The following is a 144179-nucleotide window of genomic DNA, read 5'->3' as shown; positions in this document are numbered from 1 at the left end:
TATAGCCTTCAGCAAAGCTGCCCACATTGCAATTCTGAACTCTCACAGGTAACCTTGCAGTATAACTCAGGTTCTTTCTTGCCATAGGAAGCTTATAGGAATCAGTCTGCATGTCACTGTCTTATGGATAGCTGAGAGAGGTGACAGACGCAGAGCTGCCAGAAGTCAGGAAGAAGGACTTGTGGTATTGCTCTTGCAGGTCTGAGCCCAGAAAATCAGGTCAGTTCTCAACATCCTGCAGAAAAAAAGTGCATCCGTCTCTCAGCACGTTCATATCACCCATGGAGCCTTCAATACGTGGTTGACACTGCAACGGGAGCTCACGCTTACTGGGTGACCGTGTTGCTGGTTGGCTGGTGTGGGCTAAAATTATTCTCAAATTGACCCAAACTTGAGTCCCAAAGGAAAGTATCTCTCTCCTGGTGTCATGCTGCAGCAAGTCCACCACAAAGCACACAGCTTCTAGGCTGCCCACCAGTAGTTTTCATATGAAAAGACAGAGTACTTGTGATGCAAAGAGCCTGAATGAAATTATTCCCTCACCTGACTAAAAAAGGGTCCAAAAGTCAGCATCCCAAAAGGTTTGGGATTGTGAGGAGGTTTGCAGTTAAAAAAGATTTACCCTACTCAGTAGCTAAATGGGTTGGACAAGTGAAAAAGATCTTGCTGTAGATAGTGGCTCTGATATCTTGGCATGAGGAATTTATATGTAATTATTTGTGCAGGAGGACAGAATCATGATGAATGCCTTATATAAACCCCAGTAAATATATAAATCAAAACTGCTATCGTATAAAGATCTGTTTCTGTTCCTATCCTATTATCATGGTACACAATAGAAAGCTTCATTATCTATTTACATCAACACTCTCACAGCCCAGAATGCTTTTTTGCTTTCTGTTGCCATTATGTTGTATTATGTGTGGCAATGTCATAGCAACCCAAGATAATACAAGTACTGTAGGGCAACAATGTAATATTTTCCGGGTTTTGTTTTTGAATGAGACAAAATACAGCTACCCACTCTATGCAAGCAATCCTCAAATACCAAAGATTTAACACAATGAGTAACAATTAACAAACCAACATTACTTATTGGAAGCAAGCATTTTTCTCCATTACATTCAAAGATTTAAAATAACTAAAGGCTACAACTACAGCATTGCAAAGGTATGAGCAGTATACAGTAGTTCACAGGTTTAGTGTATGTCACCATGCACTTATTCACGTTTGATCTAATTGAACATACGTAGGAGATGTCTGGGCAACAATGATGTATCTATCACATCAGAATTGTGTCAGGTCTTGGATTAATAAGCTAAAGGCTGAGAATCACCTTAGGATATGTTTATCTGGCTTCCACCACAGCAGTACTATTTGTGATTGGAGTTGGTGAGAATAACTAATCAATACGTGCACGCAGAGTAAAATGACATTTTTAGTCACCTGAGACAATGAGTTCAGAGTGCCTTCTCTGAAATATGCAATGATTACTATGCCATGACCTTGGCGGAATAATGTATTTAGGCAATCAGGCACAGAGTACCAAATCATCCAGAGCACCAAACTTTCCTCCTGCTGGACTTAGCTTGTGCCCTGAAATATCTCTGATACACTGGGGATGATGGAACCTGCAAGAGTTCAGCTTGTCAATGTATTGGGGTGTTCACCACAGAGCGCACACTGCTAGTGGTTTGGCTTTGTGCCTTGTATCTAAAAATTATCTACAACAGACAGTTCACACTAGCAGGATACACTCTGTGGTAGGACATTTTGCATTAACTTGACTACTTCCACTTTTTCTTCTTTATAAGAGATTTTTTCCCGTGCTGCACTAACTTAGTTGCATTGGATGGGGACCAGATGACAACCATTTTGCAAATTCTGACATATAATTGCTATAAACAGAAACTAGACGTCTAGAAAGATTTAAATATGGTTTTATAAGCAGTAATAAAAGTGGTCTTACCTGTCAGTGAGCAGAGAAAAAAACATATATACCATTAGAGTTTGCATTAAGCATGGTTAACTACTGGCTTGATGTTCACATGTTTGGGAGGAGGCAAGAAGCATACTTGGGCAAACAGGTAATAACTGAAAGAGTGTCCTAACCCAAAATACAGAAATACACAAATCCCCTCAGGAATCTAACCTACATGGATGCCAAAGCTTTGTTGACCCCTGTGTGTAGGAGTCGATGACGATGAGAGAGAGAAAGAATGTGCTCCGAGACAGAGGAGGCAGCTTTGATTAGAGTCAGAATTAGGATTGCACTGAGGTTCTGTGGGAAAGCACATCTGGAGCAGAGGGTGCTGTCTGGGACAGGCTTAAAGATACAGGTAAGAGAAGACAAACTAAACCCCCCAAACAATCTGGAGTCATTTGATCCTCCTGTGTTTGTGGAACAGGACATTGATATTTTCTTGTAAACAGAGTTACGTGTAACATACCTGACTAATATGTTTTTTTTTCCTTAACTGGCATGATCTGCAAGATGTTCTAACTGCAGGATAGTTTATTGGGTTAAAAATGGAAATAGATTTTATAAATACAATTGAGCCACAAGATTATTTCACAACCATTTAAAAAGTGCTCATTTTTATAGTGCAGATGAAGCCAGAGTTAATTAACACTAGTCACTGGAGACAACAGTAACTAACTCACCTTTTTTTTTTTTTTTTTTGCTTGTGCTAAATGGATTGCAATTACTCCCCCAGTAATACTGTGATAACAAAGTTTAATACATAGAAAAAGTATTAACAGGGAGAGCAGTAACTTGAGGAAAAATAAAGTAATACTTTTTTGTTCAGATCTGGAAAGAAAAGATTTTTCCTAATAAAGAAATGTATTTTCAACATTGTTTCCTAAACCCAGAAAGACTGCAAAGATTCAAACCCACAAATCTTAAATAAGCCTTAAATACTTTTATAATTACATACATCTGCATTATTTTATACAGATGTTTATGATTAGGAATACATTATTAGAACAAGCAAAGGTCTTTTCTATCTATAAGCAAGCAGGGCCACAGTTTCAGGAAACTGAATAAAACCTATTTATTGTCCTTGCAGATTTGTTGGTTTGTTCTTTTTGTTTTGTTTTTTTAAATTCTGGTATTTCACCTTAATGCAGTTTGCTAGCAGAGCTCAAAAATAGCCTAGTTCCACCCCATCAAGTCTTAGAAACACTGTTAGAGAATCAGATATAAAACAGTGCTGAGAATACTCATGGGAATGGCTAAATCATTCCACAACAGCACAGTATGGACAGTGCAAGTGCAAGGTTGTACAAAACCCAGGGTTTTCATTATTGTCCCTAGGAAATTGTGAATAATGCCACCACTGTCCTACAGATCAAGTTGGAAAATGAAAGTAGACTTTCAGTTCGCTCATCTTGGTAAATTAAATTTTAATATGTTATGAAAAGATAACAGTAGGTTGCTCTATTTAGTTCAACGTGCAGTACAAGTCTCTTAAAAATCCCACTGTAGGTAAAAGTTGAAGTCTACAGGATACAAAATACTTTAGATTTGTAACTATTTTGCAATAATATGGCATTTTGTTTTCCAAAGGACTGTGTTAGAGAGGCATGCTGTAAAAATCCAGAGATGCTGCCAGTAATTAGGCAGCTGGGTGGCCTAGAAATCTTCTCCATTACACTTTTGTTTCCTTGCCAGTTCTTCATGTTCTCTCCTGAAAGAATGTTTTGTTTTTGTTTACATAGCTCTTGTAGGCAGAATGAATAAACCTTTTTTCCCCACGCTTGCCAGCCTTCACTGATACAATATCAGCTTCTCCATTTATGGGCTTTGGACAGGCATTTCAGAGTATTTGGTTTGACCAGAAATCAATTTTCATGTCACTAAAAGAAAACATCTTTATAGCACTCAAAGTATTTCGAACTATCAGGCAGGTAAAATTGAAGATGAAGTTTACATGTGTTTTAGAAAAAGAGATCTAGATGGAAACCTTAGCTAAGCTGAGTCAGGACCAGTCAGGCACCTGCTAAAAGGAAATTTCCTACGGAAAAAACACCTTTCCCTGCAAAATCCCCAATTTCCTGTTTCCCTTCTTCCTTCTACCACCATCTTTTCACTGTAAGTGTTATGTCTGTTCTGCTGAGATATTTATAATCTCCCCATTCAAACCACCCCGTTGGGGCTCTCAGGCTGAGCAGGGCAACCAGGCAATGGGAGCTCTCAAAAGAGAAGCAATTTCATTTGCTGCCTGAAATATTTTGGCAGAAATTCATTGAGGATGCATGGGAAGAGATTAGTCAACTGCCTAAGATGTTTGTGATTGATTGTTAACTTCTGCTCGAACTAGCCAAGTACATGGTTCTCACTGAAGGCAACAGATCCAAATTCAACGATTTTTCTTGTTTCTTGGAATAGCAGAGATTAAAATTTTACATTTTTAAGATATGGGGCACTTTTTCACTTCCCATTGTCTGAAATGAAAAGAAAACAAAAAGAAAAGGAATGTGGGATTTGTTTCTAATTTTCAGAGTAATTATTCTCCTTCGGGCGGAATCTAATCACAGTGTTTCAGAGCAAGGTGAGAAAGTTTCAGAAACTTATGAATTCTAAAAAGAAATAATTTTCAAATTTAGTTTTTTGTCTCTCAATCAATAGATACCAAAACAAGCTGTAAAAGAAATCGTTATTAAAAATAAAGACATATGAACGTAACAGAGAAAATGTAAATTTAAACAATTATAAAAAGCAAGAGTCATGTAGCCAATTTCACTGCAAGATCCCCAAAATATGATAAAGATTAAAAAGTTTAAGACTTCAGTCACAGAATGTTCTTACACTGAACATTCAGAAACTTTAAAATAAAGTTTTTACTATATAGAATAATATATGCAATATGAGTAAAGCACTGCTGCTACAGAAAGCTTAACTCTTTCATAACCAGAGCTTGTAATTCAACATATTCTGCTAAAGAATAGGTTTTTGTATTCACCTGGATCAATTACCAGAACAATCAGTACAGTTTTGTGACATTAGAGTTTGCATTTCATATTACTTCTCATAGATACTGTCCACTATCTAACACTTTCAGACATTTTCAGCTCCTGTTCTGAAATGCTCTGAGCTTCATTTTCTGCTCAGATGTGAATATTTCTGGAAGTTTGAGAACAAATAAAAATAAATTTTTCCACATTTTTTAAGTGGAATCAATGTTATTTTGTAGCAGATGATTAAAATTAAATACTCTAAAGATATTCCTTACTTTGCCACAAACATCCTACATGACTATATTCAAGTCACTGAGTATTTTTCCGTGTTCCTGTAGATAGCAAAAGGATACTTCTATACCTGCCAACTGCAATGTTTTGTGCATGCTGTTTGTTATCATCTCACACTTCTTCTGAAATCTATGAAAACCTGAAAAGACAGTGAATACAAAAATATTTACTACCCATTTCCTTTTGCATCCATTTTCAAAATGCCCACAATCCATGTCCAAAAAACTTTAGGTTTGAAATAGGAGATGCTCTGGGCACTAGTTTTAGAGGAGCCTGTAAGTGGACCATAAACTTTATGGTATATAATAAGCAGAAGTCTGGAGATACCCGCACTTGCTCAGTTTAAGGCCGAAGTTCTTTTTTAATTTCCAAGAGTAATCCTTCACATTGCCGTGTTTACCTCCAGGAGACACAAGTACAATCCTGGTACCCAGCAGAACGGCGGCTTCCCTTTGCACAGCAGCCATCCATCCCTACCGTCGGGGCTCAACCTGCGCCAGCTGCTGCCTTCCACGCAAGGGATGTGCTCTCCTTCGAGGCAGTTCGCCGCCTGGATAAACAGTGCTGCTCTTTGTTTCAACAGCTTAAAAAAATACCACCGTATCACTGACATGCCACTGAACATGTCAGGAGCTAGGCCATTTCACTGCGCTGAAGTGCTTTGCCTTTTATTGCCAGGCCTATAACAAGGTTATTGAAATGATTCAACAATAGTCAAGCTGCAGCTATAGATACTTGTTGAAAGTAAATAATAAAAGCATTTTATCAGAATTGCTGTCATTTTCCTGTTGAGGGATACATCTGTTTCATAAGTACGTTTTTATGTGTGCCTGCCTTATGTGAACCTGCTCTAATTTAGTTACACTGATAGGTACAGTTGCAGCTTTCTTTCTAACAATATTAACAGATGAATAGGGTAGTCATTTTCAGACAGCAATTTGCCACGGCTACAGTCAAAGTGGATTGGTTTGAGACTGCATCCTTGTAAGAACAGGGGGTTTTTATTATTATTGTTGCAGTTTGTTGTTAGGTGGTTTGGTTTTTTTAAAGCAGGCTACTGGAAACTGTTAGTTATGCAGTAATTTGAGATAAAATTTCGTTGCAAGGAGAGCTATAGGCCGGTCAAAAACATTTTTATGAGAAAACCAGTGGTAAAGTACAGCCTACAGATACAGAAATGTACAGACAACATCACTTCTCTGTGTCCTGAGTATTGTCTAGAAATGTAAACCCTGATTACGTGATGCAGCTGTCCGACATACATACAAACAGCAAGGGCCATTTTTAGAAGATTACAGTTAAGGAGAAATATAATGCAAGTGGATGCATCATCGCATTTCTGTGTGAGGAGAGGAAACTCTGCCTGTCCTTGGAGATGCAGGAAAAACAGGTACTGTTTTGAAAACCAAGTGTTTTTGTAGTCAGATTCAAACTTAGCTAGATAAGGCTTGATGCTGTTGTTCGAAGTAGCTATCCCGTAAACCCTGTCCAAGCACTATCGGCACCTAAAGGCAACTAACCTCCATCCCAGAAGCATCTGTCCAACTTTGCTACCAAGTAAGTTTCAACCTGACCAATTTCAAACAGTTTTAACTGACAACCAATGGTCTCAAATATATGAAGTTCCACCTAGAAGTTGGTGACTTGACAGAGGAAAGAGACCTGAACACTTCCACCTAAAGGCAAGTTAGGGTTCAAGCTCACAGGTTGTCCTTTCTGCATGACCTCCTGGCTAGCTAATGAAAACACTGCCAGTGTCCTTGGCTCTAATGGGTTTTCCTGTCCCTGCCCAGCCCCCCAGGTTTTCTCCACCATACCTACGGCCCGGGACCCCATTTCATTCCCACAGGACCATCAGTCCCTGCGCCAGAGACACTGCAGAAGGGCTGGTCTTCAGCTCCCCACAGCCCTGCCCTGCACAGCCATAGGCCCTTTTGAACCGGGCCCACCCATGGGCCCATGTCCTGGCCCAGTCTCGGCATGTCCCTGTCCCCAGGGAGGTCCCTGATGACCAGGGCTGAGATTGCCAGGATCCCCTATCTCCACCTTCCAGATCCTTTAGAAACTGAACTTGTGATCCTGCAAACACATAAAGACACCTTTATATCTAATCCTGTGTGCATGTGCTAGAGGTTGTCAGACCTCTCCCTTCCAGGGGTGTAGTAGGGAAATGCCTTATTGCTTGAAGACCCACAAGAAAAGCCCCACAGAGCTTTTCACCCAGTGCTTCGCTCATGGTAAGCTTGCCAGGGAAGGAAGATATTTCATGCAAGTCTTCACCCACACACTTTATTCCATCATCTAACATTAGACACCAGCATCCACCCAGCATCTATTTTCAATGTCTAATAAGTCAAGGCAATGAGTAATGATGAATAGCTCCAGGATATCATCTGCATTTCCTCCTCAGTGAAGCAATGGTTATAGTGATACCCCTGCCCCACCACCCTCTTGTATGATAAGAGGCACAAGGAGAAAGACGGCCATAAACAAAATAATTTTCTTGTTAAATAAATAATGACCTTTTCCTGGGTCAGGAGGCTCAAAAGGTTAAATATATTAAAAATGAAAATAAACCGATAAACATTAAAATAAGGCAAACACTGAATAAACAGCTTTTCAGCATGCAAATTTCCACTGTTACGAGTTTATAGGCATCAGGCTGTTTAACCCATGTTAATTCTCTTCAATTTTCTATATGCCTGTTCTCAGCTTGCCAAATTCAGATAACGGGGAAGACTGCCGTAGCCCTCTTCCCTTTAATTTGGGAGGAACCAGGAACAAGAGCCCAGTCATCCTCCAGAGACAGCGAGTTCTGAACAATATTGCAACCTGGCAATAATGAAAACCCTTCATCCTCTTTAGTGTTTGCACCTGACAGTGAAATTCAGAAACTCCCAGCAGCTGGAACCCAGAAATCTCAAAATGTGCTTCAATATCGATTGTCACCACCACCAAGAATATCTACTGGAGGAAACACAGGCAAAGTCTGCACATCTTCTCCTCTGCTCCTGAGCGATATGGGGCAGTGAAACCTTACAGGGTAAGGGAAAGTGCAGGATTGCAAAGACAGCTTGGACTGTGTCAGAAATCCTCTTTTAACTTTTTTTCAATTCCTTCGGTTTTGCTTAGAAAAATACTACTTTTCCTCACATTTATCTCCATCCTCCTCTCCTTTTAAATAATTGCGGGAAGGAGAAGGTTAAGCAATCAATCCTGAGGGAACACCTAAATCAAAGGTTACCTTCAGGGGTATTTTGCTTACATTTATTTCCATAAAAATATACAACGGAAAGAAGATAGCTATTTTGCAACATAGAGGAAGGGAGAGCTGCAGCTGTATGAGCTCAGAGACCTGGCATGATGCAGGCTCCAGAAGGATCCCCCCCAAACCTCACTCCAGAGCACCGAAGAAGAAATGAGCCCCTCCCTGGTCCCACAAGTCCTGCCTCCGCTCGGCTTCACAGGAGCTGTCAGGAGCACGGCTGTGGCTTCAGCAGAGCTTGAACTTGTCCCCAGGATATGAGATTCAGCACGATGCTGTTAAACACACCCTGAAAATCTGCCACTTCTCATGAAAAAAGAGTTGGAGGTGGTTTTCCCCTTCTCCACAGTGGAGGGAAGTTCTTCATACTGTTTGTAATACATCCAAATATCTTCTTCAAACAAAATATTTCCCTCATGAAGTATCTCAGCCAAAAACCTGAAAGAAACCTTGGTAGAACTTTCCCTCTGAGATTACAGTCCTTACTGCGAAAAATAAAAGAGTATAACTCTGTGACTGGGGAAGACCTTGACATCAGCGATGTGGGATGTCAGACTGGGGAAGGGAAAAAATTAGTTGAAATGTTATTGTTTCTAAAATGAAAACCGGTCTCTTTGCTTGTTGGCCTGTTTTAAAGAACTGAAGAAGCACTCAGATTTTTTATGTATACACATGTGTACATAGATAGATAGATAATTTATACAAATATATTATGTGTGTTCGGTATTAAAAGCCTAAAAAATCATGGAATTTTGTTTATTTTACCCAGAAAAAGTAGACTAAGATCCTTGAGGGCAGGGACTTTTCTTCTCAGTCATACAAAGTTTAGCACAAGGAGTCCTGGATAATACCAGAGATTCCCGGGCAGCACAGTGGTATAAAAGGTAGCTTACCCTTCTCATCCCACTGCACTTTTTCCTATCACTTGTGTTGCTAAAGGCACGTCCAGCCTCTTCTTCCTAGTTACTTCTCAAAGCTTTGCTGCTCTTGTATTCAAATAAAAAATGTCATTACACTAATGAAGATAATCTGCAGTGCTTTAGAAACCAAACTCCATTGGGCTCTCCGCTTACGGTTGTCATACAGACAGCTGCTTGTTGTCCTTTTCTAACTGAAGTGGTCATACTGAAGAGACCACAAAGACAAAGGTTGAAGCTTTCCACTCCTGAAGTAAGCATTTCTCTAAGTCAGGCAAGTGAACAGAAGAACTAGCAAAGCCTTTTGGCCTAAACGTATATGCCCAACAACCCACACTGACAGTCATATCCATCACAGATCTTCCCACAATACCTCCAGTTCCTTGTTCAAGTCCTCACACTTATTACTAGGTCCCGTACCCATCAGATGGATGAACCAGTAGTAGCTTATGTGGTGGCTTTTTGTGAAATAGGCATCCAGCAATTTGTTGAGGAACACATGTCTGTTATTTGTCCGGTCAACTACAGAGCACACAGCTGCTGGGCTCACGCTCCAGACGCACTCTCAGTGGAGGTATTAATCTTGGCTATCCTCTTCTATCTGCTTGGGGATTTTCACAGATTTGGTACGTTACTATCTTTGAAGTTAATTTTGGTAGAAATTGGTAAATGGGCCCAGAAAGTTGGGGGAGAGGAGAGGACTAAGATTTCATGATTGCTTAAGTCTTTTCACATAAAGCTAAAAATGCCTACCCTCAAAAAACATCTTTTAAAAGACATTTTATCCGCCAAATTTTCCATGCAAGTGGTTAATGTGCCACAAGGAGCAGAAAATCTGGAAAAATATGTTTTCAAACTACTTTTCTTGGGCCCAGCATCTATTTTTTCATTTCCACATTAAACAAAAGAGCCAGTCATATGTAGGTTAATAAAGTGAACACAAGGGAGATGTACCTCCAAATTGGAGCCAGACGGTGAATAACATAGCAGGAATGTACTTAAACCTCGGTACCAGCTCGTGACAAGGTCTGCTCTCTGTCTTAGCCCTTGGATTTTGGAAAAAAGCTTCAGGAGCTAAGAGAAAAACTTTCAACCTGACAAATACTCCTTGGCTGGAGAAGGCTCCTGTTTTAATTCAGCACAGATGTGACTTTTAATGAAAGCATTATGGCTTTGCAGCTGCATGGATGATACAAACCTTTTTAAAGGAATAAATGACTCAAAATGCTTTATTTTCACTGCACCATTATGCTTGACCTTTGCTGGGGTACAATCCTAAAACCAGCTACAATGCTGTTTATGGTTACCTGTCTCTTACCCAGTCTAATCTTGGGAGATATGGGGCAGACTGACTCCTGCTAGATGAGAAAAGTGAATAGCCCATACCTCCCGGGTGGGACTCAGCACTTTGCAGAATTAGATGCCTGGTGAGTATAGATGCCAATGGTAAACAAGAAGGAAAAAATCTAAATGGACCAGGCAGCTAACAGCAAAGAAATACTGAGTCACATTAGCACAGAGTCACTAGATAATGGTGAAAACTAGGTCAATGTGAGGAACACTGGGAGCTTTTTCTACAGCAGTCATTCTCCAGAAATTAAGCGGGATCTAAGGGCTGGCTATTTGGCTTGCATTCAGACACCTGCTTCATGCAGGCACAGGGGGAAATCATAAACTTAATTTCTTCCCTTCATTTCATGTCTTAATTCTGCTGGGCAAGAGACAAGACAGACACCTGTGTAATAAGCTTTTTTGTATTTAGTCAGGTAGCATCACCTTCATCTCACCTAACTCCTGTCTGATCAGAGGGAGTCCACTAGTCTCCCTCTGCACAGTGGCATCTCTGGGGGTAATTCACCACACATACCCTAGGGTGGGATAAATCAGCTCCTAGAGAGATCCTGTCTCTTGCCACATAGAGAAGCTCAGACTAGACAGTTTTCAGATAGCCATTAAGGTGCAAAAAATCCCACCCTTATTAGATACGACCCCAGCGAGTAATTAAAAAAAAAAGTGAGAAAAATAATGAAGATCAAGCAAACCTTTTCCATCTCACAGAACAAGCACTATTGTGCTAAACACACAAAGTTACTTTTATGTAAGACTTTTCGGTCCATCTTCTTTATTGCTATTGTTTCTGTATGCACATAATTCTCCTGATTTATTTCAGATTTGTTCCCCTATAAGGAAGAAGAAATCAAACCCCTGTGGTTAACATTTTCTTTCACCCAACATGCCCTGTACAGGCACTGTACTCGTCTGGCCCTGATTCAGCAGAGCACTTATCCATCTATTTAAAGACTGCTGAATCAAGGCCAGCGGTACCATCCTGTGCTCAGCAGTGAACTAATAAGCCAAATACTGTGGAGTCAAGTTCAACATGCTGAAAAATTCACATTTCTCAACTTGGATTCCTGGAAGTCTCCACATTACTGTAAAAATTTGGACTTCCACTGATTACACCCTTTGTACTGGAGGTGTAATACATTACATGTTCCTGTTGACTCAGTGAAGTTTTAAAAAATATTTACCAATATTCATATAAAACACCAGTAGAACAGTCTCTAATAATTGACCCATCAAATGTATTTAATATGCAGAGCACATGGAGATAAAGGAAATATTGTAAGAGAAAAGTTCATTTGCAAGGGTAACAAGAAAAGGAAATAAAAGGACCCTGGACAACTGATGACAGCCCTAAACAATTCTGTTTAAAGGGAGAAATTTTAAAGTTATTATTCTTTAGCAGATCATCCTGAATGAATTTTATCATTCTTGATTCAAACGTGTTTTTTTGACACTTTATGAAGAAATTGTTCCTGAACCATACAATATGAACAGAGGTACCATAAGTTTAACTAAAATTCTATTACTTCTTCATTTTGCAAAATTCATTCTTATTCAAATTAAACGGCATTACTCTGCAATAGATGAAATGAAAATTGCAAAAATGAAATTGTATGCATGGGTTCAAGAACATTTTAATCATTTTATGCTTTATATACACGCATAATGTATGCATGTGTATATATATGCATGTGTGTGTGTATGTATATATCATGCTGGCGACTTTGCAGTTTAATGAGTAGGTCTTTTTCCCATAGTAACATACTCTCTTATCTTCTCGGAAATGAGAAACATTCACTACAGCAGTATAGTGAAGAAATGTTCATTAAAACAGAGTATGTATGTAAGAGATTTCTATTACAACATTACACCACCCACTTAACTAAAATACAGAGCACCTAATTTTATTGCTTGCACCCTCCTGCTCCCCATTTATTATTGAGCTACCACATTTATAATTCATTTGGACAAGTTTGCTCCAGAATAAAGCACAACCAATCTGCACAGTACAATGTTTACTTCTCACCCCACATCTTTTTTTTCTTCCTCCCTTCCCTTTCATAGTCACAAATCATTTTTACAAGCTATGGCTGACTAGGTGTCAGTTTGCTCCCCTTTTTAAATTTAACACAAAAAACTTGAGCTCAATTTGTTTTTCTTTAACAAATATGTGCTTCTGAATAATGCAGGGTGAGCAGTTACTTCAGGTATTACATAATACTCTAGCTCAATTGATAACATTTTAAGCCTGTAAATCAGGTTTTAAATTTGCATGACAAGTACAGCACATATGACATTTAAGCTAATGACGTGCTTTACAAATTTATGGACCCTTCTCATTCCTATAATGCTAGAAAAACAGGAAGCTTTTGTGCTAAAGTATTTTGATTCCAAAACGTGGCAAACTCCATGTTTCACATTTACAGGATCTGTGTTCCTCTGCCATGCAGTAAATTTTCAGGTGGTAAAAGGGCAATGCAGAGGGTGCAAGACATAAAAAGAGACAGACTGTAACAAGCCCTTTTCAACACTAGCCAGAAGTGAACTGGAGCACTTTGTTCTACTATATATACAGAAAAAAATATTTAAAAAAAATCTTTCCTTAGGGAACAGGGCAGGCATTTGTAGAACTTCTTTTCTTATAAGGTGTCCTCAACTGTATTTTGGCTGAGGGAGAGAAGCAAGATGATAGCTGCTGAACAGAAGTGAAAGCACAGCAACAAACCAAACGTCCCACATTACTTCACTTCTCCATTTTTGCATTCAGGGTAGACGAACGTGCAAAGAAAAAAAACAAACAGCCTGGCTATACTGTAAGTAAATATGCAGATATTTTTGTCCCATTGGCGTTAGGGCAGTTAGGTTTTCACTGAGTTACTTAGTTCCTTACTGTACCTTCTTTGTCCAGCTCTATTAAAATACAGAGCATGCTTAAGTGTATTAATTCAGATTACATAGTTGTATATACACATACTGACCTGATTTATAAGAACAGTCTTCAGTAAGTACTTAACACCTTGAATCTCCAGCTCAGCTGCACTCAGATGACTTATATTGGACTCAATTCTCACCTCAGCTTGCTCAAATACAGAATTCCCTGTTGTTCAGGAGGCTGGTGGCTAATCAAATGCCAACCAATTAGCAAAAAAATAAGAGGTAAGATACCAGATATACTGAAAACCACCAGCCAGCACAACAGGAAACAAAGCTGAACGCAATTACAATTTCAGAATGCTATTATTAATTTGCAGTTGAAGAAGGAAGACTAGTCTTGTGGTTAAGAACCTGTAATAGGACTTGGAACAAGACATGTGATTTGCTTCTTGGCTATGTTAATGTCTCCCTGAATTACTTTGTACTGGCCAATTTCTCTTCCATGTCATTTTCCCATATATGACATGATGATACTTCTACCTGTTTCTCTTCCTGTCTCCCTCTCCTCTTTCCTCACCTTCATCTACGGAACCACTGGAACAGGAGCTGCTCTCTCCTAAATGCCTGTTAGGTAGAGTTTCTATCCTACTAGGGATTTTCTATATCTATCATCATCAAAATGGAGTTTCGTTTCCTTTTCATAAAAAAAAAACAAACCATGAGGTGTAGGTTAAAGAAATCTGAAATGCAAAATTTTACAATAATACTGTTTCAAAAAAAATCCATTAACATTGCTAAAGAAAAACACTAACTATCTGAGGACTTGGAGAAACTATATCTATCTGCTAATCATAGAACACAAATAGTATGCACATTAAGATATTACCTATATATTTCAATACTATCCAACCTTACCATATCACAAGCCCTAAGCATGACTCTGTAGAAGTACTATTATTTCAGTAATATTGGACTGCACAAAACCTTCTGCAAAATAAATAGAAACAGATATGAATTAAACATGATTGAATCGTAAATAAGTCTGCATGTATAATTTTACTATGAAATCAATAATATTTTCTATTTTCCTATTAAGCAATATAGTCAGCATTTTTCTCTAAGCAGGGCTGTCTTTTGGTGATGTTCTACGGCTTATATTATGCAAAACATCAAAGGACAAGGCCCACTTCATGAATATATATACCTTTTCTTCCAGCGACCTCAGCAATTAAAAAACTTTTCCAATTTTTTTTTACTCTACACTGAAATACATTAACTGAATGGACAATATCCATGCATGTTAGACCAAAAGGGGTGGAGTGACTAGATAAAAGCCTTTTTTACCTATATCAATTGGCCTACTGAAAGACTTACTTCTCTTCACATAAATACAATCAATAAAGGCTAAATTTAATATATATTATTCAAGACAAAAATGCAGAAATACTTGAGTACAAGTAGAAAAAATACAAATTAAAAGTGCTTTAAAAATAGTTTTCCTTTACTTTAGCAGCATGTACAGCATGGCATATCTCAACACATTAAATACATTAATGTATGTTTGCATTAATAGATCAATATCCAGAACACACTTGTTCATAATACATTACAGATGGCTCTCCTCTAACTATTTACATATTGCTATATGGAGGCTATCATGCTTACTGCTTTGATGGTATTTTGAGTTACTGTTTTCATGACTCCGTATAACTTTGAAGCACTTCAAGGTGGTGCTGCGTTCCACTTACAAATCTAGCCTATTCTACTGGAATGACTTAAAAAAACATCAGCGGAAGCATCATCCTTTGTAGATTAGTTTTCTCCATCCAAAATCTTGTTTTTTATAATAAAAGATACTTCAGAAGAGAAAATTATATTATTTAATGTAATTGAAAAGAAAGAGCAATGCTATATTAATCAATAATAATAGAAATAACTGATTTCAACATTCAGAATAATCTTCCAAGCATATACATTTTTTAATATACCATTTCCATTGTTTAGATGTAACTATGAAGTCAAATTAGATTTACATACTCTTTTCCGATCTTCCTGAAGGAAGAATGATACAAATCAGAATAGTGAAGCACTTCGGAAATGGTCTTGCAGGAGTGGAAGAGGAGACTTTTGTAGCTTAAAGGTGGAAGAAGGCTTCTGCAAAAACTTTTCCAAATTACTTTGTTCCTCTGAGTCAATTTAATCCCTTGGAGAGAATACCTTCTGGAGTGACCTCCTTGAACCTTTGTGACCAATGCAATAAAACACTAAAAGACCTAGAGATTAGAAAAGAGAGCCTTGAAACTAAAAAGAGTGTTCCTCAAGGCTATAAGTTACACCAACAGAGTGAGAATGAATCCCAGTGGGAAGGGAAGATCCTGTATCCCTACCATTAATTATCTGCTTCGTAATCTACTCCCATTATAATTGCAATACTTTCCAAATGCAGCTCTCCTTTCTCATGCCTGCAGCAATGCACATTGTTCCCTGTCTGACAAAACCCCTCTTTGTTTGGGAATCACAAGCTATGTAAACTGCATAATAGTCCTTAAGAAAAGAATCAGATCTTTGTTGTATTTATGCTACACATTTCTCTTCCGTGTTTTATACAAATGATTTGCCCATAGAAACCGCAGGGATGTTCCAATAGCATAACTTAAGAAATACTTATCTACATGTCTAAATGCTGCTTTATTCCATGCACAGCTTTAGCCACTGTACGTGTCTTCATTAATTATGTTTGTTCATCCCTGTTAGTTAAAAATAAAGAAAACCAATTTTATTCTTGGGTACAACTGAGGACACCAAAGGCTTGCTCAGAATTATCCACAAGAATCATTTCGACTGTAGACAAACACAGTGCATATGTTTAAAAGAGGAGGAATGTGTTTATTCCCACAGATCATACATCTCGCCTCCACCTCATATTAGGAGCATTGTCCATTGGTACAAGACAAGCTGCAAACTACACTCTTGCACAAGCCAGTTGGAGGCACTACAGCTGTATCCCCTGCTTTACTGCCTGACCATCCCATGCCATACTCTGCCTGAAGCCAGAAGACAGGTTTTTGGGGCAGGGACTTAATGCTGGGGTCTGTCCTTGCAGAAGACCTCCCTGGTCTTGCCGGGGTTGCTCTGGCTCTGTTACTGCACACACACTGATAATGGAGCATTTCTCACAGCTTCATGGTCCTGGGCCTTGAAAAAAACAGGACAAGAAAGTTTTTGGAGAAGGTAAAAACATACGAAATGCACACCTGTAATCTCACAACAAAGTCAAATTGTATTTTATGCCTATATTCTACATAGCCATATATACTATAGACCAATTTTAGAGACTTTCATTGTTTTTTGCTCATGTTTTTTCCTTTTCCCGAGGGTGCAAAATTACTAGAGTGGTAAGACTCCCTCAGTCGGCATTCCTGAGTACAAACTTTGCTAAAGCCTAACTCCTGAGTATATCAAGTATAATTCAGCAGTGGCTCAGTTGTTAATGAAATATAAGAAAGATCCCTAAAAAAAGAATGAGGCCTATAGTTTATGAAAGGATTCATGGGAATTGGGGAACAATTACCATTCACTAAGACACTTGCTTTGCCAGCTGCATACATATATTCTATCTCCATGAAGACCCTAATCCACAAAGCTGAAACAATCTTTCAGGGAAGGCCAATGTTTTGAGGGGTTCATCATTACAAATGCAAGCAAGATAATCAAGAACTAGTCATTTATAATCAGAACTTTTAGTAATAGACACACTGGTTTGAATCAGGAATGTTTCTAAATTATTTCATAGTTATTCAATATCCTTTTTGTTCTTTGCTTTGAAATTATTTTTTTTCAAAAAAATATTTGAGTCAGATTTTATCTTTAAGGTTTGCTGTTTAATTTTCTAATACTTTTAAAACACAGAAGAAAAGTGGTAATAGAGTAATCATTTTATATTAAGCAACAGCAGAAGGGTAATGAAGTGGAATCACAGTGTTCAAGTCCTTCATTTACAAAACACTCTTTTATCCCAAACACCTGCATCTTTCCCCAGGCTGAGGGAGCATTTTGACTTAAAACAGAGTGTTAGAAGCTCTAGTGCATTATCACTTCAGATCACCTACAGCCAACTGATTCTGGGTGTCAATTAATGTTATTACCACCTAATCAAATGCTACTTAAAGCAAACTGTGGGCTATACCCTTGGCTTTGTATACAGCTTGGGATTCACAGTTGAAGAAAAGAAGCTGTTTGCAAAGGGCAGTTTACAGAAACTGCAAATATTACAGTAGTTTCTAAGTCAGACAGAGAATTGAAAAGAATTATGTGTATTTCAAGGGGGAAATTTTAGTGTAATTACTTTCAATGTATTATATGCAAAGGTCATACTGTGTAGAGCGTCACAGGTTTACAGGTTTCAAAAGCATAAAGTCTTTATATTAGGTGGGACTCACTCCCTGCTCTGTAAAAATATTCCCAAAATTGGAGTTGAGGGCAGGGTGGACTAGATGATCTCCAGAGACACCTTCCAACCTCAGCTGTTCAGTGATTCTTTAACAAGTAGGGTTAGCCTTCCAGGTGGTTGGCCCACAATTATGATATTCACCAGCTATGGTACACAACCTTGCACCTTCTCACAGTCATGAGTGGTATCTCACATACCAAACCCAAGGTATCTTCCTTTTCACCTCCATCTTCCTGAGTATACACCTTAATCAATTGATTGTAATCTAAGGTGACATCTTCTGAATTCCTCCTATCTTCTTTGTAAGAATTAATGCAATATTCATAGTAAAAGACCAGGCATACAGAGTGTAGGCTTCTTTGGCTCAGTAGAAAGCCCAGACACAGAAACATTAGCCTCTGCTACAATTATGATATCATATGAAATGCCAAAATGTGCACTGAAACATGGTTTGGAACCTGGGGAATTTAGTATTTCTTCCCTGGATGACGCCGGGACCACTGGGCCTCCTTGTTCTTTCGTCCCAGTAACTGCCAACATCTCACCTTCAGATCCCATAAGGGCTGGCACTTACAGCTGTCTCCTGGGAGTTTGCTGGTAGAGTGTCATATCCCCGCAAATGAACAAGGAGGAAGCTAAACCCAGGACCCTCTTCCCTTAGGGTTGTACTCCAGTTGCTGACACCCTGAGCAAAGAAAACAGCAGCACCAGCTCTCCGCACAGGCATGAGCTTTACAACCAGATCAGAGCTCGCTAAACAGAACACGGACAAACCTGTTCCTGTAAATCCTGGTGGGGCAAAAACCGCAGTAGCCATATGAAACAAAGAGCTAATCCAGTTGTTTACTTCACTTCCCCAGTCCAAATTCATTCAAAAGTTCAGACAAAAACTTTCTCACAACCTTAATGCCATATTCTTTGTCCTGCCAGAGGAAGAGTAAAGCCAACATAAAAACATTAAGTCTAAACTCTGTATTACATACTTTGGCTAATTCAATAGAAATGTTGACAAACTCATTTTTGATCCAGATCAAATATGGACTTAACAGATCATATCCTGCACCATGCAGCCACCACCTTCCCGTGTGCTTCTCGCGTTCCCCACGGAGGCCATCCTATCAACCTCTTTTGGTCGGGATTTTTTGGTTCAGTGTAACAGTACTCTTCTCCACCTCTAATGCAATATTGTAACATCTTGTGCACAAAAGCACCTGAATGCAGGTTGAACTCTTCCAAAACCTTCTCAGCACGCCATTAAATTTGGATGGGAGCTGGGCTGCGGTAGCTGGGCCTGTATAATGTGCAATCGCTATCTGATACATTCTTTGAAACTTTGCCAAAACACACTTGAGGTATAAGTTATCTTACAAATGATTTCTGAAGAATTTCTTTTCTATTATAATTAAAAGCCCACTTTATATACACTAGGCATCTTATTTCCTTAATTATTTTCCAACTGTTCCTGAATGGTTTATGCATTCATCCCCAACGGAATACAACATATGCTGAAAATTAATTATTTGAATATCTAAATGACAAATATTATTTTCCAATATCTGTTTGCTGACCAAACTTTTCATTACGAATGAAGCATGGCTAGGGAAGTTGCCTATTATAACAAGAAGAGAGCAATGACATAACACAGGCAAAGACTAATTTATAGTATGGACTCGTCATCCTGCCAGATCTGCCCTACGTGTTGCATGCTATGTCATGGCTTGAGTACAGAACCCTTCAGACTATACATCTGCAACAGCAGCTGATCTCCACTTGACATCGTTGCCTAGGGTTGTCCAGCTGGAAAGGCAATGTCCACCACTAGACCCCATTGGGGCTCCAGGCCTTGCGGAATCCTATGTTCAAGCTGTGTTTGCTAAAGTCCGTCACAGCCATACCTTGACTGCTGCCATCTTCTAGGTCTCTGTGGTCTTCTTTGCTTACCTTTGAAGGCCACCTTGAGCAATTTCTTCCAGCTGGTCACAACTATGCTTTGTTTTAATGTCTACTGCTTTTATTATTCTCTCTGGTATTATTTTCCAGTGAAATATACATACAACCATCTATATTTAAACAAAATCACCATTATTGTCTTCTGAACAAGTGCTAAAAAACTTCAAAATTAATAGTATTCAATCCCTAAATAACACCTTTCTGCAAATTTGAATGTGGCAAAGAAACACCTTGAGCTTTCAGTTTGAATTGTTTGGATTTTATTACTGTATTGCACATGACAACAATCTTAATAAAGCAGGAAAACAATTTTTTACTACATAATATCTTTGATTTTTAACAAATAAAATCCTGTTTGGTAAATATTCATGCATCTGTCAGGAATCCTAAAATATACTTCAAATTGCATAGAAATACAGGAATCATAGTTTTAACCAAGAGAAAGACAACATAAGGCTGGGGTTTTTGTGTGCTCCAAACCCCTACCTAATTCCCAATCTAACTGCATGAGGTCAGTGCCTTGATTCCAACCTTCAAAGAAGACAACAGGTAAAGTCAGTGTCATATTAATAACTGCTTTCAACTCAGAAACCACCAAGGTAGCTGCATTTCTATGTGTGCTAACACTCACTGTAAATGGTTGTGACTATAATGAAGGCTTCTGAGATTTGGAGGTAAAATACTTGAAGCAAAGAGGAGGAAGCTGTGAAACCAACTCCTAGAATCATGTCAGAAAAATGCAAAGTGCAACTATTCTGGAATATGACTCCATATTCAAGGCCTTTTTGACCTGAACATGCTTTTGCTGTAACTTTTTCCAACAATTTAAGAAGTATAAGTGTAAAAAAATTTGTCCCAGAGAAACACAACCAGACAGTCAGACTGAGAAAAAAGTGAAAGAGTAAGAGCTGTTTTATATGGCCAGTGTTTCAAACAACCAGTAAGATAGTAATGCAAACTGCAGAGCAAAGTTTCAAGCTTTCTGAAGTGTTGGGTTTTGGTTGTATGGTTGTTTTTTTTTTTTTTTAAGGCTCTAGTTGCAACCTATTAAGGAACTATGGGCTTGCTGTAATTATACATGAAATTCTAAATGTCACTTCTAAAAAAGAAGTTCTTTTTAAAGTGATATAAAAGACAAGTCCATGAAAAAAAGTCATATCTTGATGTAATAAAATGTTGGCTGCAGAGTTTCTTAAGAGAATGCTCAAAAGCAAACAGAAGTTGCTTGCGAGTTGGATTTATTTTAATGCGCTTCCAGGAACAGTTATGACATATCTACCCCAGTGACCACAGGTGGATATCCCTGCTGGGTAACACTCGGCTGCTCCTGAATAAAACAAGAGAGAGCAAACAAACAGAAGAGACAAAAGAAAAAAAGAAGAGATTTATGTCAGGGTACACTTAATGAACACCTGCACTTCACAGGCCTGGGTAACTATTTACCACCTTCTTCCCTCCAGATAAATATCTACTAAGAAATTACTCCTCTTTCTGTATCACTGACAAATTAAATGAAACCCTTGAAGAGTGCTTGGAGGCAAACTAGGCATATGTTAATTTTCCTTTTTTGTATGCCAGGAAAATAATCATCATGGGAGCACCTAATTAAAAAGGACTCGACCCTTTGTGCGCGGTCATGCTTGTTGCTTCATAACAGAATGACTATTTATCTGGACATGGAGAAGGCAGTTAAACAGAACTTCCAACTTTAGTGGTCCAGCTGCTTGGGATCAGAGCACCCTAACAGTTATCCATCAGAAAATCACCTGTGTAAACTTGAAACTGGCCACAGTGAGAGAAATCACAAGGTATTATTACATATGGGAGAAAGGTCTCAACATCATTTGCTTCACTGCCAATTTAGGAACTTGGCCCATTTGTCCAGATTTGCCTTCCTTCCTCTCCTCATTTGTGATGAGGATTTATGCATGGGCATGCTGGGCCTGTGCAAGACATTTATAAACCCAAAACAAACTACCCAAAGAGGCTAGTAGCCTATAATCAATCCTTGGCACTTTGCAACCTGAATGCAAGCTATATTTGCAATCCACATGCTACAGCTAATGGGGACTCTGATGTACAAACACCCCACCCAAGAGTGCTCAAAAGCTAATTTTGCAGAAGACTTAGAAGGGCAGCAAAATAAACAATGCATTCTAGATACTGTTCCAAAAAAAGTCCCTCTCAGAGCATAGAAAACAACCACTCTACATTGCACACTGCAAACCAACTGGTAGCAGTTCAGCAAGGTTAGGCCGTAAGTTCCTCCAGAGCTGCCCAGACCAGAAGCTGCAATTCTGGCACGTCCAGCACACTACTGTTTACAGGCTGAAATCTGTCCCCAGGAGGGTGTGCCATTCTGTCCATCAAACACTTCTGTAAACCACCAGTGCTCTTGTGGTATGAAACACATGTATGCCAACAGAAGACAACCTGTTTTTCAAAGATGGTCCCCCAAGGACTGCCAGGAATCTGGAATAGCTGAAAAGTGAAGTTTAAAAGCTAGAGGTAGAAGTCATCTTAATCAAATTTACTTAGGTGTCTAATCCAAATTAGTTACCTGAGCCTATCAAGGAGGTTTATCCCACTTAGCTTGCAGTCCTGACCACAGGCTGGGATGGCAGTTCCTCAGGAGATGACTGTTCATGTTCAATGAAGATAAATGGAAATTAAACATTAGTCTGGAATAGCCATGGAGTATCAGACTGTTTAGACTTGTTTTAGATTAAGACGCTTGCATTTAGGCATGTCTTAATCTCAGACTGAATCCTGCTCTGAACTTCTAGCCCAGACTAGGAAAATATTGTCTTCATGGGTTGAGAAGAAGCCACACCTGGAGCCACATCTGGAATAATCTTCCCCAAGTTCTGCAATCAAGCAGAACGCTGTGCAGTAATTTTTTAGCTCCTGAATAATCCAAATTGGTCATTTTCAGATTTTCAACCTTTATGAGCAAAGAGCAACTCACAGCACAATCATAGAGGAGATCTTCCTCAGATGTTAAACTCCTATTACGTTTTGTTTTTCCTTTAAAATATCCCAGAGGAAATAATTTATTTCTAGAAATGTTAGTCGTCTTTCCTTCATTCTTTCTACTCATTTCAGTCCCCTTTTTACTTTCTGCTACACCATAAATGATAGTGTTTTTGTTTCATCTTCTCTCTTTCCTTCTTTCATAGCCTCAAATGACTCCTTTTATAAGTGGTTACACAATCTTTTGCTGTACTGGCCTGGATCTGAAGAAAACAGACCTGGTTTTCTTTATTTTAAATGCTAAACAAGGAGAAAAAGGATGCAAATTATATCTGCAAAAGAGTCTTCACTCAGATTTCTATATTCTAACTACTGAACATGCATTTTCTGCATTCACAAATTTTGGCTACATAGTCAGAGCACAATACTTAGAGAAAACAGCAGTACTGGTATTAATGCATTAATGTCAAAACAAATGTTCCATGCTCTGATGGCAAGAAAGTCAGTCCATCACCAAGGGTCAATTGCTTTTGCTAAAGGTGGCTCAGTTGTCATTAAAACAAATACACTGTTGTGACAAAAGCATCATAGGAATTATGCTCTGTGCCCCTTACAAAAGGAGCCTTGACATACTACAACAAAACTGGACCTTTAGTACAAAGGCCAAAAGCTTCAAATACTCTGTGTATGACAGAAAAGAACAGGAAAGGTCAAAGTGCACCTCCTGGTGTCTTATGTCCTCATAATAGCAGCTAGTGAAAAAATGGATTATCCTAGGAAATGGACCATATACTACAAAGGCAGAAAAAGGGGTCTCAATGTTCTTTGCCAGCCTGACCAGGGGAAATCCTGACCCCAAGTCCCCAGTGTGTGAGTGGACGGGTACCCAAGCTGCTTCACAGTCAACCTGGGATACCCCCTGTGCCCTCCCCAACATCCTGACTCTGAGGTCAAACTCCAGCACTACAGGGAAGCACATTCAAGAATATGGATTCTGTCTCATTTGGGAAGTGTGAATTTGCAGATTCTTTCAAACATATTGCAAGATGCTTATCTCACAGTGTGTTGATACCAAAAAGATACCTACTACGCTGTAGTCTTCATAAACAAAACAATATATTGCCTCAAACTGAAAATAAGACAGTAATTCAATATACAACATACAACACCGTGCTGGTTTTGGCTGGGGTAGAGTTAATTTTCTTCATAGTAGCTAGTATGGGGCTGTGTTTTGGATTTGTGCTGGAAACAGTGTTGATAATACAGGGATGTTTTAGTTACTGCTGAGCAGTGCTTACACAGAGTCAAGGCCTTTTCTGCTTCTCACACCGCCCCACCACCGAGTAGGCTGGGGGTGCACAAGAAGTTGGGAGGGGACACAGCCGGGACAGCTGACCACAACTGACCAAAGGGATATCCCATACCATATGATGTCATGCTCAGCATATACAGCTGGGGGAAGAAGAAGGAAGAGGGGGTCATTCGGAGTGATGGCGTTTGTCTTCCCAAGTAACCATTACGCGTTATGGAGCTCTGCTTTCCTGGAGATGGCTGAACACCTGCCTGCTGGTGGGAAGTGGTGAATGAATTCCTTGCTTTGCTTTGCTTGCATGCATGGCCTTTGCTTTACCTATTAAACCGTCTTTGTCTCAACCCACGAGTTTTCTCACTTTTACTCTTCCGATTCTCTCCCCCATCCCACCGGGGGTGAGTGAGCGAGCGGCTGTGTGGTGTTTAGTTGCCGTCTGGGGTTAAACCATGACAAACATACAACACCTGAATTCGTTTTAAAGACTGCACCTTGGGTTAAAGCTTTTCTAACACATCAGGGAGAATCAAGCAAACAAAGTCTATATTTTTGCATAGACTGTTTTATGTTCAATACTTCAATATTTATGTGTGGCATTATTTACCCTACACAAAAATATAGGCTTTGTGTCTTTCATTTATTCAACACTTCAGAATTGCTAATACCCATGGGTTTATTACACCCACAGGTTTATTCCTCTGACAATCTTTACCTCAGGAAAATGAAATTTTTACATTTTAAATTAAAGCTAACTCTCATTTGCAATTGTAATGTACTGTAAGAGATTATTATACAGTATGTGTGCCAAAGGATCTGCCTTATGCTGGTAAGGTACGCTACACTAAGGGCTGCTATGAATGAATGTGACACATGAGAACGGGGGAAAAATAAAACAAGTAACTCAGATTACTAACTAAACTCCACACTGCTAAAGTAATTTCAGACATGGCTGATAATCTGCTGGAACCCACCAGTCTCTCCAACCTGGCAAGGAAACATCATTCACACACTACTCACCTGCAAAACAAACAATGTCTTGGTAACTATGCAGAAAAAGTGATGTTCCCAGGGTATCTCCCTTTTTTAATTGCCTTGGCATTAGCTCTTCTGTTGTAGAACATTTTATCAAGGAATCTTTCTGGATATATTGCATAAACAGAAAATTCTCAGTGCATCAGTTACAAATGTGCACCTTCCTACTGAGCCTAGGTCTATTCCAGGTGTCTATGTCAATGCTCCCTATTCCAAGCCACTGTGAAACAAAGCTGCTAATGCTCTTCCCAGATCTCTCTGAAGCGCTAGCCTGCTAAGCTACCTTTGTTTAATTGCACTCCCTCGCCAAGAAAGCTCCTGCTCCATCATCCTCCTCCTCTTCTTTCATAGCCAGAAGCAGGGTACCAGGTATAGCTTGGCTATACCATCTCCAGGACCCCTTTCTATACTGTGAGTGGTGAAAAAAGGCAAGATTCACTCAGAATGATGCTGTACTACCTTATGTAGAGCTGCCTTATTTAGGCTTATATTTAGCCTAAATTACTTGCTCCCTGCATCCCAGACATCACTTCCACAGCCCTGCTACACATCACAGAAGTTAATAAATCTTCAGAGTGCTACCATTTCTCAAGGTGTAGTTTGTTGTCCTTAATGCAGCAGGAACAACAGAGCTCATGCTCCTTGACAGCTTTAGGTGTCCTGCAGAAAGGGACTGCACATAACTCATGAACAACTACGAGAGTTCATGGGATTTGTGGTCTGAAATGGGCCAGGTGTTCCCACAGAATGCTTCCAGGGGTCGGAGGCAGGGGTGCCAAGTGTCCTCTTTCACTGGTTATGTGCATCGGCTGGCCTTATATTAGAACGCTCATCTACAAAAGTGACGCCCATCTACAAGAAGGGCTGGAAGGAGGATCCGGGGAACTACAGGCCTGTCAGCCTGACCTCGGTGCCAGGGAAGGTTATGGAGTGGTTCCTCTTGCGCACCATCACATCGCACGTATAGGACAACCAGGTGATCAGGCCCAGTCAGCATGGGTTTATGAAAGGCAGGTCCTGCCTGACTAACCTGATCTCCTATGACAAGGTGACTCGCCTAGTGGATGAGGGAAAGGCTGTGAATATAGTCTACCTAGACTTCGGTAAAGCCTTCCACACTGTCTCCCACAGCATTCTCCTGGAGAAACTGACTACTCACGGCTTGGATGGGCACACTCTTCGGTGGGTAAAAAACTGGGTGGCTGGGCAAGGCCAAAGAGCTTTGGTGAATGGAGTTAAATCCAGCTGGAGGACAGTCACAAGTGGTGTTCCCCGGGGCTCAGTTTTGGGGTGAAGTCTGTTTAATGTCTTTATCAGTGATCTGGACGAGGGGATCGAGGGCACCTTCAGTAAGTTTGTGGATGACACCAAGTTGGGTGGGAGTGTTGATCTACCTGAGTGAAGGAAGGCTCTGCAGTGGGATCTGGACAGGCTGGATTGATGGGCTGAGGCCAATCGTATGAGGTTCAACAAGGCCAAGTGTCCTACACTTTGGTCACAACAACCCCATGCAATGCTACAGGCTTGGGGACGAGTGGCTGGAAAGCTCCCCCGCAGAAAAGGACCTGGGGGTGTTGGTCGACAGCGGGCTGAAGATAAGCCAGCAGTGTGCCCAGGTGGCCAAGAAGGCCAACGGCATCCTGGCCTGTATCAGAAATAGTGTGGCCAGCAGGAGCAGGGAGGTGATCGTGCCCCTGTACTCGGCACTGGTGAGGCCGCACCTCGAATACTGTGTTCAGTTTTGGGCCCCTCACTACAAGAAGGTCATTGAGGTGCTGGAGCGTGTCCAGAGAAGGGCAACGAAGCTGGTGAGGGGTCTGGAGCACAAGTCTTATGAGGAGCGGCTGAGGGAGCTGGGGTTGTTCAGTCTGGAGAAGAGGAGGCTGAGGGGTGACCTCATCGCTCTCTACAATTACCTGAAAGGGGGTTGTAGAGAGGTGGGTGTTGGTCTCTTCTCCCAAGTAACAAGTGATAGGACGAGAGAAAATGGCCTCAAGCTGCACCAGGGCAGTTTTACATTGGATATTAGGAAAAACTTCTTCACCAAAAGGGTTGTCAAGCATTGGAACAGGCTGCCCAGGGAGGTGGTGGAGTCACCATCTCTGGAGGTATATAAAGACGTGTAGATGTGGTGCTTAGGGACATGGTTTAGTGGTGGACTTGGCAGTATTAGGTTAATGGTTAGACTCGATGATGTTAAAGGTCCTTTCCAACCTAAATGATTCTATGATTCTAAGAGTGTCTTAAAAAGGCATGTATGAAAATAGATTCCTTTGCTATCCTGCTTTGCTTGACAGCCAGTGACTGTGGCATGCGAGTTACTCTCCCTGATGTGGTCTGTCAAGTGTTTCCTGCTTAAAACCAATAAGCTGTGAGAGTGTTATTTGTTCTCCCACCTCCCACTTTTCTAATTTTCACTACAAACACAGCTTATTTACACTCTGTCTCTTTTAAAAATCAAGTGTCAAACGAGTGCTAAACTGCTGCTATTTGCCAATGTTTCATTAACACCTTATTAGCTTCCAACAGCTGAAGGTGACTGGACCCTCACCTCTGTTTATTTCCTCAAAGTAACAGTTAACTGAAGCATCAGGATAGAGGCACCCCTGCAAATATGACTGAAAACAAATATGCATGCAGAATATAATCACACACAACTTCAGCCAGATCTGCTAACAGACACATCTAGTTAATTTTATGCACAGTCACATACTATCAAGTTTGGAGCTCAGATTCTTATTAGAGATGATAATAAAGATCTGTGTGCTTTTTCCCCCTTCTCCATATCAGAAACTGGCTAAAACAGAAATACAAACCCTGTACAAATTATGCCACTCGTAGTTTGCTATTTCAGTTTAAATACCAGGTAGGAAGGTGTGTTCCTCTTGCCATGTAAATCAGCACAGCTCCACTGATTCCCATAAAACTAAACCTCCAGCATGTAACCACACATTCTTCTATACTGAATCCCAGTCCATATAGATATAACTGTAAAAGAAAGAAGGAAAAAAAAAAAGCAAAACCCTAGAAATAGGACTCCCAGAGCAGGAAGACAGGAAACATCCTCCTTCAGAGGGATCCCTGAGGGATTAAAACCTTTCTTTATCTTTCCCCTATTCCGCTGCCCTACTGTCCCTTTTTTTCCTTTTTCTTTTTTTTTTTCCTTTCCCTATTCTCACCTAGTTTGAAAGGAAAAGGACAGGACAGCTTAGATATGTTTGCTATCTCTCTCTCTCTCTGTTTTTCATTTTATGAAAAATCTTTCCTGATGTTTTTTCTCCCACACTTCCAGATCAGCATTCTGCACACCTGGAAAAAGGAGCCAATGCGGTGGAAGGCAATTTATAGAGGTTTCTGCTACCCTGTCCCAATAGGTAGGGCCTTTTGAACTACACGTTTTGCTAATGCTAGAGGAGCTGGAGCCGTTCTAGTTGTTCTCCAGTTCATACTTCTATTTTTGATGGCCCATCAGTTTCTGCACTGCATTGCACTTGTATTAACACTGGGAGCTTGGTTATCAGAGTGGTAGTTACCACTTTTCATCATCCAAACAGGAAGAATTCAGATGTTTCTAATGAGCTAAAAAGGGGGAAGTCTTTTCTATCATAATAAGCATTCAAGAAGAACTTTAGACAATCTTTTCTGATTTTGGTAATCATTCTCATATCAACTATGAAATTTTCATGTTGTTCTTCATCTTCAATAAAGAAAAAGTTTGCTTTCTGAAATATTCTCTGAAAAAGCTGACAAATCATAAAGAAGCTAAGGTGGAATGAATAAAAAGAAAGGAATTAGCAGGTATTTGGGAACAGAGGTACAAGGAATCATATGGGTGATTAAAAAGAAATGAATAAAGTAAAGGGGATGTTGGTACAATTAACAAAAGTAGTGTAACCTAGTCTTTGCAAGGCTGGAACCTTTAATTATTCTCATCTCAAAACATTGTGTTAAACCAGAACATTTTAAAAATAATTGCTAACTTCTAACATGAGCATTCATTTAGCTTATCTGATATGACCAATATTTTTTTGCATCTACCCAGGAACACTCCCAGGTTTTACTAGTTTTGGTATAGGTTAGTGGATAAATTTTAATCTGTTATTCTTTTAGTGTTCACTCTGTTTATTCTTATTGTTATACACAGACTTGTGTTCAAAGATTTTAAAAAGTCTGAAGGGTGATATATTTTACTTGAGGAATGGAATGAGTGCTTTGCTCTCAGTTCTACCTCTGCAAGTACATTGGACCAGATTTTGGTCTCATTAGCACCAATATAAATCTGGAATAGTTCCACTAGTGTCTGTAATGTTACTCCCAATACATGCTGATTTAACTGAGATCACAAGCTGGTCCATTGACCTAAGTGGTGTCAGTGGGGATGTACTGAGAAGAAAATCCGATCTACTAAATTCAAATCCTTGAGGTGTTGTTCTAGCAGCCAAGTTATTTAGAAAGAAAACACTGAACTTGAGTGTTGACCCTCCATCCCAGCTGGATCTCTGTGTAAACTGTGCTCCTGCTGTAGCCTTTTAAATAGATCAGCAATTTACATTTTAAATAGATCAGCAATTCAAATTAGTGAAATGCCAGAATGGAGGTAGCATGGAGGGGGCAGAACTTAGTGCTACCTGAAATTTCATCAGCTTTTCAACAGTGTAACTTACCTTACATTTTCTGAGAGCAGGGACTGGATGGCCTGTAAGGATTCAACTACTGCACGTCTGTGCCCAGAGATGGCAGAAGTGGCTGTTACGTAAAGGATGGGCAGACATGGACACGACATCCCAGATCTTGACCGGACCTTGACTGGCCATAGCAGGCAGGCTCAGGCCTGAATCTTGCTGGGGAGAAACCTGCCAAGGAAACAGTCCAGACAACTGTGGGAGACACAACTGTGTTCTGGCCTGCCGTGATTTGCTAGTACACACGCGGCCTACAAGTCTCATCCAGAAAGTGGGATAACCTGGGGGGAGCAAAGTATATGGAACAGGGATGCAACGACCCTGCCGCTGATGCTGGGCCCTGAGCCGACACAGGCTCATGGGTCAGAGAGCCCAACCATGCTTCGGTTGCCTCTTGGCTGCCATGCGCAAGCACAAGATGATGGCTTTGTGCCCAGATTCTTGCTCCTTTAAATGTCCAAAAGTGTCTGAGAACAGGAGGTGTTTGCTCCCAGGAGCTCTGGGGTCTAAAATGGATGTGGGTGCCTCTAGGGTTAAGCTGCAATGGCATGTAGGTTTTTAAATCATATTCTTGGATTTTAGCACCAAAGTAGGTGGTCTGAATCTCACCAAAGATAAATTAATGGCAGTGAGAGCAATGCGTAAACATAGGAAAATGTAAATGGAAAGGCCAATGTAAAACTGCATGACTATGTGGCATTTTCTTCTGAAGGCCCTGGCTTAAGTCAGTCTGCGTTATACAATGGCTCATCAGGCCCCGTCAGACAGAGCTCTGTCCTTATGTCTTCCTGTGGAGCCACACACACAACAACAGAGTCACTTGACAATGAGGGCCCAACCTGTGCTCCTTACAACAGGCTCATGGGATTATTTGGGAGCTAGAAGCATCCAGTTCTTCTGAACCAGTTGCGGGAAAACATAAGACTGACACAGAGTGAGATTTTAATGAGGTGTTTTGTTTGTTTGCTGCTTTTTGCTTTGCTTCCTCATTTATTTGCCTCTTCCTTCGGGTATTTAACCGTTGCTGCTGGGCACTGAAAGGCCTTTGAGCTACTTAATTTCCACCTTTGACCTTCAGCGCTGATCTTACTCTGAATGCATCAGATGATTTTTGGGCGATAAAATGCTGCTGCAGTTCTCAAGGCCGAGATCATTTCCCTCTCAAGAACCGGTGAAGCCTCGGTGCTTATCTTCATCTACACCTCTTGCTTCACAGGCACAAAGAGCCTTTAATTGCTGCCGCCAATTAAAGGCATGTAACGCAGGCATACACACCTCGTCCCTGCGGTATTGGGTCTGGCTGTCCTTTGCTGAAGGAATACCATTGCATTTTATCCGCCTGCCTCACGCCCTGACACACAGCATACAGCACTGTCACGCACTTCAGTGTCTGCCTTAAAAAGCATCTGCACCGATCACAACACAATTATTCTTAATCCCTCCAGCTCTGATATTTGTTCACCTCATGCCAGGAGGAAGAATAGGGGGCAGTTGCTCGGGATAAACACCAACGACTGTGGGAGATCCCCTCAGGAGCAGCTCTGTCACCGAGGACATTTGCCTCATTGACAGCCCGCGCAGCCTGTCGGCTTGGCTGCAGCTCTCCACAAGAGAAATGGCAGCATTTCAGGCTGTTAAAGGTGTGATTGATGGGTGCTGTCGGTCCCTACCTGTCAGCCCATCGCACTGACAGCAGTGAGATCCCCCCAGGGGAGACAGCCTTACACAATACAGCCCACCCATCCTGTTCAGTGAGAGCCTAATGTCCTGCTGCAGCGCTCCTGGCAGGTGGTAATCTGCTCGGCGGGGCTGGGGAAGGGCAAGCGAAGAGCTGGGAGCTCTGTTTTTGCTGGCAAGGGCAGTGACATCTCTCTCAGAAGTACCTGGAGACGCCGGAGCAGGGCTGCGAGCACAGCTGAGGTGGGCTGGCTGCTGGAGAGGGCTGGTTCAGCCCAGGGTTAGGACGGATCCTGCTGCCGCAGCTGCAGCTGCGAGGACGTCAGTGGGAGAAACTTGTGGGATGCTGGCACGGCTCCACGGCTTTGCATGTGCAACATTAAACACGGGCAGAGGGTTTGCAGTATCTGCTCCTGAGCCCGAGGGATGACAGAGGTGATACAACCATTTACCCCTGCTTGGAGGAATCCCCCATGGATGCGCACAGCAGTGCTGGCACACGTTAGGTGTGAATTCCTCACCCCGCAGGAGCAAGGCTCAACGTCGTCTGACTGTTCCTCTGGTTTTCCATCAAACTAAATAACAGTATCCGGTCAGAATAACAAATCACCCTACGCACGAGGGATTTTTTTCTATTTTGTATTTGCTAGCAGGAGATTTAAGGCTGTTTTCAACATTGCAGTTTAAAGGGGATCTTTTCATCCGCAAGAGCATCTAGATCAAACCTCAGACCATTCAGCCAGTGTCAACACAAGAAAGCAACAGCAAGAAAATCCAGTTACCTTTCAGCAGCCCCTTCTCCTTCTGGCTGTCCCCTTCTCCTCCCCACCCTCTGCCCCTCCAGACTGGCAGTGGTTAACCTTTGTGCAGCTTGACCTGCCTCTCCCTGCATCTGGCTCACAGCAGCACCGGGGCTTTCGGGCCAGGAAACCCCAGCGAGGCCATCCAAAGCCCACTGACGTCAGTGGAAAGACTCCCACTGACTTCAGGCAAGGCTGCATCAGGCCCAGGTTGAAGCAGAGCCATCTTTCCTTCAAAACTTTTACTTGACAGTTCATAGGCTGGTGCTGGCTGTGCATTAAGACTTTTGGGGACTCGCTACAGTGCCTGCAAGGCGAGCACTGACGCCACTGCTGGATCACTCCTTTCATCTGATGCCTCACATACGAGTGCGTCTCACAGCTTCCCTTTCCCCTCCAAATCAAAGGCAGCGACTGCAGCTGCACAGACCAGCGAGTCTGTTTAGTTTCTGTGGGCCAACAGCCACCAGCTGTAGAGGCTGCTGTGCTTTTTGCTGGATGGGAGTTTTAATTCCAATAGACAATGTGTACAAATATTTCCCATATCAAAATTGTTCCATATCTTCCTAAGTTAATTAAATGCTAATTTTCTAATGAGGTGACAACAACAGCAACAACCTGTTATCAGTACGCTAGCTAGCGCCCCTAACCAACGGGTGAACACAGAACCCTTGCGCTCTTGCTAAACTGCCTTCCTATATTAATTAATTACTTTTGCAGCTGTATTATTCTGAAGCTGGACAGAAATGCAGATAGTAATTAAATGAAAAAACCATTTACGTTAGTTGGAGATTGCAGAGTTGCTTTGTGGTATTTATTATTTCACAGTGTTGTTATAGAAATCCCTCATGCATTTTCGTGCTCACTGCATGCTAGTTTAGCAAGAAATGGTGGAAAGAAAACTCAGGATAAAAAGTGCTGTTCGATATACATTGAGCATAAATTAAGCTACAAAAGTTTCCTGAGTTGTGCAATAAGAATGAAAAAGCAACTCAGAGTTCAGATTGAAGGGTGGCCATATATCTGTCACATCTTTGTACTCAAAAGGACTTGGACACTTAAAACCTGGTAGAGGTGGAATTTATGTGCTTACATCCAAAACAGAGATTCTGCTGCCTACTTCAGGAGGTTTCCAAACTCTCCTTGCCTTCAACTGCCAGTACAAAAGCTCCTCAGACATCTTGAATTCTGGTGATACCCAAGAGCTCTTCAGTCTTAAGTTCAAGTTGCCCAACATGCAGTTCAGGCACCAGCTTAGTTGGGACGGAAAAAACATGTTCCTCTGTTTCTCTTCCCCCAAGGCTGGTTTGAGCACTCTGAAAATTCCTACCAAACAGCTCTGAAATTCGATTTTACATAAAACGCAATGGTAGCTATCAATTTCTTTTGAAATACGGCTGCTGGAGTTCTCCACTTTTCTAAGTTACTGCAGTATTTGAATGGGATATGAGACATATAGTTCAATGCCTCACTCTGCCCGGTCAGAGCTCATTCCTCCTGTGCTACACTCCAGTCAGGAGGCTTCATCTCCTTGGAAGTCAGTGTGAGATTTTCTTATCCCTTCTCACAGAAAAGGAGTGGTAATTTGCATCAGGATTGTGATTCAGAGATGTGATGGCCGATCCACCTTTGACGGAGATGGTTTAGGCACCTACCATCAAAATAGCATTCAGATGGTGGGAAAAGGGACAAATCTTCATGACGGCACATAAATTCAAAAGTCTATTAAAGAGCCATTCAAAAGTGGGAAGGGCATGGGATTTCAGATGGGCTCCTGGCATCCACACCCCTGTGTTCTCTGATCAATTAAGGCAGTATGCTCTGTCCTTGTGCACCTGCATGTGCTGTTCACGAACCCTGGGTACCCAACCAAGGATCAGGGACTGAGAAATTGCATACTCCAATGCTAGAGTGTTGCAACGGGTAAAACCTTCATTGGTCTTGAATCCTCTTAAACCCCCGGGTTTGTATTTGGGAACTTCCAAATATTTTTCTGCCATCAGCCAGCATGTTTCAAAGGTACAAAGGACAGATTTTTTTCCCCACTGTTGGAGAACAGGCTATGTTAACAAAGACTGATTTTATTAGGAATTAATTGTATGCCCCATGTTTGGATAATCAGGTAGCAGATTTCCATATAAAGCATTTTACAGCCATTTTTAAAATGGTATGAAGTTTGTCACAACGAGCAACAGGTGAGATGCACCTGTAAACCATTTCTCTGAGTGCTTCACACAGTCGGTGTAATGATGTCCTGCAACTGAATAATAAAGCCTGCAGGAAAATGAAGCTGTAATGTGAAATTCATGTTCAAAACGCTTTAAAACAATTTGTTTACTGAATTCAGACAAATACCTCCAACTGTTTTCACTATATTTAGTGCTAGCTGAGCCAAGGCAAAAAATACAGCACTGATAATAAATTATGAGTCCATTTACATTAAGCAATAGGTAGACAAATACCTTTGCTGTACTCCTCTGTGTGCTTCTTTCTACTCCACATGTGGATAAATAAATTCTTATTATTCACTCCTAGTAGTTGACGATGATGATAATAATAATAGTAAAATAATTTACATTTAAATAGAATGCTTCCTCCCAAATCATTCTACAAACTTTGCAAAATGATGAGGTGGCACCACTTTATCCAGTTACTGAAATGCAGCCACCTCTGGAGCGAATCACAACATCTGCTTAAACACAGGGAATATGCTATGTGATAGATTACGATCAAGAGATGGGAGAAGTACTATAAGTCATAATGAAAGGGAAATTATTTGAGTTGAGGTTTGTAGGAAAACCACAGCTAAAAACCCTTAGATTTGGAGAAAAGTTCTATGGTGTGTTTAGTAATTATTAGGTTTTTGAGATTTGCCTCATCCTAACAGCAAAATCTTAAGCTGTACAGCTATCCCAACACCATACTGAAGGCAGGAAAATCCGGCCGATGACTGGCCAGCACCGCAGCTTCCCAATGCCTGCGAAATGTGTTCTGAGCAGGTCTCGGGATGAAGCCTGCTGGCACCACACAGTGAGAAAATTGAACTGCTTTTTAAGATGCCTATATTCATCCCAACCTATCACTTTTATCTTAATGAATTTAGTATTATTCAGCGTGGTGGATTTAATTAAAATATTTTAAAGTATTAAAATTATTATTTAATAATTAGAAATAAGCATTTTAATCATGACTGAATAATGCATACAACTATTCAATTTATTTTTCGGAAATGAGGGTCTAGGTTTATTCTTTTCCCTATGTTCTCAATTCAGAACTATTCAGAAGTTGCAACTCTGCCATGCTGGCTCCCTGCAAAATACAGCGAATGCAAAATATCTTATTTAATGCAGCCCAAGAAAACACACACATGTGTGGGAGACAGAAAGTGATACAGTTCTCTAAAGTTCTGTTAAAATCTCAGTGGTGGTTAGAGATAGAGCTGTGTGAAAAACATCAGAAAAAAACATGTCACAAACCATAAACAAAAAGGATGTAATTATACCAGAGCAAATTTAGAACCTTTACACCAAAAGTTGAAGTACTTTGAATGTGCCCACAGAGTCTTTCTCAATGCAATATTAATGCATGTTCACCCTTCATACAGACAACAAACATGGGCTATCCTGGGAGCAGCTGGGGACAGCCCTTCAGAGATCACGGGCCCACAAATCCGAGCACACCCAGAAGTAAATTGAATATTGCCATGGTGTGAAGTGTGTCAGTGTGTCTCCAGACATGTTCTTACAGAAGTCACCTGTGGTCCCGTTGGGGACAGGGAGCAGACAGCCTGGATGGCAGCAGCCCTTCAGGGCATGTTCACACATCTGCAACTCCAGACTGCCCTTCTGCTCTCCAGAGACTTCTGGTGTGGGCAGCTGTTCACTGCACATTCAGGATCAGCCGAGAATCAACCCTAAACCAAACCAACCTCTAAATTCCCTTCATTTGGACTGGAGTTGGATTTAGACACCGTCCTCCTGACAACTTAACATATAGGTTCTCTGTCCTGTGGGGCTTCTGTTCATCCTCCCACGTGCATGCCTTTCTAGCTTTTGCCTCCAGGGTATTGCTTGCTCAGGTCTACTGCACAGATAAGCCCTGCCAATACTTAAACTGCTCGGAGGGCTGATGCAGCAGCACGGAGCACCGTCAGCCGCCCTGGCCCTGCAGGGACTCAGGACTCCCAGAGCAGGCAATACCACTAGGAGAAGTGCATCACGAGGGCATAACCATGAACAGACTCCTGCCTTCTCCAACACAAGCTGCCGTGTCAGAGGCACTGCGCCCATCTCTGTGAGCAATGGCAATCTGTGCCAGCAGCAGTGAATCAAGCCACTATCTGCGTGGGCTTTTTTTTTTTAAAGGCAGCTGCCATATATCCAAAAAACAAGTCATTAGGAACATTACAGTATTAGTCAAATCAACGTTGTTTTTCAGAGGGATGAAAGCCAGTGATATAATTCACAAATAGTGGGTGTTGGTGGGTGTTAGTATTACGCAGAGGTTTTCAAGCTCTTTTCTCCTGTGTGAGCAAATTTGCATTCTTGGAGAGACATCCTGTGTAATTGCTGTTGAAGAGTCACACAAGGTTTGTTTTTCCCAAACTCCCAGGCAGAGTGAGCTGGCTGAAGGCTTGGGCTTTGGATGGAGAGGCAGTGCTGCTCCGTTGGGCCATGGCACTGCTGTGGATTTGAGGCTCTGGAAGAAGGGGCTGCTCCGCTTGCTTCTTGTTGTCCTCATGTCAGGACCATCTATTCAGCCTTCCACATCACTGATTATTCCTCCACCGGGACATAGATGGCCCAACGCTTTTTCCACTGTGCTTTCCAAAGAGGAAAAACAGTGTCTTCCCTGGAGTACTTCATCCCAGTTCCACCTCCAAAAATGGCTGCGATGTCTGCCTCTGAATGATTAAGACTAGCATATAGTAGAGGTTTTACAGAATATCCTCTTTTTCCTCGTTAGCCTGCCAACTTCAGCTCTCAGCCTATGCTAAGGTCAAGGAACACCTTGTGAGAGGAGGAACATAAGACAAAATCTCTCACACATGTGACAGTCTCTATTCCTCAAGACTTCTGAGACACAGGAGATCTTGACAGTGCAAGAACAGGTTGCTGGTGGATCCGTTTTTGATATTTGGCTGTGAGGCACGTAATAGTGGGGTATCTACATAAGCTATAATTTAATTAACTGAGCGCTTTATTTCTGCAGCTCTCTAACCTGGGCCAGTTAGGTAGCCTGGTGTTTTGTAATCCTGCTTTACTTAATTAAATATTCCTGTTGGCTGGGTGGAAAGATGTTACCCTGTTACTAGCACATGATGAAAGGAGGCAGACATCATTAGTGTATATAACTCCTTCCTCAGATCCCATCAGAGCTAGGGCCTCTGTAGTTCCTTTGGAACAGAATTAACATATTTCTCATTGAAATGCTTTTTCTCTCATATTCAGCTGCATAGATTTCCCTGTTACAAGTATTAAACTGTTTGGTTATCTGTAATGTGCCTAGACTTTTGCGAAGGTTCATTTACAAATGAACCCCTACTGTTAGGTTAAGGAAGGTTTATTTTAGCACTTGCAGTTTCTATAATCCTGAGTTGTAAATGAATTGACCAACTTTTCATAATCCTTAGCATGAGAGATACTTCTCATGATCTCGACTCTTACTCCTGAAGAGCAAGATTGCACTGGGGTCCTCTCATAAGTTTTCCTGGGTTTGTGCCATTGGAGGAGGGAGTGCATAAGAAGCAGCATCTGGCAGTACATCTGCATCCAGTTCCTGCTGACATCCTCAGATCCATCTGCCTGGGCTCACTCCTCCCTTTGTAAGGAGCTTGACATATCTGGTACCCCCCTGCCAGACAACCTCAGCAAATAGTTTTCTCTCAAAGGGAGGCTGAGTCTTGTGTAATCTCATTGCTAACCTGATGGAAGAGTATGCAGTCTCTTTTCAAACTGCTCAGGGCTTTCTGGAAGGAATCTGCTGAAAAGCCCTGATCTAAGCAAGCTGGAAGGCTTGATCTAGGTGCAAAGATCAAAACCAGCCTTCTCCAGACCAATGACCCTGAAGTTTTAATTCTTTACAAAGGACGCGAAAACTAAGATGGTAACTGAGATAAATGTTGATGAGTGGATGTGACAGATCCATTCCTCAAGGCTTTGCAAGGAAGCAGCAACAAAGCACTGAAGGCCCCCAGGCCAGCTCCATAGTTAGCTGATCAGTTGAAAGTCAGTTACAATTTTTTTCTGTTATTCTACATCACTTTGCATTATACATTATTGTACATACCCTCTGGTAGACACTTTCAAAGCAACTGAATGACTCAACGCTTAGCAAGGATACTTTAATTTTCTTGTTTAAGTTCTGGGAAATACAAGATCATTTTTCATTCTGAGTTGGCAATGATGATCCCCAAACTGGTGGTGGAATAGGGGGAATAATAGCTTTGTGGAAACTACTCTAGAGATCTGTACTGTAAGGAATGATGAATATATGACAGAGGAGTGAGGCCTACTTTTATCCTTTATAAATGTGCCGGGTAATGAAAACCTCTTTTCTGTATTTGTATAATCTTCCAAATTTAACGTTTTATGACTATGCACAACTCCTGTGCTGCAGGAATGATTCTTGTTTCCACATGCCCTTGCTCACAGGGTGCATTTTTTCTATCTGTATATTTTACATGAAGATGTACAAAACAGAAGTTATTTTCTTCTGTATGTAGGAATTCATTTAGTAAGAGATGTATTTTCTGTGAATAAGAGCATAACACAGTGTAGCAGAAACACTTGCCCCTGTGAGTTTGAGGGTGCAGCAATCACAAGCAAAGTAGATTGTCTCAGATGCGCTGCTTCTCCATCACCCCGTAACACTGACATAGTCCAGTCACAGCAGTGTGCATATGAGAGATTGAATAATGCATGTGAAGAGTCTTCTTAAGCATTTATTTTGTTCTTTTCAGTTGTCCTTCGGGCATTACCCACTCCATCATGATACCAACTTGAAAATTTCCTAATACAGAAGGTAAAACTCATCGACAAGGAAAAATTTCAAAACCATTGCTCTTGTTAGAGTCATAGATCTGATATTTCTGTGGAGAATTTACCAAATCTCAGTGTCACAGTCTTTGGAAAAAGTCATACATATTACGAGTAACTCCTATTTTGAGGCAACCCTTAACCAAAGCTACGTTATAATTCTGTAACATTTCAGATGAGAAGATACATTTGACCAAACTGTATCACCCACAAACAAAGCCACTTTTCTATTAATTAAAAACAGCTGATGACTGGTTTATAACTTGTCTTATTTTACCGTGAACTCACAAGCCTTCATATATAAGGGTAAGGACTGTGAAATGGCATTCACAAGAACAGAGCAGGTTTTGAAGGGCTGCTCTTCAAAATAAAAATCTATATAGCGCACTGGGAAAATTTCCCCCAGGTATATTGCCTAACTTTAAATGAATTTGGGGCTTTGGTAATGATCTGAAGAAGCCGCTCTACTCTCTTCTCTATTCAGCACATCTCGGCATTGCTGGAGCAGCAGAGACACAGCGACACAAAGGTAAAGTACTGCCTGAGAAGAGCAGCTCGAGAACGGCTATGAGTAATGAACAGATAAACACAAATATGATTGTCTGCCTTTTAAGAAGAAACAGTCACGAGCTCATTAGGGCAGTGAGAATCCATGATACTGTTGTTAAAACAGCCCTGCTTTAAGTAGACAACCATAGCACCTTAGCTCATCTTTCAAATGAGAAGCTGAAGGAAGCCATCAAAAGGGAAGCAAGCAAAAACCTGACTTTCGCTGTGTGGGCTGCTCTGAAGGCTCCTCAGGCAGGAAAGGCTAAATAAAGCTGCCCTGAATTCAGAATTTGCTGTCCTTCCCAAACCAGAGCAAGTCTTACTATATTACACAGTAATAGCTACTTGAGGCCTCTTCAGCTTCAGCCAGGCGAGAGCAGGGGAGATGGCAGGTCACTCCCCAGCCCCTCCTTGCAAAATGATAACGTCTACAGCTTTCCTACCACAAGCAGTAGGCATGAGCATGGCATTCTTTTACTGAAAGAAGTCCCACAGACACTAAGGGAAACAACTGGCAGAAACAAGTTTCAAAAGGACAACAAAAGACAATTTTTCTGGCCTGTCCCTGAGAACCTAATAAATAAAAGTAAAAAGCCTAAACATCTCAGCTTCTATTTATTTGTGTGTAACAAATCAGACACCAGTGACGGCAGGAGACTCACCCTGTAGGTTAAGCTCTGCTCTGTTCTTTTTTGTAGCCTGTCCAAAGCAATCCAGGACTGCAGTCCTACTCTAAACACCAGAAGCTCCCCGCTGAAGAGGGGTGATGCTTTAGGAGTGCAAAATCAGCAAAAGGGTTCCCCTGCCATTTCCCTCCCTCTCCCTCCTCTCCGCTGACAGTATCACAGGAGAAGAAGGTGTCTCTAAAGAAATGGGGACATTGCCAGTATCAGTACATTTACATTTAACTCAATAACAGACACAGAGAGCTACTCTAGCTTGGCATAACGTGACTTTATTTATACATGAAGGCAACAGCAATTAGCCTGACCTACACTTTGTGTAAATCCCCCAAACCCTGTTTATTCCTTAGTTAAATAAATGACCCATTGATCCAATGAGAAGCTGCTTCGTTTCAGACATCTTTATCTCCTCCTGGCCCTTTTTTTGCCCTGCAAAAAATAAGAAGTTGAGGTAGGTCTGATTTGGTATCAGAATTAGCTTGTCTTCCACCCTCTTCTTCTCGAGCAACACATTGAGTTGTGAGGTGCTTGTCTCCTGGAAGAATTGGCCATTTTACTTTGATTCTCTTCCACTCTCGTTCGTGGAGGAACTGCGATAGGAGAATGACATCAGTTTGTCACCAAACTCCACACTCACCTCCTGTGGCTTCGCTCTTTAAAATTCCTACAATCTCTCTGCAAAACAGAAAACTCCCAAAGATCTGTGTGCTGCTCAGTTTTTCCAAGGTTCAACAAAATGAAGTTCTTCATAGCTCACATTTATAACTGACCTGAACAAACACCTTTTAGGGAGAATTTGGGCAAGACATGAACTATGCTGCAGGGCTGTCAGCTTTTATCTTTTTTTAGTGATTCAGAATAAGACAACAGAATCAAGCCTATTGTTTGACTAGTCATGTATTTATTTGTGGTTTTAACATGCAAAACCAGTATAACAATTATAGAAGTTAGAAAAAATATAGCACAGAAAAACATATTCATGCAGAATGAGGCTTCTACTTGAACTATCCTCCACAATCACCAGTTAGTTGATTTGTCCCAATATTTATAGTTCATCATTACAACTGCCAAAACTAGCAACCACCAGGATTGTTGTCTCAATTAAGGACAGTAAACAGATTGTCCCATTTTTTTTTAATGAAAAAAACTAAAATGTAATACTTCGCAGTTTAACATGTTTATTCATTTAAACAAGCTAAAAAATAGTGGTGTGACATCTGCTTGAGAGACACTGGTACCTAACATTTTGGCTGTCTCCCCATCAATTTGGTTGTGCTTAAGGGGGAATAAAAGGAAGAGTAGAGAATTCTGTCAATTAAATGCATTGATGAACTACGAAAAATATTTTTCCACTCTGGGACAAATGTAGAAATACATCTACAAAAGAATGTATTACAGCAAACTAAGAAGATGATGGGGAAAAGTGTTGCAAAATATCTCCGTCGGCTCTTTCAGGGAAAAATACTGTAAGCATAAGATCACAAACAATCTTTGCCAGTTTATTCATCTCATGGGTTCATTTCGCAAAGTGCAGGCATAATCCACTACAAAATCTTTTAAGAAGCAGTTCCAACATCATATTTCTGCTGTCTTATTGATGTGCCATATTGTTATTTTCTTAGTCATAAGCACCACTAATTACTATACTACTGTAAGTAAAACTTGAAATGTGATCAAGATCTGTAGCATCCTGTTTGTTGGCACTCTAACTTGCCTAGTCTGCATTTCAAGTAAAGTCCTTTACTGCGAATTGTCCTGGGTGCGTTTGACCTTCACCAACTGGCTCAGTTGTGCTTTATAGGTACAATCCCGCATCAGAGCAAAATGAATCATCACTCTACCAGGAGCTGCTTGCAACATTTTCCTCCCTGAAAGGGCAGCATTCAAAACTTGGCCCTAAGTCAGCAGATAAGCCTCTTCCATGGTAGCAATTTTCATGGAAATGGGATAAGCAGTTTTGTAGGGCTTTCACTGTGCCTTCATTTAGTAGGGTTGTTTAAAAACTGTTTGTTTTCAAACACAACTTGTTAGGTCAACTACTCTAGATGACACCTAAACAGATGAGTTTGCTCATGTTGTGTATGTTCGCAGTTAGGTGTTGCGGCATAATCTCACAGTCTATGTGTCATCCCTGCTACAGCTGGTCTGATGCATGGAAGAAGCTATGACAGATCCTGAATCACATGATGTCTATATGATATGCAACAGTGAACTTTAAATAAAGCGTTCTTCAAGAAAAGTTTACGTATATCTCTAGGGTCCATTAGGGAAATGCTTAACATGCCTCCTAAGCTTCCAGTAAAATACATTTATGGACTAGGAAATAGAGTTAAAGCCTTTCCTTGGCAACGTTCACCAGCAGCACTAGTAAAACTACTATATTGAGGCTTCTGTCCTGAGATGGTTTACATGCTGGTTATGTTTTTGTAGGATCAAAGGGAAAAGAAAAACTGCTGAGGAAAGATTTACTGAGCAAAATCACTGCTGGAAGACTGTCATGTGTTCGTAGCCAGAGACTTTTTCAAATGGGACATCCACTCCCACCCACAGCACGGGGACTCAGTACAGGAATCTCTTCCACAACCTCTGCTGGAAAGAAATTCAGTTTACTCCACAAACAGAGGGCAACAACAATACTGACATCTACCCTTTCCCCAGAGGTGAATATCCTTGAAAAAACCTGCCCGTTAAGCCATGGCTGCTGTGTAAAGTTTGATCAGCAATCTTTCTTTGAAACAAGTATATAAAAGTATTACTTTTATAATAAAGTCAATCTGTCTGAAGTTGATGGGAGCTACATGGTACAACTTTGTCTGGAGAAAGATATGTGCTCTATTGGTATTGGGTAGGATGCCAAGGGAAGTTCTCTTTACTGTCTTTTAAGTATTCATAGGCTACGCTTAGTTTTAATATGAGCTTAGGGGCTAGAACTGCCTAGAATAATCCAGGTATTCTAAACTGGGTGAGTATCACTGCTCACATTTGAACATTGTTCTGTTTAGATTGCTTTAATGTCCTTTCAAATGTATATATAATTCAGTGTGACACATCCAACATTAATAAGAGCAGAAAAATAGTAAAAAACCAATCTATTATTAAAATAGACACTGAGCAACTCATACAAAGATAGGTGGTCCAAAACCCAAGAGGCATTCAATCTCAGATATAATTAAAGGCAAAGTAAGCCACATGTTTGCAAGATTAAAATCAGTCTCTACTTTAAAATATCAGGCATGGACAAGGTAGTGCTCCAGAAAGCAGAAATAACTTCAGGTCAGATTCTGATTTTCCCTTGGAGTAAATCAGTTGTAATTCCAGTGAACTCAGGGGAATCATAAATTAGTAAACTCAGACCTCATTGCTAATATTGTTGTGCTTGTGCCTTTTAGAAAACCAAGGATGAATAATTTGATGAACAGTGGGAACTTTTAGCTTTAAAAACCTATTGACATAGTCCCATTAGAAATTATTGTACTGATAAAAGTGTATTTGCTGCAATATTTGCCATGTATTTCTATGTACACTGAACAGAAGTCTATCCAGTTTATCTAAGCAAAAGGAAATTTTCTTGTTACATGAGAGCATCTTTCGTGTGAATGAAAAGGCCTAATGTAAACAAAGCCAATAGACAAACTGCAGACTATGGCACTTGTGGGCAATATGGACTGATAAGCCACAAATCAGGGAAGCTGCTTCAATCACACACATACACGCTTCGGATTTTGTCTATGAGTCATAATTACGGGAAATGCAACCTTCCTGTTCTAGGAACTTCATGTTCATAAACTTGATGGTAAGAATAGCATGCTTTTTCATGTAACTGATTCAGAAAGCAAGTTACGAGACAACAGGCATGAAGGGGATAACTACACATCATTCTCAGGCCACACATTACCCAGAGAGCTCTATGCAGACATTCAGAAAGCAATCCTTCCAGCATTTTATGGAACAAGAAAATTGTTCATGCAAAGTAACGGGAGAGGTCTGCAGCTTCTGTGACATGTGGTGTGGCACTGGTGAAGTGAAGGGCATGTCACATCCAAGCAGACAGCTTGTGATATGCTTTTCTCTCCACTGAAAGTCGGGCCATGTGTCAGATAATGCTTCACCATAAATGGAACACGTTGCTAAGCGTTTGGTCATGTGTGTGAGGTTTAGCGGACTGTAAGTCATATGAATGCATAAATGTTAGGATTTTGTGTCTGTAACGTAACAGTCATAATTAGAAAATGAGAAATATTTGCATATATATGCTTATGCTTCTCTTTCATATTCTTCTTGGAAGACTGTTGTACTCTGAATTTCTAGAGGAGTTGTTTTGCATTGCATGAAGTGAATGAGGAGTATGACAGGTAAGAAGTGGATCCTTAGAGACTCATAATGTATATGGTCATAGTTAGTGTATGATTTAAAAATTAACTGTATTGATCTAAGTTCCTTAAGTGGTGATAATGGGACTGTGTCAATTTAAAATAAATATATTTCCCATTATAATATTTGCTATGATTTGTATCCCTTTGTCTTCAAAAGCACTGTAAGAAATCTTAGTCAGGCATTTCTGGAACAAGTCAGTAAATGTCTCAGTTGCAACTAAACCTAACATTCAGCCCTGAAATTGGCATCAAAGATAAAGCCAAGCTAGTTTGCTAATAGAATTTCAGAATTATGATAAATTTTCTGGAAGTCAATCTGCCTAACGCCCTTGCCACACTCAGCACCAATGGCTCTACGCTTTTCTTGGTATCAAAGTGAATCTGAACTAGAGGAAGACTGACCACATTTTTAGAAGGATCAAAACCGAACCTTTACAACCACAAGCTCAGTTATATGCCAAAGCTGAAGCAGAACAGGATAAAGCCAGAATTTTACAGCTCCCTGCAGCTGCTTTGACATGCTGACTTCTTCAAGTGGCTTGTGGTTATCAAAGGGATCAGAAATGTTATCTACAGTGCATATTTTGAAAGGTACTTTGCAAGAACTGAAGGATGTCATGGGGCCAAGATTTTCTCAACTATTAGTATGCATGAAAAAAAAGGTTTCTTAATACTTACAACTTCTCACACTAGTTTGATGATTAAAATGATTGTATAACTGGAAAGCAATTTTTTTACAACATCCCCATAACAGGTAGAGCAAGTTGATACCACAATCAGCAGGCAGAGTATAATTAAAATACGATTTTGACTTTATATTAGTAATAGAGCAATACACTAATTAAAACCAACATCGACTGAACTTTCTATTTACACTAGTTCAGACAGCACAGGAGGCAAAGAACTGTGTTTCAGAGGCATATGTGAATGTTAGAGCTTCTGTCATCCAGGTGCCATTTCTGACAGAACACATGTGTGCTGAACAGTTGGCAAAGGAATGAAAAAGATTGCTGCAGATATATGGGCACACAGAATCTGGGATGACATAAAATTAAGTCCATATAGGAGGTGACAGACTGCTTCTAAAAAGATACTTTTTTCCTACCATTTCTCCCATCTTCATGTGTGCGTGTGTGCACACATGCACAAGAAAGATTAAAAGGGAGAGAAAGGATGAGGGTTTTTTGATATATTTTGAATAGAAATCAAGAAAAGACTTTTTATTTGGTATTTCTGCTTTCTTTTGGGAAAGGAAAAGGAACCTAATTTGGCTATTAGGAAGCTTTGATTCCTAAATTTAGTCAAGGCAGACTCTCCTCTTGTGAAGTCAGCATCAATACCCATGATAATAATAGCACCTGTCTTTTGACATCAAAGTTCTCTGTCTGAGAAAAAAATAATGTAAACAATAAACTTCATGTCTTGTACTGCTGCTCCTGGCATCGGTGTTAATCAAATATACTTGCCGGGCACGACTGTCCTCTTATTTTGGAGATCTGGAATGTACAAGTGACATATTGCAAAACTTTCTTATGAATTTGGACTGCAAGAAATGGCATCATTTACTGTCTCACAGTGAAGGGACTGTGTGTTCCTACGTAGTCTTGTTCAAGCTGAAGAAATCTTGATAGATTCATTGCATCTGCTAGTTTTCATCTGGATCCAGATCAAGGTCAACTTCACTGGAAACATTAAGATAAAAGAAAGCATAGAAAGCCAACAAAAATACCAGTATAGCTGCAAGGACAAGGGCAACTTCCTGTAGAAATAAGAGAAAAAAACCAACAAAACCTGTTAGAAATAGTACCATATTTTCAGATAAATCAGGAATAAATATTATTTCCATTCTATAATGCACACCAAAATAACATTAGATATATATAATTACATAAGGCATTGATACTTTAATGATTTCTTCTTTGTGATTACCATTTCAGAATGTTATAAAATCCATTCACTTAATAAAGATTTTGGTGAGCCTGATATACTGCCAGAAGTAGGATATTCGGTCTAAAAATCTTTGGTCTGACCTAGAAACAGGAGCTTTATGTCCTTTTATTATGCTATTCCTTCTTTTTTAAAAGAAAAGACAGAATTCACAAACCACAGTTTTGAACACAAATTTAAGTTATGAATTTACACTGTGAATTTTGATGTTTTCTAGCAATATGTTACTGCTTTTTGCCAACAAATTTGTAATTTTTTAATGAAGCAAACACAGTATGGTGGAAGTCAATAAAAATTGCTACCTCCACCTCCCAGCCTCCTGGTATGTATTACAATATGGAGCTACAAAATCCTTCAGAATTGGATGAAACTTTTCTTCCTTCCTCTCTGCAATAAGGCAAAAAGTACAACAATTTGCACTTCAACTTGCCTCTCTTCCCATAAAATACTGCAACTAGCTGCATCTTCTTAATTAACATAAAAGAGTCTTCCAAAGTATACATGATTTATAGCAGCTTTCAGAAGCAGAAAAATGTTTTCGTACCACACGTCACACTCATTATGTGACTGCCTATCATATTCTGTCTTAAGGCTGGACTCTGTTAAGCTAAAACTTTAGATCTCAGATACAATAAATGATAGTATGATCATCCTCTTTATAACACTACTTCTTTCAAAGTCACAGTATTTCACATTTTTAAGTCTTTATTTTCCTGGAAAGCACGGCATACTTCCTATAGTGTTGACTCTCATTCTGCTAGACAATGAAAGAAGAAATATAAATTTGAGAAAAATCCTTATGTTCTTTCAGCTCACAGAAAGTGCCACTTCCACAGCTAACAACATGTACTGCTTCATTCCTTATCATCATGATGTATTTTTAAAATCATGCACTGAGGTACTCAAAAGGAACAGGTTAGTTTGTACCCCTCAAAATCATTTTCCCGCTACAAAAAGAAGCAACAACCTCTCCTCCAAATCTCAGCTTCATGTTAACCTACAAACCAACTGCATGAGAACAATCTAGCTGTATACTTTAAAGAAGAGAAGAAAAACAGTTCAGTGACTTTATAACAACTAATCTGAATTGGTACACAAGATGTCACATCAAGTCTACTCTGCCAGTGGAACTGAAAAGAGATGTCTACACAGCACCTAGACAATCAGACACCCTTTACTGTCCAAGGAGAGACTCTGACCCTCTTTGGTGTAAGATCCATTGTGTCCTCTAAAGGAGGTCACGTGAATTCTTCCTAAAAATGCCTATCTCTCTCCTTAGACTAGAAGGGGAGTGGAGATGATAGCTCTGGTGTGGAGACCTGCACTGTAGGATGAATTCCACCCAACATCTCTAGCTTGGTGGTGGCTTTGTGACCAACTTTGTGTGTCCAGTACCATGAAGGAGTTAAAACTGTGTTAGCTTCATTTTTTAAAGTCTAGCCCATAATCTGGCATTCTTCTATAGAACAGCATTTCATTTGCATTTACATGAATGCATTATATAGTTTATCAGAATGTTGGATCAATAATTCAACATATGCCATCTAATAAACTTTGAAATACTACTGCCTAGTTGGTGTATGCTCTATAGGAGTTTTTGTTCTATAGAAACCTTTGCTATACATTTTATATGGATGATTAAATAAGATATACTTTAAATTTATTTTACCACATTAAAATTGCTTCTGTAAATTTGCTGAGGCTGTTTGCTACAAATTTCAACTACATTTTCCTCTTAGAATTATATCATCTTCCGATCCTCATCCTCCTGATTTCATATGATTTGATTAAAAAAAAAAAAAGTACATCTAATTCACCAATATATTAAAGGAAAGAGATTTTTGCTTTGTTGCAGTTGCAACACGTCAATATCTCACAAAAGGGCATGGCAGCATCAGACAGGTTTCATTTATTTCCTTGTATCCACAGCTGTGCTCCCAGACCCATCTGGCCACACAGCTACTAATCTTAAGAGGATGTAATAAACAAGTGACATACAACTGCAAGCTCCATCTGCTCAGGAGAGTGGACAACAAAACCGTACAATGCAGGCACCGTTCACACTTGACACAGAGAGCAAATTCATTCCAGTATTAAAAAGTTTTTTCCTTGTTTCGATGCCACACTCGCCACGCTTTCTGCTTTACAATAGGTTCACCTTTCCTCTCCCTTCTCCCCAGCCCCCTGTATAAAACACTGCGGTAGCAGCAGCAAAATTTTGGGGAATATTTGCATTAAAGATTTGTTTTCTAGGAAGTGGAACTGGGAAAACCTTGATTTTTGTTCTCAGGCTGCCCAGCAACTGCTTTGACGGGAGTAGTTCTTTAATTCCTCTGCCTAAGTTTTACAGTGAATAACACTGAGATAACAGTACTACTTTCCTTACACAGGCATTAGGAACTGGGTGGCTGGATCGGTATTTATTAACCCTGGGAATTAAAAGCCTTATTGAAATTCCAGGTTTGAGAATTATGCAAGAACCTTAATTTTGAGTTACTGAAGAAGGCAGAGTAACAAAAATCTAAAATAAATGGCCTAGCAAAGGACACCTGGCTCTCAGCTAGGGATATGCAGTCTCTTAAGAATTGCATCCAGTTCATGAACTTTTATAAACATAAATTTTGCAATGTAAATAGCAAATGAGATGCTACACCACTATACTGTCTTTGCAACAACAGTATATATTGTCATTTTAATTTGTTTTATACTTATCAGGCTTTGCTATTTGTATTTTAAGCCATGCATAGAAATGAAATGTTAAAATACTCCCCGCTCGGCATATATAGCTCCCTTTCTCTCGCACTTTATGGATCATCCGCATCATCCCTCTGCGAAATCCATTTACTCAGAGGATTTCACCATGAATAATTAACCAATATAGAAAAAGTACTATAGAAATAATCTTAAAATGATCGCAGGGCTTTTTCTCCTTTTTTTTCTTTTATCACAGAATCACAGAATCATTAAGGTTGGAAAAGACCTGTAAGATCATCAAGTCCAACCATCAACCCAACACCCCCATGCCCACTAAACCATGTCCCTCAGTGCCATGTCCACACGTTCCTTGAACACCTCCAGGGATGGTGACTCCACCACCTCCCTGGGCAGCTTATTCCAATGTTTCACCACTCTCTCAGTAAATAATTTTTTTCCTAATATCCAGCCTGAACCTCCCCTGGTGCTTTCCTCTTGTCCTGTCGCTAGTCACTTGGGAGAAGAGACCAACACCCACCTCTCTACAACCCCCTTTCAGGTAGTTGTAGAGAGCGATGAGGTCTCCCCTCAGCCTCCTCTTCTCCAGACTGAACAACCCCAGTTCCCTCAGCCGCTCCTCAGAAGACTTGTGCTCCAGACCCCTCACCAGCTTCGTCGCCCTTCTCTGGACACGCTCCAGCACCTCAATGTCCTTCTTGTAGTGAGGGGCCCAAAACGGAACACAGTATTCGAGGTGCGGCCTCACCAGCGCCGAGTACAGGGGCACAATCACCTCCCTACTCCTGCTGGCCACACTATTTCTGATACAGGCCAGGATGCCGTTGGCCTTCTTGGCCACCTGGGCACACTGCTGGCTCATATTCAGCCGGCTGTCAATCAACACCCCCAGGTCCTTTTCTGTGGGGCAGCTTTCCAGCCACTCTTCCCCAAGCCTGTAGCGTTGCCTGGGGTTGTTGTGACCCAAGGGCAGGACCCGGCACTTGGCCTTGTTGAACCTCATACAATTGGCCTGGGCCCATCGATCCAGCCTGTCCAGATCCCTCTGCAGAGCCTTCCTACCCTCAAGCAGATCAACACTCCCATCCAACTTGGTGTCATCTGCAAACTTGCTGAGGGAGCACTCAATCCCCTCATCCAGATCATCAATAAAGATATTAAACAAGACCGGCCCCAAAACTGAGCCCTGGGGGACTCTGCTTGTGACCGGCCACCAACTGGATTTCACCCCATTCACCACAACTCTCTGGGCTCAGCCATCCAGCCAGTTTTTTACCCAGCGAAGAGTGCACCTGTCTAAGCCACGAGTCGCCAGCTTCTCCAGGAGAATACTGTGGGAGACAGTGTGGAAGGCCTTACTGAAGTCCAGGTAGACAACATCAACAGCCTTTCCCCTCATCCACTAGGCGGGTCACCTGGTCATAGAAGGAGATCAGGTTGGTCAAGCAGGACCTGCCCTTCATGAACCCGTGCTGGCTGGGCCTGATCCCTTGGTTGTCCTGCACGTGTCCCGTGAGCGCCCTCAAGATGAACCTCTCCATAATCTTCCCCAGTACTGAGGTCAGGCTGACAGGCCTGTAGTTCCCCAGATCCTCCTTCCGGCCCTTCTTGTAGATGGGCATCACGTTCGCAAACCTCCAGTCATCCGGGACCTCCTCCTGTTAACCAGGACTGTTGATAAATGATGGAGAGCAGCTTGGCAAGCTCCTCCGCCAGCTCCCTCAGCACCCTTGGGTGGATGCCATCAGGCCCCATAGACTTGCGAGTGTCCAGGTGGTGTAGCAGGTCGTTAACTGCTTCCTCCTGGATCATGGGGAGTTTATTTTGCTCTCCATGTTACAGAACGCTAGGAAATAACATCCCTGCTCTTAAATCCCAAAGTGCAGTCAAAGAAGCCTTTAAAAGGAACAGAATTTTCTATTATATTCTCTTATATTTAGAACAATGTCTGTAGAACCCTACTGATTTCAGCTTGGTTAAGTTTTTCAGAAACTTTTCCATAAAGGAAACACATGCCGTTACAGCATAATGTACATTTAATTCTCCTATCATTTTTGTCAGTTTTATGTCTCTCATGCCAAAATACTTGGATAATGTCCTCAGATTCACCCTGACAGAGCAAGTTGCAGAGTTGGGATCTAAACAAGATTAATCAGGAGATGAAAAAATAAGGGTGAGGAAAAAATGTTTGGCTATAAAAAAAAAAAATAAATTACATAACAAAAAAAATTACATAGCCAAAAAATTGGCTATAATAACATAAAACTGGACACTGCATCTTATCCTACACATATAAAGAAATATCACGCTTTGAGGAAATTTTGGATTTTTTCCGTATTTTAATTGTCCTCCAAAAAGCATCATACCTTTTTTATCTGAAACCAGCTTAAAACCAGGTGAAAGAGTACCACAAATTGCTGTCTTTGAAATGCTAAACTATCCCTAGCTATTTTTGAAAAAAGGTGAAAAGAAAATCATCATGACCAAGGATACCTGTAGAAATAAACCAAATATACATGGACTTGACAATCAATCTTTTGATAATAATTTCTAAGCGGAAGACTTTATCTGGACATTCACTGTGACCATTTTCTAGAGTTTCAACAAAATCGTATTTAAAAATGAATGTTTACTGCCTTAATGCAGGACACTCTACAGCTAATACAAGGTAACAGAAGTCTTTTTGGTAAAGGTAAGGTAACTTTTATCAGTAATTTTTGTGTTACAGATTTTTTATTGTAAAAATTTCAGCTAGAACAAAGATCATTATTGTCTCAAATAATGAGAACAAGGTACTATTACAGTGTCATCTAAAAAGCCTGGCTATATGATCACAAAACAACAGGAGTCATTTTAATATAGCTAAATGCAAGACAATATATACAGGTATCAAAGATGTAGACAGTATTTACAAAGTGGAGGACTCTGCCTTGGAAAACTGTGAGTCTAAAAAGGTCCTTGAATTTAAGGGGTAACCACTCCCCCCGTGCGATCTCTGGATGTGCAAAGGTGGAGGGATTTCCAGTAGGGAGAAGACTGGGATTTATTTTATCATACAAAAGAATGAGTGGTAGTTTGGTTATAGCATATAACTATATATGCCATACACCTGTATTTAAGTAAGGCGCTTCACAGTGTGGGGTCCTTCTATCTTGTTTGCAAGAACCTCTCAAGGTCCAGCTGCAGTTAGATAAGCTCAGTCTTGAAATAAGATGCCAGTTCCTAGGAGCAAGAATGATTGAACATTCCAGTTACTTCTTGGGGAAAATACCCGCTTCCATGGCTGTGAGTCTTTTATGGTCAGATCTCTCAAAAAAAGTACATTTTTATTTAGCTGTCGGGAAGAATACTTCAACTTCGGCTTGTGGGAAAAGGAGGTCCTGGCTGCCAGCCTTGGAGTTGGCAAACTCAGCCCTCCAGACTGCTCCCCTCCTTCAGGGCCCTGGGAAGGATTACTTAGATGGTCAGTGCTGTATTCTGAACCTCTGAAGTACCAGATTGTTAACAGTAATGGCACCTCATGCTTCAGTGCTTCAGCCTTTTCTATGTAGGATAAAAAGAAGTTTCCTTCTTTTTCAGGAATTTTTCCTCCAGTTGTATTGATTTCATTTCTGGGATTTGAGGTTTTGTTGTTGTCATCTTTGAAGTGTTAGAGATTGGTCATAAGTAGAGACCAAAGCCTGAGAAAGACGGACTACTGCTCCGAGATGGTACAGAAAATCCTCCTAAGCTCCTGCTTGGTGCATCTTGTTCACATGCTCAAACCACCATCGTTACTGTACTTACATGTACAGGTCAGGCCAGGGTCAGATGGGAGCAATCTGATTCTGTTTTTCTCTTTGTACAGGTTTTTTCCCTTCCCTTCCACTTCAAGCTCAGGGATCAAAGTCTGACTACTGGGATCACTGGAACATCACAACTTTGTTCACTCACTGGTGGCACATCAAGCTGCCCTGCTCTTTATGTGAGGCCCATAAGCTGGTTTGAAGACCCAGTATTTTGGCAGTTATAAAGTGCTTGGACTTCCTAGAAAGTATTTGGATGAAATTTTATGATCTGTAACATACAGAAGGCCAGATCAAATGATCTAATAGTCCCTTGTGGCCTTAATTTCTGCAAAGCTATGAAACTATATTCCCAACTTATCTTGGCAAATGTAGTTCACTAATGTAGCAGATTATGAACAGCGTGAAATCAGAGAATACCCTTTGCCAAAATACACTAGGAATGTCTTGTTATCTATTCGTACTTAACTTCTTCCAGATGAGATAAACTCTTAATAGTGAGCTAGCTAGCTACACAATAGATTAAGTAGATATGCAGAAGATTGACAGACAGTAAGCTCTCACTTTTTTAGGAAATATTTCTTCCTTAGCTCAACTGATGTACTATGTTGCTAATAATTCTCTATGGAGTGGTATCCTGCAGTCGATTATGTCTTTGCAAGTGGGTGTAAAATACTACTGTTCAAATTTGTGTCTACCTTTCAACAAGAGAGAAAACTTCATCATCTATCCCATGGACCACTGATTCATTCTCGCAGCCTGTGAAAAAAATCTCTCCCCAAGAACTCCCATTACTTTCAGCCTCTGCATACCAAACCCCAGCTATCTGGGGCTGAGCTTCCACATTCCTCAAACCACTTTCTGCTTGCCACCCTCCTGCTGGTACCTCTTCCCCACCCACTGAGAGCAGAGTTAGCACCGATGGCGCAGACCCCATGCTGCTCCACCTGGTAAGGATGAGCAGGTGGGCTTCCACCAGCATGAGCCTCCCGTGGGGGGGCAACAAAACAACCACACAGAGAAGGTTCAGAGGTTCACTTTTTGGTACTGCTACACAGAATTTTGTCTTATCCAAACACTAGGAGACATACAGCATACTGCTTTCTCTCTGAGTTGTTTCTTGAGACAGGGGTCCTGCTTTTCCAAGAGAGACCATATATTTTGGCACTGCCTGCATTAGTGTCACATATACAAACAGAGCCAGCACAATGGCTCTGCTACAATATTTAATTTTTAAGCATGTTTAAAGAGCAAACATTATGCACCAAATACTAGCATGGTCACCCTGCTTGAACTAACTTTTAATAGTTATTAGTGCTTAGCTGCTTCCCTGACATTATCAACACGGATAAAATCTCTCATTGGGGAAATTAAAAAGTACTAAATGCCAATGACTGAAAGAAACTTTGTTACTTTAAACCTTGCATTAAAATGACAAGGCAATCAAAGTTTGACAAGACAAGCTAATTAGTATGCCAGCGATGAAATGTGAAGGATCTCCAGGGGATTGGTTCTGAAAAGTTTTATGTCATTTATAGGGCCTTTTTTTTTAAGCCACTGTTGTCAGCTCTCATGGTGAGATACACAACAGTTGAATTTCGTTATTTTCACTGAAATTAAGGACTAAAATCCCTTCACTATTTTCCGGTCCTCTTTTTTCCCCCCTAAATACTACACCAAGTCGTAGTTTACAGCCAGTAATATAAGCTCTTCAGGACACTAGTGCAAAACAACTCTAGAAGTATCCATGAGCACTAAAAATCCTATCGTTTTCAGTGGCAGTATGGTTGATATTGTGTTAGGTATTTCACAGAATTATAAAAATATTCCTCTTTCCCAGAGACCTTGTACTTTTACATGTATGATAAGGATATCCTTCCTCCACAATATTTTTGTTAACTGCAACTTAGCTTTTTATAAGAAAACGGTAATAAATTTTGAAATGCTGCATACTGCATCATGTACTGAAACCTGGATAAACAAATAAAATATATGGTAAATACACATAAGTATGTGTTTTCTCAAAGATTTACAAGAACTTTGGACTTTTCTATTTAAAGTGCTGCCTACTTATTACATTGCACCGTAGTTACACCACTTATTTTTTCCTCAACACAGACTGAAGTTAATCAACTGTCAGAGCACAGAATTGGGGCCTACATCATATAAAAAGACTAAAATCCCAGCCTTTGGAAGGTGAATCATGTTGCTTATCACCACCAGAAAACTTACTTTGTTAATATGAAGTGACAACTGTGACGACACCTTCCCAAAGGAAGAGCTCAGGCACACTCAAAAGCTCTGAATATTAGGAAACAATTAACGGAATGCACACTCAAGCCTCAAAATAGTTTCACGAATGTACGTAACCTGATGGGACCTCAACTCTGCTGACTCCTCTGACAGCCACAGACATGAGGAGCAGTTTAACACCCTGCTGTCATGCTAAGCAGGAGGCTTCAAGAAATTCTTATTTCAGAATTTATCCAGAAGATAACAGAGGAGTATCTGGGATAGATGTGGAGGATGACAGTAAGAAGATTGCTCTTGGACAGCTGGAGGAACTTAACAATGGACTGAGCAAAACAAGCCCTGCCTGGGAGAGGGGGAGAAGTTATGGGGCTTCACAACTAAGCAGCCTCTCCTGGGGTAGGGAGGGTGTTTTCCCTGCAGACACTCCAGGCTCATCCACTGCCCATGGTGAAGCTCTACTGAACTGGAGGGATAGAGCAGGGTGAAGAGTTGTCACTGTGAGAGGGGAAGAGGCGCAAGTTTACCCCAAGGCATTAAATACACCTCGCTTCCATGCTGAGTGCTGCATGGTCTGTCAGTAGAAGTGTGGAGTTTTATTCTACACGTATCGCCCGTATTCTGGTGGAAGTATAGTAACATTTAGTAAGCCTGAGGTTGTTGGGATTAAGCAGGCTCAGTGAGAAGGTTGTATACAAAGGCCCTGCTTTCCTTCCCCCACAAACATATCCCTGGAGGGAAAGGTGCCCAACTTACCTTCCCTTTTGCTTCAGCTCTGCCAGCTTTTTTCCGCAATTAGGAAGCAAAGCAAATGACTGTGATCTGTTTGGGGGTGATCCAGAGTCATATTTTAAGGTCCAGGTGTGCAAAAAATGCTACAGTCAGAAGACAATATTTTAAAGAATTTCTTTCTGGTTTTTTTTGAAGGCAGAGGCAGAACTGCAAACCTGAGACATTGCACGCTGCAACTAGCAGAACCCAAGAAACACAACATCCTATGACGTGGAGAGCACGTGTGCGCCTTGATGGCAAAACTCATTCTTACCTAGAACTCAGCTGGTGTTCTGCTATAACATGCAGGAACATATTTGTGCAAAATAAACTGTTCTTAATTTCTTTACTCGCTAATACCTGATTCTTCATTCTACATATGACTACACATATGCTTTCCTATTCTCCCTCATTTTTAAGTAAGAATTACTTAAGAAAATATGGAAACAGAACAGGTTTTGAAAGACCAAGTTTCATATTTTCCTCACTTGTGAAAGACATGCAAAAAACTTGCACATTGTAAAAGAACTAGGCTGTACAGTAAAAGTCTCCAAGTAGAACATAACTTTTAAAAGGTCATGTGATTGAAAGTAAAATGAAAAGAAAAAGTAAAATTTAATAAGAAAGGAAGGAAAAAACATTCAACTCAAAAGGTTAATAATCTATCCTTTAAACAAAAAAGGCAATCTACTTTTTCTCATTAAAACCTGACACACAGCACTAACTGAGGAGATTATGTTGTGAAAACATACTGCATCGCATGGTAATGCTTGATCGAGATCAGCAATCAGGAGCAAAAAGAAAGCACTGTTTCGTGATTATAATAGCAAATTCTGGAAGACAACCAAATACATCATCTGGCAGCTCAACAGCTGTTACAGCTTGGTAGTAATACCTTGGCATTTGCTATAAGCTATAACTTGAAAAAATTGATTTCTCATCTGCCAGAAACAAGAAAATGTTCTCCTTTAAACATTTCTGAAGTGTCTTTCACTAGAATACCCAGGTATTTGATCCACTTTTTTATTTTGCTTGGTTTTTACCCTTGCTGCTAAGCTGTGTATCCATTTGATTCAAAAATAAGTTTGAGGGAAAAATACTGGATGCAACTTTAATAAACAATGTGCGTTCAGGTAAACCCCTTTTTGATGACACACTGGGTAGCAGATAGCACAAAACACTCCTAATTGTCCTCCTCGCTCATATTCACAGCCATGATCAACTAGTCATTAATATACTTCATACCTGCCTGAAAAAGGGACATTTCCAAAATAAAGTTCAGTACCTTTCCATGTGTTTCGCTCTTAGTTAAGCCTTCTGTTTTCCAAGTCAGATGCAGTACGCAAGGATGTAGACTGAGATAATAATGCTGAGAATTTACAATACTTAACAAACCCAGTCTTTGAATTACTCCTGGGTATAGGATAGGAAGAGGAAGAAGGAAGATGTTTATTGTAATTTTGATAACTATATGAAATCGCTAAAGCATTTGTTCCATGTGTAGAGAGGCTCCCTGAAAAGATAAATTTTCTAAGCATACAGTACTTTATTGACCTTAAAGTAAGTACGCATCATAACAAGGACAAGGACTACTTAAAATCTTATAGCATTTCAACTATTCTAGTTATTTTAGGGTTAAGTAAAAGCAATCCATCATAAATATTTTAGATTATGGCATTCCACTTAGATTTTGAAGTGTCATAAACAATATCTCTCAGAAATCAATATTAACACAGTACATCTATGGGGAAAAGAAACAACATATACATAGAGGTGGTATAAGCTATCAAATAGATCTCTACCTTTATGCCTAGTGCAGTTTTCTTGGCCTCTGCTTTTAATCTTGTAGCTCTTAACATAGGCCTGGTTTTCTTATAATCTTGTTTTCCTAGAGTAGAAAAGCACATTTAATGAAAATGATGCAAAAAGAAGATAAAGAATGTCTGCAATTATTTCAGCTGAAAAGTCAGATCTAACATTTTGAAAACATCCCATAGTCCAGCACTTTAAGCAGGAGCTACTGTGTAAGACAGGGGCCCAATCCATGTAACAACAGTCCTTAACACAGACAATGACAGCAACAAGCAAAAGCCAACAAATCAGCGTAGAACCTATTACTCCAGAGAGACATCAAAATACACATATGGACAGCCATCCACTAGTACAATGTTTATTAAATTGTTCAGTGAGCATCAGACAGCAAATCAGTAGATTAAAGGTGGATTACACTTTTCCCTCACATTTCAATCAAGACAAAATTTTCATTATAATCTTTGTTCGTTAGTCATTTCTAATGCATATATAAATGTGTAATACATTCATTATGGTGAATGTAAATGTTTCACCATTCTGAATCACAACATTATTTGTGAGTAGCAGAACTCAAGAGACATGCAGGTCAGTCCAAGTAAGCACTAATAAAACCATTGCTTCACACCATCTGTTTGTAGAAACATATTATACAAAATCTTCTAGAAGTGTCTTAGATGGACTTTTTAAAAGTTACGGGAACTATCTCTTGCAGTCAGAAAGAGTGCAGCCAAGTGCTTGGTTACTGTGAGTCCATATGAACTGAGTTCAGAGGAGGACATGCAAGTACTTAGAAATGGCATAAATCATTTATCTTAACTTAATAATAAAGCATAAAACACTTGATATCTCTCAGGGATATTTTTGGTGTCTGAAGGGCCTGTTACTGCTGTACTATGCACTATTAACCACCGCTTCTTTAAGTCAATAGAAGTCAAGGTACAAATGCAGTCACAAAAGGAGGAGAAGGAAAACAGGAATCTGTGAAGAAACTGCCCAGAGGGGTAGAGCCTCAGGACAATCGCTTTGGCTTTTCAGAAAAGTCCTTTCCATTTTTTCCCCCCTTATGCATACATGCCTTTTTGTCCTTCTTGACTATTTCCAAAGCTGAGCTACGATGCTTAAAGCAGAAATCTCTGGCCACTAATTTTACCTAGTTTTACATTTAGCTTTCATCATTGTTACGTTCCAATAACACAAGCTTTTCTCTAAAACCGTGCCCAGTAGTTTTGTGCATGCAACACTCCCATTTGCTCAACCAGATGTGGTCTTACATTCATAACCAATAGTGCAAACTTCTCATTTTACAGTCACTTTCAAAACTGGAATATTATAATGCAGTGGTGGAATTCTGAAACATAAATTGGAAAAAAAGGTCTTCTCCAGTGATACACTGCATTCATGGAAACACATCTCTACCTTTGCCCACTCTATCACTCAGCTCATATTCAATACACAGTTCCTCTCTGTACCATATTGTGGATGCTGAACTTGCATTATGAATTTGCTTTCATTGTATAATCTCTCCTCAGTCCTAGGGATTATACATTGTGAAGGTCTCCATATTATCCTTCGGTCAGATATTATTCATAAAAGACCTGAAATAACTTAGAAAATACTCAGTGACAAAAGAAAAAAATAACTGAAACCATGTCTACAGGAAAAAAAAAAAGCATATATCCAAGGAACCTTCTTAGAGGACAGAGTGAAGAAAAGATGACAGAATGACTATTTATGTCTGCTGCTGCAATATAGTCATGCAGTCAATGTATCTCATTTGCAGGACAGGACCACTGCAGTATTATTCTTCAGAAGTCAATGATATCTGATAATAGGATGCATCAGGAGTACAGTAATTTTTTTGAACAGTTAGGGAAAGAATTGCAGGAAACACTAAAACAGCTAAGTCATGAGATGAAGCCAGCCAGAAAGGGAACGCGTTTCTTCTCCCTAAAGTACTGCAGTCTACTTTTGCTATGAAATAGTTAAAGAGCTGTCAGAATCTCCATTATAAATGGCGGGAGTTTGTAACTCATAAAAATTCACTCCAGGCTGAAATTTGGCATAGATATACCCCAGACTTGGATTTTTTTGTTTGTTTGTTGGGAGCCAACTTTCAATAAAGTAATGCAGCTGTTCCTACTTACTTGCAAACAAACTACAGAAATTTATCCATCTGAGATGTTTTAAGCATGACAAATACCTTTGTTTAGAAGTATATAACTGACAAGGACTAAGTTCAGTTTCAGTTCTCATAATTCAGGTTTGCTGGTCTCCTGTCTGGGGTAAATAAAGCAGGACAGCCAGAGGTTTCCCTTCCAATGATGCAATGGCATTAAATAACGAAAACTAGAAAGCTTTATAAGGCCCATAAGACATGGGAAACAAGTCGGCTACTGAAATCCACCTCCCTTTCCTCCCACTGCCCAATCTCCCTCCTCCTCTCCAAGGCTCAACTGTGAAGGTGGCACCAGCGGGGTTAAACATTGCACAGGAGACGCAGCCTATGAACTAGACCTATTGGCAGGACCAAGTCTACTCCTAGAAAAGGGAAAGGTTATTGGTGTTCTTTCCCTCGGTTTCAAGCACTCTGGTACTATTTATCCCAGTATCGTGGCTATGGCTAAGACTGGATTCTACTTACCTAGAGAATACTTCCAGATTTATATTAAACCTGATCTGAACAACTAAACCGCCCTATATAACAAATAGGCTATTTTAATAATGAGTCTAGAGCTGGTAGTTCTCCAAATCTATGCACCTGCCATTAATTTACCACTTTCCTTGCTAAACATGATAGCCAAAAGGAAAAAAAAAATACGGTAGGGAAACAGTCTGAGTCCACCAAGTGCAAAAGTTTAAAAAGGGCATCTGTGGAGTCCTTTGTAATGAAAACCAGATTCAGCAATTGTACTATAAGACTCTTAAAGCATCTGAACTTTCTGAGGCTTGGGAAAGACATCTGCACTACAGGACTACAAAGAACTATGAAATGCAAAGACCCTACCACGTGAATACTGATCATTACCACCTGGAAAACAAGCAGAAATAAATAATATAGGCTCCCTATGTTCTTTTGGGTCTGCAAATTCAACCAGTTGGAATACGTATATTCACACTCCCAATGTCTTCTAATTTTATTTCACTTATCCTGCAAGCTTTCTTGTACATTTATCTGTCAGAGTCATCAGCTTAAGCGGTTTCTTCTTCCCAGGAACTGACCGTCAAAGCCAGTTAAGACGGACTCATCAGACAAAGCCCCATTTGTCTGCTTTACCTCATGTCTGTTCAGGACAGACACTGAGTTTTCCTCAGGGAATGCAGGAAGGCAAGAAGGAGCCAAAAAGACAGAATTTGAAAATTTATAGACCAAATCTTACTTTTTGTATTACTGAAGCAAAATCCTTTCCTCTTCTACTTCTCATTACCGTTATCAAGTCTTCACCTCATCTCTTCTGTCGAACTCCAGTGTCAGCTTTCCTTAACTTCTTTTTGTAACTATCCCAATTTCCATTTTTTTTAACGAATTTGCCACTTCTTTCTTTACAACTTTTCCCAAGTCCATCACTTTCTTTCCATTTTTATGGCCAAAGATCTAGTCCACGATAAGGCAACTTTTCTTTCTGACTACAGCCATCATATTCCTGCTTGTCTTGCCTCCTGCCAGTCCCTCCCAAGACCAGGTGCAAAGATCATCCACCTTTCCATTTCAGTGCCTGAAGTTGCCTTTGCCCTTCAGAAGCTCTCCAGAGCTCACCTTTCATCCCACCTCTTCCTTCCATCCTTCCTGCATAGTTTTTTCGACTCCTTTGATGGCAGAGTGACCTCAGCATCAGCTGAACTGAGTTGTGCCCTGTTCACAGATCCTGCTTTAAAAACCTTCCACAGGTAGAAATGAAGACTATTCTACTAACTGTAGAATTAGAAAAGGGTGAAGATTAGGGTGAAATACAGGTACTTTCTGAGCTACTAAACACAGCTGTATTGTGAAAAATGCCCAAGTGTCTTCCTCAGAGTGAATATTAGGGATTCATACAATATGCAACATGAGTTTGCTTTTCCTCATGTAACTAGGATAAAAAATCTACAGATTTCACAAGATTTTTTGTGATTTATCTCTACTCACAAGGGAAAACGAGATCCCCTATATCTTCTATTCAATAATTTTAATAACAGATTAGAGATGACTTGGTATATTCAGTACTCTCTTTAACTAAACCTCCAATGACACCATGATTAATGCAAAACTTAAACTAAATAATACATATGAGCTAGACAAGTTCATTAAGTCCTGGGTAACCATTTTTTTTTCAGTCTGCAGAAATATTGTGACATTACCAGGTAGTATGCATAACATTGTACTTTTGCATACATACCAAGCTCTGTTATACATGTAACTGAGAATGCAACATGCTGAGCACTATACTTAAGAAAACTGACTACATTTAAGATTGTGTTTAAAGATGGTGCCAGTTAAGATACAACCTGAACAAATCTACAGAATAACTTCACGAGAAAAAAAAATAGATTCCCATTCTAGATATTTACTCTTTCATTCTAACAATAGCTCATTACTGGAATTGAATAACAGACTAAAAGACTGCCTCTCTGCTTTTCAATTCATCAGGCTTTAGCAGAAACAGGACTGCATCTTTGGTCTTTGTTGATGCTGCTGTCCAAGCTTATTATCATATGAATATCTAGTTATTGTTTTATAAATGTTCACATTTCGGAAGCTCCCTGTTTTCTTTTCTCTCAGTAGACTTTACAATATCCACCTTCATTATCATCATGTGGCAGCATTGCTCTTTGCCTGCATTTGCTACTTTAAAAATTAATGCACTGCTATTTTCTGAATACTGTACTGCGTAAGCTGCTTATGGGTACATTATGCTATCAAGCAAGCACATGCAGAAAAGCTTCCTAAACTGTTATTCTTTCAATGAAAATACAGCTGGTTCTGCTTCAAAGGCACTTCTTTTCACCTGCAAATGGACTTGCTCCTACACTTATTCCTCAATTCATTGTCTTTTATTTGTGTCTGCAAATCTTTAATTGCCTTTAATTAGAAAAAAGTAAATTCAGTGCTTTAATCTTGCAAATACATTCAATCATAATTCTGTCTGGGATGAATACCAAGTTCTATTCACTGACTGATCTTTATAACAAAGGTATATAAATTTATTGTCCGTTTATATAGACCACACCAATTAAGCCACAATGGAAAAGCAAATAGATAAAGAGTCAAAATATTTGAAATGAGAAATGTGCAATCTTAATTTAATTACTCAGACAAATTATTTGAAGATGAGTTATTTACAGCATGCCAAAAAACCTGACAGATAGCAAAATTTGCTAATCAACATTACAGATTTAAAATTCCTTTCAACACTTTCACTATAATTCATAACAACCAACAAACTGCTGTCCTGAATCTTTCTGTGCTGGTTTAATAGTCATAATCAAAACATTAGTAAGACATTTTCCATACAGTAGCAATCCATTTCATATGTTAAAGTATGTTTAAAATGTAATAGAACTACAACTACTGAGTAAATTTTAGTTACCAGTAGTAGTTTAACTGAAGTACATTAATGTAACTGATGCTGAAACCTATACTAAAATGTATACATAGCTAGTTATAAACTAGAGACGGACTGTGGCAAACTTTACTGTCAAGCTGGAAGTGTGAAATCACACACTTAGTTAAGCTGAAATCAATGTTCTTATTATGGTTATTGATCTGAATTACTGAAGGTTCCAGGAACCTTCCCATGAAATCCTACAGAACAAACACAGAACAAGAAAACGGTCCTCTGGTCTTTTCAGGGTTTCCAGTCTGACTTCGAGCATCCCCTCCTTTTCCCTGCTATAACAGAGGGAAGGGAAAAGTCAGATCTCGCTGGCAGGGGCGAAGGTCCAAGACGGAGGAAGGCCCACTCACACTATCCTCCACAACCTCCTTACATACAAGGCATAGAAGGTCACAGCCATTGCACCTGACTTCAGTTTTAGGTGATTGTTTGTTTAGGTCTCTCTTTACTTCCCCATAGAGAGACTTCTCCAAAGACTGAGTGACAGCAGTCTAGGACAGCCTAAAGTGCTCCCTGGCAGCGCCTATTTTACCATCATCGACCACAGAGAGAGCCTAGAGTTGTTCAGCACCCAAGTCAGGCGGGTTAGTTTCACCTCTAAGGTTAAGCAGAATGAATCTGAGTCAACGAAACTAGTTCTAAAGGACAAGTGGAGAAGGAGAATTGGTTTTCTACGTGATTTTATCTGGACTCTTGGGAAATTTGTGGACATGGCCAAATTACCTTTGCAGTAACTATCTTAAGTGTTACTACCACTATAGAGAACATCACAGAGCTATGAAGGGACTGTAAAATGCATCTAAAATCACAGCTTAGCTGGTGGTTCCCAGTGAATTCCACCCTTGCTCAGCTATGCCGTGGCAGTTCCCAAGCCAGTTAGCTACGTCTGCACTACAGAGCCACTGTTGTGAAGATGTACCATAATTATCACACTCCTTCTTCAGAACCGTTCCTCTGTGCCAGCTATGGTCCCTGGTGCTTTAAGCTACAGACTCATAGGATAGTTTAGGTTAGAAGAGATTTCTGGAGGTCATCTGGTCCGACCTTCCACTCACAACAGAGCCAACTTCTAAACTGGGTCCAGCCTGAAAGTTAGCTCCAGTTGCTCAGGGAGCTTGTCTAGCTGAGTTTTGAGTACTTCCAAAGGTGGAGATTCCACAACCCCTCTGAGCAACGTTTTCCAACATTTGACCATCCTTCTGGTAAAAACATTTTTCTCCTACCTAATTGGAATTTCCATGTTCTAACTTGCCTCTTGTTCTACCATTGTGCACCTTTGAGAAAATTTAGGCTTCTCCCTGTCTGTAGCCTCCTGTTAAATATTTGTAGACAGCAATAAGATCTCAGCTGAGCCTTCTCTTCTTAGAGCTGACCAAACCAGCTCTCTCAGCCTCTCCTTGTACATCCTCTGTTCCAGACAGTCATCCTGGCCCTTCACTGGACTCACTCTAGTATGTCCATGTCCTCCTAGTTTTCTTGAAGATGGGCACGGCATTTGCCTTTTTCCAGTCATCAGGGAACACTTCCTTGGTACCTGCTAAATGGCTGACAGCTCAGGGAGAATTTGGCCATAAAATCACATTGTCTGAAATATGTTAATGTAACTATAGTAATGTAACTAAAGTGGACCAACGGAATTCAGTAGGGTCTACAAACAGCAAGTCAATGGACAAATCAGTTTGTACTTTCAACAAGTCCATAACTTTACATTAGTTTGTTTTTTAATAGGAGGGAATAAATTTTTTTCCTACTTGCCCTGGGACTCCTCAAAACTGGGGTCTATCATCTCATACCTAGTAGCGGAATTTTTCTTTAAGTGCCTTTATTAATGCCAGCAAGTTAGATGTCTGGCATGGGGAAAGAAGTTTTCTCAAATGCTTTGTAACATCACCCAGACCCATAAAGCTACCTAGGCACGTAGCTTCTAAGGTGCCTGTACAGAAGTATATGATTAAGTATCTTTGCGAGATTCTAAACCAGTCACTGTATATTCATTGAGTAACAGAATTTCAATCCACTGCAACTACTCGCACACGACATCTTAAAACGTGCACGCCTCATCCATAACACTGTAACTCTAAAACTGGAAATAACTGTTTATTTAGGATGTTATAGAAACCTCAGAAAAACAAAATTCCAAAGGTATTTCAGGCCTAACCTCAGTTAAAATCACACATCAGTTACAGTGTTATAATCCACGTTTGAGAATCAGCACCAGAACTCTAACTCATGTCTACAGAAACAAGACCAAGTTCTCAAGTATTTAGTATTGGGTTTTGTGCTCTTAGTGTCACACAGACGTATTCAACGACCATTCTTTTCCTAAGAAGCAGAAGTGAGATTTTCTTATTTTTAATTGCTGTGATTCCAAATGGAGTTTTTGGAGTCTTAGGTTAACAGAAACATTTTGATATGTCTTATATATACTCAAGAGTATGTCTGTACTCGGAAAAGGCATGAAAACCCCCCACAGCCTCTCTCTTTTTTATTCAGGTTTAATGGCAGCTCAAATCACTGACCATTTTTCAATCTTGAGAGACGGAACAGCTTGACACTAATAATACATTTGCAAAGGACACATCATCATTTAACACAACATTAAGTGCTCAGGGACAACTTTTTACCGTAGACACAATGTGCTCTGAGCTCAGGGTTGACATTTAATGCTACAAAGATAATCCAACCAGTCATTCATGAGGGGTAAATTAATTTTCAAGCAACTATATTTCAGCTTTAAGCCAACAAGAAAGATGCATTAAAATGAATAAGTTCCTTTTATGCTGCATGCAAGATTAAAAAAACCCCAAAATATAAAGCATTCTTAAGTATACCAAGATATACCCATTCAATTATTGCTATCTTTCCCTGATTCCAAAACAGAAGTCTGGTAGTATTTGTTAAATATAATATTCTGACTACAAACAAAATCCCTCAGAATTTGCTATGAGTTGCCCTGAAAAGCAGCATTTCATTAAAGAAATGCTTTACATTTAAACTTTGTATTAGACATACGTTGATTATAATGAGTAATTAAGAACATATTTAAATTAGCAACTTTTCTCATACTTCTTTTAAGGAATATTTTAAAAATATATATAAGCAGTTAAGAAAAGAAATTCAGAAAACTGGTTATCAATAATGTACAAAACAAAAAATAACATCAACACTTTAAATTAGCTAATTAGTCAGGTAATTTCATTGTTTTCAATACCTGCAGAATGTACTCAATTAACTGCAAGACCATAATAAAAGATCTGAATAAAAGCTCTGAAGAACAGCACTAAGAATATTGATGCTTACTAGACACTATTTGATGGGCAGTCCTTTTTCACGCCTTTCAATGCTAAATCATCTTTTACGATCTTTTGCTCAAGCCCAACAGGGGCATGCCTACAGCCATTAAAAAGTAATAGCTCCATGTAAAAGGAGTATCTTCAACTCACATGATGGCAGTTCCTCAATTAACCTTTCCAACAATCTCCTTAACTTTTCCTACTCAAATAGATGACTATGAAAACATTAAATACCTTTCTTAAAAATAAAGTAGCACAATTAATTTGAAACAGATCTCTGGATAGGTGTTTCGCTTCTTCTCCACCTACATAATATATACATGCATTAATATGCACATGTAGTTTTGAGCACATTTTTATTACTTTGCTATGGGACAACTACTAGTAGTTGCACTTTCATTTAAACAACCATGGTTTAGTATAAATTCTGAAAATGAGAAAAGCAAAACAAAAATACTACTGCTTAGGAGTGAAGTACGCACCATTAATGCAATTAAAAGTCATATTTTTATCAAACATTTGATTAGATGATTTTTGGACAATGGAAACTCTCGTACTATTTCTTTAATGTTGAGAGGTGTGAAAAAGGCAGTGTAATGCCTGGTAAGATGGATATTCAGCACACAAAGAGTCCTTCTGCCTCTCTGAGACAGACTGCGCCCAGCTCCAACTTGGCTTACGCTGATTTTATGAACTTTGTTGGCTGCAAATAGAGGAAAATGTGATATACCCCGAAATAAATGGAAACAGACTTATGGTCAGAGCTTTCTAGGAAAACGGAGGTAGCATGCAGCACTGTCGTTCCAGAGCTGCACAAGTCCTGCGAGTGCTCTTCTGGTCTTTGCCATCTCTGTCCCTAGAGGCCTCAGACTTTTTTTAATATATCCCATTTGAAGCTATACTCATAGCTCACTTAATAGGGGAAAAAAGCTGAACAGAAAGGGATCTGCCAGACAGATAGAAGCTAAGTAGCAAAGACAAGAGAAAGAGGGATGATTACATCACTGTCACAGACACTGACCTGAAGGACACATCCAGCAACCATGTTCCGCACAGGGACTAGAGAGTCACAGAAAAACAGGTCCTTAAAACCAGAGATGGCCCAGCCTCACTAGCTTTCCACCGGTGCTTCGCTAGGCTTATCATGAAAAGCTTCCTCATGTCCAATACCTAACCTAAATCTCCCTTATTGAACTCTTAGCACATTACTTTTTGTCATATCCACCACAGACTTGGAGGACAGATGATTTATTCCCTTTTTCTTTGCATAAGGCTTTTATAAATTTAATGACTGCCATTACATCTCTCAAGTCTTCTGCTCTCCAGATTGAACCAGTCCTTCAGTCCCAGTCCTTCAGTCTTTGTTTTCTGGGCTCCTCTTGCTCTCCTCTGGACTTTTTTTCCGATCTTTGTACAAAATTGAACACAGCATTTCATCTGAGGCCTTACTGGTATATTTTATGTATACACTCTTAATACACATTCAATCACAGTCTGCCTGTGAATCTGCTCACTGTTACAAACACTTTCTCCAAAATTATTGCCTAAGCATTTCTTACCCAAATTCAGTCTATAGGTTGATTATTTCTACCAAAGCTAAGAATCTTGCCCTTTTCCTTGTTGGATAATATTCTATTTTTCCAAGCCATTTCATTGATTTCTAATATTTAGTTTGAATTTTACTCTTAAACTCTTACCTCTTTATTGACTCGCATATTGGTATAATTTGCAAAATAAACAAAAAACCCCACTTGCAATTAAAATATTGGGTCCAGGACAGACCACTATAGATCCCTTATTACACCTTTACAAACAGACAATAAACCATTAATAACTACTGAGAACAGCTTTCATACCAATTTGGTACCCACCTTGCAATAGTTTCATATTTATGCATCTCTACTTTGTTTACCAGGATACATTGTCAAAAAGCCTTGACAAGGTCAAGGCATATGGCACCTCTTACTCTTCCCCATCAATAAGGTTTGCTACTCTGTCAGAGAAGAAAATCAGATTGATTTGACAAATCACGTCGGCTGTTGCTTACCTCCTTGTTGTACTGTAGGTGTTTACAAGACAGTGTCTGTTCCTGTCCTGAAGAGCTTTCTGTGAAGGATGAGGAGGCTGCATTCAATAATTTATGAATATTGTATGTCCCATCTGTTTGATTGTTATTGTGATGTTGGCTTTATAATTACTAGAGGTTAGCTCCAATAAAAGCTAGCCTATGCTTAGGCAGGAAGGTAGGAAAATAGTACTAATAGTTCTCCACTGAGAGCACTTAAAGACAATAAAGGAAAATATAGAGACTGATGACCAGGTCATCCAATCCAGTTGACCACAATAAAGCATATCCATGTAACAGATGTTCCACCAAACAACTTCTCTGTTCCTCTTATCCCCACAACTACATAGCCAGAATTTTTTCCCATTGTCTTACATAAATTGCTTTCTTTTGACCCTAAAACAGAACAGGAGCAACTGAGGTCACAGGAGAAGTCAAAGGTTCCCTACTGGGGTATTCTTTTCAGGAAAAGAAACAACACACATGTAAATGATTCTAAGATCATGATCAAGAGGAAAGCAATACCCCCTTCCCTCTTTCCGCACTGAAGAAAACACCTTCAACAGCCCTAGCCTATCTGAACCAGCAAGAAACTCTTCCAGACCACATTTCTGGCAGTAAGTTTAACCTCTTGAGCACATGAACAGGACCAAACCAGCCACTGCCTGAAAAATGTTTTCAGTACCAGTAATTTGAAATTTATTCCGAATTAACTCTGGTGTGTATCACGCTACTGCCAGACAACATCAGTGAGTCATTCACAACAGTGGTTGCTGAATAAGCACCACAACATCACCAAGTACTGTAATAATAATATTAAACCTTCTGCATAAATGGTCAGTGGTGTTTCAGGAGGGGAGGATCTGTCTCCCTCTGCTGTAGTTAACCCCAGACTACCTGGGGGGTACCTACCGACATTATTAGGTGACCAGGGCCTGTCCCTGGGGGATGTCACAGTGGGACTGTGGCACCACATGGATCTGGAGTCATCCCTTCTCCCATGCCCCTGCTCCTCCACAAGCACCCTCCCAGGAGCCACAGACCTCCCCAGCCAAACCTGACCAGCCGTTCTGCTGTGGGACTTTGCTTACAGGAGGAATGGGGACAGCTAGTCCAGGAAGGGAAGGACACAACCTGTCGCCCACAGCTTCCTTTTCCCCAGCTGGAACGGAGAGGTCTTGGGGGTGGCATGGAAAACCTGAGTAACTCGGGGAACAGACGAGGCCCTATGAAACAGAGTACAGGACTTCCACCGCAGATACCACATCACATCCATTTCTAACAGTTTCACAGTCTTCTGTTCTCACACACAATAGGACGGCAGTATTTTAATGGTATTGGGATATCACCCAGCATTAAACCATGTATCTGATTTTATGAAAAACAAAAAAGCCTTGTGGCAAACAAAGGACATTGACAAAATCACATGATGAGTCAGGGACAGAGCCTTAGAGACCGCGCAGCTCAGGAGAAGCTGGGGTCACTTCTCTCTAACACCTGCCTTGTTGAGCTGAAAACCCTTTTAACATTAGCCTGTGTCCTTGTTGCCAAGATTAAAAACATTCTTTGCTTTAGATTGACTCACCATTAATTTGCGACTGGTCACAACTTGCTAAAGAAAAGCTCCTCAACTCTGAACCAAACAGAGCCTGGACTGGAGCTAGAACTTGTGGGTAATAGACTAAAGCTAGAGATTTAGTCCACGTATGGGATTCATGCATTCACCTAGGCGCAGAGAAGCTGCAAGAGCTGGGGGGGGACACCCTATGAACAATCACAGCCACATCACACCCCAAGGACAACAGCACAGTCTAAAAAGGGGGAAGGGAAGGAACAAAAGACATCTGGGTGAAGAGACTTGCATGAGGTCAGGCACCAGAATAATGGCACAACGGTGATCCTGAATGCCTTAACTCCTGATCCAGTGTCTTATCCAGTGGATAATGCTTTTCTCAGAATTGAAAATAAATTGGATGCTGTCTGCCAAGATGCAGTAATTCCTTACTAGCAAGTCATATCATTCTGGACCAGCTGTATATTACAAGACCATCCCAAAATACAAGTTGTAATTTATTAATTCTGCCTAAGTAAAAGGTTTCCAGTAACACTGTCAGCATTTGCAGTTCTCACTTCAATGAAGCATATTGCGAAAGATACTTTGTCAGACCTATATATCACTGTCACTCCAGGAGTCAATGCACTGACAGTCTTAGCAGAGGTGGATGTTACAGGATACTGTGAAAGTGATTATGTAAGATGGAAAAGCAGGTTTTTGGAGTCTCACTCCAGCAACGCAGAAATCAGAGGGCTTTTAATGGAATTAGCGGAGAAGGGAACATCTCTTGTACACATCACCATTATCCCTTGGGATCCTAAAATTACTGGTGAGGAATAATCTCTCCGACTCACTCATAATTTTAGCACTCCTAAGAACTACATATCTTCCGTTTGCCCATAATTTAAACTTCTTTCCTTCAACAGAAACACCACCTGACAGGTCTTAACTAAAAGTGAATGACAGCAATAGCAGCTTACTTAAAAGTGTAAAGGAAATGCATATTTATGAGCACCCAGAGTAATGGTTTATGGACCTCGGAACTAAAGGTGTAATAATGTCTTGAAGACATATTAGGAGACACAATTTTACCTTCAAAAGCCAAACTGGGCTACAGCCGCTGATGAGATCCGTGTTTGTGTTAAGATAATAGGATAGAGGAGCCTGGTTAACTTTAAAATTTATCCTTATTTTTCCAGACATACTACTCCATCCTTTTCTTCTCCCTTTCTGAAGGCTCATAGAAAAGGAACTACGTGTGTATGCATGTAGTGTGTTAGAACATGTAAAATAATGGCATCTTACTCCTGACTTCAGGACTGGACTTGCTGCCTTACAGGTGAATGTCTGGTATCATTCACAAATACTGCAATCTTCAATATATAATAAAGAATAGCTAGGCTTTAATTCACATCTTCTCTTCAGGCATATAAATTTGTGAAGTAACTTAAATGCTGTATTTTTCCAATCACTTTGCCATCAGAATGATGGCAATGAGTTTATCTGAGACCTTTTGATTTTATTTCCTCATTCGCACCAGCATCACTGTTCTGTTGATGTTTTACATAATAAAGTCAGTTGGTTTCAGGAATAATCTTATTTTGAACATGACTATATTATATACAATTAAAATAGCAAAAGACATGTATTAGGGCAATTTATTCAAAGAAACAAGGATTGCTCCCAGCTTCTTTTTTTCTGAAACTTTCTTCCACAGGATGATCTTTTAAGTACACTACCTCTTGTAGGATACATACAAAAGCTGGAAAGACTGCTGAGGAAAATAGTCTATTATCTGGAAAACTATTCGATTAGAGCAGATAAAGCATGGAGCTGTTTCCTATTCCTGAATCTTCCACAAAATTACTGTATGACCTTGGGAAATCTCCTTGCAAGACTTTGGTACTCATCAAAAACTCTGAGATCCTGGTCTAATGGTGTAATAGAAGTGAAAAACACTCATGAGTGTTATCTATCAGAGATGATTCTCTGATGGCCTATATTAATTTCTTTTTAAAGATTTTAAAATTACATTTACAAATATAATGAGAAACAAAAAAAGTACCTGAAAAAGTAACCAAATCTGCCACTGACCCTTAAAGTCAATTTCTTTATTCATTAAAAATGTATGTTAAATATTTATAAACCCATGCACAAAGCAATTTCAGTTTCTGGAATTAAAAGCATACAAAATTAAACAGAATTAAACAGAAAACTAACTTTTAGCTAAGCCCGTTTCCTCACAAACTGTTTATGTGAGCACTGCTCTGATCACAAAGGTCCTGTGTAACCCCACACCCCGCTCTGTCTTCCCTTGCCGAAGAAGTCCCTCTGTGTAGAGTCACCTAGTGTGGTCTAGCACGCGACACGGGACACACAACTTCAGCCATGCACCATCAGGTGACCAGAGACTTGGTCCTAGTTCAAGTGCATCTCCTGCGGGAAAGTCCTGATGTGCAGCATCAGCAGAGAAAATCCCCCACCTCCCGTGGCGGTGGGCTCCCAAGAGACAGGACAGGCATTGCTCAGGACTGATGAGAGAGGTTATTTGTAAGATACTTGAACAGTTCTCTATTAACATTTCTCGCTCTGATTGATTCCGTTCTTTAAACATACCGGAAAGGACACACTTATTATACATAGCATGCAGAGTGACAAACAGTCAATGCATTTCTTTTTCAGAGTAATTTTTCAGTTCCTCACAACCTAGAGGTTTGTCTCACATTCAGAGTGTATTGTTTTTCTGGATGTCTCATTTCTTAGATAGATAGGTAGATACAGAAATACAGAACAAAACAAAGCCACACACCCTCCCTATGGCCTGTTTTTCAACAGTTCATTTCCTCAGAAGAAAAGAGACACAACTTCATTTTCAGTAACAACGCAGCCCTTATGACAGACAAACTTTTCCTAGATCCAGGAAAAAGCCAGTGGATCTGATTATGTCACGTTCTAAGAATTTAGCAAAGGGATTTTGCATATGCAGAATAGAGGACACTAAATTATTAAAAAATTACTGCAACTAACATTTGAGTGAAACACACATGAAACGAAGATTTATATCGAGTTACTTCTTAGTTCTTTTGGTGCAAAATCCAAAGGTGTGGCAGAAATACGACGTTAATTTAATATTCATGTTCTCATCAGTAATTTTTTTTTTCTTACAGTAAAAGGGCTACAGAGTGTGGCAAAAGGACTCACTGACAGTTCACTCCATGATGTGCTAGTGCTTTATTTTTTATTGTTTTTCTCCACAGAAATATCATAGGAAAAAATCTTTAGGCACCCACCTGTGTTTTTAATACAGATACGGATACTAGCAAGCTCAAAGGCAGGCACTGAAAAGTCAAGGAATAAATATAAAGTTGTCTGCTCATAACATATACAAAAGAATACGGAATTTTATGAATTTTTATCATTTTATGATAATGTATGCTGCTCAGAAGCCCGTCCCTCTTTCAGTAGCTAAGTAAATACGGATCATAAGACTCACTGATCAAGTTATATGAAGTGTAGTAAATGAGGCAAGGGACCAATGGAAGATGACAAATGCATTTACGGTTAGGGTAATAGATGAGGACCAGAATATCTTTTCCTCTCTCAACCACATGTTTTGGGTATGACCTTGGACAAGACATTCACATTCTGATTCATCAAACGTGCAAGCAGTCCTAGATAACAGTCTTCCTTCTTTTGGGTTAGGAAAAGTGCACAGATTTGATGGCAATAGTCTTAACTCATTCTTCTCTGAGGCCAGCATCCCATGCCATGGTCAAACGGCAGCCTTTGTTGATATGTCCCTGTCATATGTTAGTGACCAATAGTCCACATAAACACATATGCCTTGATCACTTTCTACTCCAGGTGTTTACCCTAACCCACTCTAGCCAATTTATCGACCTATTCCAAGAGTTACTGGGAACAAAGCTCTTTCAATGCCCCCCATACTGGTCTGCACTTCCAAGATCCAAGCAATTTTATGCCGAAGATTTCACTAATACTTAGTGCTGCACACCCACATGAATTTCTTTCAAAATGTGCTAAGCTAGGTTAAAATAATTCTTGAGAAATGACTGATTTTGCATATGCTGTTCAATAAATAGATAGGTGGAGAAGGAAAACTCCACCTAAAGAAAGCACTTCAGTCAGCGATTTTTGCAGTGGAGACAGACCATATTACCATGCCCTTATTCCACAACCTTTGGCACCTGCTGTAAACTGTTTCCAAACTCTTCCTATTTACTTACTGAATGAAGTATGTTCCTAGGTTCCTTGACAACCTACAAATACTCTGCATTTCTCTTTTCTGCCCCCTTGGAGATGAGCTAATTGCTAGAAGTATCCGGTATGAACCATTTTTTAATTTCCCATTAAAAAAATGCCTGAGTCACATCCCATTCCTACCAGTGGGACATGTGCAACAGCTAGGGCCAAGGAGTGACATAGGAAAGTCCTGTCAAAGATGAACAACTGGGGATCCTCCGAGAAATTGCACGCTGTATTTACTAGCCTGTTAAGTACTGCACTTCTACAATATAAAGAACAAAAAGAGCAGCAACACCAAATGTGCACCCAGCAGTTTATTAAAAAAACCTGAAAACAAACAGGAAAAGATGATGTTGTGGAAATGTTTTGATAGTTTCACCACATTATGTTGAGAGCACAGGCACTGAAAAACAAAGGTTAATGTTACGATCAAAATGTGCCCCTTTTTCCCCTCATATCTCTCCTTTCAGCCTGGACTTTCAGCATGAATTTCATATTCTCCTTAATAAAAAGGAAAAATCTTGTGAAAGTCAAGATTATGTTTTCAGTTCTCCAGAAATCTTGATTTTGGTGAAAATATTCAGTATTAATTTCTCAAAAAGTAAAACTACAGTTAGAAAGTTATGGTAATCCTTCCAAATGCATTTTCTAGCTATAAATATCTCAGGAAGCTGCTCCACTTCACAGTGAAACTTTGTCCATATGGAACATATGACTAGGAAGGACTTGGTGAACTACTGAAATCCAGTACACTGTTAGTGAAGGCATCCATAGCATTCAGTTTTGTTCAAAACTGATCACAGAAAACGATCAGTTGAAAAACAAGTTAGAGCTGTGGGTTTTTTTTTTTGTCTTTAGCACTACAAGTAGGACATTATTCAAGAAGCTCAACCTCCTATTGGTAAGAAACTGCCTTCTAATTTCCAGCTATGTTTCTTTATGGACCATTTATACACAGTTACAGACTGGATATGTATCGACTGTTGTCCTTCCCAAGTGTTTACTCCCAAAACATTCACTGAGAGGAACCATATTTATCTTAGTTTGTGTTCAGCTGTGCTAAACAAGGCTCTTCTTGGTCATCCTAATAGTTCTTTCAGCATCTCTTTCACTTTCAATTTGCCTTTCTTAAACATGGATGAGCAAAGCAGTGCTCACTACTTCAAACACAGTCTCCAGTGCCCTATTTAATGGCTTTATCTCTACTTTAAATACATACAAGGATAAAACACACCTTTTTTCATGACCATACTTTGGGTGATGATCAGAAACAAGGGAACCTTTCCTTTTAGGATTTCCAGCTGATGAATTGACAGCATTGGTATCGAGCTAGCTGGTCATCAAAGTAAAGATATAAGCCATGTTTTAAGATGCTGATGCAGCCCACACTGACATTCCCACATAGCAATGTATGACAAGTATTGTATCATTAGTTTTCTGTTTCTTCATCTGCCCATGCAAAGGAGCGTATTGAGGAGCTCTGAGAACCTCTTCTGTGGTAGGACTCTAAGCCAGTACCATTCTAAGCAAATATTCCCAGCATTTCAGAAACAAATGAGATTAATGACAGAGAATGTCAGAGTAATTCAGGATGGAAGGAACCTCTAGAGGTTACCTATCCTAACCAGAAGCTAGTCTAGGCTAACTCAGAAGTTAGATCACGTGGCTCAGGTCTTCGTACAACTCAGTTTCAAAAAATGTGCAGAGATGGAAATGCCACAACTTCTCTGGGCAACCTGTACTGGTGTTTAGCCTCCTTTATCGTGAAACTTCCAAAATTATTACTAAGTTAGCAACACGCACAGTTCTTCGATAGTACTTTGACAACAGAAAACAAACAAACCATGAAGAAATATAATAAGCCTTTCCAGTATCTAAATGTTATTAATTTTATCTTCACACTTACGGATTGGATTTTGCTCCCAGTTACACGATGAGCATCTGAAATAATTTTGCTAAATTCAGTAGTGTGATACATGTCCCAAACCTCCACCACAGTAAAATCCAACCTTCCTACTCATGCCTTCTTGACTATAGGAAGTATTTCTCTTCAGACTAAAAATTACCTGAAAGGTAGCTGGATAAAGCAAAAAAGTTAACACTGTACTATGCTTTTTAATTTCTCTTTTTGCATCAGTGATAGAAGTAAGATGGGGAAGACAGTCCTCTGTGGACTACATTTTTTTCTGCCTTTGCCACAGCCAAAATATTTTATTCTCCCTCTCTGAAGAGTACATGAAAGCACTTCCCTCTTTGTCTTTTTCATGACTATTACTCATTAGAATTTGATAGTTTTCTCTACACAAACACAACAGGTCATATTTGCTTTTTCCATTAAGCCATTTGGACAGAAACTCTTCCATGGAAGATGTGCTGTGGGGTCTGTGGTTTTCCAAGCTGCCTATCAAGATACACGGAGCCTCCTGTGTTACAGACATAAGTCTGATTTTCTTGTAACTCTACCAATCGTTTCCATCTGGTATTGTACTTAACAGGTTGATTTTCTGAGACACTTCACACTATGAAGTATGTTACGGATTGTACCTTCAGTTCTATTTGATTTGCAATTTATTCAATGTTTCTCCCTGTGCAGTTCATTCTAGTTTGCATAGTCCCCATCTATTCCAGAAAAGACACAGCGGACTGCAGCCTATCTTTTCCGGAAAAGTATTTCTTCAGAGATAATCCCACTAGTCACTTCACTCCATTTCTTTCTAATGTTCAGTGGGCAAAATACACTGTACTATACCTGAACGTTATGGAAAAGGCTGTGCCAAAAAAAGAACTGCATTCAGGTTTTGTTGTGGCTTCCACACGTATGGAAGACATCATTGTTCACTGCAGACAGTATAAAATACCTCTAAAAATACATAGATTTAAACTATCGTAGTTATTGTTCATAAAGTAATTCAGCCAATAGGACTGATCTGACCTACAGAGGCCACTGGACTGAAATCAAAAGTGACTCTAAGAACTCGGGGGAAGCCTACGCAGGAAGAAAATCTTTCTTACACTTCCTAATCTGTTCAATCTGCATGTTATAGGGAATAAAGACTCCTTCTAGACTCACTCGAGGTGTGGCTTGGCTTGGCAATATGTTCAACAGCAATACTGGCTTATTGAACTTGTTGGCCTGAGTTTTGCCACACACCACAGTCCCTGCAGTGTGCCATCCTGCTCTTCGATGCATATTAGCTTAGTTTGTGCATGCAGCCAGATGATGAAGCAGCTGAGGGAATTGATTCAGCTGAAAAACTGTCCAGCACATCTTCAATCTGGATAAAAATGGCACACAAACAGCTGTGCCATCCCAGAAGATGGTACAGTATACACTGTGACATGGGGACAGGAACAAGTAGAGAGTGGTAGGTGTTGCTAAAAGTAACTTTGTAGTGTCAAACTGTACCCTCTGGCTATCTGGTTGCAGATGTACCAACGCATTATACAACGCCAATAGGAATTGGAATTCAATGGTCTGCACCCTCCAATTGTTACAACAGTCCCTGGCACAGTTTATGCCCAGAGTAGCCCTCTCCCAAGCAATTCCTACACATTGTTCAAGAGTTAACATGGGCCTGGAGCAATTTTCAACACGCAGTTTGCAAGCAGCCACCCTGTTTTAGGCATAAAAGAGTTTAACAGTATAGTCAGGGTCATTCGATGCCAGTTGGCCTCTGTACCAGAAAGCAGTACCAGGCTTGTTTAACCTACAAGTGCAGACATGAATCACCAGCCCAAACTCAGACCTTTCACCTGTTAGAATAGAAGCCTACAGAGATGATTCTTACACATCCCCACTCAATGCCTGCAACACTCCTAGGAGGCCCCACTTGCATTCTACTTTAACTTAAAACTCCTTCCAGCTCTTCAGTGACAGTGACTGAAGGTCGCTCAGGCCAGGTTTACATGAACAGCTGCACACTCATTCTGCCTGTGATGTGAACTGGTTAGGTGCAAGCCAACTTCAAACCAGGAGATGCACTGCCATAATACACAGCATTGTAGCCAAGTTAATTAGCGCTGCTAAGAGGCGGGTCAATGCTAGCACTATGCTCAAGAGGTCCAAAGCCGAGGGATTTAACCCACCCTCTGAGTTCAGGCTTACTCACAACAGCTTCAGTGAATCTGGGCCACGCTCTCATCAGTATGCCGTAACCTTGAGCTGAAGGGACCATGTCTAATGCTGAGACACTGTCTCACTCCATATGCTAGTTCATTATCCAGCTCCGCTTTGTTTTGACTGCCAACAAATAATGATGTTTTTCAACACTTCTCCACTAGGAACTGAATGCACAAACATCGCATCATAAATGCCACCCAACATCTGCCAGGCAGTTACCATCTTCCCATGACTATCACCTAGGCTGAATCTGAGCAAGTGATTTAGTGATGAGCTGTGTCGCATCCTCTTACCTATCACACCCTAGATCATCCAATCCCCAATTTGGATCAACAAGAAAGCCCACAGGTATTCAGTTAAAATACCATTGGAAAATTAATTCTAACACAAAACCCCACGCATTCTAAAATTACTGTTTCTTTGTTAACGAAAAATCAAGTATCTCAATCGAGGATATCAGTATTGCTACGAATCTTACAGCACCTATGCAGATACGGTGATAACGATAAGATATTCACAGAAAACAAACTAAGGAAAAGGCAGGCTTTTTCCACCTTTCCTATTTAACAGGCAGTCAAAACTCTTATTACTTAATTTATGAGTTATTTTAGAATAGCACCAGTAGATTAGCAGAGCAAAACTTACTCCATTTGTCCCATGGTAAACAGGGTTATCTATGTAGCTGGGATGATGACAAGGACCAGACTTCAAGTAAAGTATTTCAGAGATTAAACAAGAGATTAGCGATTTACCTTGTATTATCTGTAAATTTATTAACTGCAACCAGAGCACTCAATCAGGGCAGAGTATTTGATTTCCCACATTCCGCTTCTTATTGTAGAGCTCTTTGTTTACTTCATGGTGTTTTGCTATACTGATCCAACTGCTACACAAATGAAACATCCGAAAATAACTTTGAATGTGTGAATACTTTCAATAGTGCTTATTTTTAATCAGCCTTTACCATCGAGGAAAAGCAAAAGCTAGTCGTATGATGTTTGCAATTTCTGTAACTGTAATTCAAATTAAGCAACTGCCTTTTTATATTTTAATTTGAGCAGTTTGAGCTTACTAAAATCATTCTCCTGCTGTCCTGTTACTTCATTTCCCATCCAACACTTAAAGCCTGCAAGTAAGATGTCGGGCCTAGCAGATAATCCCGTAAATAGTTCAAGAGTTTGAAAACCACAATGTAGCCAGTTCCTAACTTTCTTCCAAAATAAGGCATAATAGAAGCAAAAGCTTCCACTGAAAAAATAATACAAACCAGTTACAGAAATCCCTGACAACGTGCAATTAATGGACCGCATGATAGCAATCACCAATGGGAACAAATTCATTACAAAAGCCAGATGACTGTTCTATGCTCATGCTTACACAGACATCTAACACATTTTTTTAAGGCCATAAATAGGTGCGATACCTGCTGAACTACAGAATGCACATGGTCACGTCCTGAAGCATGAAATACAAAAGTCCCTTCAGTTAAACCTCTTCAGTTGAGCCAAGGGGACTCTGTGTCTTTCTTCTTAGACCAGTGCCCCCTGCAATGCTCATCAGACTCCTCGCTGCCTTCATTTCTGCTAGTCCAGAGACTGGAGGTGCAGCGGAGGTTTAATGGACTGCAACCCTCCATTGTGGGACAATGGCTGGACAAAACTTAACTACAGCAAAAAAAATAGCGCTACACCTCATAGCATTGTAACTGAAAAAATGCAGTTACAACTATGCATTACGTCCACCTTAAACATCTATCAAGCACATTTTGACAGATGCATGCACACTGGGCATTTCAGTCTTCTATCTTCTGCACTACTGCCTTATGATGAAATAAGAGGAAATCAGATTTGTAGTTCGCTGCCCAACTCTCCTTGCATTTATAGTGACATAATACTACCTACAAATATAAGCACGTGCACCACACACAGAAAACGCATATGTATGAACACTGTATACACAGAAAAATTATGTCTGAGATTTTTTAGAAATGGGTGTCTAAAGTTAGATTTACAGATACATATTCAGATACGAGTACTTTGCAGTTAATCCTTCACACATATGAGCTAAGATTTTCAAAGCCTGGTACAAGAATTTCTAAAAATGTTAAACTGCTCTGCCTCTGAATGTGTGTGTGTGTATATATATATACATACACACACTTAGGTGTCTATAGTGAAATTTTTATATATTTTGGAGAGGATGCAAAGAAGTTGTTTTAGGTTGATTTTTTTGACTGCAGAAATCAATCCACTGAAGAATGGATCAGAAGCTGAGAGTAAGTACAAGCACAAATATGTATCACTGCAAAAGCCCTTACAGGAATTGCAAGTGCTTGAAATAACACCATGCTGAAATTCAGTTCGGCAATTGGAAACAGCGTGTCAAATTTCACTCTCATTTACACCTATAAAAAAATTCGTAGCGACTCCACTGAGTGCAATGGTGATATTGTTGATGAGATTAAAATAAGAACAGACTATGAGCCTCCATCTGTATAAAAGTACTAAACAAGTATAGTATAAACGTATAGTGAAAGTAGTATAATCAAGTTCAAAGAAACTCTAGGCTTTTGCTGTGGAGAGGGGATAGGAGCCAAGGGTTAGATATGCCACCTTCCTCCTTAGCACCTCTGCATGGTGTGTGTATGGGCTGCTCAGCCCCCTGGCTCTGCAGCCACCCCTCCTGTCCCTGCTCAGGCTGGGGCTGTGTCTGCCCAGCAAATGAAAACTAAATAATATCCACACAAACACAAGTACATATCCACATCTACCATCACCTTTAATGCTCTAAGCCAAGGCAATAAAATAGAGCTTTACTGCTTTGGACTTTAAAAAATAAGTGAACACATACTGTATGTGCTCAAAATTCATCATCAGCCTTCACAGATCATATTTAAAAACATCCCAATCATCACAAAATGTGGATTAAATTAGTATAGCCAGACTAGGCTTCACTTCACAGCAGTGTTTTCCTCAGCTGCTCCTGCTTTAGTTTCCAAGAAGTGATGCCACTGGCACAAAACTGAAATCAAAGCAGCAATCGCTGACTAAAAGATCTATTTCAATCTTTGTGACAAAGAAATTAATTCTTCATAAAACCTCCTCCCAAACAAAAGAAAAGGGACTACACATGGTATCCGTGGCATAATACTATGACGTACGAAACTCGGCATAGGAAAAGATTCCAAAACTTGCCAACAGTCACACATAATAGCAAAAGGAGGGGGTTTTTTTCTACTTCTCTTTATTATGTGCTTAATATCACATTTTTATTAGAAAAATTCAAGACAGTAATGTTCCATATGCAAAAAAAAAAAAAAAAGGGCACGCCATGCACTGGAACTGTCTATTTCTTGGGTTGTTTTTACACTCTAAATAAATAGTATGACAGGTCTCTTTCCTTTTTGTCTCAACTTAGAATAGCAAGTATTTGTCTCTGTACTTTTCCCCTCCCTACCTCTCCCCCAATAAATAGGTGACTGACATCAAATATGGGAAAAAAAAGAAAATGACTAAAAAAAAAAGCTTGGAGAATTTTCATTCCATTGACATCAGTCCTACTACATCTTTGCTTGTGACAGCGGAGAGCAATCTTGATGACGTAAATTCTGCCTTCTGGTCCTGTGCCTTTTCTTAACAGACAAAAGATATAGGAATTCCTATTTTGTGACAAATGGTGTGATTTTCAGTACAAATTCAGTCCAAACATTTTTTGCTGTTGCTGCTGTTGCTGTTGTTTCAGAAATGAAATCTAAAATTTTGACGCTGATAACAAACATTTCCTGATCCAAAACAAAACAAAACAATCACATTTCACTTCAAAGTATATAATATATTTCAGAAGAAAGTATCAAAATGTAACACTTTTCCTTTTTTTGAGCTGAAAAGCAAGACTGTTAGTGGCCAGTTTGAGTATGTAATGGCACTACTCAGTATAAGGAAGGCGGAGGGACATTAACTCCGTAAAAAAATAGAGAAAGTGAACAATAACGGAAAACAGGGAAAAAGGTGAGGTGATATAAAGACATTTCTTCTAGCAGTAGGGCAAGTGAAGATGCAATCTGCCACAAGAAGGGCCCCCCTCTGGAATTAGGGAGGCAACAGGTCCATGCTGACTACTGAGCTGGTAGCTGGAGATGAGAACCCCAGAGATGTTCTTGCTGCCTCTAGTCCCCATCCATCCATCCACCCACCCATCCACCCATCTTGACAAGGTCTATTCCTTCATATTGTCAGTGCAACCGTACTACCACAAACGAGTCCGAGTTTGGGAGACTGGGACTGCTCTCCTTCCCAATCACCCAGCTGACAGCTGAGCTACTCTGTGCAGGAGGCTGGGAGGCAGCAGAGCCCAGCTCTGCCCACCAAGCTCACGCTGAGAGACAAGCTCTTCTCCATCTCATCAGGGCTACAGTGAGACCGTAGCCCTTGGCACTAGGATGAGGTGCCTTTCTTCTGGACGAGTCATCAGTTCCCCACACCAAGGAGTTTTAAAACAGGGGTGACTTTACCCACAGAGTTTTATCTGTTAGTTCAGGTGGGCAGTTCTCTCTCTGTTCCTGCGGTGCTACAGCCGGGGTCTCAGGACTCCCACCCAGTCCCCTTCGCCACCCCATCGCCCCGCATGTGCTATGCCAACAAGCACCACCTCCACCACCGAGCCATCGTGCTCAGCCTAGCACTTTGTGCTTTCCAAAACAAAAAGAGAATCTATTTTCATTCATAACTTCTACTCCTTCCCGGGGGGATGTGAGGAGCCTTATTTACTCCAGAGATCCCCTGTGCTATGCCTGTATAAGCTCCAGCCCCTAAAGGATCAAGCTGGCAAGTCAGAAGATACAGAGCAGACAATAAGCAGACCTTTGAGTCTACAAATTGGAGGTTGAATGATTGGCAAACAACCTCTCCTCATGAAAAATTATGCTACAGCAACACAATAGTAATGGGAGCCAAAAGTATGTCTATTCCCGATTTGCAGACCAGGTTTTAGTTATGCTATAATCCTCTCAGTATGCCTGCTTAGGATCCTGCAATCACACGAGTCATGAACACTACCCACAAATCCTGCGACTTCCATGCTGAGCAAGCGACACACCAGATGAAGAAGGATGGAAAATATACATGTGGAATTGTTCTGGGAACTTAAAGCACACATAACAGTAAACAAAGCAAATATGGTGCAAAACCTGTTGCTATTTTCACAGCATTTGCGGAGCAAAGCTGCATAAATGCAGAAAGATGCATACTGCCTCACACCTTTCCTCCAATCCCAGCAAATTAAGAACAGCAGCACAAACAGCAGCAGTGAGAAGGAGATGCTATGCAGAAGAGCTGCCCCGTTTGCTACTGAACTACAGGTATATGTTTGGGTATGTGAGAGAGAGCTGAATAAAGAGCATTAAAGTTGCTTTTCTTCATGCCTCCTCCAGAGCCTCGGCTGCTCACGGGGAACTGAACGGGGAGAGATTCCCTTGGCACCGACCTCCCTCCTCCAGGCACAGTCTAAGCCAGTTTGAAAAGGTTGCTGCTGTGGTTCCCTGTCCCACTTGGGAACGGTCTTCATGAAGTCAGTGCCAGTTTGGTCTGATAAGTAGGAGGCTGCCTCTGCTCCCCACGGAAACAGCAGTGCCGCTGTTGGATACCAGAGCACTTGCTGAACGAGAGGCACTACAGACAAATTTTGGCAGGTGGCAGGAGAGATGGCTGAAAGCCAGCTGACAAGAGAAGAGCAATATCAATCTCTATACCAGGGGAATCCTCTGAAAATGCTGCTGAAGCAAATAGCAACTGCTAACAGCCCAGTGGCAAACAAGACACAAGCGATCTTGCACTCACGGAGGAGAGAAAAAGGCAAACGGCTGAACTGATCAACATGAACTTGAACCGTGGCACAGGGCAAACATGTGGCGTGCCGTATGGAAACCCAGAACAAAACAGAAAGTTTGGAACAAAATGAAATTAAAAATCTGCTTTTATTTCAAATTACTCTACTAAACATCTAACTGAAAATTGTGTTGAAGTTGACATGACTTTGTGACACGTTGTTCCTTGAAGACTGCCATTTTTCATCAAAAAAAAAAGGTATTAAACATTTCAGTTTGGTTACCTTCTCCCCAGCAAGGCTAGAAAACATTAAATTGTGAGCTAAAAAATACCACCACACCATTAGTCAGCAAGAGATAGCTGTTCAGACAGCATCCATCATATTTTCAAGAATCCATAGTTACCGAACGTTTGGAAAGGAAGGACGGCAATCACTCCAAGCATGGATTTAAAACTTTAAATGGTTTGATAAAATAATCTTTTAAAGACAGGCCCCATGCAGCCTCCCTTTGCCCACTGTTTCTAGATATAACCTACCTGGGAAAGGGTGATCAAACATCCATCTCCAAAACAGATGAGCCTTCTGCCTGTTCTCCTACAAACGAGAATGACCCTCCCATAAGCTACACAGTCCTGGAGCGTGACAGCGTTCTGTATTCTGGGGAGTCTTCTAATGAACAGCCTCACACTAAAGCATCCCTGCAAAAGTACCTAAGCTGCCAAATCTCGGGCTTATTTGATGAACGGATTTTAAGACAAAATTGCAATTCTTCCTGTATAATTTCTAGTAAGCATCTGAATGAAATCAGAACATGAAGAATTAGGTCAAGAGGAGTTAAAATTAAGGATCTGGAGCATCTCTCCTATGAGGAAAGGCTGAGAGACCTGGGACTGTTTACCCATAAGAGGAGAAGGCTCAGGGGAGACCTCATCAATGTATATAAATACCTGAAGGGAGAGTGCAAAGAGCACGGATCCAGGCTCTTCTCCGCAGTGTCCAGTGACAGAACCAGAGGCAATGGGCACAAAGTGAAACACAGGAAATTCCATTTAAATATATTAATAAAAAACCTTTTTACTTTGAGGGTGGTCAAACACAGGACCAGGTTGCCCAGAGAGGTTGTGGAGTCTCCCTCCCTAGAGATATTCAAAAGCCGTCTGGACATGGTCCTGGGCAACTGACTCTAGGTGGCCCTGCTTGAGCAGGGCGGTTGGACCAGATGACCTCCAGAGGTCCTTGCCAACCTCCACCACCCTGTGATTCTGTGATAAACAGATGAATTACGATCACTTTGCACAAAACTATATAGGAAGAAAAAAAATCAAGAAGTAATAGCAAAAAAAGAAAGATTTCCATATTCATTATGGCAAGAAAAGTTCTTTATTGGACAATATTTTTATTTATTGCACCTAAGGGCATAATGAGAATAGAGGGATAGCTCCACTAAGCTCAGCTACCAGGTCTAAAGCTAGCCCAAAATGCTTCTATGTAAAACTCAAACACGCCCACAATACTAAAGTAGAAAACTGTATCCATAAATTTTCAAGTCACACCTCTCACATTCATTAAGTTCACTGGTGAGATCAGAGAACTAATTTCCACTGGCAAACTCTATGGCTGTATCAGTGAATGACCAGAGTGGGAGCTGAAATAACCATCATCGGAGCAAAAGGCTCTGGATAGTCTATTTTACTTCTTGCTCTCTGTCCTCTAAGGAATACTACAATCACAGAAACACCTCCTAGGTTATACAGTTTATTTGCCTGCTGGTGTGAGATTCTTCCCTACGATAAATTTTAACACCTGCTTTTGGCCAAGTTAAGAGCAATGCGTCACATCTAAGGAAAATAAGCTTATTATGAGCCCCCTCAGACACTGTATTTTGCAATACCCAATGGACCATGGTGCTGCATCATGTAACAGGGAAGGTGCCAAATTGTTCAGACAACATGCTGTCCTGAAACTAGAGTCAGCTGCATAACAGCATCCCTCTGAGTGCTGGGCCCTGATACAAATCCTCTTGCCCCCTTGCTACAGCACCAGTTGTCTCCCTTGCTCAAGGCACAGCTGATCAGTCCTGGCATCTCACAGGTGTAAGACATGCAACTGTGGTGCCAAGCGGCAGTAATGTGCAAGAAGTAGCCCAAGCTGTGGAAGAGTGGGAGGTAATTTTGTGAGTCTCATACTTAGATGCAGCTTTACACCCCCCTGATCATCCAGCAGCCCAGCCTGCTCTCCAGGGATCCTACTGGAGATCACCAGTCTCTTTCACCCTGCAGAGGACTTAAAAAAATTACTCCAACCATGGTTACCTGAAGGTGTTCACAAAAGGAAGAAAAGCAACTCTAAAGGAGGTGGCTGAAAAAGAAGTGGCCACGATCAAAAACATGCGGAGAAAATGCCAGAGAGCTGATGCAATCATCCCCTCTCCAAACACCCAGTTACACGGAACGAGTTGTCCTGAAGATGAGCAGCAGGGTTCCCGCTTCTCACCAAACCCATTTGGGTGAAATATTTGTGGTGTCATCTTCTGTTGGGTAATAGTTTCCTTGAAAGGTTTTCTACACGAAACCTAAAAGGCACAAAAGCGGACAGCCCATCTATTTAAACATTTTTCCATCGTATCTGCTTCCCATTCATAAAGGTACTCGGGAGGTTTTCAGCCACGTTTCTATCTCAGAGAATTAACCAAGGAAGCCAGCCATACGAACTGCCCAAGATTAGGAAATACAGAGCATTCCACAGCTATCTAAAACAAATAAAATACAAAATAGTCCCTTGCTTTCAACTTTAAATGCAGAAAACCCCGTTAAAACACTTATATTAAAATAGTAAGGTAGCACTAAAAGAATTAAGAGATGATAAAAATAAGATTATTCACATACCCTAGCTCTTTCACCATGAGAATGTACAGTATAAACAGCCTTTTTCTCCCAGACACTTGCTATTTTTCTGCATATTTAAACGCAGATGGGGTGCTTAGCAACTCTAAAACAAAGTCATTTACTTAAATAACTGAGTATAGATTAAGGTTCTTCATTTTATATACGTAATTTTTAAATATTGTGTCTGTTTTATAGTATTATTTAACACCTAGAGAGACAGAATCCTCATACATGGAATCCAAAAATAAGTCACTTACCTTTGCATTTAAGCAAAGAAACAAGGATTTGTGTCTGCGATGTACGTATCTGTGTGAGTGTATGTGTGAGCATTGATGTGTGCGCATGTGCGTACTTTGTATACAAGTTACCTACACTTACAGTGGGTAAGAACAGAAAAGAACGAGGAAAATAAATTATTAAAACATTAAAAGTATTCCATTAATGTGAAAATAAATGTCATTACACAATGTAAAGGTCTGTATCATTCAGCGTATCAAAAATTATTACAAAGCTGGAACAGTATTTTGTCAGAAATACCCATATTTTACACTGGAGACAAACAGGAAAATCAGGAAGGTTCCAACAGCTCAGAAACATCATGTATCTGCTGCACTGCAGTACTTCACTACCATTTTCAAACACAGAACATGGACTTTTTTCAGGTTACACCAAACACTGTCTGCATAAAAGGTTTTGCTGAATGAATTAGTCAACAGCATATAAAAAATGTTTTCCTGGAACATGTATTATTTTGTACCACTCACAAGCAACATGAACTTTTTGAAGAGGAATAATACATTTTGTTAAACAAGCTGGCCTGGCTGCAAAAAATAGATTTTTAAGCACACAAACTTTTCTTCAGATCTCTTACCTATTTGTTTCCTGTATTGGTCAACAGGAGTCTTTGCTGTAGAGGCATCTTTTCTACCCATTGTTTTCAATCCAAAAATCACTGTAAGTATCAGAAAAAAATAAATGCATTATTCTTAAATAAGTTACTAAGGAAATCGGTGACTTCTAACATTAGAAAAAACTGTAACAAGCAACTTTTACATGATTATACAGAAAGACATAAGCCTTCCCAGAGTACAATGAGACACTACAGTTAATCATCACTATTCTGAAGACTATTAGATAAATTCTAAACATACCTTTTTCCCCATTGCATGGGTTATTAACATTACAGAATGCCGTTAGTAAGAATAAAAAAAAGAAAAAAGGATTTCAACTTATTGCACTGTAATTCAGCATGTGGTACCACTGAATTACATTCCTATATAATTTTTTTCTTTAGTGAACCAGGGATTGAATGTAGTATTGTGAGCTGCTTGTATTGTTGGCAAACACATTTACACTACACCCAGGAGTCTGAGTCAGGACTAGGCATGTGTGCATCCACAGGTGTAACTGCTCAGGAAACGCAGCTGCAGACGCAGCCCTCCAGCCACCCTGAGCAAAAGAGAGGAACAGATACCTAAAACACAGCGACAGCTTCGTCTCCTACCTTCCTGCCATGGGCTCTAGAGATCTGCATATGAAAAGAAAGTGAAGAACAAAAAGGAGAGCTGGGGCTGTGCCCATTTTATACCTCTCAGCCAAAGCACTGACAGTTTATAGCACTTTCAACGCGTTTCAGGTAACAACCATCCTGACTCTTGAATGAGCTTCTCCGTTGCACAGCGCAAGCAGGTGACACTAGGGATTGCACAGGGAACTGCACTATCATTCATCCCAAGATGCTCTTTTTGGTACTTTGGTGCTCCCACACCATCCATGTAACTGAACAAGCATCATCTGAGCAGTGCTCTAGCAAACCCCCAATATAACCACTTAATGTGCAAAACCTTACAGTCTTTCATTTATCCCCTTAGAGGGCTGCCACTCAAAAGATATAGTAAGGGCCTAGAAAATTGCTCATTTCACCATTTTTTCCATAGTCAAAAAATACCTGGCTTTAATAGTTACACTTCATTCTCAAAACACTGGGTTTTAACCATTTTGGCTGGGCTAAAGACATCAGTCATCACAGCGATGATAAGCCCCACCATTTGACCGCCTCTATGACACAAGCATCCCAACATCAACCCCTGCACTCACAAGAGGACTGACATTTTCCAGAAGTGTCAGATTTACTGTTCGAGCGCAGAAGACTCACAACAGCCAACACTTGCCTTTTCCCAACTGGCCTTGGCAAGCACAGTGCCAAAGGCAAACTTTGGCTGAACCATCCCGGGTGGCCACAAACCATCTGCAGACTGTGCATGTATGGCCTTGGAGTATCTGCAAGAGTTTTACTTTTCTGTTAGGCGTAACCAGCTGCATTACAGCAGGACGAACTTCCCGGGGCTCTGCCAAGGCACGCTGTCTGGGAAGTGCAGCCCTTGAAGGCACTGTGATGCCAAACCATGGGCACAAAAGCATGCCAAGGCACTGCTGAATGGGCTACCCTCAGCATCATAACCTTAAATATCCATCATTATTTCCTTCGTAACTTCAAACAAGGTTCAAAGTATAGCTGCAGGAACGATGCCATCAGCGATTCGTGCATTTAAAACCCACAGTTTCTTTTTTTGTATTTATTCTGTAAGAATTATTGGCATTTAATGCTAAGTGACAAAACCGGAACAACGCAGATGGAACCAGGCTCCTTAATTTAGAGTGTGGGACATAGGGCATAAAATGAACTTTGGTTCTCAAAAATCAGCAAACTTTTTAAAAGATATTCAGGAATAGTAATATTGTATAAAAGAATACCATCATTTTTTAATCTGAACAGAAAACTCAATTATAGTGTTCTAACGTTTCCATACATTATTTTGGTTTAATTCAGAGAATACTCCCATTTTATGTAAAACACATAAGCAGTGAACTGAAAGTAATCCACTGGGGTTTTTTCTTCCCCTTTATTATGCTTTCCAGCTATTTCTCGACTGAGTTAGATTTCTCCCATAACGTTCACATCATAATAACGAGAGTGGAAAATAAAAGTTAACGTTTGAACCTTCAGCTAGTTGAGGCGATAACAGATACTTTTTACACTGCAAAACTAGTTCTTGGCTTATTTTATGCCACTGTTAGAGACTGTTTTGACTTGCCTTTTGCAATTTCAATAGCCTACTAATGTTTTGTAACAAAACGTCAGCTGTGAAAGATGTTTGCAGTTTTAGCAGTGCCAATAAAAGACGAGAAGAAAATCCAGGCAAAAATTATTTCCCAACTTAATACGAGCCACAGAGATGCTCGCATTTGCCTGCGTGGCTCAGTGTCACCGACTCCCACACCTAGAACCTCGACTCCTCTTTGTTCTTCAAAGGGATGCAGTAATCATCATTCATTTCCACTGCTTTGATGGTTAGATAGCAAACGCCCGAGAAACCCATGGAGACATTAGCACATACAGCCGCAATGTCTAATAAGACGGCTATTTGCATAAAAGATCAGCCACAATTTAGAATGTGTTGTGATAGATGTGGAAAGGGAATAACAGATCTATATTAGCATGTACGAAACCGAGATTGTTTTCACAATTTAGTTCCTCAGGGACTGTGGCTCATCACCTTCTCTTGTAAAGAATCCTGCATTCCCTGAGGATGCAACTTGCCATGAGCCAGTGTTAAACTAAAATATGGATTAATAAGAGATAATATTTATTATTTATGAACCTTGCTGTAGGAGTGTTTTCCAATGTAACTTTCTGAGCAGATTTCCATAAAGGAAAAGCCTGGAACCTTTACGAGTCACGAAACAATGTGAAAAGCGCCTTTTCCCCATTTAAAATAGCAGTGGTCATCCTACAATAACTGGTCACCTTTACTGTAAACGGAATTTGCACTCAAGTCTTTCCCAGCTGTCTCTGGTCTCTCTGCTGCCTCCAACACCAGTGAACGGAGGATGTGCCCTTTCCTCCGTTTCCTTGCTGAACCGAAGGGATAGGCAGCACCCCATGCTGCATGCACCCCAAGCAGCCTTGAGGTCCCTGGAATTTTAATGACTACATAACCATTTAAAAAACACATAAAGGAGCTCATCACTAAAAATTATTCAAGAGTCATTTCAGATCATTTGAAGGCAATGTGAGCCTTTCAAGCTTTTACAAAAGATGGTTTTAAGAAAATGAAGCCAGGCCAACGGCATGATTTTTTGGTTATTGCTATTTCAGGGACACTACAGGGTCAATAGACATCTTTGCGTTTGTGGTTCCCTTCAATGTTTTTTCACCCTCTTTCTCTTCCCCTATAGTAATTCACCTTTGAAGGCTTACACTCTCAGAAGAACACACGATTTTTCTTTGCCTCCTCTTTTATTCATAAGCAGTGACTGATAATAATTAATACACGCAATAAATTGCCTATTATCACCTCCAACTGTCAACAGCATTTTGTGAGATAAAAAACAGTTCTGAATGTCCATTCAAGGTCTGGCCACAGGAGTGTTTAAATCCCAACTCACTATTCTTGAAGCATACACAGCCTGTATCAACCAAAAAAATCTTAAAGTAATTACTTTAATGAAAAAGAAACATACCGTGAATGACTTTAAAAATACTAATAAAAAATAAGTACAGGGACTATATAGCACAAAGATTGGACTTTGTGCATTTATGGTGCTATACAAATGATTAATAACAGTGATAAGGCTTAAAGTGTGAACCACTGAACACTCAAAGATCTACGCATGTGCATGTGTACAAACTTTCTTCGTGGTGATATTTGATAGTATGTCTGTATTCTTCAACAATAAGCTGCCTACATATTAATAGAGGGCACGTTAAAGAAATAAAAATAACCAATGAAATGACTGGGTTTGTAGCTGAAATATAGCTAGTCAGTTGAGAGAAAAGCAAGTAAAACTTCAGGGTAGAAAAGAACCACTACAGAATGTAAAAGTACTGGACCAAGTCTTCAGATGTAAGCGAAAATGCAGGTGAACACACAGTGAATGTCTGCATATATGCAGAAGTGCCTTATCCTTAATTGCAAATGGATACCTAACTTAAAAATCCCTTTTTTTTTTTTTTTGGATGCAATGCAAGTTAATAATTTGAACTCAACCCAAATCATTCTTTAATATGATTCAAAGCTTACTGATGTCAGTGACAAAACTGGTCTTTTACCAGTCAATTCCATAGCTCATAGTTTAATAAATAATGGATATTAAAACACTTACAAGTTACAAGAGAGCAAAAAGAGCCTTTTATCCTCCTTGGGTAAAATCCAAGGAGCACATCAGATCCTCTGCGAACTTCAAGTTATTCCAAAGAACTGGCAGCACTGCATTTAAAGTGGGAAGCTGTCTGCATGTAGGTATTTTGGAAATCATTGCTGTTGGTTATTTTAATAGGCTTTTTTTGGTGTATTGCTGAAGTATAGTAACTGAAGTTTGTCTGAACAGCAATGGAAGAAATGCAGCGAAAGTAACCTGCAGCCACAATTTCAAGAATAATGCAGCTGAATACTTCAACCATACTTTAGCCAAGAGAAAGAATTTAACATCCTTTACTACTACTACTACTACTACTACTTAAAAAACCCATACAAACGAACAAAAAAAAAAAATTGAAAAAAAAAAATGTTCATGTTCTATTGATAAATCTTACAGTGGTCTTCACCACTCCTCTGGAAAGTCTTTCTCAAAGGATGAGGCTGTTATTTCAAAGGAAAGAGTACCTGCCCATGATGCTTCTCACAGAATCTAGCTCTACTTTCTTTGGGGATTTATTTCATTTTCTTTTAATAAAAGGAATTTAACATTTCTTTACTTAATTTAACCTTGAAAGCAGCAGAGGTGATTTAAACTTAGTTAAATTTGGGAAAATTAATCAAAAAAACAGGATCCATAACTCCTGTTGGAACAAATATTGCTAAAATAATCTTAACTTTCTACACTGAGACAACAAACACTGTACCATATGCCAAGATTAAAACCATCTAGGAATTATAATTTTTATTCTGACACATTATCAGGCTGTTTCATAGCTTCATATAAGCACTAGGAACAAAAAACACATTGTTACTTCCAGTAAGTGCCCTTTGCACTCTAGGGAAAGGAGCTGCTCTGTTGTTTGTTAGTTATACAGCGCCTACAAAACCCATGAAATTAGCTCTAAATTTATTTAACAAAAGTAGCACACCGGTAATAGTCCATATGACTGGATGTTTCAAAATCCTGGGGCAACATATTATGAAAAATAAATTTCATCAACAACCCAGATTAGTTCCACCTGATTTCAGGCAGGTGAGACACTGAAGTTATGCAGGAGGCCACCTCTGTTCCCTTTACAGTGAAAGAAGAAAGAAATGCAATGGTAAAGAATCCAAATTGCCTCTGGCAATCTTGCTTTCTTGCTATGCTCCTAAACCTCCCCTAAGTACCTAAAATTTGGTGGGATTATTGAGGTCCAAATATTTGCATTTGCTCCTCTAGCAAAAAGTCTACTTATTTTTGCTAGATGTAAAATGTTTTTAAACATCTGAAGAGTTGAAAAGATTATCACTAAACATATTCATGACAGCCAGAAAAAAAGTGAAAATTTCAAGGATTGCAAAACATAACTAAGATTTTTTTAGAAGACTTCCTACTTACGTAAATTTGGTTTTTTAAGCAAAATGAGGCTATTAAAAATGTCAAAGATTCCTTCAATTCCCAGTAGAGTACAGTTTGTCACAGCTTCTATGGGAAGAAGAATCAAAATGTACTAGGCCAAAACTCACTTATAAAAACATTACTTACACAACAGCTATCTGTTTAGCAATTGGTGTTATACTTGTTATAAAACCAGCACATTGTGCAGAAGAATATTCCTACTTGTAGCGATTCTATGCACTTTACATTTACTTTTCATTATTAGGATTTGTTACTTGTCTTCAGAACCAAATTCCCTACTCACTTCAGAGGCGAGTAGAGCTATACCATCTGTGAAACATACATTCATTTTAATATGAAGACAGATCTTCATCTGAACAAATTTAAAATTCCAAACATTCAAAGATGAACATTTTTTCATTTTTATGAATATATGACGGCATTGCTGTGTCAAGAAAATATCTTTGAAGAGGTTCATGAAGGAAAAAAGCATACATGTGGTTCAATTCTGCCTTGCCAGTCAGTTCAAAATGGAGTATTTCCCAGAGGAAAGAGCAATCTCTGCTAAAGGGAAAATTACGCAGTAAATGACACCATATGCAGTATTTCAGAATAACATGATTCAAAATAACAAAATCTGTTTAACCTTTTTTTTTTTTGGGGGGGGGGGGGGGGACGACGACTATGGTAGACATCAGATCGAAAAAGGGTGGGAAAAGAATGGGTATCCAGACCACCCCGATGCCGAAAGGCACATTCACCAAGGATGGATACAGCCTCCATGGAAGCGACCGCAGATGCTGTACAGCCACCTCTCTGGTCTGAGGGTAAGTACGGAAGACACTGCCACGACCACCACAACTGCACAAGACAGAAACGAAGCACATGCTCTCTGCCTCGCGAGTTAAAAGTTCATCGAGTCAAGCGCAACAATGAGAAACAATTATTTGCTCCGTCTCAGTAACTGAAGCATCAGCAGTGAACATTCTGGGGTTCAGTTAAATCCAGGCAGTTTTATTCCCTCTTTGATCCCGACCACACCCCCCTTCAGCACTCGTTTCTTCTGATGAAGTAGGGAATAATTTAAATAACAGGTATAAAGCTAGAGGTCATAGACCTTAAATTTCAAAATCAGCTAAGTCTGCCTAAGCACTTCACTTCTAATATGTTATGAAGTTAGAAATCTTGCATTTAATAGAGTGCCACATGGTTTCACTGAGGACTTACTCCAAAACCTCAGAAACTTTGTTTTGCCCTGCTAGGCGTTACAGCAGGGCAGGAACAACTTCTTTCCCTTCTTTAAATCAGAAAATAACTGCTCTACTCTCCCCTCTCTTTAGTTTTGGGAAGTGACAAAAATTCCATTTTTTCCAGATGTTATGCCTTTCCTGGGACTGCCACAAGCCATGGCTTGCTACAAGCCTGGGTGCTTTAATTATATACACTTGTTAATTCCTCACTTGTAGATTTTAAGCTTAGACTATTTTTTGATGGAAATTAAATCCTTATTTCTTCCTTAATTGAGAAGAAATATTTAGGGCGTAATTATACTTTCCTTTAGCATATTATACTTCCCTTTAGCATATCCTTCTTAAACTACAGTTCACAACCATCCAGAGGACAGAAAGTCTGTTTCACGACATTTTCAATATTGCATTTTCAATATTGCAAAATGGGATAATGACCTTCAGTGAGAATAAATCTTGTAACTTTTGAAGTTACTCACACAAAAAAAAATTTGGAACAATAAGTAATTCCACATTGATCATTATTTTTGTTGCTATTGTGCCTTTTTTTCCCACTTGCTTTAAATAATTCGAATGAATTTAAATAATTCGAATGAATTTAAATAATTCGAATGAATTATTTAAAAACCGAATTAAGTTTCTTTTAAGTAATATGTCAACACAAGACAATTTGAAACTGCTGGAATTTTTCCTTTCCTCTCATCCCATTTTTAAAAAAATGCTTTTTAAAGTATGGTAGGCTAAGTTTCAGCTTAATTTTCCCCCATTAATTCTAATACTGATATCCCATTTGACTCAATTTTCACTGAAATTTGTCTATCATTTGAGAAGAAAACCAGCTCTCAGCAAATAGTCCGTTCCTGCTTGACAATCAACTTAATAACTGAAAACCAGAAGAAAAGAAAACAGCCACAAATAAGCCACACAGGCACAAAGCTGGGAGGCAAACAAATGTGCCCTTCTATTACATATTTCACTGGAGTATAATACGATGTCCCATCACACATGACTTCAAGTCACAGTAATTGCTAAAACTGGTCACCACATTTATAGCTTAATGATTGCCTCACTTCTTACCATGAGCAAGCATGCAAAAGTTGAAAGCAGGCTACAAATGACAGCAGCAAATAACACTTCAATACCCATAGACCTAATTGTAACACTTCAGCAAAACTGAATTATTAGTTCCATTACTAAACCTGGTGTTCAAAAGGACTTAAAAGGTAATCTTTCCATCCAGTGTTCAGAATGAATGTGGGTTTTTTCCTTTCTCTGAAACTACTGCAGCTCGATAAATAGTAAACAGACTGATCTATGAATGAAGAAAAATAGTTTCATGCCACTTCCGTTGTCTCACATGCTGCATTAGGCATTCAGGAAAGCAACTCAGCTTAAAAAAATAGATCTATTCTAGTCACCATGCAGAAGAAACATAAAGTGTAAAGAGTTTTAATTTGGTGGTTTCGGCATTTATGTTTTCCTCTATTTTTCAATAACTGATTAAAGACAGACTAACCTGTTAATCTTCCCCATAAATATCAGAAGATAAAGTTGACATGCATTTCCTTAGCCTTTACACAATTCATCATTTTTTGTATTTTTTCTTTAAAATTGTCTCAGGCGAAAAACAGTAGATAAACCAGCAGATAACAATGTTAACATATCAAATGTAAAGTTCAGCCCTACAGCACTTAATAATAAGCTTAATAGTCAGGCTTAGTGAACAGACCCATAGATGTTAGCAGCAGCATTTTCAAAACCAAGTCCTACTCTATTGGTTTTGAAGGATTAGGCTATAATTGGGTGAAGAGTTTAATACGGCTTAAATAACATTGGCTCAGTAGTTTCCAAAGTAGTTCAAAACAATAGGCCAAGCACACTCGCTGCAGATTATATCTAAATTGCTCAAGACTTGGCTCTCCTGAAACCTACCTAGAGATCCCATTAAAGACAATGATTTTTAAGATAAAGAATAAAGTAATAGTGTATATGATACCATCTCTTGAGGAGCTTTATGTTCTATTTGGGCAAAAAGGGAATATAAGATCATTGATACCTATAAAAAAAAATCTGATTCTTGAACAAAAAATGAATTAAAGGAATGGATCAAAATCAGGCTAAAACCTTTATATGCACCAAATGAAAAAATAAGCTTTGATAGCCACCAGGAAATGTGGTAAACTGTTTACTTGCCTCATTTTAAGGCAGAGGAGACAAGTGTGGAGTACAGCTCGGAAGAAAAGGCAGCAAACAGAAAAGTTGCCAACCAGCAGAAAAGTATCAGTTGAAAAAGCAGAAAGTCATGTGAACGTCTGAAGGTCCCGATGCAACCATTTGTGCAAATGTCTGCTTGGGCTCTTTTCACAGCTTTCCCCATAAGACTACAGGATGGCAGGAGGCTGTCTCCCATCTATTCCCACTGCTCCTGAACAGTGTTTGTGGGTCACAAGGAAGAAATTTTGCTGCAGGGTTCATTGTCCAGGAGAATGCCAAAGGAAAGGATGACACCAACTGAGACTAACACATTGAAAAAAGTACTCCTTTGGATGTTTCAAGTCATGCAGTATATGTAAAATTCTAATTACTGTAAAAATATTAGTGAAATACAAAATTGACCACTTTTTGGTGGGTTGCTGCTTTTGGAGACAGCACATTTTTAAGATTCTGGGTTCTGACGTGTGAAAGGTTGGCCTTCTCTGGCCTAAAAGATACCTCTGATGAGAGATTCCTACACCTCCAACTAGTTAGGAATGGAATGGAATAGTTACAAGACCCCTAAAAGAAATCATTTAATGAGTAGCTATCAGCATTTCTTCAGAAACCCTAGCCTGAGATGAAACGGCAGACAACACTCCCCTCCATTCGCTCCAATTTCCGGAGTGCATGTCTCTAAGCACTAGGGGTTTGCACACGCCCTTGGCTAGAGTCAAAGGAGAATGTATGCTTCAGCACTGCCGTAAAGTTTTACTAGGAGAAGGAGGATATACAGCCTGAAATCTAGCCTTGTAGACTGCATGCAACAAAAAAACCTGCTAGAGAATACAGTAAAATGAGTTCAGACTGGTTTTCATAAGAACAAACAGATTCAACACCAACATCACATGAAACTGCAGGTCTGTTCTCTTCCTGCTACAATTGCTCAGTCTGGCCACTACTGTACCAAAAGCTGTACAACCCTGTAACCAAGCTTGAGAAGTTTAAGGAGAGCTGGTTCAACTTTGAAAACAACTTTAACTAAGTTGCTTCTACTTTTACCTTCCAAAATACTCTATCCCATGCACTCAGTTTTACAGCCATCACAGTTGTTTTCATACTGATTTTTTTTTTTTCCCCTAATAAGGTGAGATAAATGAAAATGTGTACCAATATAGTACAGGGCAAACATCTTTCCAGCTCTCCACTATTTCCAGCACTGACAGCGCTTAAGTCTGAAGGCCCCAAAACAAACAAGTTTGGTCAGAGAGCCATTGCCCTGAGCTTTTTCCTACACACGCCTTTCCCTCCCCTTGAAGGTCTCCTCAAGGCACAGTACACATTCTATAGATTCCTTCTATGGTCAGGATACAGAATTGAACCAAGCCTATACAATATACATTACTTGTGTGCAATAAATGACAGAATGCAAGTGCTTTGAATTCTTTACTCTGCATATAAGGCTATGTTTTAGTATGGTACCCACATCTAGATCATAATTTCCATGGGTCTGTATAAACATGCATGAAGATAAACAGGCTCTCTTCCCATGTAGAACTGGAAGAATTCATCCAGAAGCTTTGCTTTGTAAATCATTTCAGATGTATTTTACTGAAGCCATAAAGGATATTAGCAAGTGCGCTGGGAGCTTTTGTTTTATATTATGATCTGTTACTCTAACAGAAGTTACTAATATTATTTAGCCCCACTGGGGTACTTAAAATGAAAACAGTTTGAAGCTTTTTTAAATAGGTTTTCTCTCTATAATAATCATTTTTCCAGAATACCCTCTTCCTATTTAGCCTGTTGGTCTGCTGCTTTGTATACCCAGAAAGATCCAGAAACAATCCCAACTTTCAAATGATCCTATCTTTCAGAATGAAAAAGTAATGCTTTATTAACCTTTTCACTCCAAATGATGAAAGGATTCATTCATAAATTAAATAGCATATGTCAAAAAATTCCTAAGAAAGCAACATCCATCCTTGCTCTGACCATTTTATGATTGCAGAATCACAAAACAGCCAAATTATTAGCTGCTGCAATTCTTTGCAGTTCCATTGAAACCATACTTAAGTTATATCACACGAAAGTCTAAAGTTGAAAAAACATATTATAGAAAGCTTTCCGTGATGCATATACACAACAAAAAAGAAACAATGCTTTCCACGCCCTCTGTAATGGGAAGAAATGAAGAAATGACAAATGCAGAGAGATGCAGCATAGCCTTGCCTAGGACACTCAACACTATGTATGTAGGAGGGCCTCTGCAGCAGCCAGGTGGGATAGCTAGCTAATAGAGCTCGCTGAAGTCCAACACAGGTGAGGTAAGGCAGACGTGTGGTCAGAAACATCACAGCAAGCTTGAACCCACTCTAAAGCCCACCTACCAAAGGTAGTACCATTAACAGAAGTTAAGTCTGTGTCTTCCAGGACCTTTATCATGCTTTCAGATTTTTTAGGACTTGTTTTTAATAGAAATATAACTAGATGCAACATTCCAGCACTGGTCTTATTAAAGGGATTTAAACCACCCTCCTCCCTCTCCCCTCACCTCTACTAGGCAGCACCAGCTCTTCTCGACACTGCCCTGCACTTGAATACCCTTTGGCTACAGGAGCTTCCTCACAAACCCCCAAATCTTCCCACAGTCACAGCTTTACATGATAAAAATCCTCCATTCTGCACACACATCCAGCATTCCCTCTTCCTCGACACATTTGCAGACAAACTGCATTTTAACAGACTCGTGTTACCATGATCTCAGCCATGCTTTAAACTTCATCCCTTCTTCATCAATCCAGCAATCGCTGAACCATCCAGTGTTTGTCACTATTGCTTTTATGTTTACACACAGACAATTGACTAAACCAGCAAAAAGCATCACACCTGACACAAACGCTGGGGAAAAGTCCCCACAAGCTCTCATCTGTTGACAGTGGCCTCCAGCCATTACTTCTGAGTGCTGGCAGCTCACCAGCTCTTTATCCATTTTATTGTTACTGTACAGTCCTGATTTTTAAATTAATTTTAGTTGAGTAACAGTAAATCAAGGACATAATCAAATTTAAATGTTAGCTATACAAATAGCGTACTTTCAGTTTGACAGCCAAGACACAAAAACAAAACCAGTAATACACTGCTTCAGGTTAACTGTTTCCTTTTGGCAAGAACGCAAGTAATACAAAACTGCTCTAGCAGTAAAGTAAGTGATATAATCTTAATTGGAGGCAACGTAATCAGCTCCACACACAGTAAGTGCAACACTAAAACCATCTACTGGACAATTTCTATGGCATACATACTACATGAAAGAAAGATCTATGTTTTTTAATACGAGCTTTTAGGCATGATCACTTTTAAGAGTAGATAAAACCGTGAGGTGAGAGTTTAAGTGCAGATGGTGATACAGTAAAGCCAAGTACTGAAATGTCCTCCACGCTGACTTGGTACAGTAACAAGTTGAAAACATAGGTAATTTAAAATAGAAAGTTTAAAACATGTTCAAGTGAAACTACAGGGGAGTCTCATAAACAAGCTTTGGGCACCTGAGAGGCTTTAAGATGTTGCTCACTCCGGGTGTTTAATCACCTCTCTGCTGGAGTGAGCAGCCTGTAAGAAAGGGCAACAACAGGCGTTCATTCTGCCCCCAGGACCCGGGACCCCATTCGCAGCCTACGCATCATCGCAAGCCACCCAAAAAGAAATGTGAGTTAAGGTGAGGGAAGGAAACTGAGGTGCAGGTATTGCTGGCTCTTCTGTACAGACTGCAATCTGGGGGGTGGGGAGAAGGCGACCAGCTGGCAGCATCTTAAACCACAGCATCTAAGGCTTCCAGAGCACATCTGTCAGAGCCATTTGTCAATATATTTGAGCATAAGAGTTTGTAGAATTGAGAACTTCGTATGTAAAGATTACAATGAAAAAACAATAGATAAAAGCACAAAAAGCTACAAAGGCTGATTGATAATGTAAATGTGAGAGGGAATTGTCATGGGTAAACTTAACCTTCTCTTCATTTACACCACACAGCACAGCTGGAGAGAAAACAATTGAAACTCCAAAACCTACTACATTTCCAACCCAATCTGTTTCTCCACTACAAAAACCAGTTCATAACATAAAAGGTTACTTTGTTTCATTATTTTTTTTATTTCAATGGAAATACACGAGTATAAATTTGGCTTTCTGGCTAGAGGCAACCAACTACAGGTGATGTAAGCCCATCTTTTATTTTGTTGTCTTACTTAAGACTAGAAATAACAGCATTAGTAGCTGACAACAAACTTGTGTACAAAATGGTGTGCTTCAGTTTGCCCTCTGGATTTTAACTTCCCAATATCATTCCCAACGTTAACCTAGTGCCAACGTTTGCTCTTTCCCTCTCTCATACTTCCCCTTTCTGATATAAGTGACTTCTCCACCGTAAGCTTCTGCTGTCATAACAGTCTTTTCCCATTTATTCACTTCACCAGCTCAACATCTACTGCTGGATTTCTATTTCACCCTTCCTTTCCTGACTATCTTCCATCCTTCTTTATACCTGCTATTGGGTTTACATTGGCTAATTCATCACACCGTGTCTTTCCAATTCTGTCTTGTTTTTGATGGTAAAACACACTGGATGAAGGACAATGCCAAGAACAATCACAACACATGAATAAACAATGTTGTTGATAAATGAATTATCGTATTTAACACTGCAAAAAGTCCTGGGACACAATAAATTGTATTGCATAAAGCTCCATTGTATCATTGAAATATCTGGTTAGAGAAGCAAAATCAAGCTTAAAAATTACTAACACTGATATTTAGCCCTGCTGCTAAAAAATGCAGAAGAAATGGAAAACAAAGGGATTAGCACTGTTCACGTCAAGAATGCCTGGAGTAAGTGTTTACTCAACCCACTGAATTACAGGGGTATCTATGCACAGCTAGTGATACAAAAGCACCTGAGGTGCCTTGACATTTTCCCATGACCTTCAAACATAATTCTAATGAATAAAAATGTATCAGGAATCATAGGCTGTTGCAGATAATTTGGGGATATTAAAGCTGCATTAATGCAAGTCCTACTTGGAAAAACACATGCAAGTGCTTTTTCTTCTTCTGCAGCAGTACCAGTGACCATTTCATTACATGAAACAGAACTCCTTCCCAAGTGGCAAACTGCACCATTTTTCTGGAACTATCTTTCCTTCTTATCTTCTTTCCAAAGGGAAAAAAAAATCTTACCTCCTTATTCTGTGTGTCAACAAATACTTCAAGACTAAAACTAACTATTAAAGAACCACAACATAAATTTTTTTTCTTCATCTCCTCTACCAATGACACCATGATGTTTATGCTGTGCATAATACCGCAATGATATATGAGATCATCAGCTTGGTAACTAAAACTAGCTTCACTGTGCCTGTGATTGATAAACTATGGAAATATTAAAACATTAAAAATGTTAATCTTTGTAATAATCTCCTGAAAAGTTTTTATATTAATTTAAACCATCGATCATTTTAATATTTAATCATTGCACACTTCATTTGAAATGAGGATAGCCATTCACTGAAAAGCACTTCATTTTTTATTTTAAAAAATTATCAGCTTGTATGTATTCTGTAAATCTCTTCACATTTTTTCCTCAATAAAAAGTAAACCTGCAAGCAAATGAAAATATCTACAAAAGCAGAAAAATTTAAAGCAGGGTTTGTGTCAGAAAACGTACACTTTCGAAGTCCTGTCTCCCAGGAGTAACTGTATTACAACAGTAGTATCATAAGAGAGTCGGAGGATTGAGGAAGACTTCTACTGTAAATGAAAATCATTAGCTTCTTTGTCTACACCTTACAACTATCTATGTTTCATTCTCTTTATGTAGCTCGTAACACGTAAACATAACATTTTACTTATGAAGAGTAAGTACTTAATAGAGTGACTCGGGTCTCCAAGATGATATTAAACTGGTTTAGGTTTTTTTAACATGTAAGCCCATTTTGTCACATTAGCCTGCTTTAGCAACATATAAAGACTTCCCAAAGCATCCTATCCTTGCCTATAATTCACAGCTTGTCTTGCCTAATGAAAAATTTAGATTAATACGGAAACATCCCAAAGGAAAAGAAAACCAATAACTTCCTCGTTATGAGAAAAATCTCACAGAAACTCTAAAATTCCAACTGCAATTAACTATAACTAATCTTGATGGTATTTGGCTTCTTTTGAAAGATTTTTAGCTGTATAAGAAACAAAAACTAATTCATGGTCTCAAGCAACAAATTTCACAGAAAAATCCAAGGAAAATATCTTCATTGCACTGCAAAAAACCTCCCTCAACTTGTTTTCTATGCAGAGTCTACTAAAATTGGATGTTTCCTGGAGCTACTGCCATAAAATACACTGAGCTTAAGTCGTCCTTTAAGACTGGGCTGCAGGATTTTGCTGAAATATTTGAACCAAGTAAATCCTAGATATACAATGGGCAGTATCACAGGTTAATATATTAGCTTACACGACTAGTCTTCGGTCTGTATTTGTGACCAATTGTGAGTTAAAGGATTTTCCTGTATCTGTTATAAAACTGGCTTCCTTTTCTGAAGGGGCTGCAGAGTGTAACGAGCTATGAAGTCTGGGAACTGACAAAAGTGCATGTGAAATCTTCCAACGTGTATAAACTTACTCTGTATAGTGCAAGTTTATGAAAATAAAAAACCAGTAATAAAAGCACTGCCTTTACTCTTGATTGTACAAAGAAAAGTATGTATCTTGTTGCATATCACAGTTTACTAAAGTGTGTTTTTAAGGAAATGTATGGAAAAATCCTGTTCATTCAATGTGACGCAGTAATTGAATTCAGGAACTCAGCTGCTTGCACCTGAAATGGAAGGGATAGTACTGTTTTTATGGAACTTAATAGAAACACATATATATGTTTGTATGTATACTGATACAAGATTTAAAGTTAATTATAAGAGGAGTTTTACCAATGCTAACAGGAAATCTCTGGTTTAGTCATTTGATTTGAAGTAATCTTTCAAAACCTAGGTATCTGAAGAGCTCCCACTGAGTATTTTCTATATTGCTTTTGCAGACACAAAATACTATTTTAGACAGACTAAGAAGTCAATTGTAGAACACAGCTGTAATCTCAACTTGGTTCAACTAATAAATCAAATTCACAGAATTACAGGATAGTTGATGTTGGAAGGGACCTCTTGACGTCATCTACTTGGGCTCATCTACCCCTCCTCAAACAGGTTGAGCTAGAAGACTGTAGATAAATTATTGAATTACAAATGATAAAATAAATTACAAAGAGGATTTACATATTGACAAAAGAATAACAGAAAGAAGTGAGCAATTGCCCTTTCCTAAAAAAATGTGTCAACTGTTTGTATTGGTGTGATTAATTTATTTCAAAATCAACACTTCTTTGTTTTCTCTACGCTCACACTTTCAGCACCGTCCTGAAGTAGTCTTACGTCTTCACAGCTTCCATGAAGACAGAAAACAAGTCCTAGAAGGGTAAATTGTACTACTTCATGATCAAAGATAACCATGCCAACAAAAGCATCTGCCAGATTTTTTCCTTAGTGAGCAGACAAGCTATTTGCTGAACAACAGAGTTTGTCCCTAGCCCATTTTGTACCAAGAGCTGAAGTGATTCAGCCAATAAAGACGTGCCAAATAGCACTACTTAAGAAATGTTTAAATTTTCCCCATCCTTGTAGATTTTTGTGTATCCCTTAAACATCACTTTCTACAGTTTTCCACTATGGAAGTCACACATCAGTAGCAAAGGCTGGAAGAAAGTCAACATGTCTTTAGTAAAAGGTACCCTTCCATTCTGATTAGCTCTTTAGGAATGAGTCTGGTCCCCAACAGCAAAGAACTTGAGCCCCATATGACCTGTAATTGAATTACTGTGTGTGCTGTACATACAGCCCAGTTACACCACAAGCTCTTTTAAAGGGGCTTTCTGGTACTACGCTCTGTCCTCATAACTATGTAGGCTGACATAAGACGGAGCAGTTTGAGAGCCACACGAATATGCTGGCAGAAATCCCCGCTCACGCTTCACATTTAGAAATGCTGCATTTCCCATATTTCTGTCCAGGATTTTCTGAGTGTTAGCATGACCAGTGCGCTCTGCAGAAAACACAAAGGAGTCCAATGTACCCGGAACACATCACGCCTGCAAGGTAAACACAGGCAGCTCAACAAGCCTGGGTTGTATGAGATTTACTGCATACGCACATCCAGCCAACCACATACAGCCCTGTTACACACCGCACGTGCAGCAGCTTCAACACGTTCTGGTCTCACTGCGTGTGGTGGGTGAACCTATGCACGTGCTCACACACACATGCACAGATTAGCCGTTCGTCCAGCTCCCAGACACCCAGAAACCCCACACAGATGGGGTTTCACACACACATACACCCAACCACACTGCGCTGACAGGCAGCACATGAGGAGTTGAGGTCATAGGGGAAAGCCATGGGGGTGTCCTCACGCGAAAGCATGGCAGGCTTCTGTCAGCTCAGCCAGCCTGACAGCCCCCAGGCCAGGCCTCGAACACAGCCCTCGCCGAGGAGACCCGCTGCTAAGGGTTTATTTCCCTCCAAACAGGACAGCCGCTGCCTGGTGAGGGACCCAGCCTGGCACCACCTGCGAGCAGGCAGCCAAGGAGCGCTCGGTGCAGCATGAAGCGGCACCACCAGCCCCGTCTCTCAGGGTAGCCGCCCGCTCTCGCCTCCCGGGCACAACGCTCGCCACCGGCGGGAAGAGAAGAGAGGGGGGTTTTCCCGCTCACACCCAAAATGGCCGCGCCGGCCGCGGCCGCTGCCCCCTCCCGGCCCCTCAGCCCACGTTCCGAGGGCGGCACCCGGGCGCCCGCGGCGCCACCCCGATTGGCAGCGCGCACCGGCCAATCGCGGAGGCGAGCGCTTTCTTCCGACCAATGGCAGCGGAGGCCCGCAGCGGACAGCGGGTCGGCCGAGCGCGCCGTCAGTGCGGCCGCTCCCTGCCCGCAGGCCAATGGCGGCTCCGGAGGAGCGGCCGGGCAGCGCGCCCCCGCCGCCCCGAGGGGGGGGCGGTTGCCGTGACAACCGCAGGCCCGGCGGTGCCGGCCGGCCCTGGCGCCCGCGGCCCCTCGCCCACCCCGGGAAGCTGCGCGGTACCTCGGGCCGAGCGGCAGAGCTCCGCCTCCTGCCTCCTCTCTCGGCGGGGCGACTTCCTGTGCTGGCGGGGCTGCCGCCGCCTCCTGCCCAAGCGCCCCCGCCGCCCCGCCTCCCGCTCTCGCCCGCCCTGCCGGGCAGCGGCCTGCGCGGGGCCGGGGCTGCCGCAGCCCCACAGCACCTGCGGCGGCGAGAGCGCTGCCCGGCCTCTCGCGGCGCCCGGCAGCTGCGCCCGCAGGTGGCTCGAGGAAGATCCTCGGGCAGCGGCGGTCTCGGCCCTCGCCTCCGGCCGCGGCCTCGCAGCGCCTGCCTGCCCGCCTGGAGGCCTCGCTGCCGCCTGCCTGCGGCTCTCGGGTGTCTCGCTGGGTTTCCCAGGGGAGATGCTTCGGGGGAGGCTGAAAGTGAAGTCGTGGAGTATTTCAGCATCCCCCCCTTCACACCCTCCGCTCAGTTTTTACCACTCTTTTGCCTACCTGTGTCAATATTGATGCTCCAGACATGTAGAATGAAAAGCAATTAGCCACCTTCGCATCATCACCATCACAAGCCCACTTCAGTGGGAACTTACATTTAAGGTCCTAAAAACATAACACATCGGAAATCACAAACCCTGTCAGGTAATTTTTCACCACCTGGAGATGATGCTAGGTCCTTTGCAACAGATGATTCATTTGCTTCGGTGTAAGAAGTAAGCCATTGACTCCTGGAACAACTTGCTGATTAGTATTGCAAGTGCACGCTTTGCTTCCTGCAAAATGGTGGTTGATAACCAAGTGTAACACTCAGCTGCAAGGAAAGATACACAAAAAAGAAGTATTTGCATTTGTTTACCTCTGCAACTTAGGAAGTGAAAGCTGTACCCAGCCGAACTTTCCCATCTTTCTAGATGACACGCATACAGAGTGGAGAATGAACCTACAGAAAAGTTGATTAATCCAAGTTTCTGTCTGGCATGCGTACGAAACCGCAGGGTTTTCTCCAGTCATTTCTGTAGCAAGCTTAATGGATGGCTGAAATGAAACAGCTTTCTTAGAAATACAGCCTGTCCTGATTTCGAGTGATGAAACACAAATCTTTTTTTTTGTACCTTCCAAGAAATCTCACACTAAGGGTATTTAGCTGCTTTGAACATGGCAGCTCACTGGACACAACCTTATGTTTTCTTCCCAGGGTGTCTTGTCCCCTGCGGGACAGGGGCTGTCGCACCCACTGTGGGCACCACCTCTGATTTCTCTAACTTCTGTGTGTTCAGAATGTTCAACAATATTTTATTTCATTCATACTCTTAATGGTAAGCCAGGAACCATATAAATGTAAAATATTTTAATACTTTATTTTGTTTTCTTGGTTGTTTTAATACGATTCAGTTAAACCCAATTCACGATTATGCTCATGGACGTTTGAACATAGTATGTGCAAAACAGCAATCACGTTCAAATAGCTGTTACATGTGATTTTTGACTGTGTAATCACAACTGAAATAAATAAACATGAAGGAATATTGAAATCGGTGTATCCAGCTACATGGTTTTACATTATCTGAACCACTGCTGAGGAATTTGTCCTTATGAGTCTTTGTATCAAAATACATTTAGTATTTAGTTCAGTTTCACCTAATTTCACCTAATCACGATATTCATTTCACCACCAAGTCATTCTTCTAAGTAAGAAACCTGTGTATGCCCAGCAGCCTCGATACTAAATCCATAAAGAAGAAGTCAAAAGGAATTATGACATCATGAAAAGGAGGTCTACAACCACTGAGAAATTTTCACCATTTTTAGTTTCACTGTCTTTAATTTTTTCATTCTTAATCCTCATTTTACAGGAAAGATGTTTGTTTCCCATTGCAAGCTTTCTTCTGCCAAGAAGGCTCGCATATTGGTGGAGTGGTCAGAGGGGCAGTTGACATTTAGGTGATAGAAAGTACTACTGACAGGCTTGCTGTGTTTTGTAGGATAAGCAGCAGTCTGGGTGGAGTATATGTGTCATAGGATATTTATAATCTGTCTCTTACAGGTATAAATACACAAGGGATACAATTACTAAATATGTAACTATAACTGAAATGTATATCAATCAGAGAGGAACTATTTTATTGATCTGGCCACATCCACCAATTTGGTGCCATATCCCTTGAGCAGATGAATTTAAAAATCCAGAAGTGTTTTTTAAACTTACATGGTTTTATTTCACAAAATTTTCAAGAAAGTGTATTGGCCATTGTTTTCAGTGTCTGTCTTTTCCTGGTTTTCCTCCTACTTTTCATTTCTTAATGTCTTCAGCTTACTCTGACAATTTGACAAGAATCTGTCCCTTTTTGTTCTCCTTCTAGGCAGTGGTTTTCAACTTTACAATTTGTGAAAAATTTTTGAATAGAAGTTAAGCCTATTGACAATAGGCTTCCTTTTCTTATTTATCTTTTGCAGAGCTCCTAGAAGCAGTCCCTGAGCTTTTAAAGTTCAGTAGATAAAAGGTTAGAAAATGACGCTCAACATCTTTGTTCCAAGTTGACAACACAGATTAAATTAACATACAGAAAACTAACTCCCCAAAATGCAACAGCTTGTCTACTGTCTAACCTGATGTTTCCTCATGTATGTCTAACCACCAGGTTAAGCTCAAAGATGTGAAAGAATGTTCTTAATTATTTTTGTTCCATTCATTTTTCTATCACTATGAGTAAGAGTTTTGCCCCATCTCTGATCCAGGACTGTAGCCTGAATGCTGCGGATAAAACAGCTGTTTAATTGGTACTACTATTCAGGCTATCATTAAATCTTTCAGGTAATACCTTTCTCCAGAACTTCTAAGAGGCACAGTATTCCTGATCCAACCACAAAGCTAAAACTCTCTTTATGCTCCTGTCATTTCCTAACAATGTAATTTCTGGTGGTTTTGACAGATACAGCCTTGCTCTGCTCATATCCAACCAGAACTGCTGCTGAAAGAAATAGTCCCCTTAGCTCATCCTTTTGCCCATGTCACTCCCCACTTTGCATCTCTCCAGTGTCTCCCATCTTTACGCTGGCTCTGTATGCACTTTGCCTTCATTTTTAAATCCTTTATTCCTATCCCATCTTGTTTTCACTTAGCTTTAGTATGTTGCTTCTCGCCTCTGACTAACCTAGGATACTGGCTTCCACTGTGCTTTTATTCACATTTTTTTTTAACAAATCCTGTTGTGCTTTCCCCCATGTAACACTATTACTCTCAAACCCATCCAAAAACACAAGTATGGCAGGATAGCTACTGTGACTTGAGGCCACCAGTGTGCTGAGCCTACTCTAATCATGCTTCTCCCATATTTACCGTTTCTGTCTGTTAGTTCATGTCATGTCTTACATTTCAGTTGCAATCTCTTCAGCACAGGTACCTTCCTCTTGCTCTTTGTTTGGTTAGTATTTAGCACCACTGTCCCTAAAATCAGACGTTCCTAAAACCTCTGCAGCCTAGCCCGTAGCAGAGCAACCCTGGACAACTGTCCTTACCCCTGCTCCCCGTGGGGGTAGAAGGGGTGCGGAGCCCATCCTCTCTCCTTCCAGCCTTCCAGCTGAAAATCTCAACGCGGTGTCAGTCATGATAGATGGTGCATTTTGTGACACAGACAGCATACCATTAGGACAAACTCATTTCAGTGAAGAGCCATCTGATGGTAATGACTTGCAGTCACAGACTGACCTAGGCTGGCTCAAGTCAGCGTGCTGGAGGTGAAAGGCTCCATATTGCATTACCAGTACTCTGAGCCATCAAGTCTGCTCCATCCCACCCCTACTTAATCTGTATTGATAGACTTGGTAGCATTTTCCTAACTGCTGTCATCCATACAGATGTCTGCCGTCATTTTGTTGATGCAGTCAATCAATACTACATTAAACGTTACCTTCAGTTTACCCTTAATTGTCTAAAGTAGATGTGGTATTTTCATTATTTATACAACTATGCCATTAAATTATGCATTCCAGATTAAAAGAATAAAAGACTCGTTTACATTATTATTATTGCTCTGGCATCAACTTTTGGATTTCTGTGTAAAGAAATTAATCTCCTATCGGAGGGGGAAATCGGGGCTGACAAGCACTAGCTCCTGTTGCCTCTGGGACATAATTATGCTTCCAAATACAAAACCAGAAAAATCATAAGCTTAACACAGTAGACACCCTTGAAAGTTTCATCTCAGCATGAAGCTATGTTTTAATTATTATTTTTGCCTGCATTGTTCAGATCGACAGTGCACCAACTAGAATAAGTGCTTATCCTAGTTAATTCTTCATGAGGCTTATGTCACTGGAAGACGCATTTAATTTATTTATTTTTTTCTTTTCTTAAGCCAGCACTGACTAAGTGGTTATCTATAAACATTCGACAGAGGTTTTGCTACTTTAGAGCCAGATCCAAAGCCTGTTGAGTCAATTGGAAACTTCAGAGGTCTTTGGAACAGGCCCTATTAAAAGACAGAGGTAAGCTGTGATTTGTTTGGGGACCTTGCAGAATTAAAAAACACCCGTATTTATATTCTACAATATTAACAGATTTACTATATGGTAGAGATTATCTGTTCTTAAGAACTGAATTTGAACACTCTAACATCCCCCCACACCTCAATAATAATTTTTTATATATATGTGCGTGTCCCGATTCCAACTGAAGATTAATAAAATTATAATATACGATGTTTTTTTCTAATACAGTCCTTGGAAATATGATTCTATGTAATGTATACAGTTCTTACACCTGAACAACTGCTGTCTGTGTTGTGAGAGAAGATTTTCATATTTACTGATATTAAATAATTACAATGATGCATTTCATATTGGGAAAAATCACATACTTTGAAAATTGCTGTGGTGCTATTTTGGTTTATTTTTTTAAAAAAGCTAACCTGCTAAGTATCAACATAATAGTTATCTATTATAGAATCAAAGAAAAAGCTCAGCTTCCAAGAATGAATGTGGTTTTTGCCGTGCCAAAATTAACCAAAGAAATGCTCTGCCTCCAAATATTAGTGTCGTCGTCTGGGAAGTGAAAACCTATTTACAATTTTATAAATAATTTGTTATATAGTTTGGGAGCCACATTCTCCATGTTGCAGGATAGTGCCCCAAATTACTAAGTTGATACAGTTCTCCTTAGTTTCCCTCAGAAATCTCCTCCATTTTGTATGAATAATAAAATATTCCATTAAGTCTGGACTTGAACTTACTCCTCTCCCATCCCAGATGTGTGCCTTAACTGAATTATGCACTGTCCCCCTTTCCACACAACTATTCCGTTAGCTAATACAGAGTTGAACACATCAGTAGGAGAAACAGAGAGCTTTTCCTCCTACACCCACTTACCCAACAGCAGAATCCTTAGGGCCTTCTCCTAGCCTTTCTTCTTTGAAAAGCTATTTGAGCAATCAAAACCTGGTAACAAATAGCTCCTTAACCTTTATATGCTGTTAGAAAGAATATATCTATGAAGAGCTAATAGCTGGGAGTTCAAGCTCAACAAAGTGAGAATAGAAATAACGCATACACTTTTTCTAAGCATTATACTGGATTCTCCATTGTTTTGCTGAAGAGGTGTGAGGAGACCTTTTTCAGTGAGGATGTCTCCTGGCTTTCAAGAAGCTGTAAAACAAACTAGGGGGTGATAATCATCCCTCTCAGCTTTACACTCTATGCTTCTACTCAGCACACTACAAATGTAGTAGTTCAGTATTTTATTTCTTACTGCTGTTTATTGTGCGGTCTTCCTTTTTTATTTGCTACTTAGTAGATTTCTCTCAACCGTTTAAATGCCTTATAGTCATTCATATCACCCATATTTGAGTGATTCAGAAACATAAATTAATTAGTCTTCATTGCAGGACTATGAGATAAGGGGGTAGCAGCATCACATTTTTACAAATGGGAAGTGAGGCATAAAGAGCAGCTGGGAGGACCAGCACATCTGAGTTCTGTACCAGGGAAAATGGTTGAAACTACACTAGTAAATAGAGCTGGATGGATGTCACATATGGAGGAAGATACCACATGATTTTTGTAGATGAGGGTGATGCCTCCTGTGTCTGTTAGAGTTCTTTGAAAGAGTCACCTAAAAATGTGGATAAGGGTGACTGGTCAAAATATTGTAACTGGAAAGCCAAAACAACCAGGTTGCTGTGGGATAAAAGGGAAGTTACTTTTGTTTAAAACCTAGAAAAAATAGATAGAAACAACACCTTGTTTTCGTACCAATGGGATAGTGGCATATTCACAATGATCTGTCTGGGATCCATGCTGGTCAATGCAGTCGTGAATAACTCAATAGTAAAGCAACAAAATTTTCTGATTATACAAAATAATTAAAAGCAATCAAAAGTAAAAATTCAAATATTAGCAGAAACATCCCATGATATTCAGGGATTGCATTTTAAAACGGGTGATGAAATCCAGCAATAAGAACTAAACATACACCAGGGGGAAAAATAACTATCTGTACAAATGATGGACAGTAATACTGTCATCATTAGACTTGCTGAGGGTACACTGTGCCCCATCATCCAGATCATTAATGAAGTTGTTAAACAGGACCGGACCCAGTATTGACCCCTGGGGTACACTGCTAGTTACTGGCCTCCAACTAGACTTTGTGCCACTGATCACCACCCTCTGGGCCTGGCCATTTGGCCAGTTTTCAACCCAACTCACTGCTCATCTAGCCCATATATCAACAGCTTGTCTATGAGGATCTTAATGGGAGACGGTGTCAAAGGCCATACTGAAGTCCAGCAGCCAATATCCACTGCTCTCCCCCTGTCTACCAGGCCAGTCATTTCATCATAGCAGTTTATCAAGTTGGACTTCCCCTTGGTGAAGCCATGCTGACTATTCCTGATGATTTTCATGTTGTTAATGTGCCTGGAAATGCTTTCCAGGATTAGCTGCTCCATCAGCTTTACAGAGATTGAGATGAGGCTGACTGACCTGTAGTTCCCTGGGTCCTCCTTCCTGTCCTTCTTGAAGACAGGAGTGACATTGGCTTTCCTCAAATCTTCAGGCACTTCTTACAGTCACCATGGTCAATCAAAGATCATTGAGAGTAACCTCACAATGACATCTCCCTCAGCACTCATGTGTGCATACCATCAGAGCCCATGGACATATGTATGTCCAGTTTGCTTAAGTATTCCCTGACCTGATCCTCTTCCACCAAGGGTACATCTTCCTTGCTCCAGCCTTTCCCCCACATCTTTGGGACCTGGGATTAATGAAGGCCTGTCTTGCTAGTAAGGACTGAGGCAAAAGCAGCCTTCAGTACCTCAGCCTTCACCGTGTCCTGTGTAACCAGGGCCCCAGTTTCATTGAGCAATGGGCCCACATTTCCCCTAGTCTTCCTTTTGTCTCCTAAACATACTTGTATGTTAGGTTTACCCAGAACTGTTCTTCGATGCTGAGGTCATGGCACATGTCCATAATACTCTATTATATTCCCTCTAACCTTCTAGAACAGTGTGGCTACAAACAGGCTGGCTACCTGTTCGTAACCATTCCTGGTGGATGACGACTTGTGCTTCAGGAAGCTTGAATCATGCTTGCGAATAGTTTGGGAGAGAGCTAGCTGTCGTAGGCCAATACTGTGTTGGGGACTGTTGTAGCTATTTAGTAACAGGTGAGCAAATGCAATTGCCCAGGGTCAGGGTTCATTGTACTGCTATAGACACAGCCTTAGTGAGCTATTACTGTTCAAGAAAGAAATCCTACAGTCATTGTAGATAGTTGTCTGAAAATATCAACTCAGTGTTTAGCAGAGGTCCAAAAATCAAAGTAGAATAATCAGAGTTGTTTAGAAAGGAACAGAAAACAAAACAGAAGCCATCATTATACCACAGTATGGAACAACATGTTTGCATCTTGAATACTGCGCCTTGTCACCCTGTCTCAGGAAAGACACATAAAACCAGAAAATGTTGCAGAGGTGGGTAACAAGGATGATCAGATTTGGCTACTGCACAAGAGAAGATAAAACTGATCAAAGCTCTTCATCCTGGAAAAGAGATAACATGAGAAAGGGACACAAAGTCATTGTTTGCAAAGAGAGTGTGAATAAAGAGCAATTACTTGTTGCTTCCCAAAAATAAAAGAGTGCACCAAATAAAAAAAATCAGGCAGCAGGTTTAAAACAGGGATCCTTGCTGGTCTGTGGACCTGGTTCTTTGCTTTGCCTTATCTGGGATGACCAGTGGACCCAATTATCAACTTTGTTCTGCCCATCACATATAGATGCTGTGGGTTTGGGTCCTGCCGGTGAGGCAATGCCTGCCTTGAGGCCTCCAGCGGCTCCTGACCAACCTGCCTTGTGGAGGAGCCCTGCTGTTGCTCCTTCCTGACAGTAAATTTGTAATTTAGCCAGAAATTCCGTACCTCACTGTATGGTAAAACTCTGTATATGTGTAGATTTGCATGTCAAGTGGATAAATACGACATTTGTCTCTTTTTAAAAAAAGATTTTGTGTTATTTTAAGGTTACTACCATCAAAGTAGCATTTATATTAAAGTTAGTGGTTAAGGCTGCTTAGAAATATTTCTTCTCAGTTAATGTTTGTTTTATATGGGCAGTGTTTGACTTTTATATATTTCATACATTTTATGGATGGGTAGCAAGATTATTCAATTAAATGAATACATGATTCAGACCAAAGTAAGTATGGCTCCTGCAGAGTTTTGCCTCACTCATCCTGACAGGTTACATGTATTTCAGAGAAAGTGTAGTTCGTCATGAACACCTATACAACAGTGCCTATGTTCCCCAGATTCATAGTGTACAGTCAGAAGAGAAGGTTAGATCATCTGCTCTCACGGTCTGTATATTCTGTGCTATTAAAACTTGCCCACTTACTGTTGTGCTGAGGTTTGCTGAGCATAGGGAGATGAGCATGAATACGTTGTACACTCTGTAAAGGAGTTACAGAAATCCAGAGATGGAGAAGCTGTCATTTTTCTGCTGTGGTTTGTTCCCACAACTAATCACCTTCATAGTTAAGATCAAAAAAACAACAAATAGCAGCCAAAGTTTTTCCTAATTTCTCATTTGAATCTGTTTGATTCCCTCTTTCAGCCGCTGGCTCTTGTTCTGTCTTTATCTGTCAGAGAAGTCTTCAGTATCTTTTCACTGTGAAGGTGCTTATACACTGTAATCAGACCACAGTCTAACCCTCCTTTTAATAAACTGTACTTGCTGAGATTTGGAAAGTTTTACTGAGTTTTTTTACTGTTAGGAATTTCCTTCAGCTCTCATGTAATCTTTACAGCTGTCTGCTGCAGTCTATCTAATTTTTCAAAATGCTTTTAGAAATACAGATGATAGAAGTGCATGAGTTATTCCAAAAATGACCCCATCAGTGACAAATTCAGAATTAAAGCATGCCATTAAGCCTGACCATTACTTTATTACATAATTTTATATCCAACAACTGAGTATGTGCTTTGTCAAAACTTTGTTTTGGCAAACTGCATTAAATCATTTGGAAACAGTGACCATAATAGTTTCAAATCATTGTTCTTTAGGATAAAGCCTCCCACCTTTGTAGGTATCACTTGTAATTCTTTGTTTGGCTTCATTAAAAAATGGTTTAATGGTTCCAGATTAGCAACAGATTCTTATCACTATATATTAATTCCATCTTCAATGTTATTTACTACCTGCCAACCTTTCTGTTCTCATTTTTTATCAAAATGAATTCATATTTCTAGCTGGAGCTTTGGCAAAAATCTTAACGCATGTGTGGCCTGCTGTCATTCCCTGCAAAACCTCAGTAGAAGTGTATCTTCGATAATAGCTACTTTTTTGGTTCACCATCTATTTCTTAGTATCTTTAATGTGTTCTGTATTGTTTTGTTATTAGGAAAGTCACGCTTTACCATTTCTTCCCACAGACACAAGTGGACTGCCAAATTTCCTGATCAGCTTAATAACAAATTTGCAGTTAGAAAGCAGGTCTTTTAGTTTGACAGCCTATGCCTAATTAATGGGATGCATCGTGGCTACAGGCCACTGAAGTGCAGGAGCAACCTCAAGGCTGTCCTCCGGACCACGTTTGCTGCCGGTCCTTTTTTGCTGTCGGGAGGGAAGACGGTGGCGGCTCCCTTGCCATGCAGCTGGCATGCTGTGCCTGGTGGAGCTGCCCCCCCAACACCTTTTCCCTTTGGTAATGATTGACACAAGGCAGAATGATCCTTCCTAGAAAGATCCTGGCATCACCTGCTAGGAAAAGCAGATGGGATTTTTACACAGCCTGAATTCAAGGATAATGTGGATGCTTTCTCTGTCAGCACTTCAAACCACTTAAATAAGTACAGACATAGCCTGTATTTCCTGGCTGGCCATGAGTCCAAAGACGTAAGGTAATTAGTTCCTTAATTCCCCTTGATTGCAATACAGCTTTGTGAGTTTCATTCTCCCCTATGAAAGCTCTATTTAAATGTCATCAGACCCAGAGTTTAGACACTTAATCTTAAGCTCATAATGGTGGACAGCATTCATGGAGAGCATCCCCATTCTCTTCCTTGTTTTGCAGGCGTGGAATAAGACTACAGCGGTAACAAGCTGGAATTCCTCAAACCTTACAAATAATTGCTGGGCACTGCTCCAATTAACTGAGAAAATACTGAACCGAAACGATGCAGCTTCGTGCTGTAATGTTTTGTCCTAGCTGCTGCATATCGTGGCTCTTCTCGATGCTGCCCTGCTTTAATGGCTGCGTGGATTCTGTTTTTTTTAAAAATGAGATTTATATCAGAATGATCTAAATATAAGCTAAAATTACCTGAAAAGGATATTTTCAGGGTTAGCATAGCCAAAGTGAGCCATCTTTTAATTTTCATCTGCTTAGAGCATCCACTGTCTCAATATCTTTATTCCAATAAAACATTTACCCAGATGAAGGGCAGCCAGATCTGACTGGCATTGCTTTGACACATTTGGCAAATATATTATTGCTAATACTGGTAATACTAATGGTATGTTGAACTATGCACCATATAAATATACAACAAAAAGATGTTCTTTGCCTGAAAATTTCTGAAAATTATCTTCATGTAACACTAATGAGCTACCCTGCAACAACAAAATAGTGGACACAGTTTGAAAGGGGGATCATTACCTTCCAAGAAGTTGTTAAAAAATGTCAACACCAGTTTAGGATAAGGTATAAAAAAATACCCAATGACATAATAAGGAGCTATTTCTTCAGTGTCATGCGTGAAGCAAGGCTTGAGTAGCTGGAAATAACTGGAACATTTTTGGTTCAAGCCCAACCTGTATTTATAAATAAAAAGCTGGTTTCTCAAAAGATCAGGAGTTAGGATTAACTTTCTAGTGGGAAATCTGTTCCACGATAATTGAATTCTGTAGTGACAAAGAGGAAGTACATGCGAATAATTAATTAGCAATAATTCAGCATGGAGAATTAATACCTACCCTACATAATAAGGCAAAAGGTAGCATAGCTGAAAAACAGTATTAGTTATAAATATTTTTGTGCATGGTTTTTTTCATCCAGTATCTAATCTCTTCATTCTTGCTGAAAATATTAAACATTCCAGAGTTATACGCAAAAATCCTTATTCTGCAAACATTTATGTATATGCTTTCTATTATATAATCCAGTGCTAAGTTAAGAAAAGTTCTAGCTTCTAGGGACCTCAGTTCTCAAAAGCTTCATTTAAAAATCAGCTTAAAATAAAAACATTTTTTTATTCTTAACAGATTGTACATTTTCATGTTAGCAGAATAAATAATAAATTAATGTGACAGGAGGTAGAATAAGTATGAAGACTGAAATGCTGTATTTACAACTTAAACGTGTTTTGAGAAAAATCTGATCAAAGGCATTTTATGAACAGAAATTTTCTATTTCCCTTTTGGGGTAAATTGTCTTTACTGTGCGAGGAGGAGTACTGCTGTGAGCAGAGAATCTTCTTTTGAAATCTGTTTTCCTAGAATGAGTGCTTTACTTTTGCAGTTTCATAGCCTTTTTCCAGCACTAATCGTGCAAGTGATGTAATAAAAAGTAACTTTTATAAGTTTTAATCACGTATATTTCAAATCTCAAATAGGCTGTTCAGACAATACACTGTTTAGAAGACCCTATTATACCATGCAGTAGTGTGTGATGAGGAGATGCTACATTTATTTTAGGAGAGAAAGAAATCTGTATTTCATTTGTTACACTGCTAACTTCACTTTAGGTAATTGCATTCAGCTTTATTATTGCCCAGAGCAATAACTGATTGTTAGTTATTGAAGTCTGAAATGATTTTCTCATTTCCCAGGGGAATCTGGAGATTTACATGGTGCACAGCAGTAACTAATAGATATAATCTGGTCATAATGTAGCCCTATAATGTGTTATTTACTTGTTGAGAACACGGATGTTGAACATTTTAACATTTCCTCAAGAAGTGTGGCAGATTTTACTCATGATATGTGAGCTTTAAGTGTGCACTACTCTTAGTTTCACAATGGTTGAAATGCCAGCAACCATTAAAAGGTATATAAAACACTGGAGAACCCACACCTGTACTTACCCAGCTGCACTGGAACTTGGACAGATTCTACCCTTGATTTCTAAAATGTATGCACATGAACTGAAAATAACCTACAATAACTAAAATTTCATCAATAGATACTCATTAGTTTGACTTGGAATATTATTATTATATGAAGATAATTACACCAGGATGGAGAAAAGCTTTTATGGAGCAGAGCTTGCTTTTCTTGCTCTCCTCTGAATTGTTTTTATCTAATTCAGTACCAGTGTGTATGCAACCCTGAGTATTTTCAGTAGCTGTGTGCCTTGTTTTATGAACGTCCTGTGCCATTCTGTAGTCAAAGGACATAAACGGTGTGCAGTCACAAGCAAAATGTCCCTGGTTGTATTCTGGAAGCAACAGACATTTTAACGATGGGATTAAGTTGCCTGAGCGTAGGCACCTAATGCCATTTTGCGTGCTGTGGTGTATTAGGGGCCTCCCCACAGGACTGGCACATAAGGCACAGGGCGTGCAGGACATTTTGGCCTTCTGAAGCAGCCAGGTGAAATACCGTAGGGCATGTCAGGTGTCTAGTGACACCCCTTTTTAGTCAACAAACTACCCCTCTGAAAGTCTGCTCCATTTGTTCAGTGGCCAGCAAAAGGGACCCCAACCTAACTAACTGTGACCTTCTTTCGGGCAGTAAAATAAACCTTAAATAGCAATCACTTCAAACTCAGCACTTCAGTGGTACAGATGTCTGCCTTTGAAGCCACATTCAGAAATAGGGTCTTAGAGAAACAAAAAAGAAACTGTTCTGTAAACTTGGGTTCATTCCGGCTTACTTAGCTAAAATACTCCATTTTGAGGTTACAGTAAAATGAACTGTTAATGTTAGATAAACAAACCAATAATATGAAGTAAAGTGATCTTAGCCTTATAATATATACTGGCAATGCAAGTATGTTATACATGATACTCAAGTAGGAAAAATACCAACTGCTGATTGTATAATAGTGGTAAACATGTTTTATTAAAGTAGGTTTTCCTTTCCATCAAATATGAATGTTTTATGAAGGTTTCAAAGTATTCCTCATGGAAACATTAAAGAATCTGTTCTTCTCTCAGTCCCCAGGGGATTTGTGATTGTTATTCACATTAAACCTAATGAGAATTACTGACATAAATACCTGGTGCATCAAAAGGCAACCAGACTCTTAATCCTTAGCATCTTCATCATCCTTTCTGCACAGGCTCCACCTCTCCCCGAGCTGCTTCTTATTCCATTCCTAGTGCTCATTTCCTCATACAAAAACATTCCTGCTAATGTGGGAGCACCTTCTTTAGTGTGGAAGATAGCTCGAGGAAAATCCTCCTTCTTGACTAACCATGCTGTGTTGCTTTCTTCTTCACTAGAGACAGACCCTATACCACATGGCGAAGATCTGGATGCCATTTTAAAGTTTTATTGGGATCCTTATTGGGTGTGGAGGGAATCAGAGCCATTTCTGCTCTCTGGATTCAGCTCCAGACTGTTTATTGTCAGGGTGGAAGATGAAAGGAAAGAAAGAAGGAAGAAAGCAGTAAAGTGAGGACTGCAGGAAAAAAGGGGGGAAGTGAGAAAGGACAGGACGGGTCTGTGCTCTGATAAAAATAAAATATACAATTAAGAGTTCAAAGCCATTCCTTGCCAAACGGCAATCAGAAAGAGCAAAATAAATGAAATCCAAACAACACCATCCTCCCTTGAAACACCAACCCTTACTATTCTCCCTTCCTCCCAAAACCCTGAGCAAACAGACAGACCTGGGTCCTGGAGTTAAGTGTCCCATTAAAGCCTGTGATAGCTTTTCAACATGAGATGCCCAACTGACAGTTCCCTCTCTGTTGCAAAGCATGGTCCAGAAGGAAGGTGCTTCATTTCTTCCACTCTTCATATGCTAGCCCAGATTCACTGCCTCATCTGCACCTGCATAAACTATAAATAAAATCACCTGAAGCAAAAACATTGGGTTCCAGTGCATTATCTTACATATTACGCCGTGATGGGTCACTGCCGATAACACGTACTAAAAACGCCACATTTCACACTAACGCCATACATCAGGTAACTCCTGCACTGGACTGTCAGCCAAGGCCACATGTATAATCGCTAACAGATTATGGTTTGAAATTTTTTTAAAGGATTTCAGTCAATATTAAAATGACTCAGTCTCTCCAAATCTTGTAGGGCCGTTCATTTTCCCGTGTCTTCATTCTGATCTCCTATGCCTCCAGTTGTGGTGCATTCTCTGCTAGTTCTTTTTTCCCACCTCAGTCACCTCCATGAAGCTCTTTCCCTCCCTTTTGTTCTTGCACTTGCATATTATAGAGAGGTCTTGTATTACAGAACCCTGCAAGCTTTTTAGTTAGCTTGTAATGATAGCTGTCACTGCAGTACTTCTGCCCTTTTGCTAATCCTGACTCTCTCAAATTGACCCTTTTAAATTATGTCAGGGGTTTTTTTCCATACAATTTTTTCTGATAAGTAAAAAATCTATACAGAACTAGAAGATAAGCTTTTGAGAACTTGTTATACGATAGCTTACCTTGTGAGTTTACTTTCTCTAATTGCCATCCTCGTACAATTTCTGCTATAGCCACACATATGTGCATCTAGCTAGTTCAGAACAACAGCTCTCATTCTCTTAATATCAGAATCCTCTTTTCTGTACTAATTATAATTCCACCTCTCCGTTATGTTTTTGTCATAGCTCTCTGCACCTCAATATTAGATCCTCTTCTGATGAGACCACTTCTGCAAGGCTCATCAGCCATATTCTAGAAGAATTAGATGACTCTGGAACAGCCAATGAAAAGCTTTGGATGCTCAGGTAAATAAGAAATATTTTGTATGGCAGTGAATTAGAAGACTTGGGGTTTGGTGGGATATATGCCAAGGGAATGCAAATGCCTGGTAGGAAAATATTTAAGCTAGATGATAATGCTAGTCAAATAACAAAAGGAGTATGGTAATACTTTTATATAAGAGTAATACAATGACAAAACTCAACATGGAAGATTTTTATTGGATTATTATGAAGATTTCTAACCATTTGAGAGAAGGACTAGATAGCTTTCAATCCTATTTGTGGCAAGAAATCCAACCCTTTTTAAGACAGATATTAAGGAGAGTGCCTGGTGGAGTGCTTGTGATAGCCAGGACATAGACTTAGTGATCACGGGGTCTTTACTGTTCCTTGATTTTTTTCACTGACCTTGAAAACATATCTGGAAATGCTACATCCCTTTCTCAGACATTATATAAGCAATCACCCCTGCTGTGTGGCTTTACATTACTGCCTCCCAGCCTATCCAAAATGCTGCTAACATTTCCTCCTCTGAACACATCTATCTGATAAGATCAAAGTAATCCTTTTGTATTTTAAATGTATTAGGAAAACAGACTTAATTTAGTGGTCTTTGTCATGTTCATTACTAAACAAAGTAAGAATCAAAATGCATGATCCTTGCTAATGTCTTAAAGAACCAACTCTCTCATGTGGTAGACCTAATTTTATTGAAGCCCCAACAACCTGTTGGATAAATATGTCAATACCGTACATATCCTTTTTGGCTTGCTACCATTTTCCTGTTTCGGACAGATTAAATCAGCAAATAAACTAAGTACACATTAACCGTATTGACTGTCAGGTGAATAACTTATCAATTATATATACCTAAGTTAGATTGCATTATCAATAAAGAAACAAAGACCTATTAAAATTAACTTTTAAAATTAACTGTTTCAGTGCTTACTGCTCTTTGGCATTCTCAGACTGTGTGTTAGAGCTGTAAGTAATTATTGGCTCCTTCATTTCTAGAAGATACTTTACTAGCAAAAGTGCTTTCTTTTGGAGGCAATGGAAGTTTCCACCATTCTGCTGTCCATCAGAGGCTGACAAGCAGCTCTTCAACTGCTGAACCTACTTGTGCAACTAGAAGGGGAAAGCTCCTTCTTCTATTGAATTCAGTTTACAGCTTTTTATGATACTAGTAATTTTTGCTGCTGTTTTAATTTCTCAGAAATTGTTTCATCAGCTCCTCACATCCCGTGCCCAAACCTTTCTTCATACTAACTTTCCGAGTGAAAGAAAAGACATATTCAAGTGGTTGGTTGTTTATCTGTTCATGCAAAGGACTCAACTTCCCTTCAAACCATGCCTAGACCTCTTCAAGGTTTGCACTGAAGTATGACCGTGTGTTTCCTAACATATTCCATAAGGACACCTAAGGTCAAGGTCTTTGTAAAGACAGTCATAAAAATTTCCCTAGACTTTGAGACACAAATTCTAAGACCCTATCTGCTACAAAGCCTTTGGTATTATTCATATGGTCTTCCATTAAACTCCTCATGACAAGATATTTTGATGGTGGTGGCAGGGACGCCACTGCAGTATTCTTGTAATGCCGTACAGATTGGTAAGCTTTATTAGTAATTAGTGGTGTATTCAGCAAGGTGAGAGCCATCACCATGGAATACAAGTGCTTTCAGGGAGGAAACGTCACTATCCCTGGGTACATGGGGTAGATATTCTGAACCATAACACCCAATCATACATAGGCTATTACACAGTCGTCTTCTCATATTTTACATCTGAGGCTGTCACTGTTTGTTTACAGCACAAGATTGCTAACTGTATCATTTTTAATTGACCAGTTTCCGAATAAAGCTGAACTACACACAAATGTTTTTCCAAGCTTTGGGGGATTATTAAATGACCTTGTCAACTCCTGGATGATAATAAAAACTAATGTTTTGCAGTTAAAGTGAGAATCTTTCCCTGTTGAAAATTGCGTGTTGTTTTTATTATTGTAAGAACTGGTCCACTGAACTTAGCACAGCCTCTGAGGTCTCAGTGAGAATCCTATGATTAATGAGGTAGCCATTAATGTCAGTAGATTGAACAACTGAAATCTGATTATATTAAAGTGCTTCCCAAACATTAGGGTCACATTAACAGTTTATTGAAACAAGCTGATAAAATTTAAAATGGTCATCTAATTCCCTAGGGTTCCTAATTGTTGCATGATAAATCACTCTGTAGAGAAATCTATTACAATGTTCCAAATGAGAAAATGTAATTTACTGTACCATTAGTGGGGTGTTTGAAGCACATCAGTTCTTTCGTGGGGGAGTTTTGCCAGAATAAGACAAAACTCTGCATATGGGGATTTTTTTTTTTTAGGTCAAGATAATGCTCATGCCTTGATCTGTCTAAATTATGTAAGAAAAATGAGGCATTTATGGAAACAAATCATCTGACAGTGACTTGCAAGTCTATTACTAAAGGTCCAGCATGAATGAGCATTCATCTATGTTTATGGTATTACTCTACTTACAAGCATATTTTTGCAGAGATTAAAAAGTTTTCGTGACTCACTTATGGTGGCTTCTTAAAGGGAAGGAATCAGCTAAAAATTCACGCATTTCTGGTTTCAGAACATCAGATGCTGAAACAAATCTCTGCAGAGAGGACCTAAGTTACTCAAAGTAATGTCGGTAGAATCAGGGTCAGTCTTTGTTGTTTTTCTCCTCTTGGTGTAAAAAATTCCCACACACTTACCTGTATTTACGTCCTTCTTTTCCCCAATTTATTAATTGTATAATTTTATTACTCTCATTTTGTGCTTAGGTAGAGTTTAACCTTCAGAAATTCATGTATGTATTTCATATTGTGTGTGTAAAGAAAGTGATTCTAATACTTAATAGTTTATAAAACGTTCTTCTATGTTTGGGGGCAAAGCTGATCATTGCTGTTGTGTTTGGATCTTTCTCAAATTCATAGAAAACTAAAAAAGGCATTACAAGTAGAAAGGCCTTTCACAATCACAGGACAGGTATGCAGATATCCCTTTGTCTCAAAACTAGGCATCAAACAAAAAAATGAAACCGAGACATTCTGGAGACTAAAATATTTGCCCACCGAACAGTGGAAAAGAGTTGCTGAAGGACTAGAGACCCGCTGTTGGCTTAAGCACCCTTATTTTTCTTCAGTCACACTGGAGTAGAAATGGCACATGGTAAGGGACAACATTTCTTGTTTGGTGGTAACCCCAGCCAGGCAGTCACAATTACCATGCCATTAACTTGCAGCAAGAATGAAAAATGGATTTAGTTCTTACCAAAACTAGTATTAGAGGGAAAAAAAATGCAGCTTCTCTCTTCCTCCGTTTCACGAACAGAGTGCTGAAATATTTTAAAAGTGAGTGATTGAATGAGCTAAAATGCTGACACTTACAGCTGGCATCCTACCAATAGGTACCTGAGGTTTTTTGACATGAGTCTTTCTATCTGTGACAAAATTTTATTCACGTTGCATATGAAGAGGAAAATTGTACATGTTCCACTTTCAAAAAAAATGTGTGCAGGATGTGGAGTTGTTAGCACTGCTTGCAGGCCAGTAGCATCTAGGAATCTCAGCTGCACAGCAGAGTTCTGTGTACGAGGAGATGCAGAAGCACAGGACAAAAAGAAACACTTCAGTAAGTTTCAGAGGATAAAAGAAGATAAGGCAGATGGATGTAAGGAAGTTGAAGGGAACATTAAAACAAGCAGCAGTCTCAGCATTGTTTGCTGTAGGTTTCACAGAAAAGGAGAATTCTAGGCTGGCTGTGCAGAGAATAATAAGGTGCAGCTTTGTGAAAATTTGCTGTTCCCAGAGAAAACACATCTGGAAGAGGAATTACTGCCACTGTTTCTGTTTTATACAGTGCTTCAGTGGTCAGAATAGTCTCATGGGAGACTCAAGTGCAATTTGCCAGCCTTAGTGGCATGGAAGTCAGGTTGAAGAGGATTCAGAATAATTTTTGAACAGAAAAAAACTCTAGATTTTCGAAATGGAAGAGACAAGAAAAGAAATAGGTTGGCAGCGGAAGAGCAGTCTTTCTTAAGATGGGAAAATACTCATTTTTATAGTGAGACGAAGGGCCAAGATGAGATTAAACAAAAGCAGAGAGTAAGAGAGTGACTCTCAAGTCACTGTCTTGAGGGGGCTCAGGGGACATCAGGCAGCAGACTTAAAACAAAATACATATTCAAACTGTGGAACTCATTGCTACAAGATACAGTGGAGATAAAAAGTGATTATTTTATTTGCAAAAGGAGATTAGACTTCTATGTAGGATAGGTTCATTAGTACCTATTAAACATGACTGACCCAAAGGAACCTTCAGCTTAAGAAGTTACTAAACAATGGTCGGTTTTATTTTCTTTTTCTTACCACCTGCTTATTACTTTGCTTTCAGATATAAGGCACTAAGTCCTGAACAAAGTCACTAAAGATGATTAACATAACAGTCTTTATATGATGCTGATGAAAATATCAGACTTTCATGGGCCCTTTTGAAACCACCGGAATGGGTCTGCCTGATCTTTCTGAGAGACTAAAGCCTGCCCGGATTTTGAGTTGGGTCTGACAGTACAAAGCACAGTTCCTTTTTAACCTCTCCTGTCTTCCCATGGCCTGATGGGGCTCGGGCATCCAACTGCCTTTCCCCAGTCTCTAAGTCCAGGGCTGAAAGTGTGTCAGATCCAGACCACTAGATTAGATCTGCATTCACTTCTCTGGGCTGCGCAGCTCTTTGCTGTCAACTCCATTCATTTTTGGCCCTCCTGATAACTTTGTTCTTTTCAGTTGATCAATCATCTGGCCACACTGCAAAATGGGGAAGGGGAAGAAGGAAGAATCCCAGGCACCAGTAGTTTTTGCTGTGGAATACTTACTAGAATAATGCATTTCTTTGGGGGTTTTTCTGAGATGAAGAGATGGGATGGAAAAGTGAAAGAAAATGTGTAGAGATGAGATGAAGAACTTCATCTGAGGAAGAAGAAAGCAAAGGCAAACCAAGAAAAGGAGACAAATCGGAGGATATGAATCATCATGCTTCTGGTTCAAGTTCAGCTGTGACTGAAGTAATTCCAGCGTCATTCTGATTCAGATCAACGTTTATTATTCAGTTTGGGAAGCCAAGCATAGTTTGAATGAGTTTGGAAAATTAGTAACTGAAAAATGTAGAGAGGTATGTGACAGGGACTGGGCTACATGGCAGGGCTTCTGTCAGGGAGAAGCTTCTGCTTTTCTCTTCTCGCCCTTGTGCATTGCTTCTTTCTGTCTTCTCAAGTCTGATGCATGGGATGGAGGAATTGAGAAAGAAGTAGAGCAGCACACCATATGAAAATCATCTGGTGCCATCACCATACCAGCACCAGAACTGGGAGCAGGGAAGAAAGAAGGGAGAAGGTTAAAGTCTCCGTTGAGTGTGTCAATATAGTGAATAGGAGGGCTTCTTTTGGGTGCAAATTTGCCTTATGCCTATACATAGAGTAATGCAGCATGCCTTCAGACACACCATTACACTTGAAGTTTCCCTCTTGCTGGAAGCAAAGTTGAAGACACACACTGTGACACCATCTGCGTGGTCCACCTACGGTGTGGCTGCAGGATCCTCCACCAGCTTGTCCTCTGTGCACAGATGGTGTGTGCCTGGAACTGGTACCTCATCCAAACCTCCTTGCCACTGAATTCATGGTGTGGACTTACAGTACTGGAGCCATACAAGGCCGCAACAAATCAAACCTCTGTCCTTCCTTCTTTGTGTCATACCAGTTGGTAGTGTAGACCTTAGTGTCATCTCTGTTCTTCTCTTTGTAAATCCACATCAGTCAAACACAACATAGAGGAACAGAAAAAACACATCAATGAAATACACTGGTAGAAGCACTGATCCCAAGCAGTCATCAATGGAAGTAACAGCGCACAGCTCTCTGCCTTGAGGACAGGTTTGAATATCCAGCCACCACCCCCATCACCTCTGACCAATTTTGTCTCCTATGCAGAGTGAACAAGCAGGAGGAGGGGGCGGAAGGGCTGAGGAGCTGCCCCATCTAGCACAAACGTAGCGTTTCATTACGCTAGGTTGTCATGCTGGTTACCTAAAAAGACCTGCCTCTCAACCCAAAGGGGCACTGCTGGGTTTTGCATTATACTCACTGCATTGCTGAGCATCCTCTCTACAATTACCTGAAAGGAGGTTGCAGAGAGGTGGGTGTTGGCCTCTTCTCCTAAGTGACGAGTGACAGGACAAGAGGAAATGGCCTCAAGTTGCACCAGGGGAGGTTTAGGCTGGATATTAGGAAAAATATCTTTACTGAGAGAGTGGTCAAACATTGGAACAGGCTGCCCAGGGAGGTGGTGGAGTCACCATCACTGGAGGTGTTCAAGGAACGTGTGGACATGGCATTGCGGGACGTGGTTTAATGGGCATGGTGGTGTTGGTTGATGGTTGGACTTGATGATCTTACAGGTCTTTTCCAACCTTAGTGATTCTGTGATTTGGTGATTCTGTGAATTGGTAAGAAATAAATAAATAAGAAAATAGAGTAATAACAAACTAATACATTAGCAGACTGTTGCCCTGACAGTGACTAAACTATGTGATGTTAACTCACTGCACAGCTATTGGTTTGGGAGGCATAAAACTGTACATCACTCACATGCTTTCTGTCCCCTTTTTTATTCTTTAGGAGTTGGCTGACTTTGAATTGAAGACCACAGAGTCACAGTGGCTATGGATGTGCCCCCACAGAGTTTTTTTAATACACTATTTTACTGGGGAAAGGTTCTTCATATGTAACTTGTCTGTCAAATTTTCTCTAATTATTATTATTACTGCAATCTATGAATGATATCTATGAATTTCTGTGGATCTATGATAACTATGGATTTTTAGGTTTTGGCATTAGAAACGTGAATATTGCCTAATGTGCAGTTCAGCTTCTCTGAACCTGTTGAAGGGTTCCATGCTGGTTTGCAGGGACTGCTTGCACACAACACGTTGCAAATTGGCCCTTTGAATGGCTGGCAGTAGGGTTTTTTGTGATACTCTTTGTGTGAAATTACCTTCCTGGTTTTGGTAAAACCCGACTGAAGTCAATAGAACTGCTGCAGAGATGAATTTGGACCTTTGTATTTTGTTTATTCTAAAAAAGAAAAAAGAAAATAAATTGCCTTTATGGAATAAGAAAACATACATAGTATTTACCTGAAAGCTCTCAAAAGCTTTTTTGTAAATACATGTCGTATTTCCGTTCATGTAAATGTGTATTTGTATTTTTACAAAAAACCTACTTATTAGTAGCACAGTTAAATAAGTGTTTTGGATGTGTAGTAGGAGTTTCTTAGCTCAAGCATGGTTTACCTTATCGGCTATAATGACTACCAGGATAAACGCGTATTTTGTTGTAACTAAAAATGCATATTATTAATATTTTTATAATAGTTTACATTTATATAGCTCCTTTCATCCCAAATGCCGTAGGGTATTATGTATGTGAATAATCCCATTGAACTGGTGTGAATAGTCCATTGAAACTGATGGGACTATTCACACAAGCAAGACTATTCACATAATTAGACCTATAGAGTCTGGCCCTTGGTCTATAATGTATTTTTCTCGACAATATTGACGTTCGCCATACATGTTAGTTTTAAATAAATTAATTGGAAAGCAGATTAAATTGCAAATGCTGCTCCTTTCAATATATTTTCAGAAATTCACATTTATTAATAAGGGTAGGAGGCCAAATAATTTAATATCTCTCTCTCTCGTATATTAACGTGATAGTTTAGTGCTGATTTAAATTGGATATGTCTCTTGTTGATGGCTCATCCCAAAAAAACTTACTACAAATAAGGGGCTTAACCCTAGAAATTTTTACTTAAGGAAGCAGGTTTTAATCATGTTAAGAATCTTATTTCGTTCAGTGGGATTACTCACATGAGTTCACATGATTCCAGGATTAAGATTAAGGCCAGATAAACCAGTGGCTAATATAATTGATTGCTTTTTGGTCTATATTAAATGCACATTTTACACTGAAACAGCCACTTGAGGAATCAGATTTGGGTGACAAACACTTTTCAGTGTTACTTTTCATTTCTGTGTGCTAGAGATGCTCAGGAGGCAAACTTTTTGCAAGATTCAGGGTATGTTATTTTTAATTTTACCAGCTCCAACTCAACAAAATACCAGCAGTAAAATTCTATGAGAGAATAATTTAATTTGGCACTATTCCTTGTAAAAGGATTCTTGCTCTGCTCTGCTCCACGTTGCTTGTTCCTGCCTTCTCAGCCCCACCCTGGCCTATGTCCACCCAAGCAGTTGTGGAGCCATGCATTGATCAGGTCAAGGACTGATCTGGCTGAAAACTAACCAACTATTTTTTGGCCAGTTGAGCTTTAACCTTTACTATTTGCCCAGCTGAAGTCCATAACTGCACAAATAGCTGTGCCAGCACCAGGGATAAGGTGATGTTCCTCTTACACTGTAAAATGGTGGAACCACTTCCTTCAAAATTGCCCATGAAACTACAGCATTAGTGTGTAAAGGCTGAGGTCACCAGGGACCTGAGTGTTGGAAAGGCTTAACACTCAGTGACAACTCAAGTTGGTTTTCCTTCAGGCAGAAACAGAGTTAGGTGCCTTGGAAAGATATCCTAACTCACAGTGGTAGGAGTGCTGGTATTCAGGAGAAACGGCAACGTAAGGGTTGCATGGGCTCTTGAGAGGCTCTTACCCACTCCTCTGTACATGGGACAGTCAGGGTTAAGAAAGATTTTAAGAGACTGTCTGGTAAAGCGGGAAGATCAAAAAAGAGATGCATAGTCATTGATAGCACAATGGCTGAAGGAGTCACTGGGGATGCGAGAAATCTCCCTTCAGATCCCCATAGAGCCTGGTTTGGAGCATTGACCCCCATTTTTGTGACTCTCATATGAGGTCCCTGCACACTGGCTTAGGGAACCAGCCTCTTGCTTTTCTTACTTGCCTTTTCAGCGCAATGCAAAGCAAAAGACCTCACACAGGAGACACTAGAGGTGACCTACCCCACAGGAGAGCACACCCTGGCAGATGGGGGACTCCCTTGCAGATGTATGAGACCAGGGCTTACGTTCTTGCTCTAAAGCAGGCAGAATGATGATGAGAAAAGAGGACAACCCCATTCACCTACCAATTCAGTAAAACTGAGCCTATCACTCAGCTAGACCCTAACGTCTTGAGCCATGTTTAGCGAGGAGGTAGGGGGAATGAGCCCTAAATGAAGGTTAGCAGGAGTGATCAGTGTGGGCTTGCTGATCTCCAGCTTTCCTAGGGGTTAGGAACACAACAGGTCAGTAAGGTTATCTTGGACTGTCATGTTGGCAAGCGTATTGGCAATTCCTTGGTGTCTAAGGAAATGTAGGCACCTGGGCATTTAGTTGCTTTTGAGGACCTCAGTTTTTCCTACTATTGAAGTTACGTACTTCAAGTAGCTGAGCACTGCCTGAGTCCCTTTGCAGATTAGTGCTAAATTGTTAGAGAAAGTGTAATTTATTCAACATATATATTATATTCCATGTAAAGCTTCCTATGCCCTGGCACAGAGGTTGTATTACCCCACCTTGAGGAAAGAATAGGAAGAATATGAGGACAAAAAACTTTTCAGTTTTGTATCCCTTATATGGGTTTGTTCATTAGTTCTGAATATCACATGGCCAAAAAGGGCCTTATTCTCTCTCAGAAAGCAAATATCCCCTCAAGGGCATTTAAGAATCTCTGTTTGAAGGTGTCATATGAAAACATGGCAAAGGATTTTTCAGCAAAATTTTTAAGAAAGCATATTTAATACTTTGTTTTCTTAAGTATTTATTCCAAAAACTTCAGATTCACTATGCTTTTAATACTAATGTCATACTTAAAATAAATCACAATGTGTACTTCCTGTGATCTTTTCAGAATGCAATAAAACAGATTGTTTTTAATGGCTGTTCCAGCAATGAAAAATATCTGTGTTAGGTGGAAACAACAAATTGATGCTTTTTCAATTCCTTTTAATGGCATGAGGATCTTTGCAACATGCTGTGAAAAATATTCTCTTAATGATAGGCCTGTGGCACAACTTAAGGAGTCATCAAGAAATAAATGCTCTGCTGTCTGGCTGGCAGCTTGGTGTCCCTTAATTGAAGTATTATAAGATTCTGTGCAGAGTAAAGCCTCCAGGGTTTTGTAGCTAAATGGCACGGACACCTCTGATGAGACATGCAGATGAAGATGTGTCAATACAATCTTCACCAATTTGCTGTAATAGCAGAGGCTGATTAATTTTATAACCACGGGTTCTTCTATTAGCTAACCTAAGGAATGATTTAGACTTTATTAAGTGACTTATTTCTATCTTTTTCGAGAGACTTCTACAACATAGTTTATCTCCAAGTGCTATACAGCAACACTTTTTCTAATAAGGATTCTAAATTTATTATTTAAGGAGGGATCATGAGTGTGACTCAGTTACATGTAGCTTAGTTGGGGCAAATCTTTGTGACTTGGCAAATCAGCTGTACGTAAGTTGGTGTTTCTCAAAAAATAAAGTGGCTTGATATCCTATGCAACTGAGATGGCAGCTCTTATATACATTTTTAATGTATGAAAAGGGAAATTGAAGCAACTAAATCAAAATTATGTGGCGCTATAGTTTTATCTTTTTTTGCTAGACTATAAAACTCTTAATATTTTATCATAATTGCTTATGGACATCTAACATGATTTGGTTACCCATAATCAACCAACACTTTATATTTTAGGGCTTTCTTCAATAAAATATGAATTACCACATGGACAATGCATTTCATGATTGCTCTGCACAGGGCTGGCTGTGCAGTCACGCTGCGCTTTCTCCCAGGAATAAAGAACCCAAAATGACTCTTGTACATCCTGGACACAGCAGACAGTTAGGAAAATGGTCTTTCTTGTCTGGATGGAAAAAACATGAATTGATTGCTGTCATCAGTTTCCTTACCCATTCAGCAGGAAGACTGATAGCCATGTTTTTTCCATCGCAGATGCCAGCATGCCTCCCACTGTGGAAACCGTGCATCCCGCATTGTACCCTACTGCTGCCTCCTGACATGGGACTGCATCCTTGTTGCCAAAGTAGAATGTTTTGCCATTGAGTGGAGGCAAGCCTCCCTCCTTGTGAATATGAAAGTCTTACTTACCAAGAATACTGGAGACAGACTGACCTTGTCTTCTTATTTTTCAGTTGTTTGTTTGGGTTTTTTTTTTTCTAACTAGCCAGCTCTCATACAAAATAATAAAGAATATTCTGTTCACAAAAGCCAAGTCCACACATGACAAATTATAGCCATCAGCATGGGTATGGAGTAAACCACTCCCAGACCATGGGTCAAAGTTTCACTCATGCACAAATGCAGAGAAAGCAGTTACTCCTCACTCATAGTCACAGGATCTGTACACAATATAATCTAGTCTTGTGCTTCTGTATTTACAGTCTGATTCTGGGATGGACACTTACTGCAGGAACTCATCTGTTACAAGGTAGGAGAGCTGCACGTACAATCTGAGGTTCATATTTTTCCCCCACCAGCAGAAATGTGAATGTGGGAGGGTGTTTCTTTGGATAAGGGCTTTTTTCTCCCTTCCCCACTCCCCTACTGGTTTTGTGTTTTGATTTGTATGTGTGTGTGTGTGATTCACTGTTTTTATATATTCATTTCTCAATTGTGGCTGAATTCATAAACATACTTCAACATTTATTTATTTGAAAATTGTTCTTATTACTTGTTTCATACAGTTTCTTCTCCTTGACCAACTGTTGAAATTATGAAACAGTGATAAAAAATTCCTCAGTAGTGAACAACAAATTTCATTTGTTTCTATGCATATGTGCAACTCACTTTAATAGGAAGATTCTCCAGAATCACAGTACTTCAATACTTCATTCTTGCAGGCACCTGAAAGTTCAGCCTACAAAATTTATGGGACTCCCTGCTTTGTGACTTGCCTGAGATCTTCTGAAGGTCAAATTATTTCTAACTTTGCCTCCTGTAGGCTCCATATACCTTTTTCTTATGTATCTGGTGCTAGCCATGCACCAGCAGTTGTCTAGCATGGCAGATACAAATGCTTGTCACTGCAAACACATTCAAAGAAATCATTCTCCAAAGGTTTGTGGGAGCCAAAGGCAACTTGCTTGTGAAGAACAGAAACAGCATCCCTTTGGAATTCAAGCAAACATTGGTGATCACTTTTTGTCATACTTGCTTTGCTTTTTTCTCTTTCCTATATTTATAGGCTTCATTTTTTTCCCCTCTCCTAATTAGGGTCACTATCATCCCCACAATTTCAGAGTTGCAGGTCAGAACTGGAGCAACATGTGAAATCTGGCTGCTTTATGTCAAGCAGGTACATGCCAGCTATATCTAGACTGTTTCTCTCAGTATTTCAGTGTGGTGGGTTGACCCTGGCTGGATGCTAGGTGCCCACTAAAGCCACCCTGTCACTCCCCTCCTCAGCTGGACAGGGGAGAGAAAATATAACGAAAGGCTCGTGGGTTGAGATAAGGGCAGGGAGAGACCACTCACCAGTTAGTATCACGAGCAAAACAGACTCAACTTGGGGAAATTAGATTAATTTATTAACAATCAAATCAGAGTAGGATAATGAGGGAAAAAACCCAAATCTTGAAACACCTTCCCCCTACCCTTCCCTTCTTCCCGGGTTTAACTTTACTCCCGAATTCTCTACCTCCTCCCCACCAGCAGCACAGGGGGATGGGGAATGGGGGTTGCAGTCAGTTCATCACATGTTGGTTCTGCTGCTCCTTCCTCCTCAGGGGGAGGACTCCTCACGCTCTTCCCCTGCTCCAGTGTGAGGTCCCTCCCATGGGAGATAGTCTTCCATGAACTTCTCCAACATGAGTCCTTCCCACAGGCTGCAGTTCTTCACAAACTGCTCCAGTGTGGGTCCTTTCCACGGGTGCAGTCCTTCAGGAACAAACTGCTCCAGCGTGGGTCCCTTGCGGGGTCACAAGTCCTGCCAGCAAACTGCTCCAGCGTGGACTCCTCTCTACAGGGGTCCAGAGGTCCTGCCAGGAGCCTGCTCCAGCGTGGGCTTCCCACGGGGTCACAGCCTCCTTTGGGTATCCACCTGCTCCCGCGTGGGGTCCTCCATGGGCTGCAGGTGGATATCAGCTCCACCGTGGACCTCCATGTGCTGCAGGAGGACAGCCTGCCTCACCATGGTCTTCACCACGGGCTGCAGGGGAATCTCTGCTCCAGTGCCTGGAGCACCTCCTCCCTCTCCTTCTTCACTGACCTTGGTGTCTGCAAAGTTGTTTCTCTCACATATTCTCAATCCTCTCTTCAGCTGCTGTTGCCCAGGTTTTTTTCCCCCTCCTTAAATCTGTTATCCCAAAGGTGCTACCACTGTCACTGATTTGCTTGGCCTCACCCAGCAATGGGTCCGTCTTGGAGCCAGCTGGCATTGACTTTGTCGGACATAGGGAAAGCTTCTAGCACCTTCTCACAGAAGCCATCCTGTAGCCCCCCGCTACCAAAACCTTGCCACACAAACCCAATACATTCAGGCTTGATCTTCCTGCAAAGATGAAGAATAGTGCTGCTGATTCAGGTTGCATTCTTGTTGAAGTGAGTAAGAACCTGCTCTGATGCTTACATTTCTCACTGAACACTGCTGTGGCAGCTCCATAATATCCTACCTACCAATTAGTTTTGCCTTTGAGACCTTCACAGGGAAGTGAGATTGAGGCTGCTGAGAAAAGGTACTCTGGTATTTTCTGAAGATCCATTCCCTTGTGCTTGAATTGGGAGCACAGAGACATGGTTGAGAAATGTCTTTAAAAAAGTATATTTATATATGTGTGTCTGTGTGTTTGCATTTACACATTAATCACCAGAAATATGCCTTAAAAAAGACTTATGTATGGCTAGATCACTTTCCAAATTAAAACACAGGCTATTACTTCAGCTTATACTTGTAATTCAAGGAGCGCCCACAGCACCCTGCCCTCTGCATCCTCATGGAGAGACAGGAAGGAGACTTAAGCTCAGATAGGCTCGTTGGCACCTTATTACCCTGTCCAACGCAGCTCCTGAACCCTTGGAACGGCGCTGCATCTAACACTGATTGAGTCACTAAGCACTATTGATTTCAGCTTTCTAGAGAAGCCATTCATACAGCCTACCACATATAAAAGAGCTTCTATTCTGCTTGAAAATGATTTAATATAAATAACTAAAATAAATGTCTGTGGGAGATCTGTGAACTTATTAAGAAGATGTAGACCTCTTGATGTGTTGCACACAGACTGAAAGTGTATGCATATAGATTTAAATAATGATACATGTATTTTCAGTCCAAATCTGCACAGCAGCAGAATGGACCTCAGAGTGAGTGCAAATACACCAGACAAATTACATAACCTGCATCTGCATAGGGAAACCCGGAGCCCAGGTGCACCGTGTTGATTAATCCTACCTCAGAGAGTCCTAAAGGTCGGAGAATGCATGCTCATAAATGTGGACTGCATCCCCTGGTCACACAGGTGGTCCCCAGAGACCAGTTTGCACCCACATTGGTGAGGTGGTTTTGTGTCTTCAAGGGTGACAAGAGCTGGGGAAGAAATTCTGCCTTACAGCCAGAAAGCATTGACTTGGGTCTGTCCTGCTTGTCAAGTGCATGGACGTGCTTGCTTTCTTTGGCCATTTAATTTGGGTACAGATTCATAATGATCCAAGTGGGTTTACAGTGCACCCAGAAGACTGTTACCCCTCTGCTCCCTTCTCCCTGAAGCACGAGCATAAACGTGTTGGCTGATGCTGGGAAGGAGGGACCCTGTGTCTTGCCAATGTGACGCCCATCTACAGGAAGGGCCGGAAGGAGGATCCGGGGAACTACAGGCCTGTCAGCCTGACCTCAGTATTGGGGAAGGTTATAGAGAGGCTCATCTTGAGGTCGCTCACGGGACACGTGCAGGACAACCAAGGGACCAGGCCCAGCCAGCACGGGTTCATGAAGGGCAGGTCCTGCTTGACCAACCTGATCTCCTTCTATGACCAGGTGACCCGCCTAGTGGATGAGGGAAAGGCTGTGGATGTTGTCTGCCTGGACTTTAGTAAAGCCTTCGACACTGTCCCCCACAGTATTCTCCTGGAGAAGCTGGCGACTCGTGGCTCAGACAGGTGCACTATTCACTGGGTAAAAAACTGGCTGGATGGCCGAGCCCAGAGAGTTGTGGTGAATGGGGTGAAATCCAGCTGGTGGCCGGTCACAAGCGGAGTCCCCCAGGGCTCAGTTTTGGGGCCGGTCTTGTTTAATATATTTATCAATGATCTGGATGAGGAGATTGAGTGCTCCCTCAGCAAGTTTGCAGGTGACACCAAGTTGGGTGGGAGTATTGATCTGCTCGAGGGTAGGAAGGCTCTTCAGAGGGATCTGGACAGGCTGGATTGATGGACTGAGGCCAATTGGATGAAGTTCAACAAGGCCAAGTGCCGGGTCCTGCACTTGGGTCACAACAACCCCATGCAATGCCACAGGCTTGGAGACAAGTGGCTGGAAAGCTGCCCCACAGAAAAGGACCTGGGGGTGTTGATTGACAGCCGACTGAAGATGAGCCAGCAGTGTGCCCAGGTGGCCAAGAAGGCCAACGGCATCCTGGCCTGTATCAGAAACAGTGTGGCCAGCAGGAGTAGGGAGGTGATCGGGCCCCTGTACTCGGGACTGGTGAGGCCGCACCTCGAATCCTGTGTTCAGTTTTGGGCCCCTCACTACAAGAAGGACATTGAGGTGCTGGAGCGTGTCCAGAGAAGGGCGACGAAGCTGGTGAGGGGTCTGGAGCACAAGTCTTGTGAGGAGCGGCTGAGGGAACTGGGGTTGTTCAGCCTGCAGAAGAGGAGGCTGAGGGGAGACCTCATCGCTCTCCACAACTACCTGAAAGGGGGTTTGCAGAGAGGTGGGTGTTGGTCTCTTCTCCCATGTAACTACCAATAGAACGAGAGGAAGTGGCCTCAAGTAGCGCCAGGGGAGGTTTAGGCTGGATATTAGGAAAAATTTCTTTACTGAGAGAGTGGTGAAACATTGCAATAAGCTGCCCAGGGAGGTGGTGGAGTCACCATCACTGGAGGTGTTCAAGGAACATGTGGACGTGGCATTGTGGGACATGGTTTAGTGGGCATGGTGGTATTGGGTTGGTCGTTGGACTTGATGATCTTAAAAGTCTTTTCCAACCTTAATGATTCTGTGATTCTGTGTGTGATTCCCCAGCTTCCATCTCTGTCCACCTTGGGAAGAGGACAGTGGTTGCCGTGCAGTGCCTGCTCTGCCTCCGACTGGGCTGGGAGGAAACAAATAGCTCCTACTTTGCGAAGAAGCAGTGCACTGCCCCGGATTTTTCCCAGCATCTCCCAGTCTTTAAATAGTCTTGTTTGTTTATGATTTCTGGAGGTGAAGCACAGGAAATACAATACCACACCAGATCCAGGCATTTCAAGTTAACTCTGATTCATAGTCTGCTGCAGGCTGTAAAAATCTCTCTGTCACCTCTGATAGACTCTGGATCAGGCAGATACTGAGGCACTAAGAAAATCTAAAACTCTACCTATGTGTGCATGCACACACATAGTGTTCATACAGTACTTACATCTATGCATTGCTTTAAATTTTCATACTGTGTAGCATAATGCTAAATTATAAAGTGGGACGACCACTCTGTTAGCTCTTGAAAAATAAAAATAAAAAATAACTTCCTTAAAAAGGGCAAGATTTTTTATGTTACATGTTCTTAAGGCATGACAACCATCGAAAGAGCTATTTAGTATGTTACATGGTTTAATAAAAATAACTTGTCTGGCAATGTCTGAAAGCTTTTGCAGCTGCAGGGGTACTTCTTGGAAATAAATTTGTGTTTACACAGGTGCAGCCATATTTAACAAAATTTTTATATGCAATGCAAACAGCTGCCTGTCTGTTTTCTTTGGCAGAGCTCTTTCCAACTGAAACAATTTGTATCAAACATATCTCTCTGTGATACCTATATAAACAATAGACAAAATTCCTGTGAAAGGAAAAGGTTTTCAATAGTGTGTCTTTTAGATAAACTGGAAAGCAGAAGCAGCCTGATTAGAAAAGCCTGGCCCTTCATGAAATATTTTACGTTTGAGAAGACCTCGGAAATCCACCCGGGAAGTATTAAGCACTCTGTAGGATAACTCAGAGAGTTTTATCAAGTTACAGTCAAGCTGAAGGATTCTATGATTAGTAAAAGATGCTTGGCAAATTGGATATTTTCCTTAACAACAGCACCGTAGGTGCTGAGGTACACTATATTATTCAACTTCTGCCATATTTTTATATAGAATGAAGTCTTTGCCAAAATATTTTGCCGTAAGTCAATTATCATTTTTTACTTTATTATAAATATTTTGTTATATTTTTTCCATTGTATGAAATTCTAGTTCACTCAGAAAACTATAATTTGCAGGAGCCTTAGTAACCCTGCACTTTTCCAATTCTTTGCAAATATTCATGCTTTTGAAAGGCTGCTCTATCACCAGCTTGCTTTCTGTCAGTCAAAATTCGGTAGATGAAAAGTCTGGATTTTAAATTGCAGTCTGGAGTTTGGGTTTCATAGACACCTTCCTCAGCCTTCCCTGTTCCCAACCAAAACAGCACACAGGAAAGAAAGATTTCTCCACTTAATTCATCTTGATGTTCACAATTCCTTCCACTATTGTTCATGTACAAAGGTTTTCTGTTTCGTTTGCAGAAAAAAATGTTAGCATTAATATTTGCTACTATTGATTCAAATTGTGTTCAAAGATTATTGTACATGTACACAAAATACAGCTCTAACATTGAATAACAGTTTAATTATTCTAGCATTGATGAGGAATAATTTTCTGTCCACAGAGGAAGAGCAAAGTCTCCAACAACGTTATCTTCTCAGGAATTTTTTTTTCTTTCTTTTGTAACCATGCAGTATAGCATATGAACTCATGCATGTGATGTATTTGATCAGTCCTTTTACTTCATCAGAGTGAAGTGGAGAACATAACAATGCTTCTGGCGTCCTCATTACAACAGAAACCATGTGTCTAGATAAAGATTTTAATAAATTATATATTTGTATAACTCCACTGACTTCAACAGAGGATCCAGTGGGCTTTGTGCTGCGCTTGCGTTTGTGTGGAGCTGACACAGCTCCTGAGTGCTCAGAATGACAAATCTGTGCTCCGTTTGTTAGCATCGCTGCAGCTCTGTGGAAAGCCCTCCACAAAATGCAGTTCTGTGTACCAGCATCGTGGGGGCTTGTCATACCCTCTCCTAGGCAGTGTGCTGGAAGCATATTTTCAGTGAGGTGGATTGTTTGTTCATTGCCTGTGGATTTGCCCCACAGTATAAATACAGTCCAATAAAATGACCTCTTCTTAAGCCTATTCTGCACATGACATATTCACATCTCTCCACAAGATGTATTTACATGTATGTATTATATCCCTGTATGGAATGAGGCTGGTTGGAATTAAGGCCACAGAAGAAGATTCTGTAATTGCACGTTTTCTACACTTTCTGAATTGTTCTGGCCTTCTGTTTGAACTTCAATCTGATGAGCTGAGAACCCAGAAGACATGTTAAAGAAAGTTGTGCTCCACGTGTAAAGGCTGCTTTATGTTTATATGACTGCATTAGCTGTGAGAAGCAGTTAGAAAATGAAAATTCTTTGTGGGTATTTAGCTTCTCTTTCCCGTCTAAATAGCATTTAAAGCATTAACTACGGTGTGATTATTTGTTTCTAAGTTTAAGAGACACACTTCTATCATCAGGCAAGCCTGCACATTTGGTAATTGTGTAAGCTTTGTGGTTTCAATGAGAATAGATTTACTAAGTGAATGTGGACTCCACATACCCCTTAAGCTCTTAAATTTTCAGACTGAAAGATTTCGCTCCAGTGCTGTTAGCTGAACTAGACCCTAGGCTAAATTAGGAACACTACTCACTGACAACCAAGGAGTCGGAAAATCCAGTACATAAGTTTGTGATAGCAATCTTTTTCCTAATAAATGAACAATTAGATAAAAGAGGGTATTACGTTCAAGTGAAATTAAAAACATTAATAAAAAAGAGATGGAGAAAATTTCACCTTGATGGAGAAAATTTATGTACACATTAACTTGGGACCATGTGCTCAAGAGCGATGATCTCACTAGACGTTACAACAGAAACAGGCCTGAGTCTGGGGCAGCTAACCAAAAGTGTTGAAAATGGCACTCCTTTATTTCAGTAAGTACTAACCAGTGGTTCTTAGCGCTGCTGGAGACTCTTTTAAGCAAGTTGCCTAACTGACTGCTGGACCATGACACCTTTATAAACAACCCATTTCACTATCTCCGTCAGATCCTAGCTTGCTTTCCACCAAAATTCCCTGTTAAAATGCATGACCACCACCTCTCTGTTCAGCCTCAGAGTAAAAAATATTTACAGAAACATGTAATGGTATAAAGTCTATGAAGACTTTAAGAACCTCCGAGACAAAAAGGTGCTTTACAGAAGCAATTAATATTATTTGGGTAAGTAATATCTTCATTTAAGTTACTTTACTTAAGTTACTTTACTTTAAGTTACCTTATCTAAACCACTCTCATAAGACTCATGTTCTTTCCTATATGGACTGTTATTTTAATATGCTGTCTTTACAACATATAGCCCAGGTTTGTGTAGAGACGCTAAAAGATGAACTGAAATGCTACAGAAGCTGAATCCTTAGTCTGGGATCCGCCTATGAGGAAGCGCAAAGAAGCTGAAGATGTACTTTAAAGGGATAGCCAAGTTCTTGTTTAAGTCATACAAAGTCTCTGAGAAAATCGTGTCTTTGATATAGATATGTCTGATGAAGACTCACTACTGGGATCCTCCGCTTGAAAGGAATTCAAGGGCAACCACCATGAAAATAAAGAATAAGACTTGTAGTCAGTAATATTGACTACAAGTTTAGCAAGGCTGAGATAATAGACAGATTACAGAAAGCTATCTCAAACCCATCAGATAACTATGTTAAAGACAAATATGAACACAACTATGAAGCTTAACTGCATTCTTTGGTATAAACTGTATCTTGAGTTATGTCTCCAGAACAAAGACCTGTACTGCCCTATAGTGGGCGATGGATGAGGGGGCCTTATTCATTTCTTTATCATTAGCTTATAAATCACCCTTCTTCCCTTTCATGCTTTCCTCTTACTTCCTCTCCTTGAAAGTCCAACATTAATTTAGGTTGTGCCGCTGTGTGACTGCCCTGAGAAACTTCATGTATGTCTATGCATTAGCACCTAGACCGGACATTCCTGGTGGAGCAGCCTGGATGGTACTCCTGGGACACGTGCTTCCTTTGCAGGTAGATGGTTCATCCTGCTTCAGTCTGACGTAGTCAATAATAGTGTCATTCATTTACAAGCACAAGCAAGTGCTCTTACCCTGGGTGCATAAACATGAAGTTCAGTCACTGGGAATTAATCCTCCCAAGATAATGTGGTGAAGCAGTGGTGCAAATATATTATTGCATTATTCAGATTAATCAAACACACAGTAAAATTCTGTTGTTTGTGATAAGTGCGAGCTGAAATAAATTATCATACAAATACTAGGAAATAAAATGGGCCAAGGACTATTTTCTAGCTTTCAAAGCAAGTGGCACATCTCATATCCATATCATTAAATTTAATTCATATCTCCTTCTATTTCCCCTAAAGAAAACAAAAGTGGTTTTGTCCTACATAATCCCTACTGGGAGCAATCCTAGTCCCCGTTCGGTCTCCCTCAGCACACCTGTGTATTAGCTGCTGACTGGCATGTGCCAAAACTGGACTGGAGAGTGTGCTAACAATAAATAGTATGGACAGCCCTGGCCATAATTATGCCATGGCCGTATTTTTGCCATGGTCACCCTGCTTAGCTTCCTGGCACTGTGCTTCATCAGCTCAAAGGCATTTTGAAGGCAGTGGAATATTTTAATTTTGCTTGAGCTAAGGACTTAAATAAATCCCAGAATTCTCCCTGCAAAAGTGCTTAGGTCCCAGCAGACTCCAAAGGAGTTTGGTGATTTTCAGAAGAATGTTATATCATATCACAAAGTCAATTTAGAAGTAATAATAAATTAAATTTTTTAATTAAATGGTTTTTAAAAGAGTACTGACCAGGAAGATACTGGTTTTTTATGTTTCATTCTTGGCTGCCTCTCAAAAAAGTGAGAGGCAAAAAAATCTACCACCTTTTTATTTATCATCTCTGGATTTTTTTTAGGGTGAGAATAAAGATTTCTATTCAGTACAAGGCAAAATCTCAAGTTCACCTTGGTGATTAAAAAAATATCTATAACCTAGGACTTGAGTCTGAAGTCCTGCAAAGCAAAAAACCTTTGATGGCGAGAGTAAACTCTGTTTGCTAAACGATACACTCTCATTGGTCAAGTGCTTCTTGGTTGTACAAAGCTCTTGAGAAATCTTCCATCTTTCATTCCTGGAGTTGTTCAAAGCTGTTCTCCGGA

General features: G+C 40.2%; 1 protein-coding gene across 1 annotated transcript; it reads right to left on the bottom strand.

Annotated features, from left to right (window-relative positions):
* Window positions 1-46584: 46584 nt before the first annotated feature.
* TRIQK (triple QxxK/R motif containing) lies at window positions 46585-107262 on the bottom strand. The gene is made up of 4 exons (XM_059836254.1): window positions 107245-107262; window positions 88918-88998; window positions 58439-58524; window positions 46585-46930 (listed from the first exon to the last, which is right to left on the bottom strand). Exons 2-4 carry the CDS (start codon window positions 88976-88978, stop codon window positions 46817-46819), a joined length of 261 nt encoding a protein of 86 aa, XP_059692237.1. The 5' UTR covers window positions 88979-88998; window positions 107245-107262; the 3' UTR covers window positions 46585-46816.
* Between the last annotated feature and the right edge of the window lie 36917 nt (window positions 107263-144179).

The sequence above is a fragment of the Gavia stellata genome, chromosome 3, assembly GCF_030936135.1.
Source record: "Gavia stellata isolate bGavSte3 chromosome 3, bGavSte3.hap2, whole genome shotgun sequence".
NCBI classification, from domain to species: Eukaryota; Metazoa; Chordata; class Aves; order Gaviiformes; family Gaviidae; genus Gavia; species Gavia stellata.
Note: the sequence above shows the minus strand (reverse complement) of the source record. Positions and strands in the feature narration are given on the sequence as shown.

Coding starts and splice junctions, on each gene's coding strand:
- TRIQK (XM_059836254.1), bottom strand. CDS start 88,978: ATGGGTAGAAAAGATGCCTCTACAGCAAAGACTCCTGTTGACCAATAC. Junction 58,525..88,917: donor CCAATACAGGAAACAAATAG/GTAAGAGATCTG, acceptor TTTCTACTCTAG/GAAAACAAGATTATAAGAAA. Junction 46,931..58,438: donor AAACTGCACTAGGCATAAAG/GTAGAGATCTAT, acceptor TTATTTCTACAG/GAAGTTGCCCTTGTCCTTGC.